This window comes from Cajanus cajan, chromosome 7 (assembly GCF_000230855.2).
Source record: "Cajanus cajan strain Asha chromosome 7, NIPB_CcT2T_4, whole genome shotgun sequence".
In the NCBI taxonomy this organism is placed as follows: Eukaryota; Viridiplantae; Streptophyta; class Magnoliopsida; order Fabales; family Fabaceae; genus Cajanus; species Cajanus cajan.
Window position 1 is genome coordinate 55360893 of NC_138523.1, and position 144179 is coordinate 55505071.

At 30.1% G+C, this 144179-nt stretch overlaps 11 protein-coding genes and 1 pseudogene across 23 annotated transcripts; 9 read left to right on the top strand and 3 right to left on the bottom strand.

Annotated features, from left to right (window-relative positions):
* The first annotated feature begins 8577 nt into the window (after positions 1-8577).
* On the top strand, positions 8578-9809 carry LOC109791081 (uncharacterized). The gene has a single exon (XM_020350336.3). It carries the CDS (start codon positions 8834-8836, stop codon positions 9584-9586), a length of 753 nt encoding a protein of 250 aa, XP_020205925.1. The 5' UTR covers positions 8578-8833; the 3' UTR covers positions 9587-9809.
* Positions 9810-18215: 8406 nt separating this feature from the next.
* LOC109795468 (Leucine-rich repeat (LRR) family protein) lies at positions 18216-22545 on the bottom strand. Of its 2 annotated transcripts, XM_020354986.3 has the most exons (8): positions 21650-22543; positions 20588-21039; positions 20243-20378; positions 20070-20141; positions 19919-19987; positions 19571-19642; positions 18742-18813; positions 18216-18658 (listed from the first exon to the last, which is right to left on the bottom strand). In XM_020354986.3, exons 1-8 carry the CDS (start codon positions 22270-22272, stop codon positions 18619-18621), a joined length of 1536 nt encoding a protein of 511 aa, XP_020210575.1. In that variant the 5' UTR covers positions 22273-22543; the 3' UTR covers positions 18216-18618. The 2 variants fall into 2 exon arrangements, with proteins under 2 accessions (XP_020210575.1, XP_020210576.1); XM_020354987.3 differs by lacking the exon at positions 19571-19642 and having other exon boundaries at positions 21650-22545.
* Positions 22546-33722: 11177 nt separating this feature from the next.
* Positions 33723-41670, top strand: LOC109814008 (ARM REPEAT PROTEIN INTERACTING WITH ABF2). 6 transcript variants are annotated; one of them, XR_002241045.3, is made up of 21 exons: positions 33723-34218; positions 34356-34513; positions 36023-36195; positions 36276-36396; positions 36469-36543; positions 36651-36745; positions 36918-36993; positions 37269-37376; positions 37692-37820; positions 37952-38020; positions 38217-38276; positions 38425-38548; positions 38634-38773; positions 39381-39444; positions 39546-39625; positions 39910-39974; positions 40083-40200; positions 40299-40423; positions 40934-41029; positions 41114-41173; positions 41263-41670. XR_002241045.3 is itself a non-coding variant. In XM_020378346.3 (20 exons), the coding sequence occupies exons 1-19, from the start codon at positions 33972-33974 to the stop codon at positions 40995-40997; spliced, it is 2091 nt and encodes a 696-aa protein (XP_020233935.1). In that variant the 5' UTR covers positions 33723-33971; the 3' UTR covers positions 40998-41029; positions 41114-41670. The 6 variants fall into 6 exon arrangements, 3 of the variants coding, with proteins under 3 accessions (XP_020233935.1, XP_020233927.1, XP_020233914.1); XR_002241043.3 differs by having other exon boundaries at positions 33724-34218; positions 41111-41173; XM_020378346.3 differs by having other exon boundaries at positions 41114-41670.
* Positions 41671-47172: 5502 nt separating this feature from the next.
* Positions 47173-51280, top strand: LOC109812917 (patatin-like protein 1). 2 transcript variants are annotated; one of them, XM_029273050.2, is made up of 7 exons: positions 47173-47499; positions 47876-48057; positions 48193-48541; positions 48809-49099; positions 49197-49372; positions 49786-49858; positions 50905-51280. In XM_029273050.2, the coding sequence occupies exons 1-6, from the start codon at positions 47365-47367 to the stop codon at positions 49853-49855; spliced, it is 1203 nt and encodes a 400-aa protein (XP_029128883.1). In that variant the 5' UTR covers positions 47173-47364; the 3' UTR covers positions 49856-49858; positions 50905-51280. The 2 variants fall into 2 exon arrangements, with proteins under 2 accessions (XP_029128883.1, XP_020232573.1); XM_020376984.3 differs by lacking the exon at positions 50905-51280 and having other exon boundaries at positions 49786-50053.
* A 3983-nt stretch (positions 51281-55263) lies between these two features.
* Positions 55264-56687, top strand: LOC109812925 (2-hydroxyisoflavanone dehydratase pseudogene; annotated as a pseudogene).
* Positions 56688-63305: 6618 nt separating this feature from the next.
* On the top strand, positions 63306-64487 carry LOC109818774 (2-hydroxyisoflavanone dehydratase). The gene has a single exon (XM_020384305.3). The coding sequence runs from the start codon at positions 63384-63386 to the stop codon at positions 64356-64358; it is 975 nt and encodes a 324-aa protein (XP_020239894.1). The 5' UTR covers positions 63306-63383; the 3' UTR covers positions 64359-64487.
* A 10634-nt stretch (positions 64488-75121) lies between these two features.
* Positions 75122-76464, top strand: LOC109791254 (2-hydroxyisoflavanone dehydratase). The gene has a single exon (XM_020350528.3). It carries the CDS (start codon positions 75297-75299, stop codon positions 76260-76262), a length of 966 nt encoding a protein of 321 aa, XP_020206117.1. The 5' UTR covers positions 75122-75296; the 3' UTR covers positions 76263-76464.
* Positions 76465-80332: 3868 nt separating this feature from the next.
* On the top strand, positions 80333-83251 carry RANGAP2 (RAN GTPase activating protein 2). Of its 5 annotated transcripts, none has more exons than XM_020354413.3 (2): positions 80333-80513; positions 81342-83251. In XM_020354413.3, exon 2 carries the CDS (start codon positions 81362-81364, stop codon positions 82958-82960), a length of 1599 nt encoding a protein of 532 aa, XP_020210002.1. In that variant the 5' UTR covers positions 80333-80513; positions 81342-81361; the 3' UTR covers positions 82961-83251. The 5 variants fall into 5 exon arrangements, with proteins under 5 accessions (XP_020210002.1, XP_020210001.1, XP_020210003.1 ...); XM_020354412.3 differs by having other exon boundaries at positions 81351-83251; XM_020354414.3 differs by lacking the exon at positions 80333-80513 and adding an exon at positions 80541-80644 and having other exon boundaries at positions 81351-83251.
* Positions 83252-93859: 10608 nt separating this feature from the next.
* On the top strand, positions 93860-95092 carry LOC109817485 (2-hydroxyisoflavanone dehydratase). The gene has a single exon (XM_020382744.3). The coding sequence runs from the start codon at positions 93916-93918 to the stop codon at positions 94876-94878; it is 963 nt and encodes a 320-aa protein (XP_020238333.1). The 5' UTR covers positions 93860-93915; the 3' UTR covers positions 94879-95092.
* Positions 95093-97861: 2769 nt separating this feature from the next.
* Positions 97862-108474, bottom strand: LOC109815364 (putative ATP-dependent DNA helicase CHR12). Of its 2 annotated transcripts, XM_020380077.3 has the most exons (12): positions 108149-108474; positions 107677-107830; positions 107260-107324; positions 106146-106334; positions 105606-105755; positions 102623-103018; positions 101933-102192; positions 101573-101791; positions 101075-101282; positions 100846-100999; positions 99566-100171; positions 97862-98897 (listed from the first exon to the last, which is right to left on the bottom strand). In XM_020380077.3, exons 1-12 carry the CDS (start codon positions 108293-108295, stop codon positions 98194-98196), a joined length of 3252 nt encoding a protein of 1083 aa, XP_020235666.1. In that variant the 5' UTR covers positions 108296-108474; the 3' UTR covers positions 97862-98193. The 2 variants fall into 2 exon arrangements, with proteins under 2 accessions (XP_020235666.1, XP_020235674.1); XM_020380085.3 differs by lacking the exons at positions 107677-107830; positions 108149-108474 and having other exon boundaries at positions 106146-106351; positions 107260-107303.
* Positions 108475-111054: 2580 nt separating this feature from the next.
* LOC109805568 (methyltransferase C9orf114 protein) lies at positions 111055-117228 on the bottom strand. The gene is made up of 11 exons (XM_020367704.3): positions 116997-117228; positions 116863-116910; positions 116574-116738; positions 116390-116456; positions 114845-114909; positions 114297-114375; positions 113213-113328; positions 113027-113106; positions 112324-112393; positions 111817-111894; positions 111055-111719 (listed from the first exon to the last, which is right to left on the bottom strand). The coding sequence occupies exons 1-11, from the start codon at positions 117180-117182 to the stop codon at positions 111657-111659; spliced, it is 1017 nt and encodes a 338-aa protein (XP_020223293.1). The 5' UTR covers positions 117183-117228; the 3' UTR covers positions 111055-111656.
* A 20785-nt stretch (positions 117229-138013) lies between these two features.
* FAF3 (FANTASTIC four-like protein (DUF3049)) lies at positions 138014-139103 on the top strand. The gene has a single exon (XM_020354509.3). The coding sequence runs from the start codon at positions 138171-138173 to the stop codon at positions 139023-139025; it is 855 nt and encodes a 284-aa protein (XP_020210098.1). The 5' UTR covers positions 138014-138170; the 3' UTR covers positions 139026-139103.
* Positions 139104-144179: the final 5076 nt, after the last annotated feature.

Genomic DNA, 144179 nt, shown 5'->3' on the forward strand with positions numbered 1-144179 from the left:
CATTAAATAACTTACAAATTAAACCATTCATAATTTAATTTCATCTTATAAAATGAAGTATTATAAACATTATTTAAAAGCTTAACTCTCTATTTTTAAGGTTTGAAGACTAAATAAAAAATATATATATTTTACATATCAAAGTTGTAATGTTTCTTTTTCTACCTCTTTTAATATTACCCATTAAATTAATTGATCTTCTTGGTATAAGGTTGTTACAATTCTTATTATTCATCAAATAAAACATGGTAACCATGATTTGAGATGTCAAAATGAATTCCAAATTATGAATTGACTGGACTCATTACAAGTTGAGTCAAGTAAAAAATAAAAAAGTGTATAATTTTGTTATTAAATTCTAATTCGGTTCACTTAGCCTATAAATTAAATATGTTTAAGTCTTAGTGGGTTGAATTTGTCTGTTTAACTTGCTAAAATATTTTTTTTTTAAATTACAAAAAATAATAAAATAGATTAGATTAACCTATTTAAAGCATCAATTCCAAGTGAACCAATCCAAATTAAATTTACTTTAACACTTTTAATCATGATAGGATTTTGTTGTTACCATACTAACAATTGGTTCATAATTTCTACAAAACTAAACAACCACATTGGCATTGAAGTGATGCATAATTTATAGAAATAATTATAATTGCAATCAATTATAAAGAAGTTCAAACTCCTTTTCTCTATAATCAGGATTGGTCCTGAGTTTTTTTAAGATATTAGACAAATAAAAAATATAATGTTCTCAATTATTTAATTATTGTCTTTGTACTTTTTTGTTACTAAAATATTATGATATCAAAAAGTATTTTAGGACTATTTACAATATACAACTCATTTAATACAATTTTTTTTTTTTGTATTTCATATTGTAAATCACTTCTAAGATTATTTCATGTTATTAGACCGTAAATGTCTAATGAACTATACTAATTATGTTGTCTAACATAGATATGTTAATTCCTCTCATTAATGTATTCAATTTCATCACAATATTTATCTTCAATTTTACTATTTTTTAATAAAATATCATGATCTTAATCATTCTTATTTAGTTATTCATTCTAAAAAAAATTAGCTTTGTAGTATAGATTATCTAGATTTACTTCATTTTGAATAAAATTTGTAGGATGTTTATCAAAAAAATTATCAAAACAGCCTTTTAAGATTATATCATTTTCAATTTGTTTACTTCCTTTTCATTTTAGAAGACTAAAAGATTATTTTTTGTGCAACAATTTTAAATATAAACAATTAAACAAGTATAAATAAAAAAAATTATAATTCAGATCCAAATTATAGATATTTAATGAGTAAATAACAATAACATGAAACAATATCACCTAATTACTTATTTTAAACAGTCACATTAAACTTTCAATTTATTGTAATGAAAAAAAATATTTAACATTGGTGAAATATCGCCAAAAAACTTACAATGACTAACAAATAGATTTTTTTAAAATTTGATTTAAAATTTTAGTAAAACATAAGAAATCACGATTAAAAAAATGAAAAGAAATATATATATATATATATATATATATATATATATATATATATATATATAAAGAGGGGAAGACATAAATTTTAAGACATTCTTTATTTACTAACAATGTAAAAATATAGGATAAGACAAAATAAAGAAAATAAATTAATAATATATTATATTATATATCATACTTTTCTTTTATATTTAATATCATTAATTTATTTTAAAAAACAATAAATAAATTTTAATTGAGAAATAGAAATATCACATATCAATTAATTCATTATTGTTAATTAATTAATTAATTTATAATAATTTTTGTCTTATATAATTTAATTATGTAATTTTTTTATATCTATATAAATTTAAAAAAGAAAGCCCGTGTAAAAATGAAACTCTGAACTGTTGTCCATCTTGACTTGACTGTGCTCAAACCGCCATTGTCCCTAATCACATATAGAATCCTCATCGTTAATCTACCATGTTTCACACTTTGGAGAATTACATTCTAATACTCTAGTGCATTCAAGTTCAACTCTCTCTCCATTTCAGTTTTTTTTTATAATTATTTTAAATCGCCTCTTTTTATACTCGATTATTATCTCATAGGTTCTTTATTAATTGTTATACGTAACTCTATTTTAACTAGAGATTAAGTTCTTTCCTAGTTGCTTAAGATTTTTCTAAGGCGCTGGCCAAAATGAATCTCTGCACAAGTCTCAATTAAGTGATGACAATACAAATCTTTCTTCTAGATGCCGTGTTTTAATGCCCCAAATGAGTGGTCCATAGGCCAAAAGTATAGCCAGACTATGTTTTCCATTGAGGGTGAATTAATTGTCTAGAAATAGTTTTTTATGGGTTGTTTGACATGTGCCTTAACATTTGTTAGCATTATAGGGATTGATTTACATATTTCCCTTCTATCATATTTCTTGAGGTCTCTCTAATCTCAAATCAGAGTCATTGTACTATATATATAATGATGCCTTGAGACTTTAAATTGCGGGTAGGTGGCTAGTATTTGTCTTAGTTTGTGAACCACCATTTGGTGATTTTTTTTAATGCTGCTACGGCTATCCTAAAACCTATTAGGCAAGCTTGTCAACTTTAGAAAAGGATTTTAATTACCTTGCAAAATAAGTTTCCATATAAAGTTTTCAAGTTAGACCCAAGCTTTAGAAAAGGTAAGATTAGCCATTTAAAAGAGGTTATATAAATCCACGAGTCAAATTCCAAACTCAAATTTTAAAAATAGATTCAACTCAAGTCTCATTAAATAGTTCAATTTATTTCTATCCATAAATACAACTCTCTAAATGTGGGTTCACATGCTTAAAATGGGAATTTGTAAAAAAGAAAAAGAAAAAGAAAGTTATAGACGAATTTAAATCAAGATTGCTTTTAAAAATATGTTTCACCAGTAAAAAGTACAATTTTTTGTTATTGTTCTTATCCGTAAGAAGGATGCTTCTTCATGTTTTAAGGACTTCCTATCAGTAAGCCTATATAATGTGTGTTCTGCAATATTATATCAAAGGTTTTGATGAATGATATCATACATCTTTTAGATACTCATATTGAACCTCTGCAAAGCAATTTTGTTCCAATAGAGGCATTATAGTTAATGTTATTATTTTGGATGAGATTGTACATCAAATGCACAAGAATATAAGACCATTACGTTACATTGTTTCCAAATTTTAAGAAGTCCTATGTAGATCGGAAACTCCTGCGGCTTTAACATTTTTTGGATTCTCACCTCTCATTATAAAGCTTATCTTGAATTACAAAACTTAATCCTCGTTAATTTTGAAATAGAACAATGAGAAACCGGCACTTTCTCACCAAATAGAGGCTTAAGACAGAAGGACCCAATGTCACCCTATCTATTCATTCTTTTTGTACAAATAAAACTAGCTTTCCTTGACCAATAGAATAATCAACATAAAAGTGGTATTATATTAAAATTTACAAAACAACTCCAGCTATAGTACATATTTTCCTTGCGTAAGAAGACTACCTATTGGGAAAAATTTAAGTCTCACATCAACTAAACATTAAGCAATTGAATAGTATATAAATGCAAAGTAACTCTCACCTTACAAATCAGTTTTGTAAAGTTGAGTTATGCTTAAATCTATCATTCTATGACTACCCCTTATTTACTAAAGCTAAAACATCTCAAGTTCGACCCTTAAAAGGGGTTTCTCCAAGTTTTTTGTTTGCTGATGGATCGAATTACTATTCATCTAGTTGTTCTTACCAGTGACTTGCCCACAATACATGGAAACTGGTCTTGGGTCTAAAAACTCAAGTTGCGGTAAACATTTTTCTTGGCTTATCTTGAATGAAAATTTTCATACTAACTTGTTTCATTTTCATTGTCGCGTTTCCTTTAACGCTTCTTGCAACAGGTGTGGTGCAACTCAAAAATATATTCCTCACACTCTTCAAAATTGTTGTAAATTGTCACAATAATTAAAAATCTGTTTTTATATGTCTATTGTTTAAAATTAATTATTAATAATTAAAAAATAGTAATGCATCACAATATAAATTATTTTTATAAATCTAAAATATAATTTACATGTTCAAAAATACTTAGTTATTACAAATTTCAAGCCACTCTATATAAACAAGAATAATTATTTTATATATAAATGTGCTTTTAGAAGTTTTTCTTTGATAAAAATATTTAGGAATTTTTTTAACTTGTCTATTTTGATCAATCTTTTCCATATTCTTTCTAAATTAAATTTCCCATTACAAAAAGAAAATTTACTTTGTAGTGACACATACTCGATAATGACATGATATTTATTATTAAAAATTATTTTTAATCATAATTATATTTTTAAAGTATAGACATAAACTATAATAATATAATATATGGTGTTAAATCTCAACTAAAATCAATTATGTGTAAAAATATATAAAATAAATTTATATTTACATATATTGTATCTATAGTAACGCTTTTATATATCATGATATGTAATATTTCTTATAGTATCAATCATTTAAAATAAATTATCAATATAATTATTAAAAATATTCTCTTGTCATATTATAAATTATTTATTATAAATTTAAAAATTCTTTCTATAGACAAATCAAAATAACTATCTTGAAAGAAAATAAATCAATTTTTTTATTTTAAATTAAATTTTAACGTTTTTTTTAAATATCAATGCTTAAAAATTAAAAACATTTTTTACACAAAAAAAACTCAAAAATATTTTTACACAACAATATAAATTATTTATTATAAACCTGAAATACAATTTATTTGAAAAATATTTATTTATTACAAATTTTAATTATAATATAACTTATATATTTAAAAATATTTATTCATAATAAATTTAAATTATATAAAATAAATATTTAACTTGTGCATTGCAGAAACTAAAATACTAATATTAGGTATAATATAAAAATACATGCATTTAAAATTTTTAAGTTTAAAAAATTAATGCAATTAATAAATTATTATTTAAATAATAATTTATAAACATCTTATTATACTTTTTTATAAAATATCAAAAATATTTTTGGGAGAGATAGACATCTTCTAGCTAAAAAAAAACTACTATAAATTTAAACTAATATAGTTAGATAAAGAGTTAGCGAATTTGTTGTTAATATTTTTTTTATTTTTTTTCAATTTGCATTTATCCTTATATATAATATATATTTTTTTACTTGAAATGAATATTTTGATACTCATATACTAATTTTTCTGATAATTAATTTTTGAGAACTTAGAGGAACACGTTTAATATAGTCTTTTTTCCTATTGGGTGAAATGAATATAATGTATCTGAAGAAGGGTTTGTAGTGAATGCTTGTGTAGTCATAATTTGTTCTCCCCTGGACTCTTCTTGGTGGTTTTGATTTATAATGTCGGAAAGACAATGGAATGTGACACACTCCTAACAAGCCTCAAGCCTGCCTAACTCCGTAGTCAAGCTCGATGGTGAAGCTTTGTCAATGGATCATATCCTAATCCTAATCCTAATCCCAATCCATACTCACTCATGACTCAACTTCTAATTTCCATGACCCCACTCAATGTCAACTTCTAGACACCATTCGGGCTGACCCTGCCAAAAGTACTCAAACAAGCCCATTCTCGTCCTCTTCTTAAAACACTTTATCATCATGATATTTGTTCATATAATATTCCATTTTTTTAAAAAAATATTTTATTAACACTTTTTATCTTTCTAAATTTTGTGACTTTCTCATTTATTTTGTCTACATATCACGATCTTTAATCTTTCATTTTTAAAGCAACATAGACATTTAATGGACAAAATATACGAAAGCCCAAGATTATGTAAAAAAGAAGTCCAAGGACTAAAATGTGATATTTTAAGAGAACAAAACTATAATATTTAACATTTTTTTTTTATTTCATTTAACAATTGAGGATCTATATTTTTTAACACTGATTTTTATCTATCTTCGCATTCGTTGTTCCACCTGTTTGAGCTATGACAGCAGTACAGATCAATGATTTTAAGGACAGTTAAGTAGAGTCATTCATAAGCTAATAATGAATCACAACACATGCAGCTCAGTTTATTATGTGCATCATAACTTATTCACGGAAATATCAATAATCAAGACAAAGCTTGTGCTAAAAAAGTAAGGCTAAAATTTCGCATTTAATTAAGATACAGAACATTAATAAACCCACCTAATACCAGTCCTTGACAGCATCCAGCTTAGTTTATTATGTGCATAATAACTTAAATTGTAGTCAGATCAAAGCATTGCTTTGTTTGTTTTCTCTTTTATTTATAACAGCTGTGATGAATCATCTTTAATTCAATAGAATGGTCTTATTTTTATTTTTATTTTTATTTTTATACATGGATCATCTACCGAATACGTACAATCCTATTTGAGAGTAAACTATGATCATTAGGGATAATAAAACTCTCTTTGGGAGTATTTAACACAACTACACATTACTCACTTTAAATCACTAGTTAAGTTGAAATAATCCTATCGATTGATCGATGTACTCTTCAGTAATAGAATGGTCTTATAGGTCTATGGTCCCTTCCTCCAAATAAATTATTGTGTAGTTCAAGAATACTACAGGTCAATGGTTCTGTCCATTTGTATAAACTATGGCTATTCTTCCTCTTAAAACGTGCACGGTGCAACTAGTTTTGGTATCACTTTCAAGTCCCTTCATGTTAATTCCACACCAACAAGACAAATGTGTGGCCCCTCTTTCTCTCAAAGCAACACATGCCTCACTATCCCATATAAGCTGAATTGGAAGGTACTACTAAGTTCTTGTTACATAACTCTTTACTCTTGTCTGTGACTGACTAAGTTGGATAGTACATGCATCAATTCTAAGGGCCCTACTTGAATGATACAGGTCAATGTGCCTCAGAGCATTGATCTTTACAGTTGAGGGCTAGGCTCTCCCCTTCCCTTCTTAGTCTTTCTGCAGAACTGTAGAATGAGATAAAGAATTTGCTGGCACTATGAAAAAACTTGAACTGTAAAGCACATGTAGCAGTTCAGTTGTTGAGGATAATAACTCGAGGTGCTTCAAAACATATGGCATGTCATTCTCAAATTTTAGATAAAAATCCTTTGTGAACATTAGATGTTACAAGAATAAAGGTGAAATGTGAAATCTGATCAAGATGTCTACGTGTAAGAAAGGTGAAGCATTAATTATTCTTGAATTTGGTGGAACTCACTGCTTTTGGTAAAGATCTGCATAATTAGTGACATAAATTAATGACAAATCACATGTTTAAGTTTTTTTTTTTTTTTTTTTTTTTTCACATTGCTGTCACTTAAACATTATTGTCTACTTCAATAATAGTCCACGGCAGGACCACAGAATGCCCAAGGATAATGTACTTATAAACAAAAGAAGCCAATGTGTAATAATTGAAAGATTTACCCCAATGTTTATTAGCTGTCAGGAATTAATTAGAGCCTACCCAAATCTTAACGGAAGCTTTTTCAAGAGATGAACACGATACACACAAATTGTTTTCCTTTTCTTAGGACAATAAACTCATTTGCACATACAAAATATAACAAACTGAACCAGCTGTGACCAACTTGTTTTGAGGGTAACTTGGTCATTTCATTAATATCTCTTCAATCTTTAACCCCAGTTGTCACATGCTCAGAAACTACTCTCATGTGCCCACATGCTTGGGACTCCTCCATGTTAAGTCCCTGCATGCAGGTGGAGTCAAAATAACAATCCTATCTTCCTTTGACCAAGTAGTTCAATTTTAATATATCAGGAGGATCCTTAAACTTATTTGTCAAGCCTTAATTTAACTTCAAATCATTTGATCTCCTTCTGTTTTTTGTGTATGTTCTTCTGTACTGCAGAGACCATTATATAACTACTAAACAATTACTTGATCTTGCAAATGTTTACCACTGATGTAATCACATGGGGCTGTCATTTCATTTTATGAGCTAATTCACTTTTTTCACAACTTTTTTAATACTTACAAATCCACTTTATTCATAATTCTTTCAGCCTCCAATTTTCAGGTAAATTTTAATTTTAATTTGAACAGTTTTTGTTCTTTTTTTTTTTTTTTGTTCTTTTTTTTCTTTTTCTTTTTTAGCAGTTAAGGGAATCCAATGTTTGTATAATGTCTTTTCAGCCAAACTAATTTCTTTTGACATTTCAAATATTTGAATTTTAGATTCTGTTCTAACCCCACCAATCTCTTATTGCTTGATATAGTCGAACTTCAAAGTTAGAAGTGACATTACTATACTAAATCTATTTAGGAGTGTGTAAGTCTTGAATTATTAGGCTGATAAAGACCTTAGACCACTGCACAACATTAGTAATTACATAAAACACACAAAATTATGGTACTTGGTAACACCCCCCATAAATTTGAAAATTTTGTAGTCATTTTCCATTGGAAAGGGAAAATAAAAAGAAAGAAATAAAGCGCGCACACATTAAACAAAATAAAATATTAGAGCATGCAGACACGGGTGTTGAGACTTGCATGCAAAGAATTGCTAATGAAAAAGCTTTTGTCTTTTACTTCCCAAGGCGTCCATGTGCTGTCCCTATATTCTAAACAGAACCTTAAATCACTTGTTTCGGGTTTACCAGACCATTTGATTATTATAATCTCACCGTCCTGACAGTGAAAAGAAGAGAGATTAAAAATTAAATGCAAGCACACTCTCCCCCTTTAAAGTTCTCAATTCTCATGCATATGCTAGAGTAAGGCCTAGGCACAACCTCAGCATCATATTTCATCTATCTCTCTCCGTATCCCAAAAAACAGCACAAACATGGTTTCTCTTGAACCTATTCAGACCAACCCCAGATCTAGCGATGCACCTTCAAGTCCTAGAATATCTTTCTCAGCAGAGTTCTTAGATGAGAACAACTTCATCTCCATCAGTCCAAACGCTGAGTATGAGAGAGATCAAGAGAAGGAACGTGAGAGAGCAAGGAATGCTGAGTTTGAGTTCCTTTCAAACAACTTGAGCAACAACAACAACACAGTGTTAACTGCTGATGAGCTTTTCTTTGAAGGGAAGCTCCTTCCCTTCTGGCAGATGCAGCATCTAGAGAAGCTCAACAAGATCAACCTCAAAGTCAAAGAGGGAGAGGAAGAGGAGTTGGAGGAAGAAGAGGAGATAGTAGTGGTGAGCAACAAAGAAGATAGTAGTAATAGTAGAGTGAATTGGTTTGTGGATGATGACCCTTCTCCAAGGCCACCAAAGTGCACTGTTCTATGGAAAGAGTTGTTAAGGTTGAAGAAGCAACGTGCTTCTTCTTTATCACCCTCTTCTTCATCCTCATCTTCTTCCTCTTCTGCAAGCTCACTTGGTGATGTAGCTGCCAAAGAAGGGAAAGAAGGGTCAAGGAGTAATAATAATAAGGAGCAGCAAGTGAAGAGGGTAAAGAAAGGGTTGGAGAGAACAAGGTCAGCTACTATTAGAATTAGACCAATGATTAACGTGCCAATTTGCACACAGATGAAAAGCAGTGCCTTGCCTCCTCTTTTTCCACTCAAGAAAGGAAAATTAGAGAGGTAATTAAATTGAACTTGAAGATTGCATGCCAAGCTTGTGTTTATTTATTTAGTCTTTGATCCTTTTGAATAAGTTTGTTTATTTTTGTTTTGGTTATTAATTTCTTATATTTGTTCCAACCAATTATGTTGCCATGGTAGATTAGGTGTTAATTTGGCTGGATCTGAGAAATTACAATGTAAATTCTGACTTGTATAATCATTGGATTGTGCATTCGGCATTAGTAGAGGTGAGTAGTTACTGGCTAGTTTTGCTTGTATTGATTAATGTACTAGAAAGATATGCAGAGTTTCCTCAACATGCGAGTCCCACATGGGAAACTGTCAGCCACATACATCTGATCAACGGACGCAATTATTAATCAGTGGTAATACTTTTAAAAGAAAGAAAACAGTGAGTGAGTCAGGGAGAGCAATTTCAGTGTACGCATAAAGGCCTCTAAAATTTTTATCACTGTCTTCAGTATTTGAATTCAAAGAGTAACAACTGACATGTGACAGAAATCCTTTTACATTAGCAAATTAAGCAATAATCTTCTGACTAGTTCGAACAATAAATTGCATTCATGGTAGTAGGATTCATTGAATGGAGTTCAATAATAATCAAGACTAGATCGAAATTAAAAGATTAGAAAATAAGGTAATGACTAAAATGTTTCATCACTAAGTCACTAAATTTGAACAACCTTTGGATTATATAGCGCAAAGGTTTAGATGTATGAGTATGTAACGTGTTCAATTTCTAATTTTGGTCCTCAAATCGAAGATATTTAAAATATCACATACATTGCACATTTAACTAATTTAGACTGAATTAAGTAGGAATATATAATATATATAAAAGTGGATCTGGAATTTTTTATTTATTTATCAAAATCACAATAATAGTAAGTTGATATGTGAATATTTTTTAAGTGCTCAAACTTTAATTCCTCTGCAAATTCTTATTCTTTGGTTGAGTACCTTTTTTAGCTTTTGAGCAACTCTTAACATATGAATTAATTTTAATTATTAACTTTATACATCGATGTCATTTTTAGTAACCCTCTCTTTTGTCATTATTATTGCATTATAGCCTTATACCAAACTATAAACAATTATCAATACATTTAAAACGTAAGCCAGATTATAAACAAGTTGAAAGTTATGCATTTGAGGTTGCAATAGAGAATTGTAGTTTCATTTTCTTTTAAATGATTATAACTCTTTACATACATTCATTTTGAGATGTATAAATAACACTTGGTAAGAACGTTTGGATAATATACTTAAAATTTTAAATTCTAACTTTGTTATCATTATTAAAATAAACATTTGATAAAGTAAGCAAAGATTTAATATGTAAATAAAAGCATAATAAAGATGTTAATTTCTATACAAGAATATTAATGCTTTAGTTTTTTTTATAGCTATTATGTTTTTTTAAGAATTTAATATATATATATTACTACTATTAAAATTTGTAGTATTTGTGATATAGAGTTCAAATGCAAACGTCTTATGTTTTCACGTGATATGTGTTAAAGTTTGCTCATTATGTGTTGTTGCCATTCCTTACTTCATAGCCCAACAATTTATTAAAAAAAGTAAAACTACTTAATTACAAATTCAAAGAAAGGTTGACAATTATACTCTCTTATTTTCATTATTTAAAACTTTGGGGATTAAATCATCTAAAGTTTCATGAAAAGTAAATTTGCTATTTGATCCCACAAATTACATGTAATCAATACAAATTTTACTTAAAATATAACATTGTAAATTATTAAAATCGTATTCATAATCATGTTGCCTATATTAATTATTTGGTGGTTAAGATATTTTTTTTACTTCTTATAATTTTATTTATTTTATCTTTTAATTTCTATAGTTTAAAATAGACATTTTTAGTCCTTATACATATCTTTTAAAATACTTTTTAGTCCATATAATTTAAGATAGATCTTTTTAATTCTTGTACTTGCAGTTTTGTAATCTTTTTAATTCTTATCATTAATTTTTTTATAACGTTATTTGTCATGTATTAATATAGTAAAGACCTTCAATTTTGTGAAAGTGAAAAAAAAGATATCTCAACCATGAACATTATAAGTGAGAGTACAAAAGAGTCATGAAACAAAATGAGATTTAATTTAAAGTAATTCCAACAAAATATTTGATATTGGATAACAAATTTTGAATTATCCTTGTCATGTCAACAAAAGAGACAAAGTTTATAAAAAAAAAACTACAAAGACTAAAAGGATTAAAAAAAATAAATATATAGACTAAAAAATATATCTTAAATATAAAGATTAAAAATGATTAAAAAATATAAGTATAAAAAGTAAAAAAGTTTATTTTAGATTATATAAACTGAAAGATAAAGTAAGTGAATCTAAAAATGTGTTTTAACCCTATTTTTTTAACAAGAAAACTATTCATTTTTTAAAAAAAATTATTATAAATAATTTCAAAATAAACTGGTGAGAAGAACTTTACATGGGTTCATTTTTTTATTATAATTTTTTGCATAAGGGGTGATCTTCAGGTACGAATGGGTTCGGGCCAAAATATGCATAATTGTAGCAAACCGAATAAGAAAAAACTAAGTATTGAATAAGAAACTAGATAACAAGTGAATCGGGTGGGAGTTGATCGAGTGGGTATATACAGTGAACTTCATCACCCATGTTTGACATCAAGCTTGGAGCAATTTTTCATTTTTTAGATGGAGTAGTTGTCCTCAACCAAATGTAAACATTAGAAATGAGAGATATGCATAAAATTAACAAATTTGGTTTGTTCAATTTCTCATGGAGTTGTACTAAGTGCAACTTAACTAACTACATTTGGTGGTTCTAATTATTGTGCACTGAGGGGTTACCACACATATGCACATGTCTTCATGTTAGTGAGATATTGTCTGTTTTGGGTTCAAGTCCTCACGGTTTTACTTTTGGACATCACTCAAAAGATCTCTCAACTAATGGAGACAACTGTGTGTATATAAACTCATGTCCATCCTATTGTTTGAACGATGTGGGACTTTGTTTGCATCCCAACAATCCTCCCCTCAAACAAAGGACCACGGTTTACCCTCTCTCCTACAGCGAAAACTACGAGTATTATCCGATGGTGGCCCCACAGAGCTCACTCACGCTCGGAGTGCTTGCATCGCCGCTCCATCATGACCTCCCTCATGATAGCGGGACACGCTTCCTAACTCTCCATGTTACTAGGAAGCTTCTCTTCCATATGGATCTACCGTTAGGAAGACTTTCGACACAAGGATCCCAAACTTGATCCACCTACCAGCCATCATACTCGTCGAGCCGGTCACCATGGCTCTGATACCACTGTGATAGGGAAAACAACAACAGAATATTCAAAAGTACCAAAGTACACAGCGGAAATAATTCCCCCAACTTGCAAAAACTAACGAGGAGTAACAAAACAAATAAATGACAAAAATAATCGCAAAGAGACAAATATTTTAACATGGAAAAACCCTGAGAAGTAAAAATCCACGGGCACAAGCCAGTCAATCAAGCTCCACTATGATCAAATAAGGGTATAAGAGAGTTTAATCAAATGCATAAACAAATGCATACAACCAGCCAATATATTAAAGCAACAAGGTCTTCCAATTGAAGAATAAAAAAGAAGAAACCTCAAATTAGAGCAACTATACGAAATTGATTTCTCCAACCATAGACTTCCAATCCATGATCCCAACGGTCAAAACGAAGATAACCGTGTTAAGAACCTTCTGTCAAATTTCCAAACCGATCCAACGGTAAACGAAGTGAGGATCGCAATTTTACTGAAATTGCTCTATGTATACGGACAAAATTTTCTGTTCTCTTTCTCTCTTCTTTCTCTCCCTAACGGCTTTGTAATTTTCTATCTCTCTTATTATGCCCTAAGAGATCCCTCTCCACTTGGTTTTTAAGTGAGACAAAATTGGACTTCTCAATTTTGGGCCTTTTCTCCACATTGGAAGAGAGTCCAATACCCAACGAACAATAATGCACAACTAACACACATTCAATAATGGTACCAAATATGCCAACTACACACAATTTGCAATGATGCATCTTCTCAAATTTTTAATGCATGTTTTATATTCAATACTTTGGTACGGTGGTACCAAATATGCCAACTAACACAATTAGCAATAATGCATCATATCTAATTTTTCGTGCATAGATATAAAAAACAATTGGTAGTAACCTGGAAAATCATGTTGAATCCACACATTTCCATTTTCATCTCCTAATTAAACAACAACCAAGATGATTGTTCAGTCCCTCTTATTAGTTCTCATCGTCTTCCTTTCTATTTTCCTTGTCAAACTCTTTGACAGAAAAACCAAACCAAGGGCCCACTTGAAGTACCCTCCAAGCCCACCGACAATACCCATAATTGGCCACCTCCATTTGCTTAAACCCCTCATCCATCAAGCTTTTCGAGACCTCTCTTTCCGATATGGGCCTCTTTTGTGCCTTCAACTTGGTTCTGCTCAATTCGTGGTCGTCAACACCTCATCACTCCCGAAAGAGTGTCTCAACCTGTTGGACCTCCTAGGAGGGAGTTGTGGTAATTCATGAGCATTATCAAGATCATCATCATGTACCATATCATGTTCCTCTTGAGCATCATCAATTGTAACTTCTAATATTTCTCCATTCTGTTGATCATTAACATCACCATGTTGCTCATCATTCTGAGCATCAATCTCAACATTATCCAGATTGTGATCAGGCAACCGCATGGGATTACCATCAGTCAAATTATTATCTTTCTCGGGTGTAGTCTTCTCCACCTTGTTAATATCTTCAATGGTTTGGTCTTCCATGAACTGCACATCACGGCTTCTAACAAGCTTCTTTTCAACAGGATCATACAACCTGTGGCCAAATTCATCCTGAACATAACCAATAAAGATACATTATCTTGTCTTCGTATCCAATTTGGATCTTTCATCCTTTGGAACATGAACAAATGCCTTACAACTGAAGACACACAAGTAATCATAACTAGCATTTTTGCCAAATCAAATTTTGTCCGGCACCTCACTGTCAAGAATAACAGTAAGAGTGAGATTAATAACATGCACTGCCGTGTATAGTGCCTCACCCCAAAAATGCTTGGGTAATTTAGCATCCGAGAGCATACATCTCACCCTCTCAAATAATGTCTTGTTCATCCTCTCCACTAAACCATTCAACTGAGGAGTTTTAGGAGAAGTCTTTTCATGTCTAATACCCTGCTGCTTGTAATAGACATCAAAGGGTCCATGGTACTCACCACCATTGTCAGTACGAATGCATTTCAGCTTCTTGCCTGACTGCCTCTCAACCAAAGCATGAAATTCTTTGAACTTTTCAAGCACTTGGTCCTTCCTTTGCAATGCATAGACCCATAGCTTTCTAGAACAATCATCAATAAAAGTAACAAAGTAAAGTGCACTACTAAATGACTTTACCTTCAATGGGCCACAAACATTAGAATACACCAATTCAAACAACTCTGACTTCCTTGAGGGATGATGTTTATTAAAGGATACTCTGGTTTGTTTACCAGTCATGCAATGAGAACATTTCTCCAACTCTGCACTCTTCAATCCCAAAAGAACATTCTTTTTAGCCAAGCAATTAAGCCCATTTTCACTGATATGACCAAGCCTTCGGTGCCACAAAGATGTCTCCATATACATAGCATTCACACTGTCCTTAGCAACCAAAGCTTTAGTCCAATACAATTTAGAATTTTTCTCCCCTCTAACCACAACAAGTTACCTTTGGTGAGTTTCCACTTTCCAGAACCAAAGTGGTTATCATAACCACCATCATCAAGCATCTGCACAAAGATCAAATTAAAACGAACATCAGGAGCATGTTTGACTCCTCTAAGTAACAACTGCATTTACATATTGGTTTGCAGGCAAACATCACCAACACCAATCACTTTAGACACACCATTATTACCCATCTTTATTGTCCGCGAGCTCTGATGCCACTGTGATGTGCACCGAGGGGTTACCACACATATACACATGTCTCCACATTAGTGAGATATTGTCCGCTTTGGGTTCAAGCCCTCACGGTTTTGCTTTTAGACATCACTCAAAAGGCCTCTCAACATATAAACTCATGTCCATCCTCTTGTTTGAACGATGTAGAACTTTGCTTGCATCTCAACACTAATATTTTTGATCAATTGATGCATGGAGAAAAATAACTTTTTTTTAGCGTCTAGTGATTCTCACTAAGTTGATTTAATACAAGGATGAGGGAATATTATATCAAAATGAAGAGTTGTAAGCATAATACTTGGAGTAATGTTTATTTTTTCTATTGAAAATTGTCAATGGTTTACTACTCAATGCACTAAAAAATCAGAATGGTTTTGGTGCTTAATACTAACAGATTGAGGTAATAATTATATAAATTCTGAATTTGATATAAAGTCCGAAAATATTGTGTTTTATACTATAGACAAATGGCTTAGCCTTATTGTAAAGACTTGGTTGGTTGGGTGGGTTTGAAGGAAAAAATATATATATTCTCACCTGCATCCACCCAATATTGGCCACACTTATCCAAATTTTTTAATTTATTTAACTCGTTATCCAAAATGAACCATTCAAACGTCTTTTAGAATCATTTTTGTTGAAAATCGACCGGGTTCAATTATTTTGACCACTCCTAACGAAAAGTATCTTTTATTTAAAATTGGCTACTAAAAAATATTTTTGAAATTAGACTAAAATGTTAATAGTGCAGTATTTTTCCTAATAAGAAGCATAATCAAATTAGAGTTTGTTTAAATATAAATTAGAAATATTTTTTTTAAAACTTTTTTATGAAAAATAAATAATATTTTTTAGTAGAGAAACTTTCAAAAATATTTTTAAATTATCCATAACCGTCAGGTTTCACATTTGCTTGAGCCGCTTGGTTAGCTGTTAGAAAAAAATGAAATTAAGGATCTACTTGTTTGCAGAAGAAAATGGTTAAAACAAAACTACAAAAGTTATTTTGCGAAACAAAAGCAATAAAGTTATTTCACTTTTATTATTATTAGGTTAAATACCTCTTTTCGTTCTTGATAACAATTTTTTGTTTCAATTTAGTCCCACTTTAATTTTAGGTCTCAATTTGGTCCTCAATAATTTAAATCATTGCAATTTGGGACTTCTGTCCAAATGATTTAAACGGGGTTAACTCCTGCTGAAGTGAATGTCATGTGGATGCCACGTAGATGCATAGGTGAATGCCAAGTGGCATGAATACACCTAGAAGCAGAACGGGTCGTTCTGCATGCACAGGTTATGTGTTAATTTTGCAAATGGAACGGGCCGTTCCAAATGCAAATTTAACACAACATGAGTGCAGCAGAACGAGACGTTCTGCTGTTAGAACGGGCCATTCTGAATTCAGAACGCCCATTCCAGAACGCTAACTTCATGCTTTTATTGTATTTTTTTTATTATATCTATATTAATAAAAATGTAATAAACAAAAAATACAATAAATTAATATTCATTTATGAATAAAACTATAAAAAAATTAAATAAGATAAGACCTTCCAAAATCCTTCTTTGATTTGAACTTATTCAGTTCAAAATTTTGACTAAAATGCCGCAATGTGATTCAAAATTTGAAAATAAAAATCCATAATATATCATAAATTCAAAGACAGAAACATGGTTCAGAAACTGAAAACAAAAATTCAGAATATAACATATACTAAAAAAGTTCAAAGAAATTATTTCACTCTAGTTTGATTAACAATAAAATAAAACTTATTATCATTGTCCTTAGTGATACATTACATCATCCTTAATGATACACTGTATAGTCCAAATGTTTAGCAATTGAAGTTATCAATCCCCATTAACAATATTACCAAATCTAGTGTTTGAAATGCTTTGTACAGTAGTTTTTTGTGCACGAAATTCTGGAACCAGAACGGCCCGTTCTGGTTTCAGAACAGGCCGTTCTGGCTCCAGGTGTCTTCAACTATTTTGGGATCCACCTACGTGGCATCCACCTGGCTACCAGTTAACTCCGTTTAAATCATTTAGACGGAAGTTCGAAATTGCAATGATTTAAATTATTAGAGACCAAATTGAAACCTAAAATTAAAGTGGGACAAAATTAAAAAAAAAATTGTTATTAGAGACGAAAAGAGGTATTTAACCTTATTATTATTATTATGTGAAGTTAGCTTACATAGATTTTTCCCTCGCTATCATGGAAGTGAAAACAAAGTATATCCATCACTTGTTTTTGCACTTATCTCAAATACCAATTTTTTTTCATATGCTCTAATATAAAAAAATGATTGCATCCTCCGAAAGGATTGTCCGAAATATGTTCGGACCGATGTACCAGTTAATAATTTAAATATAATAAAAATTTGACTGTATATTCGAAGGATATTTCGGTTACAATTTTCAGAGGAAATAGCACCACTCCTCCAATAAACACACCATAAGAGAATTATGCTTCGTTCCCATTAAATATAAAAGAAATTAAAAAATGATGAGACGTAATTTTTACATCATTAAAGGTCCACTATTTTCCTTTTATATATCTGAAAATTGATCCACATTAGACATGAACAGTCGCCGCTACATGAGCTAAAACAATAAGATACAGTGATTACACTAAAACCAGAACATGATACAAATTACGAAAGTATGAAAACAACCAAAGCAAAATTTTCAATAAAATAATGAATAATGCCTATACAAGATATGTATAATACAATTTCAAATAACATCCTACTTTTCAAGGAACTGAGAATCAAACATTAATATGGTGAACCAATCTGAAAGCATGCACACTCCAAGTTAAAACAAGAAACCCGTATGACCTCCAGCAAGAGAAGAGGCTGAGATGAAGTTTGATCTTCAGTTGACGAGTTAACAATGAAGAACTTCCACCAGAGAATCAGAATGATCTAAGCACCAAAAGAATAAAAATTTCTTGAAAAAAAAAGGAAAATCTTCATCTTTACCATGGAAGGCACTAAACAAATCCTTCAAGGTGCTGGAGGAGATAAGAAATTATTTCCAGAAGTTCTGTTGATAAATATGCACAAGTCAGCAAAGCAATAATTGTAATTGATTATGACAATATGAATAATAGATAGGTCTTTACTTACCTGACAATCAGTCCTGGTTTTCCAATGAGATTTGCTGGAATTTGACCAGTCAAATTGTTGTTTTGTAAAAATCTGCAACAAATGGGGCCAATCATCAGGTAACATGATGAAACAACTAAGGAAAGGAAGAAAATTATAGGGACATGTAATGGAATTGAAGTGTAACTAGCAGATCTTCCTTAAGCGGGGATGGCAACCAGGATTGAAAGGTAAATAATTTACAAATGAGACATGCATGGCGATATTACTGAGCTGGTGTCAGTATATAAACAAATCCCATTGTGTTTAGAAGGACATGACAATATTATGTGGTATTTACTGCCTCGCTCCAATATTATAAGCAAGTGATCATGAGAAATAAAACTTTTCCAACAAGGTATAAGGTATAACCATATACGAAGAAAGCCAAAAGTTGGAATTTTATTAATTGCAAGGGTCCAGGGATGGTAAAATTGGAGTGGCACATGCACACTGGAAATAATTGTAGAGTGAAATAAATCTGTTAAATTTTCCAGACATGAGTTGTAAATTTTATTTCTAATAGTTTCCGATGCAAGCTAAAGGTAAATAAAATACATAATCATGCACGATTGCATTTTTAACAAGTAATGAAGATCAACAGACTTGATTTCTCTAACCTACAATTGCGTAGACAATATAGTTGTATATGTTGACTTAGTTTTCTACACTCTAGATTATATATCAGAAAGTGCTTGGGATAAAAGAATGGGGGGCGGGGGCTTAGAGAGAAAATTTTCACACATTGAAATAGCACGGAAACGCAATTTGTTTGTAACCCGTAGTATATCTAGAATAGGGTTCAACTTACACTTCTTGTAAGCTGCTGATGTCCCCTAGGGATGAAGGAATCCCTCCACTGAATTGATTGTTTTCCAAGTGCCTTAAAATACAATAACAATATTCAAATACTGAGCTCCACGAAGACATTAAAGTTCTCTTAGATTTTAAACATTTGGATGGTGCAAATTGCTATAGAACACAACTAGACAAGTTGCTTCAGGATAAAAAGAACTATTGCAAAAAAAAAAAAAAAAAACTGTTTCCATGGAATGAAAAATGGTAGACTAGCTACAGCCAATTATGTGATTAACTATATGCTAAAAGATAAACCATCATATCAGATTTTAAAAAGTACACACACAGAGAAAAAACTTACAGTGTCTCTAAATTCTTTAGTGAACTGAGGTCAGGAATCTGCCCAGACAAACTGTTATTTCCCAGCCAGCTGAAGAAGACAACGGTTTGCTGATCAGAAAAATTAAAATACTAAATTTCACCAAGTAATATATGTAAACTTGAGAACCTACATGTTAGCCAGAGCTGTCATATTGGCAACAAAAGGCGATAAAGATCCTGAAAGATCCATACTTGTCAAGTTTCTGAACAGAACAGAAAATCACGAGTAAGCTATTCATTCACACAGCATAATAGGATTGAAAGGACAGTATTATGAGCTGTAACTACTCAAGTCTGATCTTACAAAGTCACTACACGGATACGTGGTCCTTCAGAACATGTGATGCCAGTCCATGAGTACTGTCGGGGCATACAAGGATCACCATTCCAATCAAGTGGAGGATTTTGGAGGCTCTCTTTCACCTTTTCCAAAGCAATAACTGTCAAAAGAAAGTTCCCCCTTTAAAAACCTTCCATGTCCATAATTAACATACAATCATGGTACAACTACGATGGAACATATTGGAATGCGTTTGAAATAAAGAATATATTGCTAGGCAGTATGGTTATAGATGCAATGTTGTGGCCTTGAGATTATTTTAGAAATGACCCAAAGTTAAGCAAAGAAACATGAAATAAAAAGTTATACCATCTCCGGTTGTAGTTCTTCCTCCAAGTGGCAGCACACCAAAAACTTCACCAGCATTAATTAAGGGGCCTGAGGACGAACTAGGAGCAGGGGTCAAAGTTACTGTTGTTGGCCCAGAAAGAGGCCACTGGTTGGCAAATACAACAACGCCTGATGGGATCACATTCAAATTATGGTAATAAGTTATACCATTTACACTTATGTTAAAAGTTCTTGATCCAGCAGTGTCATCAGCAAAGTATAGAGCGATGTAGTATTTGGAGCTTTGAAGTGACGCTGTAGGCCATCTCAGTTCCAAAGATTCCAATTGATTAGATCCTATATGTGTCTCGAATATTTTCGCAGGTGGAAGATTCCAAAAACCAGAAAGAGAAACATTTTCAGTGCTTGCCTTGGTAGAATTACTAAGCCCAAAAGGCTCCCAGATACGGTCAAACCCATCATCAGGATACCTGAACAAAAAAAGGTATGTTATTCATACAATCATACAACATTTATACAACTCTATTTTTTCCCACTATACATCTGCTTCACATCATTAAATACTAAACACTTCTAAGAGAAAAAAAAATGAAATGAGTTTTTTCATAGTCTAAAATTAACTAATTTAAGCTAACTTGTAAAACCTCTACCTTTGTGGCACAATTTATTTCTTTTACAAATTGTTACACAAACAACATTACTCTTCATGAAAAGAGTGTAATTATCGAGAATTAGAGTGTGTGTTTATACAAGTTTAAAAGTATTTTTGAGAGTTTCTCTCCCAAAAAATATTCTCATTATTCTCGGTAGAAAAACTCTCCGGAGCGCTTCTAACTTATATTCAAGGAGACTTTAGCTACTATACCTCGCTTTTGAATCAATTGTAATTATTGGGAATTTCATTCACAATTATCTCTCACTCTTAAAGGTTACTTTGCTTTCTCACCAAGGAGGGGAACACAAAAAGAAAAGGGGGGGAAAACCTTGATTAACTTTATTCAAAAAACAGAAAATGAAGAAAAGGCATTAAGTTTGGGGAGGGCAATGAAAAGGAAAGGAGAAACATTAAATGGTACTGACCTAATAGGTGGTCCGGAGTATCCAAAACTGTGCCTTGCAAACAAGGCAAGGGCAAAGGCAGTGAAATCCGTGGTGTTGTAGAGAGAATCCCCGAGAATGAGCAATTCCAAAGCAGATATAAACGGGTCAGAATCCGTGTAAGTATTGGAGGCGATGCAGAAACTCATGATCTTCCCCTGAGCCAGGAAAACCCCTTCGTAGAAGGTGGAGTCCCCGTTGGCGTAACCCTCGGTGGTGTTGACGACGGTCCAGAGGGTGCCGTCGAGGATCTGGTCAAAGACGGGCGGCGAGGGGTGGTCAGCGCCGTTGACTCCGCCGTAGAAGTAGGTGGAGCGCACCAAGTACCTTGCTCCGCGATACACGGGAATTTTGTAGCAGTGCTTCTTGACTTGGCGAGGGAAGGAGCGGAGGGTGCGGAGAGTGGGGGAGAGGCCAGGGGTTGTGAGGTTCCTGGGCTGGCCCGAAGAGATGAAGGCGGAATCGGGGAGCCATGCGCGGTCGTCGAATTGGGCCTTGGAGTGGGCCCCGCAGTCGATGAGGAAGCCTTTGGGGGGTGTTTGGGTTTGGGAGAGGGGGAGGGAGAGGAAGAGGAGAGGGAAGAGAAGGGAGAGGGCCATTGACATGGTTAGGAGGAGGGGAATGAGTGAATGTGATGGTGTTAGGGTTTGAAAGGGTGTGGGAGTTGAAGTTGGAGTGGTAGGGAAGAAAACGGGGATGGGAAGGGGAAGAAAAGAATATGGTTGGTTATTCGTTGGAACGGGTAATCATGACGCGGGAAACATAGTTTACCGGTCAGACACCACTACACTTTGTTATTTGTTGGAGTAGATACATCGCGAGAGTGCGACGCCTTTGACTCTTTCTCTTTCATTTCCCCCAACATCTATCTTTTCTTTAACATTTCTGCCGGACATGCATTCTTTTTAACCCTACCACATTCTTCTCATAAATCATAATAAATGTTGTCACATGATAAGTGTTATGATATAAATAAATAAGTCTATATATTAATTTTATGTCTCGCTTTTTTAATTGCAATATTTAATTAAAATAACTCACTCTTTCATTCAATACATTGTTTTTTATTTTAATGATCAAATAATTATGAAGTAAATGTACTTCCTTATTTTCAAATTTATTATTGTTTTAACATTTAAATAAAATAATTATATCTTCATTTTTTTATATTTTTTTTTTAATTTTTTTTTATAAATTGTTCTATAATAGTAACTAAAAGCAATATATTTATTAAAATTATAGTTTTTATATATAAAAAATACTTTGTTATTATTACTAATAATACGTACATAAAAATGTCAGTAGTAATTATTAGGCAGATGAAATCCTTTTCTAATGAACCCATGGAAGAATTTAATCTCAATTAATGTGCCAAAGAGGGAGTGGAAAAACATATAATAAAAATTGTACAATTCATGTTTATATCTATATTTTCCTATCACTTTATTTTTATAAAGAGATATTATTAATAATTTAAAAAATTATATAACAAAAATATTGTACGAATTATAATTAAATATAAATCGGTCTCTTCCATGTAATTAAGAGGCAAAGATAGGGAAATTCGACATCTCCAATGATATGTGTGTCCGTATATTTGAGATTGACCAAGGATTGGTGCTGTGTGCGGCTGTGCCGGCGGTAAAGAGAGCAACGTTGGCACAACGACGATTATTATATTTTTCTTTGCATATATTTTTTTCTTTGGATTTTTTTTTAATGTATGGAAAACAATCTTGTTTTAGATACTTTTATACAACCATTATGATTTCATAGAACTATATTTCGTATAAATTAAAATATAGAAAGCAAGCAATCTTATTTTGCTAATGGAAAAAGGAAAATTTGTGAATTTATATAGTTTAATTTATTAGTGAAATTATTGTTTATAAGTGGACTTTTTTAATGTTAATATTATTTATGTAAGAGCACTCAATATTTTTCAAACTTTTTATTTTCCTTTTATAATGAGAATATTCAAACTAACCATATAAATATATGTTATTATTCAAATTAATTGATATTAATAATATATATATTCTAATACGTGATTAGTAAAATTATAATTGTTATGATTTTTAAGATTTATTCAAAAAATAATAATACAATTACATACTCTGATTTAAATTAATTAATAGTACCAATATATACTTTAATACATAGTTAAAAAAATTATAATAAATGTCGTGTCACGATTTGGACATGTAAACTAATAATAAAAGTAAATATTTTTATTTCCCGTAAAAAAGTTGTGAATATAATGATTTAAATTACTTAATAACACTATGGTATATTATAAAATATAATTATACTACCATATGTGTAACGATCTAGTTATCATATTAAATATTATCATTATAACTACGGGCAGAAACTAAATTATTAAAGTACACAATATTAAAAGAATATATAACATGAATATAAAAAATAAAATACATATATTAATATAGATAAGTTATATATATATATATATATAATAATAATTTTAAAATAATCTTATGGTGAAAATATCAATCATTTATAATTAATTTGGAACAGTATCACTTTATAGATACTAATCTCCTTTTTTGTTTAATTGGGCCCAACTGTATTTGCTGAAAGTAGGCTGAAGATACAAAACGTTGTAGTTTGGCTGATGGTATATATACCTCCATTTTTTTATACATACACCCCTTTTTTAAAAAAATAATATTAAATTTCTAAATTATCCTTAATATTATTTGAAATAAAAAAAAATTATCCTGGAAAATTTTTTTCGGAAGTGTATTTGTACATAATTATGAAAAGTTCTTTCCGGAATACTAAAATTACTATTCCGGAAATAACTTTCCGTCGGAATAATTCTGGAAAGTACTTTCCGTAACACTAAAATTACTATTGCAGAAAGTTCTTTCCGGAATTATGGTAACAAATACACACACTGTTAATATTCCGGAAAGAATTCTTCGCAATAGTAATTCTAGTGTTACGGAAAGTATTTTCCATAATTATTTTGACGGAAAGTTATTTCCGGAATAGTAATTTTAGTATTCTGAAAAGTACTTTTCGTAATTATTCTGACGGAAAGTTCTTTTCAGAAGGCTCATGATATATACACCTCCTGTTTTTTTTTTATAAGTACACCTTCTTTATTTTTTTAAAAAAATTATAAAATATTATATAATTTTTTAATTTTATACCTTTAACTTTCAATTTTCTACTTTTTTCTTTTTTTTCACACATTTTTTTTTTCTCTTTCAATTTTTACATGCTACCAAAATAGGTGGGGTGAAGGAAAGATAAAGGGTGCATGTAAAAATTAAAAAAAGAAAAAAAAGAAGAAAAAAGAAAGATCTGTAAAAAAAAAGTACTAAATTAAATATTGTAAATGTAAAATTTAAAAAAGCAAAAAATTAAGAATATTTTAAAATTTTAATTATTTATTTTAAAGGAGGTGTACTTATAGGAAAAAGGAGGTGTATATATCATCAACCTTTGAAAAACACTTTTCAGAATAATTTTTTTATTTCAAATAATATTAAGGATAATTTAAGAATTTAATATTTTTTTTAAAAAGGGGGTGTATGTATAAAAAAATGGAGGTGTATATATCATCAACCTTGTAGTTTTAGCTGAAGCCCGTCCATTAGAGTCCGAAGCTTCAACTTTTCCTTTATCTAAGCCCAACAGACATATCAAGTCTAGGATTGATTTATTGTGTGTTTGGATTGTTGTTAGAAAGGTATCAAACATTGATTTACACATTTCAAAACACAAAACAAATAAACAACAACACTGATAGATTGAAAAGAAAAAAAAGAAGTAAATTGCGTTCAATCGAATGGTAACCCAAACACACCCTTGGTGTGTTTGGACGAAGAATTTTACAAATTTAAGAAATTTAAAATTATTGGTATTTGAATTATTTTGATTTCAATTTCTATCATTCTTAAAATATTTTGTTTGGATAAGTCAAATTCAATTTTTTTAAAATTTTTAATTTTTAATTTGGATATGATAATTTGATTCTATCATAATAAAATTGATTTTAAAAATATATTTATATGTTGAGATTTTTAAACAAAATTTTATAAAAATAAAAATTAACCAAATTTTAAATATTTAGTAATTTTAAAAATTAATATTAGATAATATTTAATAATTTTTAAAGTATTTTTGAATATTCAATAATTAAAAATATGAAGATATGAGATAAAATATATAAGTGAAATAAGGGAAAAAAATATGAGGAATTTTAAATTCTTACTTTTTTTGGGAGAATTTGAAATTCTACTATTTCAAGGAATTTCACAAATGCTTGGATTTCAAATTCTTTGTAAACTCTCCATCCAAACAAAGTATTTCACCTCAAAGAATTTGAAATTCTTCAAATAAATGAATTACTCCATTAAAATTCCTCATCCAAAATATAGTTTAGATCCAAAGAGAGAGAGAATTAAAACTTACTACATAGGTTATTAATAATCATAAAAAAATAAAGTCTATTAAATAGACTTCACTGTATATTACTTTTTTAAAAAGAGAGATAATATATCTCTATCAATATATAAGGGAGATATTATTTTTTTTTGGTTTTTACTTTCAATTAGACCATTAAATCCTTTCAATCTTGGAAAAAAATTAAAAAATTAAGAGTTTTTAATATTTTTTCTCACATAATTAGTAATCTCCTTACACTCTTCCAATGACTACTCCCTTCATCATTTCTTATTTTATTTTAATTTTTAAAAAAATCTAGCAAATTAGTGACTTTGTCACACTCTTTCATAACTACTCACTACCCACTTCATTATTTTTATTATTATTATTATTTAATTTTTAAAATTTTTAAAATAATTAAGAGGTACGAAGTGTCTCTTCTATAATACTGTGAGTTGTAGAGTGTGGTTGTTGTTTTAATTAATTATATGATGTGTAGACCATTGATTTGGTGTTGAGAAACTCTAGAATCGAATAATTGCTTATGAGTTTGGGTAGTTTTGAAGGTTTCTTTAGGTAGAAGTCCAATTTGATCCCAGAGGAAGGAATATATAAGGTTTTTGTTTATAATTAAACTTCATAAATTCAAGTCTTAAAAAACCTAAAGAGATGAATTAGAGAGATAAGCTTTGGAACAGTAAGTTCTCTTCATCTCCAACTTTTATCTTATGAGAGAGATCCTTCCTCGTAACCTGATTCTAGTTGTTTTGTTATGGATTCAAGTCCATAAGAGCTTGAATTGAGTGGTTATCCATACAGGCTTTATGGTGTTGTTCAAAGATCTTTTTCCTTTCTTCCCTGTTTCACTTTGTTTCAAAGGTAAAGGAAGTTGGAAATTTTTAACACTGTGAAGTTGCTACATTGTTGTGGTTGATTTCAATTTGAATTATTATTGAGTTGCATTATTTTAAGTGGAATGACCCAAGTTTAGGGTTTTGAAGCATAATGAATCGAAAATTTTATAGTTGTTGCATGTTGATTTTGATTGCATTTATATGTTGTTTGTGAAATATATATACACATATATATATAGTTGACTTATAGTGTCGCATGCTTGGAAGTGCCTAACATGACCAAGTCAGAACTCTTTGCCTAGTTGACGTCGGGCATTGGTATGGTGACGCTAGGCATGAGTCAGCTAGAGACTCTACTTTAAATAAGGTTAAGTGTGAGACTTTGCCACGTTGGTCTTAAGGTCTTAGGGACCTTTACCTAATCTACGTCAGACACGAGTTGTGTGGCACCAAGCGTGGGTGAGGTTGAGGGTTTCCTACTTTGATGAAGTCGAGCGCTAGGAATATGACGCCAGGTGCTAATTATTTATTAAATTATTGTTTATAGTATGAGCTGAAGGAAATGAGTAGAATTAAGTAGTCTAATGCATGTTTTAAGTTGCTAAACATCGCTTGTTATGTTGATATATAATGATATTTAGAGATGATCAATGGTCAAAAGTTAGAGGTGAGGTGAGTTGCATGATGTGTGTTGTATGTTGTGTGTTGATGGTGTAGTTGTATTGAAAACGTTTTAAGCATGATGTTGTTATGTGTTGAAATGATGAATGTTAAGAATGTTTTAGACATTTAGGCATGGTGTTAATAGTTGTGTTAATCAATGTAGGACTATAAGAGAGGTTGTTTTAAAGTTGCATATCTCATCGTGCGGATATTGTCTCGTGGTGCTATAAGAGCCCAATTTGTTAAAAATCTGTATTGGAAAGTTGACCATTGAAAAAGATAATTGAATCTCCTCTACGACCTTAGTTGGTATTGTATGTGGGCAAGGTCAAGCTATGTTGATTACGAGTGACCAACCGAGTAAAGTATGAGGTCGGGAGCTTAGTTTTTAACTGAGTATTGAAAGGGCATATTATTTGAGAGTAGTTAGTGGGCTAATCCCATAAGAGGCTTAGTTAAGCCAACTAATGTTGTGGTAGATATGTACCCAAGTTGTTCTACCTTAACAATAGTACCAGACTTCCTAACTTAAGTGGGGATGTCCAAAAAATCATGTGTTGTGAATTGATATCTAGATTTAATGTTGATCTAGTAAGTCCACAAAGACCACCTTGTGTTGATGAACCAGTAGAATCAAACCACTTAAACTGTTTACTTGTGTTGTAGGAGATCTCTTAATTGAAATGCATGATGACATATATAATTATTGTGTTGTGCATATAATGTGTTGATTTAGTTAGGTTGTTCATATACGATGTTGAGCTATGATGAAATGTGTTGAAATCTAAGTTGTTGACGTTGTGTTGTTTAAGTTGACATTGTGTTGTAGTTGAATGTGTTGTGGAGCTTGATGTTGGTTAAGAAAAAGACATGATGATGTACCACGTTGCTTATATTTATTGTTATATATGTTGTTTCTTTGAACTTTTTGTTTACCACTACGTGTTTTCATATGATTTAGACTGTGATGATTGTACGTGATATAAAAGTAGAGCAGAAATAGGTGTGAAGTGCTACATTGAGGTGGTTATCAGGAGGATGGTGATGGTGTTTATATTTTGGTGTTATTGTTATGTAGTACTTTACACAGAAGTTGTTTGGTTGATAACTTAGGTTGTATAATTTACTTTTATTAAATTATTGTATTTACATTGCATATATTTGTATAGTTGGTTTACCTTTATATATATGAAATATGATACACATTCACGTATCTGGAAGAGTAAATTGTTATCCTTTAGTGGTAAACTTGTCTTACTGAAATTTGGCCTTCATTCCACCCTAATCTATTTTCTTTCATTCTTCAGGACACCCAAAGGTTTATTTGGTGTCATTTGGTGCCCTCTAAGATATTTTGCTTTGCTTGGAGGGTAATGTTAGATAGAATTCATACTAAAGTAAATATTGCCAAGAGACAAGTATTTCATGATACTCATTCTTCATGTGTATGGTGCAATCAAAGGGTGGAGATTTCTTCACTTATATTTTTTGAATGTCAGTTTTCTTATCATCTGTGGATATTTTGTTTTGAGTGGTGTGGTTTCCAATTTGTGCTGTCAAATAACTTTATCGCTCATGTTGATCAGTTTCTGTGGTTGCCTCTGTAATTCAAAAATGAGATATAGGTGGTATGTGATTTGGTTGTCTGCTTTATGGAGTATTTGGTTAGCTCGGAATGCATTATTTTTTTTAGGACATGTTTTTATCTATATAAGATGTGTTTGAGCTGGTAAAACTCCGCTCTTGAAAATGGTTAAAAGTGATAGATCAAAAGTTTTCTTATCACTTATGCGCTTGGACTGAACAATCTTCTATCTGTTTAAATTTATCTTAATGTGATCTTTGTTGGTGATGTTAGTTTCTGATGTTCTTCGCTAATGATTAAGAGGTTATTTTTTTTATTATTGATGGACTATGTTCTTTGATAAGGTTATGCAGGGTGGCTGTTTATTTCCTTTGACGAGAGTCGTTTTCTTTTTATCGAGTTGGTTTATTTTGTTGTTACATGGGTGCTATTTTGCATGTTTTTAAGATTTAAATAACTCATTATGATGTAGTAGGAATACATTAGTTGTGATTGACTTTTGTTAAATTGGATCGGCGAGATTATTATTATTAAGTTGACTTTTTTATAATTTTGGTTGTTGTGTTTTCTTGTAATAAGTTAGAGTACCCTTTTCACTTTCTATGATTAATTATTTTTTTTGCCTATAAAAAAAATTATTATAGCATTAAGTATTGGAAACATGACATATCGTGGCATCTTCCCTACTAGTGCTAAATAAATGGGAGTCCATTGGATTCTCTAGGGTAATCCATTTGGTTGTACCGATGTTATGCCATTTTCCTGAAATTGACGTTTGTGGCCCCGTTTTACTTTTCTAATATGTATATGTTTGGTTCGTCAAGGCTCAAGATCCCTTTAGGCCCGCAAATTTTGCATGCAATAAAACATGAAAAAGAGGTTTTTTGTGGGCCCGACAAATATGTTAAAAATAGCCCTGGTATTCTTTTTCTTTTTTTTAGATCAATATTTTACTTTACTTTATCACTTGAAAGTTATTAAAAGTATGGTTACATAACCCCATAATCAATTCTACCCTTTAAAATCAAGGTAATACTATACAAAAAAAAAAAAAACTGTTCGTTTAACTTCACTATAAAATAATAATTAATTACTAGTATTTTTATATGTGTAACATATAAGATAAATTAATTTATTTGATTAATTTTTTTATGTACATATATTAAAATAACTATTTTAAATGAAAGAGCTTTTAAGAAATTTTTTTTGACAAGAGAGTTTATAGTTACGACAATGTTTTAAGAGTTTATTATTATTATTTTTGTTTTATCTTTTACTTCATTTGTTTTTTAATAAGTGCCATTTTAAGATGTTTTATATATTACATATAAACAAATAAAAGTGAATAATAATTTTATAAAATTAATTTTATTATTATTTTTTTATATAAATAATGGAACGCAACAAATTTTTAAAAAATACCCTTAGGTGTATAAATAAAAAACATATAATTAATATTACAGTGAAAAATTAAAATGATACTTATTTTATATAAAATCTTTTATTCTTAAAAAATAATGTTTATCTTAATTTTTATAAAGTGAAATTTAAAATAATTTGATATAAATATTATCTTGTTAAATTTATTAATATTTTTACATAAGATTAGGCATCCATTCAGTTCATATATGTAAAAATATAATTTTTTCATTGTTTTTTTGAGATACAATTAAAAAAAATCGAATACCTAACAAAAATTATTGTTTACTCACAATACCAAACATTGTCACTTGGGCTTAAAGGTGGTAATCATATTAATTTTATTAATAAATGAATAAATATATCATAAGTTTACCTATATCATAATATATTTATTTTTTTATATATATAAGAAATATGTTTTTTTTTCTTCTACTGAATCAATCTCGTCGAAGTAATATAATGGATTGTCACTTCATTTTCAAGTTAGAGATTAAAACTAATTTTTAATTGAACAATATAAGTGTTAAATAACTTGAATTAAAGATTATTATATATATATTATCATAATTTTTTTGGTATAGATATTAAAATTATCATATATATATATATATATATATATATTACCATAGTTTTTTGTTGGTATAGATGTTAAAATTATCGTAATAAAACTCAACAAAATTTAAATAATTAATAATATTGTTTTACAGTAAGTGAGTACTAGTATTTATTTATTTGTACTGCACGTGCAGAATTCAGTGATGATGACACTCATCCCTTTCCCTTCTGAGAACACGTGAAAAACTAAGAAATGAAAATAAAAATACAAATAGATGATATTGTTTTATGAGAAAAAAACAATTTGAGAGGAGCTTGTTTTTTAACATAACTATTTTTTTTTACTGTATAAAAAATACAATCACGATAACAAGTTAAAATTTAAGATTGTATGTATATATTGTCTCAATTTCCCACCGCTAAAATTGTGATTAATATGCTTATCTTTTACTTTTAGTTAGTTAAATTATATTTTTTTTTAGTTTTTTTTTTAAGATAAAAAAAATTATAAAAATAATCACAATGAGAATTAAATCTAACTCCATATATTTCTAATTATCTCAAGTCCTCCTAACCTAACCACTAAATTATAATATAAAAAATATAAAAAAAATAATATAAAAATATATTTATTTAAAAAAATTAATGAAAACTCAACGCGTAGGTGTGGTGGAAGCGGAACAGTACAAGTGCACCGGAAAGTCAACATGTTGTGGTTACATTATCATGATTTGATGCTAGTGATTTTATAACGGATTTGGTTGTGCTTAATTTTAAAATTTATTCTTTCAAATTCAGAAGTGTGAAGTAACTGAGAAATACTGTATGGAAGTATATTTAATATTAACTAATATTTTATTACACGATAAGTATTTATTTTATAAAATATTAGTGTAAAAAAGTACTTTGTATTTTTATATTTTAAAATAATAATTGAAGTGTTATATATATATATATATATGAGAGGTTAAGAATTAGAGGTATAAGTGACTTTGAGTAATATTTAAGAATGTGTGAGAAGTTTGAATTTTTTTTCTTCAGAAAAGTGGGAAAAGATAAAAAATAAATAAATTAGTGTTTTCATAACAAAAAAGACGGTTATTATTTTTAAAGATGACATTTATATTTTAAATATATGTATTTTTCTTATTTTATCTTTAAATATAAATTAGCGGGAAAAAATAAAATACAACTATAACACTATATGATTTTATTAAGTGTTGTTCATTTTATTAAATTTTATGTTATGTTATGTTGAGAAACATTGAAATTAAGTAATTTCTTATGAGTTTTAGATGTTTAAATATTTTTTGGCTAGATGTCCAATTTGATTCTAAGGAGAAAAAAAATATAAGATTTTTTTTTTGAAAACTAAACTCATAAACTCATTAGACAAGCTAAAAAATAAAAGGTCTCGAATTTTGACTTCCTCTTCTTCTACTTTCTAAACTTCTCAAGAGGAAAACAAATTTTCATTGGTACTTGAGTGTTGATCGAGAACTCTTAACTAAAGATCATTTTGTTGAGGTGTGATATGGAGCTTTCTGAAACTCGACGTCTACTCTTCCTCTTTTCTCGGATTTGGCGATTTCAAAAGTAAAGGAACTCAAGACTTTGATTATGTTGAATTGTTTGAGATGTATGTTGATTGATGACAATCAAAATGTTATTATGTTGGTTGATTTCAAATTGAATGATGGATGTTCTAAATTTTGTCGTTATGGAGTATGTTGAGGTGATCTTGGTGATTTTAGCTAAATCATGGTTGCACACAAGTTTTATGCTTGTGTTTTTAGTTCATGTGTGATAATGCATGTAATTATTGTGTTGTTAGTATATTATGTTAAGTTATGATGAGTTACATTAAAGTGTTGTATTATTTAAGCTAAAAAATATGTTATATCTATTAATAATATAAAAAGGAAGAAGTTTTGTAACAACTATTTTTCCTCTAAAAGTTTTTTTATTTATTTATATGTAAATGTGAATCATTCTTAGTATCCTCCTTAACATTTGTTTTAGTATATGTAAAAGAGATAATATGTGATATTAAGAAGAGAGAAATATATCGTTAGTTAAACATATATATTTTTTTGTTTAAAAAATACTAAAAATGTTTTTATCAACACACTTGCACACATTCTTCTAAACATATTCACTTATTACTTAAAATTTATTAAGTATTACTAAATTAATAGAGATAATCATTAAATAATATATAATACTTATATATTTAATAATTTTTAATAAAATTAAATTAATAAAAAAGTGCGTTCGAATAATATGTTAGAGAATGGTCTTTAGATTTTTTCCCTGATACATTATAAACTAATTTTACTTGTCTAAGCTTAAATTATGTGAAACTCAAATAAGTTTATCTATGTTAAATTATCTAATAACATTATTATTTAGCTATATTTTCTCACAACTAAAATTAATTTGACGCGTCATAATATATAATTTTTTAGCTGATCATAAATATGATGTAGTTATTAATTATTAATAATAGAAGAAGAAGAAAAAAAAAAGTGCAGCATAGTACTTCTTCAGTTTGGCCACTATCCAGACCCGGATATGATGCGGCCGGTTGAAAGCCAAGCACATTGTCCTCAAAGTGAGAGAGTGCTTGTTTCCTTTTCCTTTTCTTCTTTGGGTAATTTACATATTCCCAAAATACCCCTTCCATCTGTCGCCCATTCAAATCTGTAATTCCATTTCGACCACCCTCTCTTTCTAGCTCCTTCCTGTAAACCAGAGCAAGGAAGCACTCTGTTCAGAATAGAACTTTCCTTCGCTTCTTTCGTTCATGGAGTTTCAGAGGCGCCAAGATCAGAGCCTCTCCCAGCGCAAGGGCCAGAAGCGGAAGCTCGACGAGGAACACCACCACGAGCGGCAGATCTCGCCGCCGCCGCCCACCGCCGTCGAGCGCGCGGCGCTCCTCTCCGACGTCGCCGAACAGGTGAGCATCCTCGAGTCGACTTTCACGTGGAACGAAGCGGACCGATCCGCGGCCAAGCGCGCCACTCACGCGCTCGCCGATCTCGCGAAGAACGGTAAATCGACGCCTCCGATCTCGCCGCGTGTCGCTGCGTTCGTTTGGATTGCGGTTGCGGTTTGGTGTTTCTTCTTCAGTGTTTCTGTGTGTCGGTTGCATGTGCGTGTGTGAATCGATTGGTGCTTGTGCTTGCAGAGGAAGTGGTGAACGTGATTGTTGAAGGAGGTGCGATTCCGGCTTTAGTGAAGCATCTTCAGGCGCCGCCTCTTAGTGACCGCGTCCAGAAGCCATTGCCGTTCGAGCACGAGGTTGAGAAAGGGAGCGCTTTCGCACTAGGACTTCTCGCCGTCAAGGTATTTTGATTTTTCTCTAACTCTTATTTTGGATTTATTTCATACTTAATTGTTCACACCTCGTACCTTGTTTTATTTTGTAATTTTGATATATGTTCCTTAGCGTTCTGCAAGTTCTGAAGTATATATACGAGATTATGATTGTAAATCCTAGGCTCTGTTTAATTTTTTTTTTTTAATAAACACTCATGGAGAATAAAACAAGATGGTAAAAAGAGCTAACCTTCTCCCATAAGTTAAAATCAGCTATTGAAGAAGTAATATGAGAGCTTCTAAAAATTAGCTTGTGCATAAGCTGGTTTTAACTTATGAGAGAAACTCATTTCTTTTTACCTTCTTGTTTTCTTCTCTTGTAAGTGCTTATTGAGAAGTTTATTCAAATAGGACCCAGGTATTTGTAATGGATTGGAGTATTCTGACTAAATGGTGCGAATGATTAATAATAGTAAAGGGAGGCTTTAAAGATTATACATGAGTGTGTAGTCTTGCTAAATACCGTGTTTCGTGTATTATATGTGTTTTTTCGCATGATAATAATCGTGAATTGAATGGAGTCCTTTCTGAATTCTCCGTTATAACTTATGCATGTATTTGAAGGACGAGAATGGAAATGTTGGAGGTTTATTCCATCATCCTGTATCAGTTTCAGTTCTGTTCTGTTCCATTTTGCAAGTACTATTTCTTCATGCTATCCCATTCAAAAGATGAGGATCAATTAAAACAAAGAGAAGGACAGAGGATGTGAGGGAAAAAGGGTTTAGAATCGTCTGAGAATATAACTATTGTTATTGGTAATAATGCATATGGTTTGTCCTCATGCATCAATTCCATAAGCGGATATGCCATATCAAATCAAGCCTGCTGGTTGCTTGGAATCATTTATTTACTATTACTAGATATTACGAGTTTGTCTGAATGCAATCTGTTTACTGGATGAGGCATTTTGTCTACCTTAAGTTTACCCTTTTTCTATGGTTTTGATGGTAGCCAGCAGTGGTATAACTTCACTGAAGATTTTCAAAGGGTAAAAATTAGGGTCTAGGTGGAAAAGTTACGGTAGGATAAGATGATGGGGGCAATTATTGGAAAAGATGACACATGCCTAACCAAAAACTTGTAAACTGTGGGATATGTTAGTTTTACAATATTACTGCTTGTTGGATTCAAATACTTTAAATGCTTTAAAATAAATGCTTGTTGAAAACTTGTTTAAATTTTTAAATGATCACAAATTGAATCAAATCTCAATATATTGGATGAAGGGTAGAAGTAATGGAAGGGGATGTCCTTAAGCATTCTACTTGGTGCAAGAAGCCACTTGATTTAACAAACAGTCAATTGATGGGGTTTTTATTGTTGTATATAGATAACATATAATTTCATATGATTGCCGTGTAACTTTTAGATTTAGTTGTACTTTTCTTCCTTTTTTTTCTAGCAAATTTATTTATCTGTTAAAACAAGCATATAATAGCTAAACTAATATTTTATTTGAAATGCTTAATACAGCCAGAGCATCAACAGCTCATTGTTGACAGTGGCGCCTTAACACATCTTGTTGATCTTTTAAAGAGGCACAAGAATGGCTTAACTTCTCGTGCAATTAATAGTCTCATTAGAAGGGCTGCAGATGCTATTACTAATCTTGCTCATGAGAACAGCAGCATTAAAACCCGTGTCAGGTTTTGCTTCTTTAAGTGATACCAAATATTAAAATTTAGTCTGGATTTTGTTCTCAATATTATCTGAACTTAATTTGTAGGATGGAAGGTGGAATTCCACCACTTGTTCATTTGCTTGATTTCGCTGATGCAAAGGTGCAAAGAGCAGCTGCTGGTGCTCTGCGAACCCTGGCTTTTAAAAATGATGAAAATAAAAATCAGGTAAGTGGTCATTTCTTTAAGTTGGGGTTTGTATATGTTACAAGTAAGTCACATGACATATTAAATTTCCAGATTGTTGATTGTGATGCTCTTCCAACTTTGATTTTAATGCTACGTTCTGAAGATGCTGCTGTTCATTATGAAGCGGTATGGGTTGTGAAACTTTAATTATAAATGCAAGATTTTGCAATAACCTTGAGCTCTTTCTTTGCACATCTCTTATATTGCACATGCAATGAATTGGATTTTATCAGGTTGGTGTGATTGGAAATCTAGTCCACTCTTCACCTAATATAAAGAGAGAAGTTCTTCTTGCTGGAGCTTTACAGCCAGTTATTGGATTACTTAGGTATATTCTCAATATTGGACCCTGATAAACTGCAACGCCCCTTACCTCTCTACCTTGATTTTATTTTATTATTATTATATGCCCATTTTATTTTTTTGGCAATAATATTCTGTCAGACATACTCCATGAAAGGTATCTTTCAATTAATATGTTATAATGTTTTATTTAACAGTTCCTGCTGTTCTGAAAGCCAGAGAGAAGCAGCCTTGTTACTTGGACAATTTGCAGCAACTGATTCAGACTGCAAGGTAAGCATAAGCTTCAGAATGGAAAGGCTTATTTGCCTGAATAGTGAAGAGGGGCTGAAAGGAAACAATTCATAACTGAACTTTAGTAGGGGAAAATTGTTCAATAACATCTTCATTTCCAAGTTTGATTGCTTTGTATTATTTATTTCTTACTAAATAAAGGTTTTGATGGTCAGAGTACTGGATAGTATAGTTGCTACTCTTGAGATGATGTATCTTATATTATATTCTGTCGCCCCTAGTTTTTACCATTTATTCCACATGGTCTTTTTTAGGTTCACATTGTACAGAGAGGTGCTGTTCGACCTTTGATAGAGATGCTTCAGTCTCCTGATGTACAACTCAGGGAAATGTCTGCTTTTGCGTTGGGGAGATTGGCCCAGGTTGTTCCTTTTTTCTTCTTCAGGTTTTATAATTTACTTGCGTTAGTTGGGAATGTAAAGTTGCCAATATATTCCTGGAAATAAGTTAGTATTTTCTTTATCTGCATAATAGTTTTTGAATGTGTAAGTTATTCCATTCATTTCCATCTTTGCATTAATTCTTATATTTAGTAGGCTTATCTCTGAGAATGGAAGTTATCTTAGTAATATATTACAACTTTTTATATACAACTACTATGCACTATTAAATTAGCCTTACACCATATGCATTTCTTTTGGCCTAATATATATGTATCTTTTTTTTCTTTATTTCAGGACACACATAACCAGGCTGGTATTGCACACAATGGTGGCTTAGTGCCGTTGCTCAAGCTTCTTGACTCAAAAAATGGGTCTTTGCAACATAATGCTGCTTTTGCTCTTTATGGCCTTGCAGATAATGAGGTATGTTATAACTGAGAATTCAAATGAAATGAAGATCTTCTGTCCTAATTGCTTAAAAACCTTGATACTTCTAGACTTAAGTTAATTAACTATTCTCTTTTTTTGGTTATTTATTTTATTTTGTCCCGTAGGATAATGTGTCCGATTTCATTAGGGTAGGTGGAGTTCAGAGACTGCAGGATGGAGAATTTATTGTTCAAGTAAGTTTTCTCTTTAATACCTACTTTAGCTTTGATTTCAGGGTTTCTTCTTTTACCCTTGGATGCCTATATTAAAGGGAATTAAAATACTTAATAATTGCATTTAAATATTTGTAATTTTAAGAACAAGAGGAAAATAGATTAATCTTGGATCTATATTGACCTTTAAGGAATAAGGATATGGTTTTTATTGCAGGCAACTAAAGACTGTGTTGCCAAGACGTTGAAAAGATTAGAGGAGAAGATCCATGACCGCGTAAGATGTCATATTCACATTACTTTCTGCATTTTGATGTTAATAAATATCATGGAAAATGATGGCGGTGCTACTGACTAATATAATGATTATCAGTTTTTATAAGTTCATGTTCAAATTTGTAATCGGATATTTTTCATTTTTGTAGGTGCTGAACCATTTGTTATATCTTATGCGAGTTTCAGAAAAGGGTTGTCAAAGACGAGTTGCTTTGGCTCTTGCACATCTTTGTTCTGCAGATGATCAGAGACAAATTTTTATTGATCACTATGGTATGCATCTTGGTATTTTTTTTCAATGGGTTTGGTTCTTGTTGCTTCTCGTTTTATAAACTTTTTTTTGCGCTTGTTCATGCAGGTCTTGAGTTGCTTCTTGGGCTTCTTGGCTCATCTAGCTCTAAGCAGCAACTTGATGGTGCTGTGGCTTTATGCAAGTTGGCCAATAAAGCCTCAACCCTGTCTCCTGTGGATGCTGCTCCTCCTTCTCCAACACCACAGGTAAATCCTGTTGGCTTGTCATTAGTTTTCAAAATTTTACTGCCTGGAGTTAAATTATAAAAGGAAGTGCTTTGATATGATCTTAACAGACCATATGTACTTGATGTCACAAGTTTTATTGTTCCCTTTACTTTCATCGTGGTATTGGAAATTATTGCATCCGCTGTTTTATGTTTAAACTTTCTTCACCGATAAGATTTTTTAAACACATTCATTCACCGTTTTACTGATATGGATCCTACCATATGTGTAGAAATACTTTGTTGTTTAAATTTTCTTCTCATCCCATTGTCATATACAGTAGTTAGTAGCCAATAACAATGACTTTCTAATATATTTTTAATTTTTATTATTTGTATATGATATTTTGTGATGACTGATGACATGTCTAGTTATAAATATATTCCATTTAAATTATAATCATTTAATGATCTAACAATTGGCAGTCATTATGATCAATGCGATTGCTTGCTGTTTTACATGCTTGCCACTTACATAAGAATCCTGATGACAAGCTCCCTCTTCACTCTGCCTTGGCTAAATAATTCTGGAACAAGGATTTTCTAAAATCTGGTATGTTTATGATCACAGACTATTCTTCTTGCAGGTCTATTTAGGAGAGCAGTATGTAAACAATGCCACATTGTCTGATGTTACCTTTTTGGTTGAAGGTTGATGCTTTTTGTCCACATTATATCGTCTCCTGAAATGTGGTGTTGTAGCTTCAGTTGGCATGTGTAGTTAACTGGGTAACCTTTGTTCTTTGTTGCAGGCAAACGATTTTATGCTCATAGGATTTGTCTACTTGCATCTTCAGATGCATTTCGTGCAATGTTTGATGGTGGTTACAGGGTGAGTTTGAGCTTCACCAATGAATTATCTTTCTCCTTGCCCCCACCCTTAGAGCCCATTCAATGAATAAGGATGCCACATGAAGCAATCTTTTAATTCCTTTACACCATTACAAAAAAAGTATGTTGGTCATAAAAAGAACTTTATTGACTTCACTTGGTTTCATGATGTAAATTATTTATCACCTATGGTTTTAGCTGTTGATTCGAGGGGTGAATTTAAATATTTAGTACATACTACCAGTGATTGTCAGTGATGTAAAAATGTGTTTTATTGCATGACAGGAGAAGGAGGCAAGAGACATAGAGATTCCAAATATTAGATGGGAGGTTTTTGAGTTGATGATGAGGTCTAGTAAATTCTGTAGTCATCTTTTTTATTGAAGTTTGTGAAATGTGAATGCTTCTAATAATTTCTGGACAACTTATATCTTATTGTTTATTTGATATCTATCCAGATTTGTATATTGTGGATCAGTTGATGTCACTCTGGATATTGCTCAGGATCTTCTTCGAGCAGCTGATCAATATCTTTTGGAAGGACTTAAGAGACTCTGTGAGTACACAATTGCACAGGTGAGCTAGGAAATTTTTTTTTATATTAGTGTATGTATCCCTGCACTAAATATTAGAGTTGAAAGTGGGCTCCTCATTACCGCATGTCTTTGTCACAGGATATATCGTTAGAGAATGTGTCAAGTATGTATGAACTTTCAGAAGCCTTCAATGCAATATCATTGAAGCATGCATGCATCCTTTTTATCTTGGAGCAATTTGATAAATTGAGTGCAAGGCCAGGGTACTGATCTGTTTCCCTCAATCCTGTTCTTTATTTCCTGTGGGTGTTTTTTTACCCTACAATATCTTCATAGTCGTGTATAATGAACTTGGTTATCTGACTTAGTAGTGTTGACGAGGTTTTCTTGTTCCGATATTCCTTTAAACATGGTTTATTATTGTACGGTATTCAGATTGGATACTAATATGAAGAATGATGTGCTGGTTTTATTTTATTTTATTTTTTATTTGGGGGGAGTGTGGTGACTTGTGTTTTATATATATAGCTGGGCATTTGCTGTTTATTTCATTTTTTGTGCATATTAAGTTGTGTTCTTAGTTCTGCTTGCTTTTAAACAAAAATAAGGCCAACTTTTGGTTTGAAATAAACTGGATAGTTCAGTTTCAGGTTGCTTAAGCAGGGTTTCTGGATGTTGCCGTAGTACTTAAATTATGAATATGATGATTGTAATTCACACATTTAACAAGGCTTGTGACGGACTAATTCTTCACCTTATATTTCTGCTTGTAGGCACTCTCTTCTGATTCAGCGAATAATACCAGAGATCCGCAATTACTTTGTTCAAACTCTGTAAAAGGCCAACAACTCCCATAACAACCGACTGTAGTATGCATCCATTCTATTCTTGACCTCTAACCAATTGTGTTGTACAGAATGTAGATGATGTTATTTCTTTTGTTGAACCAGAAGGGGATAGCTTGGCCAAAAGAAATATCTAACGCCTAAGTCATACTTCTCTTTTTAAATGAGGTGTAAGCCCCTTTCTGTCTGTAATGTCATTATCATAGATATAGCAAATATGACCTTCACGAACATTTTTTTTTCTTGCAATGTGATAGTGACTTGACAGTTCTCTCAGATGACTACGTGAGGAAATTACCATTGTTGACTTCATGACTATAGGTGTGAATATTGTTTCCCGAATGTATATATGGCGAAAAGTTGGTTTTCTGCAAGGAAATTGAGCTGCTGTGATAACTTCCGCCGGACCATTAAATCCTGTCATATGACATGGAAATCTGTTGTAAATTATTGTTGCAATTACTTCATTTAAATATTCGGATGTCCGAAGGCATGCTTCTGACGCTGCTCAAAATTTTACTATATTATGCATATAGTCCAGCAACAAGAGTTTTTGATTTATGATTGAAAAGAAATAATTAGTTGATGGCAGAAACTGGAAGTGTCATATGTATACAGTTAGCTTTGATCTAATTATCGTAACTGACTAGTGATTAAGCTGCAAACCCTAATTGACTTCTTACTAACCGTAAAAGCATGTGTATCACATCAACGCTCGACAATGGCCAACAGAGATGTTCGGTGCTTGCATAATCCAAGCATGAAGATTGAAGAGTCCTCTGATGCCTTGCACCGGGGGAAGGTACCCAGCCCGACTTCGGAAGGAATTATTGAAACGCTGAAGCCAGAAGATGGTAAAGATAGTCTGTTGGACAAAAATAGTTGGCATAAAATGTTTATAGACCTAGAAGTGTTGGATAAAAGCAGTTAAGTTAAAAGTAAACGATAGCTGTTCGATAATAAGTGTTGTGTGTGAAAAAAATGTTTTAAAATAATTGTTTTGTTAATTTTTTAATATAGCATTAATTATGTAGTATAAAATTAATTATGTAATATAAAATTAATTTTGTAAAATTATCATTCTTTTCCATATAATAACTACTTATTCCGTACTATTTTGTTTGGTGCTTTAGGAATTTGTCTTTCAATTTGAATGTTATTTTACGATATTAATATAATATTAATTATTTTTTTTCTCATTATTGGTGAGAATATAAAGGTTTAAGGATATATTGAAAAATTACATAATTTATTTTATGAAATTAGACACATTATTGTATTTCTTATACATTGTATCAAAATCTTAAAAAGTAAAAAGAAAAAAAAAAAAAGAAACAAGCAAAGTACCATTTTTATTTTTATTTTTTTTACAAGTTGGTAGAAGGGATAATGGCCCTAAATGAGAGAGGGTCATATGAATGGAGATATATACCAAGTTTCACAATAAACATATGTTGAAGGTTTTTAAGTTTTATCAAAACTCTTAAAAAGGAACTTTTAAGTTTTATCTATAAAATTTATGAGGAGAGGTATTTGTGGAGAAAAGAAAAATTAAAAGGGGGTTAAATAGTGTCAATATAAAATACAATGTTTTTTTGAAACAACGAAATTGTAATGAAAGTTTAAAAGAATGTAAATAAAGTAAATCAATACAATGAAATAGTAATGTAAGTCTAAAAGAGTGTAAAAGAAGTAAATCAAAGCACATGAAATATTTTTATCAACCATAGAGATTATGCCTATTTTTTGATTAACTTGATCAAGTTTTACCATTTTTTATAAAGACACAAATATTATTTTACAAGTTATTTCTGGTTCAACCTAACTATTTTTTGATTTGTTTCTTCAAGTAAACTATTAGAGTATTATTTAAAAAACAAAATCTCTTCGAACTTCAACACTAAGTATTATTTAAACACAATGTCTTCTAAGCTTCAAGCTAAACACTCAATTTAAGCTGAGTAAAGATAACAAACACCATCTTACTCACAAGATGTGATATAAGTTTTGATTGCAAAACTTTATAAAGAGTTTATAAAGAATGATTATGAAGGTCCTTCTCTATTCTTTGTGATGATCAAACTCCTTTATACAGGTGATATTCGAAGATAACTGTAGCAAATCCTTGAATATTACTCATCGACTTCGTCTTCTTTCCTTGTAAAGTTAAGTGTTCATTGGTGTAATAAATGCATGTATCAAATATATTTTACCAAATGATCACTTCTTAATTAATCCAGAAAGTTACTTATCATCTTTATGGTACAAAAAGGAAGGAATTGTTGCACATACCAATCAAAAATGACTTTTTAAACGACTTCACATACCTTCAAATATTTGCTTGTCCTTTTTTGGATAAAAGGAAAATCATCATTCCTTTATGAATTTCAAGTATTAAAAAAGTTTTTATTCTTTCTATGTTAATGAATAATATGAAAGCATATAATAGAAATATCATACATATTAAATGTGATATCTAAAGTATTTGTCTCAAATAGACAAAATATTCCGTCTGAGGGGTTATTATGCATTTCATCTTTCAAAATTTTCTTAAAGTTATTGTCTTAGACATATGATCTTTTATACATATCTTTTACAAATATGTTTGAATTTGTTAACATTAAAACATAACTTTTTGAGGGATCTTAGTTCATCCATTAATCCAATATTCTTTCTCTTTTTAATGGTGACAAATACATTTTTGAAAAACATATTTTTAAGCGCATAAGATCTAGTAGTGTTCATTTTAGATGATATATATCCATACAAAACATATAATCATTATCATATTAAAATATAATATAAAACATGTGTGATAAAAATCATGTAGTGTATAAATTGTGAGAGTTTAGAAAAACAATCTCCCCTTGAGATTATAGCTTAAAAGTCAAGAGAAAAAAAAATACTCCTTTGCTTGCTTACTCCCTCTTTTGTCATAATAATAAATAAAAAAAACTAGTCCAAGGGGGGTAGATTGAGAAATATATATATATATATATATATATATATATATATATATATATATATATATATTTACTAACATGAATTTTATCTTTCTTTTATCTGAACACATGACTAGAAATTGAGAAATCAAGTAAACTTATAATCGTGAAGCACTTGATTTTTTTCTTCTGAGCAACACACACACACAAGTAAACTTGTAATAAAAGGAAAAACTCTGACATAAGATAACCTAACATACGTGTGCTGGCTCTATTGCTTTGCATGCAAATAAAGTTGTCACGAAGTTCCTACTTCCAAGTCTAAAAGACCCAAGCGATGGAGTGCTTCTTGTGTTATTACCTAAAATCAATTTAGCATATCCATTGTAATTAACTTTATGTTTTAATGTAAAGTTTATGAATAAATTAATTTTAATACGTACATATTTAATAATTTGGATTATGTTGCCCTCCTCACCGTTAGGCCTTAATAGTGTTTTGTTTGGCTGCCTGCTAACTATGTAATTCACGAAGCCATCTAATGTTCCTGTTGCTTGGCCAGCACATCATGATCAAGTGGCATATGTCATATGTTTATGCCTCGCGTTTACCATTTACCATCAAGACTTTAGAGTGCATGGCCATGGGACAGGTTATAAAAATAAAATTAAATAAAACTTATTGTATAGAATTAAATATGTTTTTGTTCTTGTAAAATGAATAAATTTTACTTTTTGTAAAAAATGTAATTTTTTTTATTTTTAAATTAAATTATTACTTTTGGTCTCTTTAATGATACCATATTAACATAAGTCACTCTTAATTTTTTTTATTCTAAATCTTTAAATGAATGTTATTAATTTATATACATGAATTAAAATGGATATTAGATATAAAATCAATTATTTCATATTTTAGAGAAGAGGAAAGGGTCCATTTATTAAACTTAAAAAGAAATATTTTCAAACAAATGCTATTAAAAAAAATAATTTTTTAAGAAGCAGATAAGAGTTGATTATAAAATTAAAAAAACAGAAAACTGTTTTTTTATTTTATTTTATAATTTTTTTAATTTTAATTTAGACAAACACATTAAAAAATAAAAAAGTACTTATTTTATTTAAAAATGTATTTACAAGAATTTTTTTAAAAACAAACGAATCCAAAATCACAACGAATAAAATCAAAATTTTCTCATATCCTTTTAGCCCAAGTATAAAAGGCTTACACCAAATCTAATTTGTTAATAGACCTCAATCTTACAGTATACAGTAACTTAATATATATGGTAACTTTGATAAATTTTGTAACACTCAATTAATAAATTATAAATAATCAACAAAATTGTTTGATTTGATCTAGTTAAAAAAAATTATTAAATTTTTATATTAATTAACCATGGAAAATAATAAATTAGTTTCTATGAATTTTTTGTAATAAATACTAAAATATATATATAATTAAATCATTTGAGTTGATTATTTGATTGATTAATTATTATTTTTAGCAATAATTATTTACAATAATTATTAGTAGATTATTTTAATTTTACGAATCCTTTTAGAAATATATAGTTTATATATAATAACATTAATTTTAAAAAATTTATATTGCTAAGTAAATTTTTTAATTTTAATTAATAAATAAAAAATTAATTTAATATATTATTAGATTGTGTGCTTTGCATCAATTATTTATGGATTAATTTTCCTTACAGTTAAAAAACAGTAAATAATTTTTAATATATATATACACACACATATATATATATACACTATTATTTATTTAAAAATGTAAAAATCAAATTAATCTATAAATAATTTACGTAAAGAATTGTTTTTAAAAAAAAATTAAGTTATTGAACAAACAATTAACTCAAATGATTTAATTATTTCATTAAATCTTAAAAGATTCATTAGTACCAACATACATTGATCCAGTTAGTATTACCATTCGTACTTAAGTCTCAATGTATTTAGTTCGAGAAATTCATTAATTTATTACAATAAAACGCTACAAAATTGATATAATTATATCTATGTACAAAAATTTTTTTTGTGTAAAATTAATCTTTTAATATTTTTATAATTAATTAAAAAAACTAAATAAATAAATAATATAATCAATTAAATCAAATAATTTTTTTTACAGTAAATCAAATCACGCTTTTAACTGATTGATTAAAGATATTGAATTGGTTGTGTCAAATATATAAGTTAATATATATATATATATATAGGATTACTAGGGTTAGTCTAGTAGTTAGGTAGGGAGAGATTGATATATATCTAAAGATTTAGATGTAATATAAACGAATCTTATCCTTATATAATAATATTTTATAAAAAAAATCTTTCAAATCAAATCAAATAATTTACTATATGTATTATATATGTCAAATAATCTATGCTTATTTAATAATTTAGATTTAGATTTGGTGGAAGTTTTAGAACGAATATTATCCTAAACTACTTACAGTAGGTAAAAAAAAAAGTTTTACAGCATAATAAATCAACTTTTAAAACTGTTTATCAAATTTCTTTGTTTTAATCTTTAATTTATATTTATATTACTCCGACAAAGCCAAAGTGGCCTAGCGATATAGGGTGTCACCAAAGTTTTTTCTTAGAAATTACCACAGTTAAAACTTATATCATTTATGAAACACATTATTGGTAGAAATTACAGGTGCCTTCAGTAACTAAAAAATATTTGCAAAAGTCTACGTGTAATTCTTCATCTTCCCCTTTATTATTATTTTTTTTTGTTTTAACGATGTTTGGAGCATACATTATTGAACGTGGAACCTTATGCAAATCGATTGGATGTTCCTGCTCGTATAGCTCCTTTAGAGAAAAGAATCTAAAACAAATTATTTAATCTATATAATATAAACATTTAATTGATAGATTAGGTTTCTATTTTTCAACAAAATCTATTTATAATTTTAAGAAAATTTATCTATAATTTTTAAAAAATAAATTAGTAATTTTATATACAAAGAAAAAAATGTAATATATTATTCACTTATTTTCTTTTATTTTTCTTGATACTAATCTATCTAATTGTCAATGTAAATTGATAGATAAAAAATGATTTGAACTTTACGTATTTCCTTTTCTATCCTTAGTTTCTCTTATGCTTTATAAATTCTCTTATCCAATTGTGTTGGAATATGAAAATCAAGCCGCAAATACGATGCCATCTAAATTGCCCTATAAATAGGACGGTAACGAAACGAATCAAACATCCAACGAAAACGTAAATCTAGATTTCTTTTACGCTCTTCTTTCCATATTGCAAACAATTCTAAAGCTTCCATATTATATTTGGCTTTCCTTGGAAATATAACCTTACAGATAAACTTCAAATTTTCAAGTATATTCAGACAGTAATTAAGTTAGTGATCAATAATATATGGAGAGAAAAAAATCATCAGTCCTACAGCATCCGAGCAATGGAAACTTGGTCACTATTCTCAGCATCGACGGAGGTGGTATCAGGGGCATTATCCCCGCAACTGTTCTAGCTTTTCTTGAAGCGCAGCTTCAGGTATATACCATATGTTATATGTGCATGTCATTACATTATAATGTGCTTCTGTCTAATTAGGGTGTGTCGATTCTATTTTTAATACATTGTTCTCATCTCTTTTAAGTCTTTCGTTGCTATTTATCAACTTTATTAATATTTTATTTCTCTCATGATAACTTAATGATAAATGATAAAGATAAAATTGATATATCATAAATTCGTTTTATAAAAATAAAATAATTATTATATTAGTATGAATGGTTGGATTGAAAAGTGTGTTATAATAAGTAGAGTGTATATATATAGTGATCCTCAGAAGGAAAAACAGATTATCTTACTTTGTGGTTAATTAACACTAACATGTTAACGACAATCTATATATACATGCATGCAGGAGTTGGACGGTGAGGATGTAAGGCTTGCAGACTATTTTGATGTGATTGCAGGAACAAGCACAGGTGGTCTTGTAACTGCCATGTTAACTGCTCCAAATCATAATCAGAGACCACTATTCGCTGCCAAGGATATCAAGCCCTTTTACTTGGATCATTGCCCTAACATTTTCCCACAACACAGGTATGGTATATATATATATATATATATAAAAGCATAGTTTCAACTAATTAGAGAGTGATAGCATTTCTCACATTAATTATTATAAGATCAATGCTATAATTGTTTATGAATTATATTTGAATTGAACACATGCAGTGGTCTGTGGGGATCGATAAGAAAGTTGGTGAGATTACTAGGAGAACCGAAATACGATGGAAAATACCTTGAAGGAGTGGTGAGGGAGAAACTAGGAGAGACACGTTTGCATGAAACGCTGACGAATATTGTGATTCCAACCTTTGACATAAAGACTCTGCAACCAATCATCTTCTCCTCTTATCAAATAAAGAGGTCTCCTTGCTTGGATGCTCGACTCTCTGATATATGCCTCGGCACCTCTGCTGCACCTACTTATCTTCCACCCTACCACTTCAAGAACCAAGATCAACAAGGGAACATAAAAGAATTCAACCTCATCGATGGTGGCGTTTGTGCTAATAATCCGGTATATGTTTATAAATTAACTATTTCTTTCTACTATTTATTAGAAAATTTTTAGTTCAAGTAATTTGTGTTACATCAGTATGAAATTACGATTGAAAATATTATTATAGGAACCAATACTTTACTCCTGTAGGGACTAAATTAGTGGAAATAAATTATACATTTATACCTCCTTTCAAAAAAAAAATTCAATAGAGACTACATATATTTATTTTCTAATAGCAATTGAGGACTAATTATTTACGTTTTGGGGAATTTGATGATGCAGAGTTTTGTGGCCATGAATCAAGTAATTAATGAAAATTCCGAGTTATTTTCTATGAAGCCAATGGAATATGGTCGTTTCTTGATAATCTCTCTAGGCACTGGGACCCCCAAGAATGAACAGAAATTGGATTCAGAAATGGCAGCAAAATGGGGTGTATTGGATTGGTTAATCCACTGTGGTTCCACTCCATTGATAGATGTGTTTACTCAATCCAGTGGGGATATGGTTGATTTCAATATTGCCACTGTCACTCAAGCACTACATTCACAAAATAATTACCTCCGGATACAGGTGTTGTAATTAATTACCAATACCTCTAATCTTTCTCCTTTCTTTTATAATAAAAATATTAATAATATAGTCTTTGGGAAATTGAATGAACATACAGGACGATACGTTGACGGGTACGGAATCATCACTTGATATTGCCACGAAAGAGAATTTGGAAAAACTTAGCCAAATTGGAGAGAGGTTGTTGAAGAAAGCAGTATCTCAGATCAATTTCGATACGGGTTTGCTTGAGCCCTTGGGAAATGGGGAGACCAATCAAGACGCTCTCACAAGGTAACATTAAAAACTACATAGACAAAATAAGCAGTAGCATAATTTATTGAAAATCATAAAATCTTATGAGTCTCATTTTATTTTTATGAACTTTTATGATATATTTTTTATTTTTAATAAATTTTAATGAAGAGAAATGGTGTCATCATACTTTATAACGCATCCTTTTATCATATTACAAGAAAAAATATATTCAAAAGAATATGTTATAAGTACCTAGATACTCTAGATTTTTTAATTTCTAAAAGACAATAAACAAAATACCCGACAAAGATCCTGTTTATAATGAAAACAACATTATTCACATAAACAATTCCAAAAATATATCAGCAATTTTCGTGAAAAACTATACCACATTCATACTCTTTAGCAGAGCAAGTAAAATTAATTAATATTGGTGTTAATCTTTGTAGGTTTGCGAAAATACTTTCACAAGAAAGGAGGCTCCGAGAATTGAAATCTCCTCACACTGACAAGACCTGAGACGTTCGTTGTTCATGAATTCTGAGTTTCCATTCTATGTTTTAGAGTTCTTCTATTTAATGTTACTCAATAGAATTTAGGTTTTTTTTTGTTTGGTAGAGAATAAAATTTAGGTTTCAATTTCATGTATTCTTTATTTCTTTTATGTGTAAACGTGTTTTTGTTCTTTTATATTCATTATCAAGATTTTTTATTTTATGATTAATTAGTACTATTTGAGTTTTTTTCTAAAGTATTTACAAAAGAAGAAGAAAAAAAAAATCTCCGTAATGTTGAGTTGTAACAGTAAAATATTTTGGACTACTCTGCATACTGAGAATTGAACTCGTGATATACGGGCTTTTAATGGACCGTATTGTTTGGATTATTTTATTTTTGAAACTTGGACAATACTTTAAAGGCTTAAATATGTTTAAACTATCTCAAATTAACTTGATTTTTAGATTATTACTTTTTAATTTTTTTTTATAATTATTTGACAAATTATTTTTTTAATTAAGTACTTGACGTTAATTTCTTCTGTTAAATGATGACGTGACAAATAGACTGTCACGTCATCACCTAACAGTGTGTCTGTCACATTATCCAAGGGACTGCCACATGGACATGGTGATGAAGTGACAAACACTGTTGAGTGATGACGTGGCAGGACCAACGTCAGGTAAGTATTTAAAACAAAAAATAATAAATTAATAGGTAGTAATCTGAAAACTAACCTAATTAGAAGTAGTAATCTGAAAAACCGACCTAATTGAAGGTAATAATCTGAAAACCGACTTAATTGACTAATTATAACATTAGATCAACTTATATTTATTACTTAATTTTTATTTTATTTTATCTTTAATAAAAGCACGAAGTGTCTCGACCTTACTAGTGGAAATAAAAAGATTTGAAACTCATTTTTTTTATTTTTCATCTGAGATAATTATTTTATACTAAACAATCTTCTAATTTCATTTCTTATCTAATTTTTTCTCTCCATTTTCAATTCTTTTTTTCTATTTATTTTATACCAAAGAAGGACTAAGAAAAGTCGTTCAATGCAGGTTAACAATGCAGGGATTAGTGGAACTGAAATTAAAAACACTGATTTATTCCAAGGAGTCCCGCAGAATCGTTTGGCGAATTTGGTGAGTATATGACATCTTAAAATCTAGTTAATAGATGCGAAAAGTTTTACATTGTTCTAAAGGTACCTAAGTTTGCCACTTTTCAACAGTATTTTAAATTCCAACAACAGAATGATTATGTTTTGCTACCCAGTCCTGTGTATAAATTATGAAGAATTATTTTTGCATGAGTATTTTTAAAAAAAAATTAATGAAAGAAATTTTAAAGATTCTTTCAATTTTATATTTAGTTCAATTTTTATTTATTATAATTATTTAATAATTAAGTTTTAAATTTAAATATTTTTTTAGTTTATGTAAAACGAATAAATTTTAATTTTAATTCTTCAAAAATATATTCTTTATTTTTATCTCTCTAAAATTTTTAAATATTATTTTTTATCCTTGTAAAATTTTCAGATTACTACTTTCAATTAGGTCGGTTTTCAGATTACTACCTTCAATTAAGTCGGTTTTTCAGATTATTACCTCCAATTAGGTCAGTTTTCAGATTACTACCTATTAATTTATTATTTTTTGTTTTAAAAACCTGACTATTTTTTTCCTTCAATTTAGTACTTGACATTGGTCCCTCTCTGTCAAGTGATGATGTGGCAGACAGACTGCCACATCATCACCCAACAGTGTTTGCCACGTCATCACCATGTCCACGTGGTAGTTCCTTGAATGCCGTGGCAGACACTGTTGAGTGATGACGTGGCAGTTCGTTTGTCACGTCATCATTTAACAGAACAAACTAATGTTAGGTACTAAATTGAAAAAAAAATAATTTGCCAAGTAATTTTAACAATTTTTTTTTTTAAAAAGTAGTAATATGAAAATCGAGCTAATTTAAGATAGTTTAAACATATTTAAGTTTATTTTAAACAAGCTTAATTGCATTGAGATGACATAGTTTATTTTACCTAGAATGCAACGAGAATAAAATGAGATTTTAACCTGCAACTCTTTATTTCATAATTTCATATAGTGTTAATGAGTAGGAATAAGAGAAATATAATATTAATGTAAAAAAAATTGTGGAGATTAAAAGTGCACGTATATTTATTAGTATTAAATAACTAATATAACTTTTTAAAATCAAATAAAAGACAAATTTTTATTAATATTATATGTCTCAATTATAATTTAATCACTTTTATTAATTTTTCTGTTATATAATTGTTTTTTTAAGTTTGTATTTTTTCTTCGAATATTTAACTGGCTGAAATAAAATATTATTCTTTGTCATAATTTTTTATATTTCACTAAATATAATTATATTTTACCAACAAGTTATTAATTTAATAGGAATTAAGTTTTAATTCAAATAAGGTCTTGAAAAAAATGTAATTAAGATAATAAATCTCATTAAATATAATTAGTCGAATTTTTTTTAACAGAAACTAATAATTAACAATAAAGTATATAAATATTTCATACATATTTCTATAAAAATATATATATATATATATATATGTACAAATAATATATTTTATTGTTAGAACGAGAGGAGAACATGAATTTAATTATAAGTACAAAAATATCCTTATTAATATGAGGCATATTGAAAAATGACTAAAAATGAATTTAGAAAAATTTAAATTCAAAATAAACAATATGATATCGGAGACTTTAAATAAAAATCCGTCCGATGAAATCCATTGTATTTTATTTTAAGAATTGTTGAAATAGAAATTAATATCTGGAAATATAGAGATGATCTCCAAACTATGGTGTAACTGGTGTTGGATTAGGGAATCACGATTGACAATTTCGAACCTTGGTGATCTGAATAAACTATCGAAGTAAGTTTTGTGCAAATTCCTTTCTAAAGCATAGCTTTTGCACTGTTTTATCTATTTTTCATTAATAGTTTTTGTTCTTGGCCCTATTTTTTTAGGTCCTAAGTACTGATCCATGGCTTTAATCAATCACCATCATTGCTCCATTGTAATTGATTACAGGAGGAAGGAGCTTGGAAAGAAGGTGTTGCTTAACGTTCACAAGAAGTGTTGTTAAAACGATGATTGTAGTCAATATGTTATTGTCCTTATATGGATTTAGTAAACATTAGAAATATACTCCTCAGTTCGTGTTACTTTCTGTCTCTGGTTTCAGATAAGGATACTGCGTGCATGCCTGCGTTCTTTTGACAAGCTAGCTAACACAAGTTATTTTTTTCTTCATAAAGTGTCAACTGTCTTCAAATAAATCAACACCAAAAGTTGGCTTTAGAAAGATGAGACATGTTATCAGATGTTGCTGCTTTTCATTTATAATATTTATAAAATTTATGAATTTATTTTAATATTTGATGATGATATATAAAAATTAAAATTTAATTTATATTTTTTTTTATCTATAGCCAAATTAAGATTTAAAGAGATATTTCAATTATATGAAAAAGATTAATACAAAGCATTTGAATATATATTTTGATAAACAGTAAGTGAAAATATATTTATTTTTTTATTATAGAATTTTATTATCATCACCTTTTCATAATATTACTTATATCATTTAGGAAGGTAACTTTGAAAAGTTACAAAATATTTGGAAGGTCTAATATTCACTCATAATAATGTGTTTAATTTTTTAATGTCACATCTTCATGTTGTGTTATTGTTTATTTACTTAAATTTTAAATTTCTTTGTTAGAGGATCATTGTTTAAAATACAGTGATATTAAATAAAACTCAACTTTAAAAAATAGTGAAAAAATAATTATTAGCTCAAAAATTAGAAAGATAATATAATAATATGATTATGAAAATATTTTATTTATGTCAATTTAATAGATAAAAAAAATATAGTTGTAACATTTCTTTATTTAAATCAATTCTAACTCATAAAAACATTTTATATGTTAAGTTAAATCAATAAAATGAAATATTAAATAATTTATGATTTTTTTAAAAAATCTTACAAACTTGATTATGCATGACATTCTAACCCGGCTCCGTGGGTAACCGTCCGAACCCATCCTGATTTGGACGGGGAAAATCCATGTTGATCGAATTCAGGTTTTCTCTAATTGGTAAAATCAGAGACGGGGATATTAATATCCGCCCTACCCCGCTTAATAATATAATTAAAAAACTATCCTTATATATATATATATATATATATATATATATATAATTCTATCATTTGAACCACCGATTTTTAAAGATAGGAAATATTATAAAGATGATCGTAATGAAGATTAAACTTGGATACTCTAACTATCCCAACTCCTCTCCACCCCACCAATTTTGTACAATATTTTTTTAGTAAAGATAGGAAAGATTACAAAGATAGTCACAATAAAGATTAAACCTAGGTCCTCATGTTTCTAACTACCCCACCCAACCACTAGGCTAACTCTAGTGGTTACCAAAAGGCTGTACAATATAATTAAATAGAAATTTCAACAATGTATTTTTAATTTTTCTAAATTATGCAAGTTATTATTAATATACATTTATGACTTATTTATTATTATTTTTTTCCAAAGTCACCAATTTAAGCATGTGATTATTGATGGAATTGTAAATCAATAGTGAACCACTTTCATAATAGCAAAGAAAATGTTTTTGAGCGTAATATCATTCTTAATAATATAATTAAAAAACTATCCTTATATATATATATATATATATATATAAACCAAAATTAAAAAAATTTATGTAAAAATTTGTATTATCTTATTTTTCTTTTATTTTTTTTTATATTTATTAGAAACAAAAAAAGGGTCAAAGAGCGGGAGCGATGGTAGAGGCGGGGAAACCCAAACCCCTTCAGGGATGAGGATGGGTACCCAAATTTTATCCCAGTGGGTATCGGGGGCGGGGCGATTTAAATCTGTGGGGTTGGGGCGAGAATATAAAATCTGCCCCCGTCCCGCCTAGTTGTCATGCCTAAACTTGATTTATGCATTAAGAACTTTTAATTGAATTGTTGAATCATTGAAATTGGATATAAAATATAAGTTTTTGAATATAATAAATACTGAAAAACTTAATCTTAGAAGTTAGAACAAGTGAATTATATATATATATATATATATATATATATATATGAGGAGGGATCATTTTATTCTATGAGTAAGTCTACCTAGACTTACTCCGTTCAATAACTCATATTCTGTATCAAATTTCAACGATCCAACTGTTCAATTTAAAGTTCTTAATGCATAGATCAAATCTGCAAATTTTTAGAAAATTTGAAAATCATTTGATACTTCGTTTCATTAATGCGAATTGACGGATAATCATAAAATCATTTTATACATTGATTCGAATTAATGAAACGAAGTATCAAATGATTTTCAAATTTTCTAAAAATTACATATTTGATCTATGCATTAAAAACTTTAAATTAAACAGTTGGATCGTTGAAATTTAATGTAGAACATGAGTTATTGAACATAGTAAGTCTATGTAAACTTACTCTTGGAGTAAAAAGATCCCTCCTTTCTATCTCTCTATATATATAACTCTATCATTTGAATCATCAATATTTTTTTTTGTAAGGATAAGAAAGATTATAAAGATGATCGCTATAAGGATTGAACCTAGATACTCTAATTATCCCAACTCCTCTCTACCCCACCAATTTGAACCACCACTATGACCATTTAATGTTACCTACGCTAAATAAATGATCTATAACTATCTACCTTACCATAGTTCATTGATAAAAGAATGCATTGATTTTAAAATAATTGAATAGAAATTTCAACAATGTGTTTTTAATTTTTCTAAATTATGCAAGTTATTATTAATATATATTTATAACTTATTTATTATTATTTTTTCCAAAGCCACCAATTTAACCATGTGATTATTGATAGAATTGTAAATCAATAGTGAACCACTTTCATAATAACAAAGAAAATGTTTTTGAGCGTAATATCATTCTTGATCAAATGAGATATTATTATTATTATTGTTTAATATAGTAAAGTAGAAAATAAAAAAAATAAAGAAATAGTCACAGGTACCAAAATCATATAAGTGGCTCTCTATGATAAATGAATGAAGCAGAGAAATATAGAAAAGTGGTGTGTTTGAATTTTGATTGTGATTATTGTTGCGGAAATGGCGTCGAAGGAAATTGTAACAGAAATTCCTTCGTGGATCCGCGTGTTCAGCGATGGCAGCGTGGAGCGGCCACGCGATTTTCCGATTGTGGCAGCGACGCTCAAGGACCCGAACACAGGAATCTCATCCAAAGACATTAGGATCTCACGCAACCCTCCGCAAGCAATCTCCGTTGTGGTTTCGGTGGAATACAGGCTGGCCCCAGAGCACCCTCTCCCCGCAGCTTACGATGACTGCTGGCACGCTCTCCAATGGGATCGATAACCCTTTCATTAACCCTCTGGGTCCCGGGGCTCCTTCCCTGGCTGGACTTGGTTGTTCTAGAATCTTGGTATGTGTTGCTGGCCTCGACGGTTTAAGGGACCGAGGGGTTTCCTACTATGAGGCTGTCAGAAGAGTGGCTGGCAAGGGGACATACAGCTCTTTGAAGAAAAAGATGAGGATCATTGTTATCATTTGCTCAAGCCTGCACTCCATCATAATGCTCATAAATTTATCAACCTCATCGCTTCTTTTATTCGCACTTAATCTTTTTTACGTGCTACTTCAAGTAACCAAATATATTATTAAATAATGCTTTAGCTATTCAATGTTTTAATGAATGAAATTCCTTCAAGGGATCAAACTTTGTTATCTTGGTTTTGCCTTTGTCAAATCTTTCTTGTTTCACTAAATCACATACTTTAGGATCACAGACTATTCTCCTTGCAGGTTTATTTAGGTCTGCTGTACAACGCGTCGCAGGTTACCTACGTTACGCAGTGTTTGTTTTTTCTTTTAATTGCCATGTAATCTTGTAGTTCTCGGATTTATACAACCACATTCTAACTTAATTAGAAATACTGTAAAAAAAAGTAAATCAAAGTACACTTATTATAGAAGAATTGTGTAAGTTAAAGTAAGAGGAATTCAACAGGTTCATAAAGAACAAACGCCCTACTTCAAAATGTTCATTTGCTGCCTATGTTCTTTCTCTTCTGGATTTGTTTCACTATGGCTTTGTGAGCATCACAGTCATAACCGCTATAAAGCAGCCACTGACGTGTACTTTGGAGTATTATAAAAATTGAACTAATCATTCAATTGATTTAAGCAGTTATTTGATGTTCAAGTTCATGGAAAAATTTTATAAATTCAAAATTTTTTAGATTCTTCATATTTGAATTATTTTAATTTTAATTATTATTATTTTTAAAGTATTTTATTTTAATAAATTAATTCAAATTTTAAATTATTAGGTTAAATATAATAATTTGATTCCATTATAGTATAATTAATTTTAAAAATATATTTATATATTGAGATTTTTAAATTAAATTCTATAAAAATAAATATTAACTAATTTTTAAATATTTAAAAATTAATATTAGATAATATTTAATAATTTTAAAAATATTTTTAAATATTTAAATAATTAAAAATATGAAGAGATAAGATATAAGATAAAATATATAAGTGAAATACAAAAAAAAAATATAAAAAATTTCAAATTATTATTTTTTTAGGAGAATTTAAAATTCTATTATTTCAAAAAATTTTACAAATGCTTGAATTTCAAATTTATTATAAATTAGTTATCTAAATAAGGTATTTCACCTCAAAGAATTTAAAATTCTTCAAACAAATAAATTACTTTATTTAAGTTTTCCATCCAAATACATTATATATTAAGGTATATTGTTAAACTAGTAAAACTGGTGTGTATTAAAAATTTCAAAAAAATAATGTAGTTCACATGATTTAAGATAAAAAAAATTATATATGTATAATATATTTGTCTAATCCCTAAAAATTATTTTGTTTAAATTTTTTTTTATAAAAAGTTATCACATAAGACAATTATTCGTATTTTATATATAAAATTATTTTTAAATCTTGATAATTTATTTTAAAATTAAAAATGATAGACTATAAAGTGCTAGAGTTAAAAGAATATTCTCAAAAATATTTTTGTTGAAAAAAAAACAGTCAAAAATACTATTTTCAAAAAATAATTTTTAAAAATATTCTCATTTAAGATAACTATTTAAATTTAAATGACGATAAATTATTAAAGTATAAAAATTGTTGTGAAATTATATTCCAGATTCGCACACACGTGTGTTTTGCGAGGACAACAATGTTGCATACTTTCTTGTCTCTAGGGCTTTAGTACTTTACAATGTTAAGTAGCATATTTAAGATTCAATTACTATGTGAGTAGTAAATTTGCTTATGAAGGATAATATGTGATTATCCTTTTTTCATAAAAAAAAAACTTGTTGTGAAATCATATTAAATAGAAAAGTACATTTTAATTTTCGAAACGGATTTTAGCTGTAACCGGTTATACAACCAATTTTAGTTAAAACTAGTTATATAAATTGTTTTGGAAATATAACCGGTTATTTTAAAATTATAACCAATTTTATATTTGAAGGATTATTATTTTAATTGTGTTTTTTATAGCTGTCAAAACGAGTAGTCTGACGTATATGAATTGGTTCATCTTGACTCACTTTAAAACGGGTCAACCCGGTCTGACTTACTTTTAATTTTCTAAAAAAAAATTTGGCTCGGGTTGGCCTACCACAAGTTAGTGGGTTATATGGGCCAGCCCACCAACCCATCAAAAATATTAAAAAAATTTAAAATTTAAAATTAACTATAAATTAACATAATAATCATAAAATTAACATTATTAATAATCATAAGTTATAACTCATTATACAAAATTAAATAAAAATTATGATAAAATTTTAATATTCTATTATATATAGTTAACTATAAATCATAATCAAATTTTAAATTTTTTTTTAAAAAGTGGGTTGGTGGGCTACCAAGCCCACCACAAGTTCAACCCGAGTAGGCCAGATAAAAATATATTCACTTATTATAAATTTTTTATTTATTTTAACCTGATCCAACCCATTTTTAAAATGGGTCGGGTTGGCCTACGGACCTTGATATTTTGATGACTCTATTTTTTTTATTGTGTTTCTTTACATAGTTAGTTTGTTACTTGTTTTTTTTGGAGAGATACTTGAATTCATTAAAAAATGAAAAATTTTCACATCAGTGAGGTTTACTACTTGGCCAAGAGACATCATTTCAATAGTAACTAGTTCAGGTCCCATCTTAGACATAAAGGTAGTGTTTGTTTCCAGGGATTTACTGTTCACGAGCAAGGAAAAGCGAAGAAAATTGCTGTTTGTTTCCGGTGATTTGCGACGACAGAAAGGCGAAAAAAAGGAGGGAGAAGCGTGGTTCGCATCCTCGCACAAAAGCGAAGAAAGGAGAAGAAAGTCACGTAGGATTTGTGAAAACCCGGAAATGTCCCTGTCCCATGCATGCATAATCGATTATACCAAGGAAGCATAATCGATTATGGTTGGCCACATAATCATCGATTATGGCCTTGCATAATAGATATAATCGATTATGGCTGAGCATAATCGATTATGGCTGAGCATAATCGATTATGCAAGGCCATAATCGATTATGAGGCCAAGCATAATCGATTATGCTAGGGTATTTTCGCTTCCAGTGGAACCCAGAACGGACCGTTCCAAAAATGAATTTTATGTGCAAAATGCGAACTCAGAACGGGCCGTTCCAGTTTTGGAACGAGTCATTTCATAGATGGACGTTGTGGGTTAATTTGTAACCCCAGAACGGCCCATTCTGGTTTGAGAACGGCCCGTTCTGAGTATCAAATTTTGTTTTACAAAATATAATTATCATAATATATTTTGTTATTGTTATTTATTATTATAAATATTATTATTTTCATTTTTATTAATATTATTATTATTTATTATAATTAGTATCATTATTATTTATTATGATTCTTATCATTTTTCTAATATTTATTATTATTTTTTATCATTATTTATTATTTTTTTAATAAATTATACCTATTAATATAATTTTATTGTAATTATTATTATTTACAATAAATAATATTATACTCATTTTTAATCTAACGGTAAAAGTGTAAATTATATATTCATCTATTAATTTTTTAATTTTTATCTATCATTAAATTTAAAGCAAACATTTAAATTAAATTATTTTTAAATTAATATTTTATAATTTTTTTAGTTAAAATTTATATATTTATCTTTTAATTATAATAATTAAAAACATTTTTTACCAAAAGGCAAAATAGTAATCTTACACAATTATCAATTAAAAAATTTATTTTTATCTATCACATCAATCAATTCACTTACAAACTTTCTCTACACTTTCCACTCACTTTCTCTTCAAATCCCTCCTTTTTCACTCCTCCTTTTCCATCAAGCCAAAATCAACACATTGACTTTCTTATTAGATATTGATCAACTATAAAGTTTTTTTTTAAGATAAAAAAATTAAAAGATATTCCCAATAAAAATTGCATCTAAAGTCTTCATCTTTCTAGCTGTAAAGTGTTTGACACACTTCATAAAGTTTTTAAAAGTCATGAACAGGTAATGGATATAGCTCACTGGTTTTTTGACCAAAGTGGAGTTGTTTGGAAAGTTTTTTACGTAAATGGGGTTCTTTTGAAAGTATTTACGCCTTTGGGGCTGTTTATAACAGTGTCGCTATGGACCATAGTGACACGTGGCATTTTTGTGATTCCAGAGAAACCATGAAAGCCATATTGACGAAGTTGTTGCAGCCCATAGCAACACTAACAGCTTAAATGAAGACGCTATAGCCCATAGCGCCCTATATTTTAAATTTTTTTTTAAAAAAAGTAAAAAATATATTAAATAAAGAAATAAATGAAAAAATAAGATTATAAAATAGTAATTAAAATGTATATGATAATGTAAAATAAAATAATTAAAAAATAATATAGTTAATAATTTAAAAAAAATTAAACGTTAAATAAGTGGCGCTATGACCTATAGCGCCACTGTGAAAAATAAATAAATAGATTTAATTCGTAATAATTAAATATATATAAAGAAAAGAAAATAAATTACAGAGAAAATAAGCTTATAAATAGAAAATAATATTTATTTGCTAATAAAAAATAAATAAAATTTAAAACAAATTAAGTTAATAATTAAAAAAAAACAAAAAAATAAGTGGCGCTATGGGTTATGATTTCCACTGCGAAAAAACCGTAGCTAGGAGGGGTATATATATTAATATTGTCGTTATGGGCCATAACGACACAGTGTCGCTATAGGCCATAGCGCCACTTTTAAATAATTAAATACTTTTTAACTCGTGGTAAAATAATTTAAAGGACAAAAATATATATAGAAAACAAAAGAAATTAGACAAAAAAATAACTTTTTAATTACACATTATTATTTAACTGCTAATATAAAATAAACAAATTTTAAAACAAAATAAGTTAATAATTAAAAAAAAAACAAATAAATTAGTGGCGATGTGTCGCTATAGGCCATAGCGCCACTCAGATAAATAATTAAATACATTTTTTAATTCGTGATAAAATAATTTAAAGGAAAAAAATTTATATAGAAAACAAAAAAAATAGAGAAAAAATAAGTTTATAATTACAAATTAATATTTAACTGCTAATATAAAATAAACAAATTTTAAAACTAAATAAGTTATTAATTTAAAAAAAAACAAATAAATTAGTGGCGCTATGGCTTATAGCGACACAGTGTTGCTATAGGCCATAGCGCCACTCAGATAAATAATTAAATACATTTTTTAATTCGTGATAAAATAATTTAAAGGAAAAAAATTTATAAAACAAAAGAAATTAGAGAAAAAATAAATTTATAATTACAAATTAATATTTAACTGCTAATATAAAATAAACAAATTTTAAAACTAAATAAGTTATTAATTAAAAAAAAAAACAAATAAATTAGTGGCGCTATGGCCTATAGCGACACTGTGTCGCTATAGGCCATAGCGCCACTCTTATAAATAATTAAAATACATATTTTAAAATTACGTTTTTAAACAACTTATTTTTATTTTTATAAATATATAATAAATAACTCAATTTATTATTTTTAAGTTACATATAAATTATTTGTTTTTTTCTTTGTTTTTCTTACATGGTGTCGCTATGGGCTACATCATTTCTGTTGGTCCATCAACTGTGGTGGCCCAGCCCATAGCGACACTGATGTGGCTCAGTCCAGCCCATTGTGGACAAAAAAAAAAAAATTTCCACGTGGCATGGGTGTCGCTATGGGTCATAGCGACACCGTTGTAAACAGCCCCAAAGACGTAAATACTTTCAAAAGAACCCCATTTACGTAAATAAGTTGATCAACGACCCCACTTTAATCAAAAAACCGACAATAATATGAATGAAACAAGCGGAACAGGCTTCACGGACTTTTAAAAACCATACAATTACAGGTTATAGTATATACAAAGAAAACGTAATATACAAGTAAAATTAACCATTTTTTTTCCTTTCAAAACCATTTTTAAAAATATTCAATTTTTATATATTAAATATTAATGTTTATTTTATATGAGAATATTTTTAGAAATTTTTATAAAAGTAGATTGATTAATTGATTCATTTTTTATAAAATATATTAATTTAATTTTTAAAAATATAAATTAATTTTTTAATATGATTATTTTTATGTATTTATTTATAAATTCTTTTTAAAAAATTGAGTTAAATTCAATTAATTTATTTTATATAAGAATAAAAAAATTTTATAAAGTAGATGAGTTTGAATTTTTTTATTTTTAAAACGGATAAGATTTTTCGAATCCGATCAATTATGAATCCATCTAGGGGTGTTCATAGATCGTTTTTTTGAAAAAACCGATCCAAACCAACCGAACCGTTTTATAAAAGTGGATCGGTTAACCGATCCATTTTTTATAAAGTGGATTGATTTGGTTTTTTTAAAATATGGATCGATTTTTTTGAAATTGGTCAGTTCGATGCGGTGCAGTTATCTACTTTTTACTCATATATGGATCGGTTTTTTTTTTAAATCAAACCATACCGAACCGATTCACTTTGTAAAAATGGATCGGATAACTGAACCGGTTTTATAAAGTGGTTCGGTTCAAAAAAAATTTCAAAATAAATCAAATTTTTTAATATAAATCAGACCGATTATGAATCGGTTCAGATCAATTTGAATTTTTTACACGCTCCTAAATCCATGGATGTGATCATATGAGATCGGAATTTTCCAAATGCGTGTTTTATTCATTTAAATGGCGTCATTGCATATGTCATTTGCCATTGTTCTGGACAGTAAAAGTATCATATCTGTCCCTGATGTGCTATATATTTATATTATACATGTATTATTGTAAGATGAATTATATATTATTTTGAAAGCACTTATCCGATTCCGCCACAATTGCCTTGTCTTAGTTGAAATGGCTTCTGCCGACACAGAAGAGAAGGTGGCAGTAGTGACAGTGGCAGAGATACCAACCTATATCAAAGTTTTGAGCGACGGCACCGTGGAACGCCCAAGACAAGCACCCTTGGTGCCACCCTCAAACCCCGACCCTCAAACAAAAGTCTCCTCCAAAGACGTTATCATCTCACACAACCCCACAATCTCCGCTCGCCTCTACCTTCCAGAACTCGAGGGCCAACACCACAAAGTTCCAATCTTGGTCTACTTCCACGGTGGCGGCTTCTTCTTCGAATCCGCTTTCTCCCAACTCTACCACCACCACTTCAACACCTTCGTTTCCCTAACCAACTGCATCGTAGTTTCCGTGGAGTACAGGCTCGCCCCGGAGCACCCTCTCCCCGCCTGCTACCACGATTGTTGGGACGCTCTCTCGTGGGTCGCCTCCCAATCTTCAAACAACGCAGAGCCCTGGCTCATTCACGGCGATTTCAACAGAATCTTCATCGGGGGTGACAGCGCAGGTGGCAACATTGTTCACAACGTTGCAATGCGTGGTGGGAGCGAGGCTTTACCTTGTGGAGTTAAACTAGTTGGAGCTATCTTCTCCCACCCTTACTTCTGCAGTTCGTATCCGATTGGGTCGGAATCTGGCACAGGGCATGAGCAGAGTTTACCCTACGTGGTTTGGAATTTCGTGTACCCTTCTGCGCCTGGTGGCATTGATAACCCCATGGTAAACCCCCTCGCTCCTGGGGCTCCTAGCTTGGATAAACTTGGGTGTTCCAAGATTATTGTGTGTGTGGCTGGGATCGATAAGTTGAGGGATAGAGGGGTTTGGTACTACGAGGCTGTCAACAAGAGTGGCTGGCAAGGGGAACTCGAATTGTTTGAGGAGACCGCTGAGGATCATGTTTATCATATCTTTCATCCTCAATCTGAGAAAGCCATCAAGTTGATCAAACGCCTCGCTTTGTTTCTGCATCACTAGAATTGTCTTTCCCTCTTTTCTCTTCTTCTTCTATTGTGTCAGAATATATATCAATCATAAAATGCTTCCTTTCCTTTCTTATGCTTGTTAAACCACAAGATATTGATTTCTCAGCTTTCTCATTTCTCATTCGATCTTCTTTCTTTCTTTTCGCCTTTTGTAACTGTTTGGTTTGACTTCCCTCTTGTGGTAAAATTTACCCGTGGGTTTTTTTCCTTTCTTATAACGTCGAAAATTGATGTATATTTTTATAAGGATATTAATTAATTCCTTCCATGCACCTTCTGGGTTTGGGTGCCTTTTGTCCATACAACTAATGAAGTCATGCCACGTGAAAAAACAATACCAAGTAAGACTTTTTGAACATCGTTTATAATGATAGTAGTAAACTAACTAATTCTTTGTGAAGCATATAAATACTGATGTGGACTTTGCCTATTAAAAAAAATAAACTCTGATCATTATGTTTAAGAAATTCAATTACCTGATAATTATGTTCGACCTTATTGGTAATTTTAATTTATATATGGGCATGATAGGATATCATTATCTTAAGGCAAAGAAATAAGTCAAAAAATATGATGACTTTTGTACCAACCTCGATTAAGGCCGAGCTCAATCGAGTTTATTAGACAATTTTGACTGAGGTGACCGCCTAGTCAAATTAAAGTAAATATATGAAATGCTGAACTGTGACATCGGATAAGGGAGATTGGTAATACACCTGTTAGGATCACTCGAAGACCAGGTAACTCGAAAAGCACATTCAGGAGTTTCAGGAAGTATCAAAAGCTCAAGCTGTCCGTATTCAAAATACAGTCGAAAAAATGAGTCGAATCAAACCGAGAAGTGCTCGAAAGATGGAAATTACTGAAGGTTTCCAAGTAGTGAGTAGTTATCTCAGAACGGTTAACGGAAAATGGATCGAAGTGAAAAGAAAAAGAGTGGAACGAGCGGTTACGAGAGGTTACATTCTAAAACCACCTATTGAGCATAGTGGATGGCGGTTACCTTTCCATGACGCACATGCACTAAAATTAACCACCTTCATTTGACTCTATAAACACGAAGAAATATGTACTTTCAAGGGGTCGGAAATTTCATACTCACATTTCTGTAAGCACTCTCTGCCTGCGCATATGGCTTTCGTGCACGCATCTGCTGGGTATCAATTTCTTGACCACTTTTCTTCGCTTTTTAGGAGTAGAATTAGCGTAATTTTCTTAGTTTATCTCGTTTAAACCCACGTAGTTATATTACTTCAGCATTGTAATTCTGGAATGTTATGTAAGTTGAACCATGATTTGTATTGCAAATATCTCAATTATTCATTTTGTTCATCTTTACATTTATATGTCTGGAAATTATTGCTTGTTAATTATTGAAGAATCTTTAGAAACAAGTAATCACTAAATCTTCCTACTATTCCTCTTCTCGTTTTATAAGACTAAAACTCAGAAACATCACATATCTAAATTGAAACGTTTTTCGTGCTAGTCTAAATAAAAAGAGCCCATAAAACTTAATTCCACCGTAAACAAATTAGCACGCCCGGTGGGACTCGTTGAAATTGCACATAATTGGACTAGTTTTAGGTGCACGTGTTGTATGAGACTTAGGAGTGGAAGAACTGTGTCTACATCTAATGCTAGCAATAGGAGAGAAACAAACGACAATAATCATGTAGATGTAGAACAAGCAAATTCTAATCCTGATAATGTGATTAACGTGACCAGGGGGGCAACGTCTTCATCCCCTGTGTTACTCGAAAACACAGCTAGGCAAACAAATGTTACTCAAGAACTAGCGAATGTCACTAGGGAATATCCCTGGGGTATGCCACAGAGTTGGCGAAATACCCAACCTGTGCATGTCGAAATGCCAATACCGTTAATAAGACCCAATTCACAAATGCATGTATCCCCACAGGGATATAATCCTGGGCCGAATGGCATGGGTTTTGTTATGCAAGACCCGTATCAGCATATAGGAACAAGTCAGGAGGGTTCTTTGATTCGACCAGGGAGTTATGTACCTACGGGTATTAGTAACCAAGCCATGATGGCTCTTCGACAACAAATGGACCACAGTAATCATGACATGGTCAATTTGTTGTCGACACAAATGCATAATATTATGACTCCTCTGTATGAATTGATAAATAAAATTGGAGATAAATTAGGAGAGGGGTCACCTTCGAGAGCCATGAGTGGAAATCTGAATCAGATGGAAAATCCTGGGGGGCATGAGAATTTTCACCAGAACGTAGTTCGACCTAATAGAGACCCACAGGATGACTTAGACCAAATGGTAGAGAGGATACTCAATAGACATGGATTCGATATAGGTCGAAATGAACGTCCATATTTTGTGTCAGCCTTCCCTGATTATATCACACAGGTAGAACTACCCCGTGGAGTAAAAGTCCCAAAATTCTCGAAATTCGCGGGAGAATTAACTGAGTCAACAGTGGAACATATAGCTAGGTACGGGGTTGAATGTGGGGATTTAGCAAATAATGAATATTTGAAAATGAAATATTTCCCTAGTTCATTAACCAAGCATGCTTTTACATGGTTTACCACTTTGCCTCCTAATTCGATACATACTTGGGTACAGTTAGAGGGTAGTTTCCATGAGCATTTCTTTAGAGAAGAAACGAAGGTTAGTATAGTCGATCTAATGAACATTAAAAGACAAAATAATGAAACGTTAGATGACTATTTAAATAGGTTCAGGCAATTGAAATCTCGATGCTATACTAATATACCTGAACATGAATTAGTTAGAATTGCAGCAACAGGATTAGATTTTTCGATACGCAAGAAATTAGTAAATGAACAATTGAGGGACATGGCCCAACTTGCTGAGAAGGTGAGAAGGATCGAACAAATTAAATGGGAAAAAGAAAGGTTGAGAAAATTTGACAAATTTGTTCGAAAAGAGAAAGTAGCGTATTTAGAAAATTTTGATTTTAGTGAAGATTCTAACTGTGAAGCTTCGAGTGAAGATTTGGAGATTAATTTAGCAGAACTACGTCTCGGACCTACGTACCAGTGTCCAATGTTAAAACCAGGGGGTAATATGGAAGGGAATTCGAATAAGAAATACAGTTTCGATATAACCAAAGCAGAATACAGGATACTCGAATAATGAAATTGAATACCAAGCACTCATTACTGGACTTGAGATTCTTAAAGAATTGGGCGCTAAAGATGTGGTAATTCGAGGAGATTCACAACTGGTCATCAAACAATTAACTCGAGAGTATAAGTGTTTAAATGAAAAGTTAGTTGAATTCAAGACGCGAGCTGTGCAGTTACTTGACACGTTTGATAAAGTAGAGTTACAACACATTCCTCGGGACTCAAATCTTATTGCAAATGAGTTGGCTCAGATAACCTCTGGATATAAAATCAGTAAAGAATGTCTCGAATATCTGATTTATACAGAGAGTGAAGTGTTAGACCATAGAGAAATTCTAAGTATAGGTTCAGCAAGTCAACAAGATTGGAGGAGCGAATTGATCGAATACTTGCGAAATCCTAATATAAAGGTGGAAAGGAAAATTAAACTCCAAGCTCTCAATTATCTCTTACTAAACGATGAATTGTACAAAAGAGGTTTCGACGGAGTTTTGTTCAAATGCCTTGGAACTCACGAGAGTTATATAGCTATGGCAGAAATACATGAAGGCATTTGTGGAGCACATCAAGCAGGTGAAAAAGTGAAATGGGTTTTGTCGAGAAAAGGTTTGTATTGGCCAACTATGCTTAAGGATTGTATCGAGTTCGCACGAAGCTGTGAAGAGTGTCAAAAACATGGACCAATACAAAAAGTACCTGCAAGTGAGTTACATTCGATCATTAAGCCTTGGCCATTTCGAGGGTGGGCAATTGACATTATAGGGCAAATACATCCACCATCCTCGAAAAACCACAAGTATATATTAGTGGCCATTGATTATTTTACGAAATGGGTTGAAGATATTCCATTAAAAGAAGTTGAGCAAAAAGATATAATTTATTTTGTGGAAGATCATATTATCACAAGGTTTGGGATTCCCCAAACAATCACTACAGATCAAGGTACAGTATTTACAGGTCGAAAATTTGCTCAATATGCCCAATCGAGAGGGATTAAGTTAATAACTTCAACACCATATTATGCACAAGCAACTGGTCAAGTGGAAGCTGCTAATAAAGTAGTGATTGGCTTAATCAAGAAACATATCTCGAACAGGCCTCGAAACTGGCATGATACTCTTGTCCAAATACTATGGGCTTACAGAAACTCACCTCGAGATGCCACGAAAACTACTCCGTATAAGTTAGTTTATGGACATGAGGCCATCCTTCCTATCGATATTAATTTACAATCAATTCACATACAAAAACAAAATGAAATACCTATTGATGATTATTGGAATTTAATGTATGATGAGTTGATTTCTTTAGAAGAGGAAAGGTTAATTGCGTTGCAAAATATTGTTCAACAAAAGGGAAGAGTCGAGAAATCATACAACAAAAGGGTTAAAACACAACAATTTCGAGTTGGGGACTTAGTGTTAAAAGTGATTCTTCCCATGGATCAAAAATCTCGATATCTAGGAAAGTGGTCCTACAATGGGGAAGGCCCCTTTATAGTCAAGCAAGTTTATTCAAGCAATGCATATGTGATCAGAGAATTAAATTCGAATGCAAGCAAAGTAATAAATGGAAAATACTTAAAGTACTTTCATAGAAGGGTAGAATGCTGATTGTTCAAGGATAGACAAAGGTAAAGATAGAAAAGAGAAATCTTTGACTGATATGAAACCTCACAATATAATGATTTCTGATTATGCAGGAAAGTCTTCAAACCCTGAAGGTATGATTCTGCTCGATGTGCAGATTGGGAGTGTGAAGAGGACTACTATGTTTATAGTGACGCCCTCTAAGGCGAACTTCAATGTTCTGTTAGGTCGAGAGTGGATCCATGGAGTAGGGGCCGTTCCTTCGACAGTGCATCAGAAGATTTTCTTCTGGAATGATGATGAAGGGTTAGAGGTCCTCGAGGCCGATCAGAAAACGTACGAGGTTGGGATGTATTTTGCTGACCAGCAACTAACGGCCTTTGCGAAGACCAAGCCTTTCGAGGCTTACAATTCTGGTGTGATGGACGAAGAGGAAGGAATCAAGAAAACCTTTTGCTGGGATGTGAAAAAGGGATTTGTGATTCAAGCCGAAAAGGATTCGGCTCCACTGGATGAATGAAGGAAGGAAATCCTTACTCGAGCTTCTTAGCTCGAATAGCGGCCTACGTGGCCGATCAAACGGCCAACTTGGCCGAGAAAGATCAGTTTGACAATGAGGTTAGCACGGCCATTTTGGCCGAAGAAAAACAAAAAAAAAGAAAGAGGAGACGGATTTCGAGTCAATAAAGAAAGAAAAACAAAAGAGAAAGGGAAAAGACTTCGAAATCGAAAAGAAGAATGAAGAAAAACAAAAAACAGAAAATCAAAGGGACGGAGTCTCAGATAAAAATGAAAAGCAAAAAGAAAAAACAGACCTAGAGGTCGAGAAGACAAAAGAAGGTAAAGAGCAAGAACTAGAACTCAAACTGGACTGTATTTTCGATGATTCACCCTTGGGGTTCGAAAGGGCCGCTAATGAAGAACATAAGTTAGAATCCCAAGATCCTCTCGAAGAGGTTAATCTGGGAACCGTCGAGAATAAGCGAGTCACTTATATTAGCAAGTTCTTGCAAGGGGAGCTGAAAGAGGAGGTAATTCGAATGTTGCATGAATACAAAGATTGCTTTGCATGGGATTATGATGAAATGTCAGGACTAGATCGAGAATTGGTGGAGCATAGGCTACCCATGATCCCAGGAGAGAAACCCGTGAAGCAAAGTCCTCGAAGATTTGCTCCTGAATTAATCGAGAAAATCAAGGGGGAAATTGAGAGATTGCTGAAGGCAAAGTTCATCAGAACTTCGAGATACCCTGACTGGATCTCGAATATAGTGCCGGTTATAAAGAAAAATGGGAAACTCAGAGTTTGTATTGACTTTCGAGATCTCAACATGGCAACGCCCAAGGATGAGTATCCTATGCCCATTGCTGAAACTATGATAGACGCTGCTGTAGGTAATGAAATTATGACTTTGCTTGATGGTTATTCTGGATATAACCAAATTGATATTGCAGCTAATGATGTATCGAAAACTACTTTTCGATGTCCAAATACTATGGGCTTATAGGAATTCACCTAGAGATGCCACGAAGACTACTCCTTATAAAACTGGTGTATGGGCACGAGGCTATTCTTCCTATAGATATTAATTTGCAATCAATTCTTATACAGAAACAAAATGAGTTACCTATGGAGGATTATTGGAATTTAATGTATGATGAATTGGTTTCTTTAGAGGAAGAAAGATTGATTGCATTGCAAAACCTTGTTCAACAAAAGGAAAGAGTCGAGAAATCATACAATAAGAGAGTCAAAACACGTAGTTTTCGAGTTGGTGACTTGCTGTTAAAAGTGATTCTTCCCATGAATCAAAAATCTCGACACTTTGGGAAGTGGTCTCCTAATTGGGAAGGTCCCTTTATAATCGAGCAAGCATATTCGAAAAATGCATACGTGATTAAAGAAATCGATTCAAATGTGAACAAAGTTATAAATGGAAAATATTTGAAACACTTTCATGAGAGAGCAGAATGTTAAATAGTTGTTCATTACAAGCCAAAGAGAAATTCAAAAAAATCAAGATTGAAAAATCTAATTATTACAAAACTTGGACTTGAAATCTTTAAAAGCCTTATAAGCCTCATCCAAGCTTTGCCTTCGAGCAACACATTGACTCTCCAGATGTTTCTTGTGCTCCAAAGTTTTGGCCAGTCTCGAAGAGATAACCTTGCCTTCTTCTTTTAAGTTCTTCTGAAGTTGCACAACGTCTTGACTTTGAATCTTCAAAGCGGCCTGTTTCGAGCGAAGAGTATTCAACTCATGCTGCAAGGCTTCAATGGACGCTGTGCAATCTACGTCTTCCTGTTGTAACTTCTTTAAAACAAGGACCATCTCCTCAATAGCTTTCCGAACGGAGATTAGATCTTCGCGGAGCTCTTCGAGTTTAGCACGATCTCCCTCGCTTTCAACTTCAATCTGAGCCACTTCCTGGAAAGTGGTAGCCCACTTCGATCGAAGATCTGAGGCAAGAGTATAAGACTGAGTAAACTCTTGTAGCTCGATATGGATTGCAAGAGGAAGGTCAGAGAAGGCAAGCAAGTCTTCGACCATCTGCTCGACTTCGACTTTGAAGGTTGGTTCTAGGAGGGCTTGATCCAAGTCCCAACTACAAAAATGGAAGGGATTAGAAGAAAAGATTAAAGTTAACAAAAATGAAGGCTGGTGAAAAGATGAACATGTTGAGATGCCCCAGGAACAAGAGGTATATCTCTCGACATTTCTCGAGAAGAGTCAATGTGGATGATTTCGACGTCCTATGATGAGCAAATATCTTAGAAAAATCAAGAAAGAAGGAAAGGTGATCGAAATCAAAATAAAAATACCTTGGGAACCGACTTCATCGCATCCTTAAGAAGTTTCTCACTGGAAGGCTTTTGAGTTTTCTTGGAAGAAGGGATCACTAGTTTTCCCTTCCCTTTATCTGGCTTTTTTGTGGTCGAAACCTAAGATGGGAAGACACATCTTTATAGTCAAGTTGGTTTCCATGCTGATACTCGAAATAACAAATAACAGAATACTGAGGCAAGTTTACTTACAGTTTTGGTGCTGCCCGAGTCCACTTTTTGTTTTTTCAAGGTTCCAATACTCTGAAATTTAAGGATCGAGATAGGTTTTCATCGAAGAAATATAAAGTCACTATTTGAAGCCATTCGATGAGGATTCAAAAATAACTCTCGATAGGAATTCAAATCTCTCTGGGTAGTATGTGCATCAAGATTGAATTCCTAGGGGGGCATTTGTTAGGATCACTCGAAGACCAGGTAACTCGAAAAGCACATTCAGGAGTTTCAGGAAGTATCAAAAGCTCAAGCTGTCCGTATTCAAAATACAGTCGAAAAAATGAGTCGAATCAAACCGAGAAGTGCTCGAAAGATGGAAATTACTGAAGGTTTCCAAGTAGTGAGTAGTTATCTCAGAACGGTTAACGAAAAATGGATCGAAGTGAAAAGAAAAAGAGTGGAACGAGCGGTTACGAGAGGTTACATTCTAAAACCACCTATTGAGCATAGTGGATGGCGGTTACCTTTCCATGACGCACATGCACTAAAATTAACCACCTTAATTTGACTCTATAAACACGAAGAAATATGTACTTTCAAGGGGTCGGAAATTTCATACTCACATTTCTGTAAGCACTCTCTGCCTGCGCATATGGCTTTCGTGCACGCATCTGCTGGGTATCAATTTCTTGACCACTTTTCTTCGCTTTTTAGGAGTAGAATTAGCGTAGTTTTCTTAGTTTATCTCGTTTAAACCCACATAGTTATATTACTTCAGCATTGTAATTCTGGAATGTTATGTAAGTTGAACCATGATTTGTATTGCAAATATCTCAATTATTCATTTTGTTCATCTTTACATTTATATGTCTGGAAATTATTGCTTGTTAATTATTGAAGAATCTTTAGAAACAAGTAATCACTAAATCTTCCTACTACTCCTCTTCTCGTTTTATAAGACTAAAACTCAGAAACATCACATATCTAAATTGAAACGTTTTTCGTGCTAGTCTAAATAAAAAGAGCCCATAAAACTTAATTCCACCGTAAACAACACCTCAGCATATCAATGACATTGAATATGGCTCAACCGCCGATAACTCTCAGAAGATAACCAAACAACAGTTACACGGTTACTGAGGAACGACCATAGGTAATAATATAAGCAATACATGAGATAGGACAGATAACTAACTTGATCGTCAGAGTCTTTTTTGCAGGTACATCCGAGATGCTCGAGAAGGAAGATCAGAGAGTGAAGATTCACCATAGCAACCAACCTCGCACGACCTCGGCTAGGCTGGAAAAGAGAAGACGACTTGTCCGAATCAAAGATCCGACTTGATTCGTGTAAGAACAACTTTGATGGTTAAAAGGAGGGAAGGGTCATGAGTAACTCTAATCTTGCCTCTATTCACCACTTTACTAACATGTTGGTTTCAGTGAAATTGCATTTGGATCTCTTGATGTGTCTTGAATGAGAAAAAAAAATTATTGACAGATGAAATTCTGTTAAGGAAGAATTCTCCAATAATCAACAAAATTGATAAACAATTCACATCAATAACATAACAGATGAAATTTGATATTTTAATTAGTGAATTTTAAGTAAAAAAATTTAATCAACTTATTTTTTTAAAATATTTTAAGTAAAAAAATGAAAAAGGGAATTTCGGTAAAATAAAATTAACATAGTGATCAAATTTATTTAGTTTCATAATTAAAAAGGTATTTAATTGACTAAAAAAATACATGAATGATAAAATCACATATTCTTTAAACTAAAATAATATAAAATATAATTAAATTTTGAATAATGCTGTATCCTTCGAATAAAATTTTTGATTTTGATGGGTGATTTGACTATATTTTCAGCTAAATTTTTCAGAAGATTTAGCATCTTTTAAAAATTTTATACCGATAATCAAGTATAATTTTTTTTTCCATAGTTAGTCTAAGCTCAAAACACGCACACACACTAATTTGTTCGTCTATTTCTTAAAATGAAATGTGAAAAGGTTTAGTAGGAACTGGACACGCATCGCCATGTGAAGAATTAATGGACGTGAAGCCGCCGGCACTGGACCTTTGGTTTAGTAGGAAAGTGGGAACGCATCTCCACTCACCCACCCTTCACTTTCCTGTTCCACACGCTTAATCAAAAATATCTAATCAGGACTGGTTATGCATCTTCTTCTATTCATGAAAACTTTTATTATTAATTTTTAAAAATAGTTATATAATTTTTTTTAGATATATTTTATCTCTAAGAAAATATCTATTTTTATTTCTTAAAAATATGACGATGAGAAGTATCTATTACCATATATTTTTTAGACTTTTTATTTTTATTTATTTTATTTGAATTATTTTGAATTTAAAAATATTTAAATATAATAATTTAAAAAAAATATATCTAAAAATAATTTTTCTATTTATAATATTTATGTAAATCGTATTCTTGAAATTATAAAATAATAAACAAGCACCCTTGAGAAACTTAAAGATATGAAGTTTAACCCAAACCTCAACCTTTTGGTTTTTACCAATTAAATAATTCTTTTGACATCCCACTAAGTTTACTACTAAGTGATATGACCATCATTATTTTTTTATATAGAAAATTTAACTATTTACAACTTTATACAATTGATTTTGCAACAAATTAAGAGAAATAAATAGAAGAAGAAAAATATAGAACGTATATCTTTTATAAGACAAAATATTGTTCCGAAAAATTATTATAAGCAATAATTTTTAGAAATATTTAGCTCAATTATATATATAAAAAATAATAAGATTAATATAATAAAATAAACAAATAAAGAATATTATTATGTAGATAAATTTATTGAATTTTATAATAATTATTTTGCCAATAACCATGAATAGAAATTAAACTCTATAACCAATATCATTCTTATATTTTTTTAAGTCAATTCGATAAAAGAAAAAGTATTTTACGTCAAGTAATTTGCTTGTAAGAGTCTAATTTGGGGAAAATTATGGGGTAGGAAGAGGGAGAGGAGGAAGTTTAAGGTGACACATTTGACCATGTTTGATATTTGAAGTCACGAACTCAACTACTTCTGTTTGACTGGTACATGTGCATCTCGTTATTAAAGTGGCAACACTAGAGATTACAGAGTGTGGTATCAGTATTCCTCTTCACCATTAATTCTCTACTCTCTTCTCTTGCTTCAATGGCTTCCGCCACCCCCAAAGAGATAGCCAGGGAGCTCCCTCCTCTGCTCCGCGTCTACACCGACGGAAGCGTGGAGCGCTTCCTAGGCTCTCCGTTCGTGCCACCCACCCTCGAAGACCCCGAAACATTAGTCTCATCGAAAGACGTGGTAATCTCCGAAAACCCGTCCATCTCGGCGCGCGTCTTCCTCCCCAAAGTCGACCACCAAAAGAAGAAGCTTCCGATCCTGGTGTACTTCCACGGCGGCGCGTTCTGCCTGGAGTCGGCGTTCTCCTTCCTCCACCACCGCTACCTGAACATCATAGCTTCGGAAGCCAAGGCTCTAGTGGTTTCGGTGGAGTACAGGGTGGCGCCAGAACACCCTCTTCCCGCGGCATACGAAGATAGCTGGGAAGCCCTCAAATGGGTAACCTCTCATTCCAGGAATGAGAGAAAAGATGGTGAAGCGTGGTTGATCGACCACGGTGAGTTTACCAGGTTTTACGTAGGGGGTGACACCTCGGGTGCCAACATTGCACATAATGTTTGTCTTCGTGTGGGTGGTGAGGCTTTAGGAGGTGTCAGAATAGCGGGCGCGGTTCTTGCTTTTCCCTTGTTTTGGGGTTCGGAACCGGTTTTGTCCGAACCGGTTGAGGGGCACGAAGAGAGTTCGCCCATGCGGGTTTGGAAGTTTGTGTACCCTGATGCGCCACGTGGCATTGATAACCCTTTGATCAATCCTTTGGCTCCTGGGGCTCCTAGCTTGGCCACCCTTGGGTCGCGTAAGTTGTTGATTTTTGTGGCGGGGAAGGATGATCTTAGGGAGAGAGGGGTTTGGTACTATGATGCTGTTAAGGAAAGTGGGTGGCAGGGGGATGTGGAACTCGTTCGTGTCGAGGGAGAGGAACATTGCTTTCAGATCTATCATCCTCAAACTCACAATTCAAAAGGCGTTATTAGTCGTATAGCTTCTTTCCTCGTTTGAACAACAATTTCGGATTAATTGTTATGTGCTGCATGATTTTACGTTTCCTTTTGATTCTCAGTGAATGAGACAAACTTATGGACCAAATGTTTCAAAAGTTTATCTACAATCACATTCACCTTTTTGTATTTGTGGACACATTTTCCAACAGCATTTCCATTCATCCAATATCTCAATTTCAGATTTTTAACTTTCTACTCAATCGCAGAAAATTTAAGAATACTTTACTATATCTGCTTGTTTGAATGATAAATCTCAACCTGGTTTATTGTGTTGAGTCTCACACCTAGAATAGTAATCGGGTACGGAGACTCTTAACTAATTCAAACCTATTTAATGATTCTTAAATTTACTATATCAACTCGTTTGAATGATAAATCTCAACCTGTTTTAATTTTGAGTCTCACACCTAGAATAATAAGAGGGTAAATTCAAATTTATTTAATGGGTTAAGTTGGATTTCAAAAAAAATAATATGCACAAATTCGAATTAATCTAATCTTTTAATTTTTAATCAAGTTAAATAATAGAGCATCGAAATCTAATTTAACTTGGTCTATTTACAGCGTAATAATATGTTAAGTCACTATGTTTAATATAAGATTTTTGCATACCTACAATATCAAGATTTACATGTCATAATATATATATATATATATATATATATATATATATATATATAAATAGATAAATAGATAAAAGTTCAATTAACTACTAAATCATCTACTAATAAGTCTTTTTAAAAATTTAGTTTATGTTATTATTTATGGGTTAAAAATATTATATTCGTAATAAAATATCAAATAATTTAAATTTATTTTAAAATATTTAAAACTTAATAGATAAATAAATATAAGTATTTTGATTCGATTAACTTAATCTAATTTAACCTAATCCCACTTTTGCATGGTTGGGTTGGATAGGGTTTCGATGTTTCTTCATCACACAAATAAGAAGGAAATTCATTTTGGAAATAGAAGATGGAGACAACTAAACTTTAATATAAACATGACAGATGTACATGATTGTAACACTTGGCATCCTCCCATTTGCACCGTCTCCGGCAAACAACACTCGATGCCACCACACAAATCATATAAAATCACAATTATTTGAATAATTAAAAACAAGAAATTGATAACGCAGGAAAGCTTCGTAAAAACTAACGACATATACAGGATCGATAAAAACTAAAAATAATTTTATAGATAGTTAATATCTTATTTAATTATTATCTCACACATTAACTATAAATTAATAAATAACTTATCACTAAAATTTATATCACTTTTACAATTATTAATCAATAAAATGATAAAATAATAAATAATTATTATTCAAAAAAATTATTTTGTGTGTGGGCTGGCCTAGTAACCCACAGGCCACAGACCTCAACCTGTATAATATAATGAGTCATATAGACCAAGTCAAATAAGTTTACATTTAAAAACACCAACATTTTATTTAAGACAGATGATAAACACACATCTACTCTCGTATAAACACACCTCCTTTTTTAAAAAATATATATAAAATATCTAAATTACCCCAAACCCGCACCCCCGTTTCCCTTCCCCGCACCCTCATTCTGGCGCCGCAATCTTCCTCTCACGCTTCAAATATGCCTCTGCCGCCTCCGACGTCGGCGAGTGGATCCTCTTCGCCGCTCCCACGCCCTTCAACTACTTCGTGAACAAGCAACAACGTGGAGTCCAAGCCACGCTCCTCTTCCAAGTCCAAGTTCGCAGGCCAATCCAACGAAACCACGCCTCCATCCTTCGCACTCACGCAGACTCTCTGATACCTCACCTCTGAGTCCCTCTCCCTCTCTCCCTCTCCGCCTTTCACGTGAATCCTCCCGCGGTTGACGCTCATGTAGTGGCGCTCCTCCAAAACGAGCCTCTCGGGGGCGGCGAGCGATATGGAAGGGTAGCGTAGCAGCACGAAGCGGTTGAAGGGCGTGGGAGCGGCGAACAGTTGGAGGCGGCGAGGCGAATTTGAAGCGCGAGAGGAAGATTGCGGCGCCGGAAGGAGGGTGCGGGGAAGAGAAACAGGGGTGTGGGGAAGGGAAACGGGGATGCGAGTTTGGGGGTAATTTAGACATTATATATATATTTTTTTAAAAAGGGGGTGTACTTATATGAAAGTGGAGGTGTATTTATCATCTGCCTTTATTTAATTTTAACTCGCTTGGTTTATGGGCTAAACTAACTTTTTTGTTTTGTTTTGTTTTATGGGATAAATGGGTCATCCATAAGCCCAATTTCCTAAGTTTAAATAAGGGCGTTGATATATACACCTCTTTTTTTTTTTTTTTCTATAAGTATACCTCCTTTAAAAAAAATAAAATTTTAATATATTTTAATTTTTTAATATTTAATATTTAATATTTAATATTTAATATTTAATATTTAATATTTAATATTTAATATTTAATATTTAATATTTAATATTAAATATTAAATATTAAATATTAAATATTAAATATTAAATATTAAATATTAAATATTAAATATTAAATATTAAATATTAAATATTAAATATTAAATATTAAATATTAAATATTAAATATTAAATATTAAATATTAAATATTAAATATTAAATATTAAATATTAAATATTAAATATTAAATATTAAATATTAAATATTTAATATTTAATATTTAATATTTAATATTTAATATTTAATATTTAATATTTAATTTTTAATATTTAATATTTAATTTTTAATTTTTAATTTTTAACTTTTAATTTTTAATTTTTAATTTTTAATTTTTAATTTTTAATTTTTAATTTTTAATTTTTTAATTTTACATCCACAACATTTAATTTAGTACTTTTTTTTTACACATCTTTCTTTCTTTTTTCAATTTTTACATGTACTTCCTTACCTTTCCTCCATCATGTGAAAACTAAAAGAAAAAAAAATGTGTGAAAAAGAAGAAGAAAATAGCAAATTAAAAGTTAGAGGTGTAAAATTAGAATAAAAAAAAACTACAATATTTTATAATATAAAAAAAAAAAAAGATGTACTTATAAGAAAAAGAGGTGTATATATCACGAGCCTTTAAATAATCACATCTTAACCAAAAAAGTAGTTAAACAGGAAAGCTTGATCCATCTTGAAATCAAAAGAAATTAAAATATTTATAAAAAAAGTACATAATTATTATAATTATTTTATATTATATATTTAAGTGTTAGACATTTTAATATTTATTATCTTTTTCAGATCCTCTTCTCGCATCAAGTATTACATATAATTTTTCAAATACTATTAAATTTTGTTAATCTTAATTTAATTTTAAAAATTAATTACATGTATACAGATTGTCGATCTATACTAAAAAAAAATATCATTGACATCCTATATTAAAATAATAAATATAGGAATAATTATATATCTTTATAATTTTAATTATTAACGTATAAATTAGTAGAAATATAAATAAAATAAATATGATATATAAATTATATATAGAGTAAAGTTTAATTGATAAATGATGTAAAAAAACTATACTAGCAAAGATTAAAAAAATAGAAAATCATGAAAAATATAATATATCAAATGAAAAAGTCTTGATGAACAGGGATTAGGTCTAATAAACAAGAAAGTTAATTTATTAATGTGACAAGCTAAGAAAGCTAATTTATTAACATGACAAACTAAGTTTTAAAATCTTGCTCAAAAAAGTAACCACATTTAATATTTTCAAACAAAATTGTAAGAAAAATAAAGAGTTAATCACTTATACACTATTAGTGTAAATTTTTTTTTATACAAACAACTAATTATATCTCTTAATTATGTCATGCCACTATAAACACTTTTATACAAATAACTAATTATATCTCTTAATTATGTCATGCCACTATAAACACATTTACTTTAATAATGACATAACATAATTAAAAGATATAATTAGTTGTCAGTGTAAAAAAATTTTACACCGATAATATATAAGTGATTAACTTAAAAATAAATACTTAGTAATTTGAACGAAAAAAAGATGGAAAAGGCTTTAAAAAAATGGGGGCTTTTAGGGTTGTGGGCTGTGGCTATTATGAGCACCAAATACCAATGGCATGCTACTTTTTTCAGAAACACTTTTGTTTTGTGCAATTAAATAATGTACCCTCTCTTTGGTTCTCTTCGTTGGCATCATTAACCGTTGGAGTACCATTTAAATTAAAGATTGTGGGAACCGCACTAAGCTCTAAACTATTTCTCAGATCAACAAAACAAAAGAGGTACCCTTTTCTCAATTCTAGGGTTTATGTTTCTCACTCTGCAGTTTGTTAAACTTGTCCCTCTCTCTTTCAGTTTATCATGTTCCCAGTTCCTTGCGCTTTCTATAATGCCATTCAAATTTTTGTTTAAAGTTTGTAGCTTTGCGTACTCTCAGATTTGTTGCAATGCATTTATAGCTTAAAGCTTTGATTTTTATTAAGATGTATTTGATTTGTTGGCGAACCAAACCAAACCAAACTGTTTGTCGGTTATTTATTACTGTCGACGATTTTGTGGGCGTTTTCTTCTCTTCCGAGGGAAAAAACATGACCTGTTTTGCCACTCCCTAACCCTTTTCCTTTTTCATCATGCCTTGAAGTTTTGCTTAGTTTCATTAATAGGTTATGATTGAAATGGAAAGAAACATGCCCTACTTTATTATTGCAATTAATTATGTTTCCCGTATTTGTTATAGTAGCAATTATTTCTCGGATGGGTTTCTTTTGCTTCTGCTCCTATTCACTGACCTGTTTTGCAAAACATGTTTTTCTTAACTCGTTCAAAACACTAACTTGTATTAAGTCCTCAACATGGAGTGTGGGGCTTTCAATAATGATGACATTAACTAGTGACTTAACTTGGTATATCTCTTCACTTGCATTTTCGGTGTGTAAGGGCTTAGAAAATGTTTTATTTTCTCCGATTGTATTTGATACCACATTGGGGATATGCATCTACGAATGCCATTGCTTATCAATTGTTTTCACTAACAAGTCTGCATGAACTAATTTTTATTCTTGTTATGTCTCCTAAAATATTTCTTATATAGGAAGTATTTACACTTGCAGTTCTTGTAGGTTTCATTGCCATGGAGCTGAATTCACAGCAGAGACCATTTTCAATCAAATTATGGCCTCCTAGTCAGAACACTAGACAGACCCTTGTGGAGAGGATGACCAACAATCTGACTACTAAATCTCTTTTCACACAGAAGTATGGAACTTTGGACAGGGAAGAGGCTGAAGAGAATGCAAAGAGGATTGAAGATGTGGCTTTTACAACAGCAAATCTACACTACGAGAAAGAGCCAGATGGTGATGGAGGTTCTGCAGTCCAGCTTTATGCCAAAGAATGTAGTAAGCTCCTCCTAGATGTTCTTAAAAGAGGACATGGTAAAGAGGATAACAAAGAATTGGTGACATCTGTTAATACCACTGCACTTCGTGAATCTGTTTTTGATATATCTAAAGGCCAAAGGACCTTCATTGAAGCAGATGAGGCACGAGAACTCTTAAGTCCATTAAAGGAAGTGGGAAATTCTTTCACCAAAATATGCTTTAGCAACAGAAGCTTTGGAGTAGGAGCAGCGCAAGTTGCGGAGCCCATACTCAGTTCCCTCAAGGACCAATTGAAAGAAGTAGATCTATCAGATTTTATTGCTGGAAGATCAGAAGCAGAAGCTCTTGCTGTTATCAAGATATTCTCAACTGCCTTGGAAGGCAGTGTCCTCAAGTCTTTAAACCTCTCTGACAATGCATTAGGTGAGAAAGGTGTTAGAGCATTTGGAGCACTTCTGAAATCACAGAAATGTTTGGAGGAGCTTTATTTGATGAACGATGGAATCTCAAAGGAAGCTGCTCAAGCAGTTTCTGAGTTGATTCCTTTCACAGAGAAACTCAAAGTTCTTCATTTTTATAATAATATGACTGGAGATGAAGGCGCATTAGCTATAGCTGAGGTTGTGAAGTGTTCTCCTTTATTGGAGAATTTTCGTTGTTCCTCCACAAGGATAGGCACCGAGGGTGGAGTTGCCTTATCTGATGCTTTAGGAAGTTGTACCCATCTGAAGAAGCTTGATTTACGAGATAACATGTTAGGTGTGGAGGGTGCGGTTTCTCTGAGCAAAGCTCTTACCAAGCATGCAGAGCTAAGAGAGGTATATCTGAGCTACCTGAACTTTGAAGATGATGGTGCAATTGCTGTAGTTGATGCCCTTAAGGAATCAGCTCCACATCTTGAAGTTCTAGAGATGAGTGGAAATGACATTACAGCTGATGCTGCTCCTGCAATAGCAGCCTGTGTAGCAGCGAAGCAGTTTCTTTCCAGGCTGAACCTCTCTGAGAATGAACTCAAGGATAAAGGTGCCAACCTGATAAGTAAGGCTCTAGAAGGCCATGTCCAATTAAAGGAAATTGATCTAAGTTCCAACCAAATAACCAGAGCTGGGGCTCAACAATTGGCTGTGACCGTGGTGCAAAAGACTGATTTCAAACTTCTGAACATTAATGGGAACTTCATTTCTGATGAAGGCATTGGTGAGTTGATGAAAATATTTAAAAAATCTCCAGGCACGCTTGGTCCATTAGATGATAATGACCCTGATGGAGAGGACAATAATGAAGAATCTGATGAAGAAGGTGGTGCGGATGAACTGGAGTCCAAAATGAAGAACCTTGTAGTTGATTAAACGGTAGTAACTAAAGTCTACTTCATGTTCTACTGCACAAGTAACTCTTATGACAGTAGTAGAGGGTTTCTTGACCATTTTATTCCTGGCAGTTTATGTAACTATTAAGAAGCATCAATTGTCAGTAGTCAATCCTTGAGGGGGCATAAAATGTCTGCAATGAAATCTTTGATTTCAGTGTTTCCTTTCATAGTTTCGTTTTATTTTGCTAGATTATGTTATTTTCAGTTGTATCCCCCCAGTCATCAGTGTAATGACACCCTGTAATCGATGCTGTGTTATTTTGTTTAACATCTGATTCTGCTAGCTATTTAACTAAGCTAATGGATCTTTCCCTTTTTGAACCTAAATGATTAATCCACCATTATGAAAATTCAAGTTTTATAATGTCGTTTAAAGAAATGTGCTAACACACTCTTTATTATTTCATTATTAGGTGAATTTTCAGGATACTACCATTAATTGAAAATAGAGTTGAGTCTTTTTTTTAGTGAGATGAACCTTTCACTTAATAATAAGGAATACTAAGTAGATCATTAGATATTTTATTAGCATTTCTCCTCATTTAATTGATTTCACTTTGTTACATGGATTTGTTTAATTATCCATTGTTTATTCAACAGAATCATATTAATTATAAAGCAATTTTTGTATCATATTCACCAGGTTTATAACTATAAGGATCTTGAATACATCTTTCTAAATGATTATATAATTCTTATATAAAATTCTTAGATGTTACCACTTAAACTAAGAAGTCTAGTATCCCTGTCAACGTAGAATAGTTTGAAAATGAACTTACCATGATATTAGCTTACAACACTAAGTTCCTTATGGAATTAGTCCACCAACTACATCCATATATTATGTCCCTCTTCTACTTAGTTAGAGACTAAGTTCTTAACCTTGTTCTTAACCCACATACGAATCAACATTGGTTTCTTATAGTTGATATGCCTTAACCTAACCCATATATTGCCTCAACTAAGGTTTTAGAGGAGACTCAATCATCCATTCCAAGAGATAACACCTATTTAAGAAAGGTTTATTAACAACTAGGCTCGTAGAGCACCATACCAATATTCTCATGATGAGATATCTAACATTTGAAAACAACATTTTCTTTAATCCTAAGTCAATTAACATGCCTGAATGTTTACAATATTCTCAACATCACACCTCAATAGTGTATCAACACAATATACCTAAATGCCTAAAACACTCTCAACATCACACCTCAACAATGCTCAACTATTTACATTACCTCAAGTCAATAGATATAAATCTGATAGCATTAATCAATCTACAACACAAATGCACCTCAACAGTTCAACCATGTAACCATCTATGTATAATATCCTTTGTCAATATATATAGGCCCTAACCAAACCTAGCAATAGACAACATGAAATAGATTCATTTAATATATCCATGTTCACCAATTATTCATGAAAACAACAAGTTAATACAAGGCAACTCGTGCTCGACGCCATTAAGCCAGCGAGATCTCTTCCTTACCCATATTCGACGGCATACAACGCACTCTCAGTGTGGATTAGGTAGAGACCTATAGGCCCTCATGCTTGGTGTGACAAAGTCTCACACTCAACCTCAAACTAGGTAGAGATGAGTCTCTCTCCTCACATTTGACGCCACTCCTTTGATGTTCGATGTCAATCTAGACAGAGTTAATTCTCTCACCTCACACCTGACATCATTTCAACTCGAGACAATTTTCTCTCCTTACACCTGGCACCACTAATCCTACGCTTGATTGGGCAAGACAAATTACCCTTGGTTGAAACGATGCTTAACATCATGAAGGCGTGCCTAGTGTGACTGTGATTTATACACCTGTAGATCACAAATTTGGCTCAAAGCCACCTAAAAACTAGAAGATACTAACATGCAATGTAACACAATATGCATATGCATCATCCATAACTAATTTTCAACCAAAGATAGTACATGCAACATCCATGGTAGAATCATCAAGATTTCTTCAACATGTTTCCAACACTCAAACTCCATTTTTCATCATACAATTGAAAAATCCAACATACACAACCATATTTTGATATAATCAGATAATATGTCAATCACACAACTCAACACAAACAAGGTTCTAACTTCTCTTATCTCAGAGTTGAAATGAACCAAGAAAAGAGAAGAAGAAAATGAGTGTCTTCGAGCTATCACTAAAGCTCCACACCAATCACAACCTTGATTCTTAGTTTCTGGGCTTCGCATCAACAATCCAACAATGAATCAATGATGAGCTCCTCCACCTTCGAGGAGCCTAGAAGAAAGAAAGGGAAGACTAGAGCTCTAGAGTCCTTCTCTCTAAGATTCTTAAGAACTGAATTTATGAAGCTCAATTCTAATAAGAAACCTTATACATTCCTTTCCTCAAGATTAAACTGAATTCCTGTCTAAAAAAGCCCTCTAAAATACCTAAAGACTCCTCAAGAGTTCCTTAACTTTTAGAGTTTCTCAACATCTCACCTCAAAACATAACATATAATTATTGGTAAAAACACAATAATTATCAAAAGCTTACAATGTTACACAAGGTCCCATTTTTAGAGGGGCATCATTTTTTTTTAATTTATATAAATATAAAAAATTTATATAATTAAATTATATACAAAAAATAGTATTATAAAAAAATAAATTAATCAACAACAATTAATCAATTGATGTATAGTGTTTCTATTTTTAATAAAAATCTACTTGTAATTTTAGAATCTTAAAATCAAATTGAAAACTTCCATTTATTAATCATTGCTAATTTCATGGTGACATGTCATCATTATTAATTTTTTTCTTCCATTATAACAAATTGAGAGTTCAAAGTCAGGGATTAAAAATATGTAATGAGATATTATTATTTAATCTCATTATCATTTACTCTCATTATCATTTACTCATTAAAAACTTGTAAATTATATCATAGATTAAATTTAGTTTTTTGGTCTATACTTGTCTAATTGTTTGAATTTATACATATTACATAAAAAAATAGCCTTTTAATCTTCTAAAATAAAAAAGAAATAAATAAATTGAAATTGAAATTGAAATTTACTTTAGATGTCTATTTTGAATGGTTTTAAGAAAATTTTTGATGTCCTTATTATTTTACAGTAAAAAAATACAAAAATAATATTTAAACAATTGACATATTTTTAATCACCTAAGACCATAAAAAAAATTCAAGACTGACCCGGCCCTACAATCCACCCTCCCTCAAATACATTCTAATTCTCTTCCGCCAAACATGTGGCTAAAGTTTTCCTATAAAGTGTAAATAACACATGAAAGGCAGGGAATTTATATAACAATTTTTCAGTCACATACTTCATATTCTTTATAGTAACCACACGTTTTAAAATTTAGAGATATTTTTGTCTTTCAAAAAATATTATCTTTTAATTCTCTTTTCTATTCATCAATAAAATAAATAGAGAATTTCATATTTTCTTTTCTTGTCTTCATTTTCTGTCTTTTTTATCACCATTTTCTTTTCTACTATCACTGTTCCAACCGACCAATTTGACAGAATGGGTGAGGACGGGAATAGATATTACCATTTTGAAAGATGAAAAGAATAGTTTCTGTTAAATTAATCACGTTAATTTTGAAAGGTGAAAAGAATAGTTTCTGTTTAATTAGTTTAATCATATTAACTTAGAAAGACGAAAAATACTATTTATATATAAAAATAAAAAATTTGATTAATTTAATTTTTTTTAATCAAAATTTTCATTTATCTAATAATTTGTTTAACCAAGTATGATAAATGTGTACATTTATAATAATTATCTTAAAATTCAAATTATGCAAGATATTTTTATTTAATTGTTTTATAAATTTAAATAAGAAAATAAATTTTTATTCTCAATTAAATAGAATATTCAAATCACGATTGAAATAAATTAATGTATATTTATTAATATAATTCCAACTATCTTAATTAATATAATTACGTATTTGTATGAATTAAAAAGGGAAAACATTTATATTTTAGGAGAAGCATTTGCCTAAAATAAATCCCGTGATACTTCTTGATTTAAATTAAATTTTTCTAAAAATTAGAATAAAATTTATTTGGTATTATGAATTAATTCGAATGAGAATATATGGCTTTATTAGTAATTAGAATATTCAAATCATAATTAGATATTTCATAAAAAGATTATCAATTTAATCACTAGGTCTATTTTTTTTTTTCCATTACTTTCAAATATTTTTTATATTACATTATTTATTTTATAACTTTATCATTATATATATTTCAAGACAGCAATACTAATGTGTGATGGTATTTAAAAATATGCAAAATTATTATCATACTAATAAACATGGTGAAAGTATAAAGTTTACTTTTTAAAAAAAAATTATTACACAAACTATAAAGTCTACTTAAAATGTTTGTAAAGATGAGAAAAGGTTAGAGTAATTAAAAACATGAGAATCTAGGTTCAATCCACGTTATGATCATTTTTATAATTCTTTTTATCTTAAAAAAATATTTGTTATTTTTATCTTATCAGATATCTCTATTCATTCAGAAATAAGAAACTTTTGAACTGTCCGTAGACATAGATCACACTGATTGAACCACGTAATTTGTGTGTCATCTTCTTTCTCTTCTCTTTCTTTTACATATTGTCATAACAAGTTAGAAATATTTTGAGACATGATATAAGATTAACAATAGAATACAAAGTATAAAAGATTCATTATTTTTTTTTATCGAAATGAATTACTATCAAAGTTTAAACGTAGGTAAGATGTTGTATATTCTACATTTCTACTCCATCTCTTTCATCATTACTCCATATTATCATATTTGAGATAAACGGTGCAAGGAAGTTGAGAGGCGATGGAGTGGTCCAAACTGGTAGAGAACAAGACGTAACGGATAAAAAGAATAATAGTGCAAACAAAATCAGTGGTGGAGACTGGAGACTGGAGGAGGACCTCTTCCAATCCCTCAATCCAAACCACCGCTGTAAACCTGCTTTTTTCGTACCTACAACTATTTCCTGCTAAAAATATCTTACTATTTATTATTTTATCAATCACACTCATTCGTATGGACGAGAAAATTACTAGAGTTAGCCTAGTAATTGAGTGAAGAGGAGTTAAGATAGTTATAAGCATGAAGATCTAGGTTCAATTTTCATTGTGACCATCTTTGTAATCTTTCCTATCTTTAAAAAAAACAAAAAAAAGATAACTGGACGAGAAGCGCTTCTAAGTGAAGTCTATTTGCCTTCTACAGGCTGTTCTCCATTCGGATATATATATGCATGTTAATATGTTCTTCTTTAGATGCGATATCTATGCCCACAAACAAAACAAAAATGAAGAAGAAAAATCAGAGGAGAGGACCTAAACTAAACCACCATAAGTGTTACAATTATATAATTGGTTCGTGAAATAACTCGTGTTAAAGACTTTAATATCTTTTAAGGTGAAATTTTCATAAAGTTGAACTAATGACAGGCTAACAACCATCTTTAGAAAATAATTTAATTCATCTTAAAATATAGATTTTGACCTAATTAAACCTAGTTAAATCAACGTGTTAAACAAATGTTGTCTTACAAACATATAAATAAGACGCTGACTGCAGTGAACTTGTCAATCATGTGGTTCATGATAAAAATAAAAATAAATTTGTATTGTAGATGGCGATGTTACAATAATAATGTTGCAATAGAAAAAATATTATTTTGATAATTTAATTAATTTTATTTAAAATACATAAATATATCTTAATATGTTAATAGAATTTTACTTTAAAATTTTAAAATAATAAATAAATTTTGTAGTGAATAAATGATATTTTAATAAGTTAATTAAATATTATTGAAAACTTATAAAATTATAAATTCATTAATTAATTAATTTTAAAAACTGTAAATATTAAATAAATCAGTAAAGTGAATAATTAGGCTCATATATCTTTTTGGTTCCTAAGAATTATTTTGCTTAACTTTTGGTTTCTGTAATTTATTTTGTTCTTGTCATTATTTTTTTTTTTTTTATACTATTTTTCATGACTTGTCCGTTAAATATAAGAGTGATAAAATGATACTGATATAATTTTTATCAACTATTATATCGCTTAATAATCTTATATTAAATATGAATTTTATGAATTTAACTGTTAAATCATAATTTTATATTATTTTGTATGTTTATATTAATTTTTGTTAAAATTGAACAATAATTAAAAAATAATCAATTGTTCATATTTTAATATATTTTTAAAATATATTACGTTAATTTTGATTTATGTAAATGAGATATCAAATCATTTTGAATTAATATAGAACTTTGCATGTATGTTGTAAAAGTAAATAATTTTTAATCTAACTTGTATTTTAAAAAAAAATAATCATTTAATTAAAATTTATTGAACGATGTAATAATTGGTAAAAATTACACATGTATCATTTGATCTCTCTTGTTAAATAAATATTATTTTAAGTTAAATAATTAATGTTTCACATGTAATGTATAAATAATGAAAAAGTAACGATAAAAATGAAAAACAAATAATTTACAATAAACAAAAGTAAAAAAAAAAGTTTTTTGAGACAAAAAAACAAAATATAAGTATATTATTGATATTATGTATTAAGATAATTTAAATGTGAATACAAAATAATAGATGCTTAAAAGTCAAAGTTATCCATCAATAATGTTATATTTAAATTAATAAAAGATTAAATATTATCATAAATAATAATTTACTATAATGATTATAAATTTTATTTTAAGAGAAAAAAATTATCTACTAACCATATTATATTTAAATTAATACATGATTAAATATTATTATAAATAATAATAAATATTTATCATACTGATTATAAAATTTACTTATTTATAAAAATTTAAAATAAAAATTTATTGACATATCAAAATAATATTTATGTGTTATAATAATTTATATATTTTTTACTTTTTAAATAAAAATTAATTAAATTATTAAAATATTTTTTCTATTGAATAACGCTATCACTGTAGCATCTACCGTACAAATATTTTAATTGTCGACCGTGAACCTCGTGACATATAGGTTCAGGGTAACCAGTGCCCGTAAACAAATGCTGTCCTTTTCTTTTACTTTTGGTTCTTTAAACAATAAAATAAAAAAATAAAAAAATGTATTTTAGAGAATAAAATGTTGTTATGATTATTAATAAAAAATATTTAAAAATTATAATAAAATCAAATACTTATAAAATCAAATATTAATTTATACCTCTCTAGTAATTATAATATTAATAATTAATTTTAATTAAAATTATTAATACATTTTATTCTTTAAATTATAATTTAGGTAAGTATAGTTGTCAGGCTCCTTAGAGATAAGACTGCAACGTCATTATCCAATAGGCATTAAGAGCAAATTGCTCTCTAAATTGATAGGTTGATTAGATTAGAATCTATATCTTTTGTATAATTATTATTAGAATATATAATTTAATTAATTGATTGAATTAAAATTAGGATTAAAGTGTATAATTATGGTATAATTATGATAACTTATTTTTCCAATATATTAGACTTGAACGACTATTTTATAGTTACACAATAATGATTTTAAAAGTTATTGTTTTAACTTGAGAGATATTTTTAAATTTTTATCTAATTTAATTCTTTTATATATTATATATATATTATAAATTAAATTTTAATAATTTAAAATAAATTATCAATAATTAAAATATAATTTATATGGTTAAAATTTGTGTCTATATTAATTTTCAAATATAATTTATATATCCAAAAATAATATTTATTTAAAATAATTTATTATGAATTTTAATCATAAATAATAAATATTTAACTTGTAGAATTCACAGGTTAAAATATTAGTTAAATAAATTTATGTATTTTATAAATTAAAAATAAAAATAAGAACTATTGAATATTTAAGCAAGAAAAATAAATATAATATTGTCACGTAACATTGTTTATGTAAAAATATATTTTTATATGGATAAAAAAATATTATTTTATAATATATAATAGATAAATAATATTTAGGTGAAATTTCACGATAGGGAGATGAACCTTTTCACTTAATAACAAGGAATATTAAGTAGAGCATTAGATATTTTATTAGCATTTCTAGGGTTCTACCTCATCCTTTTTCTTTCTCAATAAGTGAATATGAAGGGAGATGAAATGAAACACATCATAAAGAAGTTGAAAAGAGCAAGAGAATTAGATACTTGATGGGTGAGAGAGCCATCAACTCTCTGCAAAGAAACCATTAAACCAGTCCTCGAAATTATGAATCGAGTTAGGTTTCTTTTTTATTAATATAATTCATGTAGTACTTTAAGATTAATAATTAATAATCAATTTATATTTATAATATATAATTTTTGCTCAAATATTATTTTCATATTGACAAAAATTAAATCTGAGAACTTCGAGTAGGAAAAAAGAATGAGAAAAATGAGTTTTGTTTATTTAAGAAGAAAGTGTAACGCGAGAGATTAAAGACTTTTATTTCCACAATCGACCCAAAAGAAATGGTGAAGAAATTCTAATCCAAAAATTTTAATCGAACAAAATGTTATTTAATCAATTAAAATTTGTCTTGTAAACGTAACAATTAATTAAAAGTCTTGTAAACGTAAAACATAATTGTCGTCTTTGAAAGAGTATGTTTAATCGATTGTAAATTTTTTTTTATAATTGATTAAACCTTTGGTTTTTAAACTATTAATAAATAAATAAATTTCAATTTTTTTAAAAATACAACCTTTGAAACGGTAGGTTTTATCGATTATAACTTTTTTTAATCGATTAAACTTTGTATTTAAATTATTAAAATAATAAGTAACAAATAAATAAATTAATTTAAAAAGAAACGATAAGGTCTTTTAAGGTAAGTTTAATTGATTATGTATAATCGATTAAACTTTTGGTTTGAATCATTAAAATTAAAATTAAAATAATTTTGATTTTGATACTTTTTGTTTTATTTCTCTTGCTTATTTTATTTTTATATATTCTAATTTTCTCAATTTCCTTTCTATTCAACTAAATATATAATATTATTTTTATTTTATTTTTTATTTCTCTCAAACCAAATAACTAAAATTTTATCTATTTTTTATTTGTTTTCATTGACATATTTTTATTTTATTTCTCATTCATTTATTTTCTCCCTCTGACATACACTAAAAATGTATGACAGGAAAAAAATTAACCAAGAAAAAAATGTTATATCCTTGAAATGTTGATTCCGAATGATCTTCCCACTAATTAAAGAGCTTTCTTCTTTTTAATTAAAATTTTATCTTTTATAATTAAAAAATTATAAACATCAATCATAATAAAATGTTCTTTAGATGTGATAGGTGCACACAAAGAAAAGGAAAAATTAGAGAATCTAAAGGTTCTAAGCTAAACCACAAGTGGGCGTCGAAAAAAAAAAGGGCTAAACCAGAGGTGTCTTATCACATCATACGAAATTGTCTTCTGACACAATTTTTAACTAAAATAAGTTTGAAGGTGAAGTTTATGGGAACATATCATATAATTAGACTAGACTAATCTACACATCATCTTTTGAAGGTGAAAATTGTAGGAATATATAGTTATAGTTGAACAACATTTATTGGAATAAACTTTAATTTATTTTAAAATATATTTTTGACTTTTAATTTAACTTGTAAAATAAATATTTTTTTATTATAATGAATCATCATAATTTTTATACTTAATAATAAATAATTAATAGCGAAAAAATTATTAATTTAGGATTGTATACCTATAAATACAAACACATTCAGGATGATATTTTTGAGTTTGTTAGATCAACAACAAATTTGATATAAATTCACACATAACAATTTGGTTTTTTAGATATCGTGACTTAAATAAGAAAATCTAATATTATTGTTGGGATAAAATAATTGGTAATGAGTTTACCAAAATATTAGCTAGTTTAACTAAAATTCCTGTGTGATTAGTCTACCAATTACCCTCTAAATACTACGGTCTTCCGATACTTAGTTAAGAACTAAGTTCTCAACTTTTATGGTCGTTTTATACATGTGTGCATTAACCTTATCCACATATGGTACTAACTAAGTCCTAAAGGAAATTCAATATAACTATCCACTTCAAGAGTCAACTTTCTAAGAATGATATTTAACAATTTTGGGTTCTCGAAACATCACAACATAATATTCATACATTCGGATATGCAACTTTTAAAAATCTCTCTAGTCTTAGGTTAGTCATCACAACTCAACAACACAATGTCTAAATGCCCAAAATATTCTCAACATTTATCATCTAAAATAACACAATAAAATTCTTACATATTCAACATAACACATAATTCACACACAACTCTACAACTTACAACACATATCTCAGTTTACATTTAGCTTCTCAATCATGATTCATCTCAAAACATCATCATATATAAGATAAACAAAGCTCGACAACTTTAAAGTATGTCACACATACATCTATTCATCTCATATTTATAAATTCATCAATTACATCAACATGTTTTATAAATTAATTAATAATATTTGAATATATATTATATTTTAGAGACTAAAAACATAAATTTTGAATTAAAAAAAACACATGCGTAAGATTTAAAAGAGTAAAAACATAATTAAACTAATTATAATGTTAACTACTAATTTTTGAATTAAAGATTGTTATTAGAGTTTATAATGAAAAGTAGATTTATCCCCTTAGAGAACCAAGGGTGGGATTATGGAATATGGAATATGGATTATGGATTATGGATTATGGAGATAAGAATGCAACGTCATTATCATTTATCCCATTGGCATTGCAGCAAATTGCACGTCATGGTATACCTTAAATAACTTCCCCACCATTCCTAAACTCCATCCTACCTTCTCTCTATTCTCCATTCTCTAGAGACCATGGTTGCTAACAGCACCCTCATTGCAGAAATTCCCAACCAATTCGGCATTGCAATTCGCGTCTTCAGCGATGGCACCATAGAACGACCCTTCAATTCTCCTATTGTCCCACCCACACTCCATGACCCTCAAACAGGAGTCTCATCCAAAGACCTTGTCATCTCACACGACCCTTTAGTCTCCTTGCGCCTCTACCTTCCCAAACTCGACGACAATCAAAAAGTTCCTATTTTTGTCTACTTCCACGGTGGCGCCTTCTACTTCGAAAGCGCCTTCTCCAGAGTCTACCATAGCCATTGCAACACCTTCGCTTCTCAAGCCAAGGTTATAATCGCTTCCGTCGAGTATAGACTCGCACCAGAGCACTCTCTCCCCGCCTGTTACCACGATTGCTGGGAAGCTCTCAAATGGGTCGCGTCCCATTTTGGTGAAAACGCCACTCACGCAGAGCCATGGTTGACTGAAAACGGTGACTTCAGCAGAGTTTTCGTTGGTGGTAACAGTGCTGGAGCCAACATCGCTCACAACATGGTTGTACGTGCTGGCTCCGAAGATTTGCCTAACGGTGTTAAAATACACGGCGCTGTTATAACTCACCCTTTCTTTCACAGTTCGAGCCTCGTTGGAGCAGAAACGCTTAAGGGGGAAGAGAATATTAGTTATTTAATTTGGAACTTTGTGTACCCTTCTGCTCCTGATGGGGTTGATAACCCGTTGTTCAACCCGGTGGGTCCTGCTTTGGATGAAATTGGGTGTTCAAAGATTATTGTTTGTGTTGCTGGGAAGGACAGGCTGAGGGAGAGAGGGATTTGGTATCATGAGGGTCTGAAGAATAGTGGGTGGCAAGGGAATTTGGAACTGTTTGAAGAGACTGATGAGGGTCATGATTACCAGTTGCTCAAGCCTGATACCGAAAACGCAACTAAATTGATTAAGCGTTTGCTTTCCTTTTTTCAGGAATAGAAGAACATATGTTTCCTCTTCCGAGTGTTCATGTCGTTTTGCTGTATTGGAAATACGTAGTTAACAATAAGTGTGTTCCGCCCATGTGTTTGCTTTAGGATTTGCTCTCACAGGGTACGCCTGCTCATTATTGTTAATTTTTAATTTAATGATGATGATGTATTATTATATTTTATTCTCTAAAATATAATTTCCTTCTGAGTTGTGGGTGAAATCCTTGCGTGTAATTGGATGGCCTTTTTTATGAATTGCTTCTTATTGATGTGGCATGAACATGATGGAGATGAGAAATTCCGTTAATCCTTTGAAGTTTCAACGTTGAATTTCTCCCGCAACTTGTCATCCGGTGAAAGCTCGTTATTAGAAGATTAGAGATGTCTTCCCGGAAATTCTCCATTTCTCTAGCGAACTACATGCTTCCAACTGAAATGATTATAAAATAAAAATATATTGTGATGGATGAAATTGGTGACTTGGGAACATCCTCCGATGACGAGATAAACAACGACTTTTCTTTGTTACAAAGGGAGGTCCCTTTTGAAATGGAAAAAAAAATAAATTGTAGAAATTCTGTCGGTTGATGCACTGAAAAGCCACGCAAATATTTTCTACCAAATTAGCATGTATTCCTGTTTGACTATATTTCAATATACTACAAAAATCAATAACAGAAATATTGGAGACATATTATATGAAAAAATAGTTTATCACTCATGTTTTTACAATTTTTATCCGATTACAAATTATTAGAGATAGTAAATTTGTTGATATCTATAATAACTATTTTGAAAATTATATTATTGTATCTTTTCAATTTTTTTTGTTGAAAAGTTTTGGTCAAAATGTTTTATCAAAAGGACTGAATTGAGTGTCACAACTTAGCCTCTTTACCTATCATATTTGAGATTGATGTATAAGTGTATCTTCTTAACTTTTTGTCGATAAGTTTTGGTCAAAAGATTCTAATAAAGAGGATAGGATCTAGTTTCAACACTTAGTTTTTACATTTCTCATATTTGAGGTTGATGGATAAGTGTATCCATTCAACTTTTTGTCAATAGATTTTGGTTGAAAGGTTTTTGACCGAGAAGATTAAGTCGAGAGGGTTTGATTGAAAGATTTTGATCGAGTACTTTATCAATTATATTCCTAATAAATCTAGTAACCTAACCCTCAAGGGATGTCAACAAAAATTCAACTTGAATCTTATCTGTATTAGTCATGATTGCATATTAATAAGTAATTACCTTTTCAAATCTCAAAATTTTCAAAGTCCATAAGCCAATAATAATTAAACATAAAAATCCTAATCATAAAGTTAAGAGGAATGACTTACACTTTTGAATGTTCTGACTTTAATTAAATGTTCAGACAAATTCTAAAAAAATTTCTAAACTGAAAGAATTATCATAATTTTTATTAATTGAAAATAATTTTTGCCATTAGAAAATTATTATATTTTCATAATTTTATAATTCTTTCTTGTTTAACAACACGCACTTTCAAAATAATTTTTTTTACTCTATTAGTTAATCAAATATCATATCAAATATGACTTTTATAGTTTCATTTACGAACATTCATGTTATGAGTTAAAAGTCTATACTCTAATAATGTAAAAGGATTTATCACAAATTATTAATGATGGTTCCTAATTGATTTTCGGGGGGTAAAAATTTATACTTATAGCACATGATCATTAAATTCTTATATTATAAGTAATTATATTATTTTTATTTAATTTTTTTTCATCTCTTTCCAACATAATATTATCTTATCTCACATTTCTTTTCACTTCTTATCTTGTTTTCTTAATTACAGAAAAAGTTGTACAAAAGTATAATATGTATAACATATTGATACTGTTATTTTTAATTAATTTTTTTTATCTAAAACAAATTTCATTTATGTAACACTTTGGTATAATTTTTATAACTAAAAAAAAAAGAAGAAAATATAATAAATATTTTTTATATAAAAAATTATTATAGAATACATTATATATTTCTAGAATATATTTATTTTATTGTAACATATAACTTTTTTTCTTCAACTATATCATGTACTACTAGATTCATATACAAAGCACATACAAATGTGAGTAGAGTAATCTATAATCTATATAATTGACAACTTAATATATTTTATGGTTTAAATATATTTTTAGTTCTTTAAATTTAGAGTAAATTTATTTTTTATCTCTTAAATTTAAAATTGTTATTTTTAGTCTTTTAATTTTTTTAAATTTTATTTTAATTTTTTATGTCACCAATAACATATATGAAAGTAACAAATTAAGATAATTATATACTATTAACTGAATTTAATGTAATATTTTCATTAACATAAATACCAATTAGTAGATTTTATGTGACAATATTTAACAGATTCTTTAACAAAATTTAAGTATAAGGATTAAAATAATTTTTTTTAAAATTACATGGAAATAAATCAATTTTAAATTTGAGGACATATTTAAATATTTATTTTATTCTTAAAAAATAATTTTAATATGATAATGTGTTTTCTTTTAATTATATAACAACATACTTAAAATTAAAACCCGATGATTATTATTTATAATTTGTATCTAAATATTGGATAAATTATAATGCCTTCCTTTTTAATTTTAAACATTACATTCCATTCCTTTAATAAATGAAATATTTTACTCTTCAATTTATTACAATTTTTATTAGCCTATTTATCATGGTGAACTAACTTAATCGAGCCTTGTAGAAAAGAAAATTTTTATAAGCCAATTTATTATAATTTTCATAAGCCTAATTTTAAATACTTTATTTTCAGTGTTCAAATCGTCTACTAATGGTGTTTATATTCGAATAAAATGCAATACTGCAACTTGCTAATCTTTCAAGAAAGAAATATAAATGTTAAAAAAAAGTCTAATTTTTATGCATTACGCATAATATTTTTACATTATCAATCAATTAAAAATTATGACAAGTGTGAATTAAGTTAATTGACAAAAAAATTATCAAACTCATCATACATGATAACTTGTGATTGAATAATGGTGTAACAACTCTACATTGTCAATACATAAAATATTTTCTCAAGGAAAAAAAAAATTAAACATCTAACAAGAAAATAGAGTCTAATTTGACCCTAAACATTTTCTTTCATTAATTTTTTTAGGTTAATATGAATGTTGCACACCTGAAGAGCAAACTCTAGCATGATACAAGAAAGTTCCTTACCATTTTATGTTATAAGAGCTTCATGCAGAAGATTCACATTCAATAGTAGTGCAAAATTCTGGCACCCATGAGGCCATGAATAATTAAACTCAAATCAGTTCCAGTTTGCTCTTCCATTTGAAGAATGCCCTCTAGTATCAGATAATGAACTCTGGCCAAGGTAGCTTGATCTCTTCTTTTTGTGAGTATTCCATGATAACAAATGGTGGTTCAAACCACTTCCAACATCCTCGTATGTATGTTTCAGGAAGTTTGTTCCTTCAGACTTGAATCTCTTTGAGGAAGGAGTCGCATGGAAACTATCTTCACTTGTTCTCTCATTTGCCATGGGAACACTTTCAGTCCTCAACTCTAAAGAATCTTCTGCCCCTTCTGTATTATCGCTGGCTTGTGCAACGCTGTCAGATGAGAGGTGGTCTCTTCTTTTTCCTTTTCCGGAAAACTTTGATATGTCTTCTCCATTCTCCACAGCCTTCATCCATTGCAGATCACTTAATGTATCTGCATATACCACTTCTTTTCTTTTCCGCTTTCCAGTAACAGCACTGTTGAAATCTTTGGCCTTATCATCCTTGTTAATTGGAGAATACACCCAATCTGGCAATTCATGCTCTTCCATGAGACGAGATCTGTAATTTTCCTTTTGTCTTCTTTCTTCATCCATTTTCTCAAACAGCCAAAATTCCTCATCTGATCGAGCAGCAAGGCGGTTAATTTCTCTCTCACTAGGCACATCTGTTCCAAGTGAGCTTGTACCTCTACGCATAATCTCTTCTAACATTTCTCTTCTGTCCTGGGCTGCACAAATCAAAATACAAGTTCAAATAGTCTTCATTATTTACCAATAGGACCCAAGGAGCATAGGCACGGTAAAATGCTGGTGGTCTGGAATAATGTCATTTCCAATTAAAGTTTTAGGTTTAATTATCTTTTTAATCTCTATAATTTTATAAATTTTACCTTTTAGTCCTCATAACTAAAAACATTTTATTTTAATTTTTATACATACCATTTTTGTTTTCTTAGTCTCTCGTTCATTGTTAGTTTATGAAATTATAAAGAATAAAAGGAAACAAAAATGGTAGATATAGGTACTAAAATAGAAAGTTTTTAATTATAGAAACTAAAAAGTAAAATTTATGAAATTATATGGACCAAACAAGTAATTAAACCAAAATTTTAAATCTTCTAACTTTTCACATGTAATAAATGGGATTTTCAAATAAATAGAATCTAATATATGCAAAAGAATTGTTAGATGAAGGTTATAAAAAATAGGCAGCGAGTTGCTGGCAAAGTTATAATGCTCTGAAGCGTTGAAAAACATAAACCTCCCCTCCTCTTTCCCCTTCCCCCTTTCTGCCTCAACATGAAAAAGAAACTCTTTTCACCTTTAGCCAAAAATTAATTATTGATAGATATTCCCAGGAGGCCAGGACATGGCACAAGTATTAAAAACTGCAAACCTGTTGAAGTTGTATTGAATAGTCCTGCCTGGATGACTTTGGCATCAATGCCCATCTTTTGTTTTGCACGCTCTAAAATCACCTCTTCAATTGATCCTACGCTAACCAACACAAAAACCCTGACTTCCTTTTTTTGTCCAATGCGATGGGCACGATCCTCAGCTTGTTGATCCATTTGCGGATTCCAATCGCTATCAAAGATTATAACAGTATCTGCTGTTTGTAAGTTCAAACCAAGACCTCCAGCACGGGTGCTCAAAAGAAACATAAAGTATGGAGAGTCAGGAGCATTAAATTTCCGTAGAAGATTGCCTCTTTCCTCAGTTTTTGTTGAGCCATCAAGTCTAAGATACTTAAAATCATGAAGTCGCAAATAGATTTCAAGAACGTCCATGAGTCGAGTCATTTGTGAGAAAAGGAGGACTCTGTGACCAGATCTGCGAAGTTTTGGGAGCAAACGGTCAAGAAGTTCAAATTTTCCTGATGCTCTGACAATCTCCTCCTTATGTTTATACATATCATAATCTCCCACGAAGAGGTAGGGATGGTTACAACACTTTCTAAGTTGCATTGTTAAGTTTTGTAGACTTTTTGATTTTCCAGAACCTGTAAAATGATCCATATTTGGTAAAAAAAACTGTTAGCGAGTTCTAAGAAATCAGCAATTATACAGGGATCTAAAACAACTAAGAGTTGCATTATCAACACACTCTTTTTAACACTATTATTACTCAAAATTTATTCAAAACTACAAAATCATGAGTGAAGATCATGGGACCCATAGATTTTTGTGATTTTTTAGTAAATTCAAAATAAAGAATGTGTTGTTAGCATTTCTCAACAACTAATGTTACAAGGATGGGTACTCTGTTCTTAATAAAAAGGAAGACAGCAAGACACCAATAACAGGCAATTGCAAGTTACATTTATTTTGAAGTAACAAATAGTCATATTTCACCAATTCCTAACAAAGTTGCAATGCGTAAAACATATTACTAAGGGACATATATGCAACTGGGGGATATAGGTTCAAGACTTACTTCACGAAAGATGGGCTTAAACTGATTCACAAGCATGTTGAAAATACAACTAAATTCATGGGTTAAGAACCATTGAACAAGGCAACAGCGCAAGATCGGAATAAATGAATACCTCTTTAGCATATAAATATTCAAAAGGAAAGCATTTGAGAAAAAAAAAAAAATAATGTTACATTTTTTATGAGTTTAAAAGGAGAAGTGGACTAGGGAATAATCGGAATACAAAAAATAGATACAGACCATTGTCCAAACCAACTCTGCCAACGTCAGTAACTTGTTGATAATATACTTTCTGCCAGGCTGACATATCACATTTGAGTATGACCTGAGATTTCCCAGGAAGAAATTTTTCCACCTCATCCTTTTTCCTTCGCAATATGAAGGGCCTTATTACCTAACGTGGAATGAAACACATCAGAAAGAAGTTGAAAAGAGCAAGAGAATTAGAAACTAGAAGAGGGAAACGCACTTGATGCAGACGCCGGATGATCAACAGTTGTTCCTCATCTGTGAGAGAGACATCAACTCGGTCTGCAAAGGGGGCATTAAACCAGTCCTCGAAATTCTGAACTGAGTTAAAAATGTTTGGTAGGAGAAAATTAAGCAAAGACCACAACTCCTGCAAACTGTTCTGAATTGGGGTACCGGTCAATAGAAGTCTTCGTTTGATGTGATAGCTGTACACAAAAAAAATAAAGAATTAGAGAAGAGAGGATGTAAACCACATGAAATGTCACATCACACTATCATGTATTGAATTGTTTCACTATTGAATACTTTGACTGCACTATACACAGATCTGAAAGCTATCCACTTTTCTTCATTGTATCTTTTTCTTTAGTTCAGTACAGTTGTCAGTCTCCTTAGAGTTTTTCTAATTAAAATAGATGGATATCATCATAACCAATAATTTAGGGAAGTAAACATATCAATCCGTGTGATCAATATACATCGTGTAGAATCATACCCATTGTCCAAGGTTCTTGCTAGAGCAGATTCATGATTCTTCAACCGATGCCCTTCATCCACAATCAAGTAGTACCATTGAATTTTCTTGAGAAATGCTTTATCTCTCATTATAAGATCATAGTGTGTTATCAAAACATTAAATTTCCCCTCCCCTGACAACTCTTCCTTCATTGCTTTCCTCTCATCCAGCCTTCCATCATAAAGAATAGTTGTGATGCTGAATCAGACAGAAAAGGCACATGTGATTTGAAAATTAAAAGTAAATATGATCTGCATAAATTCAAAAACAGAATTATATCACCTCTCCCCACAAGGGAGAAGGGGAGGAAATAATTTACGATGTCTGCTCTGAGCATACCTAGGAACCCATGTTGTGAATTCATTGATCCAATTTGGCAGAACAGCCTTTGGAGCAACAATCAAGTGGGGACCAGTCACACCCTTATATTCTATTAGATATGCTATCAGAGAAATTGTTTGTATTGTCTTCCCAAGCCCCATTTCATCAGCCAAAATTCCATTTAAGTTGTTATTAAACAAAGAAAGCATCCATTGGAGCCCCTCTATTTGGTATGGCCTTAATTCTCCACCTTGAAGTATAGATGGTTGCTCAGTAACCTGTAAACAACAAAGTCGGTTATATTTCCAGTTGCAACAACTTTTATTCGAAACAACTAATAAAGAGTAACGTTTTTAATTTTTATTTTATTTTCCTGGATACAAGAAGAAACTGATAAAAACAGAAAAAATAATCCAACACATTAGAAGAATAAGGAATACTCCTAAACATAAGAGCAAGACAACAAAGAAGATAAAAAATATCAACGGAGTAAGGCTGCCATTTCATCAACATACGTGTACAGGAAACCCCCTTTAAAGACAAAATGCTTCACACTAAATAGAAGCCAAATGTCAAATCTCCTAAATCAGCTATTATGGTTAATGTCTCTAATAAGGAATAATTTTGAAAGAGCCAACAATTCGAGTAACGAAACTTCATTGAAAATTTTCTCCGAGAGGTGCAATAAAGTGATTAACAGATACTTGCCTTTTCTTGAATTGAATGTATGGCAGAGTTGTATTGTCGCTGACCTTCAAGTAAATCACTAGAATCACCATTATGATCGGAATCTATCAGATCTACATCTTCATCAAGAGGTGATTCCTTAGAAACTCCATTCTTTGAAGCATCTGACTCGGGTAAATCAGCTTCAGAATCCTCCAAGGGTTCAATACCATCTGAATATTTGGAGTCCTTTTGACGTTGAACAGCTGCTCCTAAATTTACTAGTAGTTTATTTGTTTCTTCAAGGAGCAAAGTTAATCTCTCATTCTTACTCTCTTTAACCATTCTCATGTAGGCTTCTTGATCATCAGCCTTCAAAGCTTGGAATCTCAATTTCTCTGCACGAGTTGCCCGTTGTCTTTGCCTTCCATGCCACGCCTGCAAAAGTATTTGAGAATAAAAAAGCCATATTAATTATTGATAAGTTATTCCCACAATGAAGATCAAAAAGTTAATCTAATATCACACAGAACCGTCCAGGAAATTAAAGACAGCATTAAATTCAAAAATTATCCATCATATTTTAGAACTTTGCAATATAACCAATTAAACACACACACACACATATATTGTGATGGAAGAATCAAGATTTATTGCACTGGATGCCGTAGAAGGTAGTGAAGAAGAGGAAGGGGAAGGAAAGGAAAGGAAAATTGAGAAGCAAGCTAAGTGGGAGAATGAGGAAGAGAGGGGGACCGAGACTGTAAAGAGGGGGGGCTGAGTGTGGTATAGAAACAATTGGGATGACACCAATAGCCGAGAGGATAACAGTTGGAAGAAGTAGACTGAGCAGTGAAAAAGGGAAATTTGGATTTGTTAAATATAATGTCTTTTGAGATGAATTTTCTGCCATAGGAAGCCATACATTTGTAACCTTTGTGGCAATGAGAGTAACCAAAAAAAGATAAAGTCAAAATAACAGTATTGTTGTTTGTTAGTGTTACATGGACAAATAAAGCGAAAACAGGCACAACCACATACTTTAAGGAAACTAAAGTCGGGAGTTTTGCAAAAAAGGGTTTGCAGAGGAATAGAAGCGTGCACGTGAACAAAAGGAGGTCTATTAATTGAATAAATCACTATGTGGAAGGCATGATCATAAAAAGACATAGGAATAGATGCTTGAGAAATCAAAGATAGCCCCATTTTGATGATTTGGTGATGCTTGCGTTCAACAACACATTTTGGTGATGGGTGTGAGACCAAATAATGAGAGGAGAGACTCCAAAAGTAGTAGTGAGGCGTTGAGTGAAGGACCAGTTTGTGAAGCTTCAATTCTTTTGTTTAGTTGAATTTCAGCCAGTTTTAAATTTGGCCTGTGTTTCAGATTTTTATTAATGAACTAGAAAGGGGAGAATAATGATAAATGTCATATTTAGTTGTTTTTAGGGTATAGTTTTATTTTATTATTAATGCTTAGTGGTGAATTAGTTTTTTTGTTTTAATTTTAATTTAATTTTTGGGTACTATTGTTAAAATAAGTAAATATTAACATATTTTGTTTGTTTTTATAGGAATTGAAGAATTGGGAAAAGGTTAATTCATGGAAGTTTGCGGAAGGCTGTAACTGAAGCTGGCAGTTAACGCGAGAGAATGGAGCCTAGCATTGAATGTCCCGAGAGCCAGGAGAATTCTCAGTAAGTTTCATGCTTGACATCACTTATTCGGCTCTCAGTAAGTTTCATGCTTGACATCACTTATTCGGCGCTCAGCGTGAGAAGACTGGCATTTAGCCCAGTGCAATAACTGCCACAATTATAGTTTTTAGTTTAGGGTAGTTTTGGGAGGTTGTTAGACAGATTCTGAAGACCAAAACCCGATTTCTAACGTTCTGAGGGCAGGAGAGAAGTTTTCTACTGGTTTTCTTCAATTCCTTTGTAATTGATAACTGTCTTCATGTCTAGTAGTTAAAACTCCACTTGTTGGGGTTTGTTGTTTTGTAATTACTCAACCGTATGTAATTCTGTTGATATATTAATCTGTTTATCTTTGTTTTTTAGTGTTTACTTATGATCTGAATGTTTTAAAAGGTTTGATCACCATGAAATGATAATTGACCAAAATGAGATTGGAAAATTCATTCTGATTTATATGTCTGGAACTAAAGTAATACCTCGAAGGCTTAATTACTAGGAATAGAGTTAAGTTTTCTAGTCATCTAAAAATCCTTGATTTTGCTGCAAGTTTTTTTATTTGTTCTAAGGAATTAGTGCTTGGATAAAGAACTTAGGCTCTTACTCATAAGGAATTAGAGTTAAAGTATTTAAGAGGATTGATGTTAAGAATAAAGGCATAAATATAATATTATGTTTCTGATTTATTATAAGGTTGATGTTGTTACAGTCAAATCCCAAAACATTTTTATACAATCATTAATCTTGCTTTTGCATTCAAAGTCTTTGTGAGAAATCTAAAGAGTTTCTTTACACTTAACTTCACTGTTTCAATTGTCTTTTAAATAGGAAGCATATGTGCTTCTTTTCTGTCAGATCAACTGTTAATTTGACTACTTAATTAATGACTAATGTGATATATGCTGGACATTGAAGTAAGTCCATTGGGGAACAATAAATATTCATCTTTGTCTACTTGTTAAGACTTGGTACGCTAGCAAAGTGTCAACTGTCAAAAGAGAAACAGATAAACAAGACAATATTGTGGAGTAATTTGATACAATGTCTTGAATTGCAGTCTCTAAGACAGATTAGTATTTATCCAGCAGTGAAACTTCTCCAGGAAGCCACCTAGACTCACCAACTCAAACTAACCTACATCTGTTGTAACAGACTATGACAGCTGTCACAACTGATACAACTATGCACTCTATCACATAGGAAGAGGAGTTCACAAGAACTTTTAATTCTAACACGCCAAAAGTTACATTACAGCCAAAGTTCGAAATTTATTTCCCAGATAAGCATATATGATTTATACTAAATGAAAAATAAGCGAAAAAATAGTGTACCTGGACACCATCATTCCTTTGTTTTCTCCGCTTCAAAGAAGCTTGAATTTGCAATTGGAACTCACGTACAGTATTGAGTATTTCTGCAAAAAACTTTCGAGTTCTAGTCTCTATTTGATTTTTCTCTTTTTCTTCTAATCTTGACAGTCTCTGCATTTGAGGATCTATATGAGATGAGCAGTACAGTGTAATTTCATTTCATGTTCAAACACTGGAAAACTTTGCATACATCAGGAAAACGAAACTGGATCACTACACAACATGTTTTGTATATTTAACCCGTACATGTATGGCAGTTAATCTAGAACAGTTCAAATCCAAATAAATTTATATTTCCTTGTCCCTCCATATGTATGCATGTATGTATGAAGAAAACCATATAGGAGGCTTATACCAATTAAAAGAATCATTGAATATAAACTAGTTGCATCAATGAAGCCTTAACATCTGCAGATGTAAAAACTATAATATATGATATCCATGATACAGAAACCAAGTTCAAATCCACAAAAGGGTGGAGGTAGGGGGAGGGGGAATCACCTCAGCCTCCCGTTTCTTCCTCAATTGATCATCAGCATCCATGGAAAATGGATCTCCAACACCATATAATGGACGACGCAACCTCATCATGCCCCAATCAAACAATTGCCTGTCAGGATATGCACACTTAGTATTGAGCCAGTATTCAGAACTTATATCAGACCGAACCTTCAACTGCAACTCTGCCAACTGCCAGAAAAGAAGTCCTTGCCAACAAGGACACAATTCTTGTCATTTCTCGGTTGCATTTGATAACAAACAAAGTTATAAGCTGAGCTAATTTCCTCAGTAGAAATTATTGAGCTGTTCCTTTCATTATAACAATGAGTAAGCTATAAAAGTGTTGCATATGTTTGCCTTATTATACAAGTCAAACTTGGTCACACTTCAGGGGCAACAGAAAGCTGGGGGAAAAAGGACAACTTTTGTCTGTCTCATCTCATAAACAATTTTGTCTAGCTTCTAATAAAAGAAAGAAACCTATTCACAAAGGTAAACATGTTGTTAGAATAGTGGATTAAGCCTAACTCAACCCTACAAAACCGGCTTGTAAGGTGAGGGTTGCTTTCCACTTATATACTATTCAATTGCTTAATCTCTAGTCGATGTGGGACTTGAGTTTTTCCCAATACACCTTCTCACGTCCAGCACTATTGAGCTTGGTACGTGGATAAATGGTGGGTGACCCTTTTTAATGATCTAGGATTGGCGGGACTTGGGTTTTTCCCAATACACCCCCTCATGCCTGTGAGGCATGCATCAATGGTGGGTGACCCATTTTTAAAGTGGATCTAAATGGCTCTGATACCATGTTAGAATAGTGGATTAAGCCTAACTCAACCCTACAAAACCGGCTTGTAAGGTGAGAGTTGCTTTCTACTTATATACTATTCAATTGCCTAATCTCTAGTCAATGTGGGACTTGGGTTTTTCCCAATACATGTCATGACTTACAATAAATAAAGGACAATTACGTGTCATACTCATACTATAAGTATGAACAATTTAGCTATCAATTTGTGAAAGTTAAGATACGGCTTGCAATATACTAAGCATTAAAGATAGACATGACACACAATAACTAAGCATCAAAAGATTCCAGAATCAATTTTACCTTTAGTCCATAAAGTTCAAGCAAGCACTTTGTCTGCAGGTCCTCTCCCCTGCTTGAAGGCAATTCTGGATCAACACAGTAACACAGTTCTTCAGTAAAAATTGTTAAAACTGCAACTTAGAGACCACTCCCACTTAATGGATATGGTCATATGAACAGACAACATATTCAGAAATATCTTTAAGTCATTTGGAAATACTTCAATAAAGTTTCAAAACTGCTAACTTGATTTCAGAAGGATAATTTATCCTATTAACCCTCTCAAGGAAGCTTATCAAAATATAAGGGGAAATATAAGTGTTGCCCAAACTAACAGTAAACAAAACAAGCACCATGGAACCATGTGGAAATTAAATCCAAATTCCGCACCAGGTTGACATTGAAATAAACACAAATATTTTGACTAGAATCATTAACCTTCAAGCTCATTCAACCGATGCTGAATCTGACTTCGGTAACGACTCTTCCTTGCTTCCTCCAATTTCAAACCTGACACACAATTCCGAGGCTGCGTGGACAGTGCATCTTCAAGATCCGTTACTAAATCCTCTCCAGAATCCTCTCCATCAGCCTGCACAAGGATTAACAAACAAGAGAAACACCATCATCCTACAATTTCAACAATAACCTGTAAATTAAGTAGCGATACAATACAACTAACTTAAACGAACAATCTAGAAGCAGAGAACAAGAGAAGTGCGCAGTTAGGTAAACATCAACACTAAGTGGAGTCGAATGCGGTAGAGAGGAAACCGAAAAGGAAAAACAATTAACGTTACAGAGCGAGTAGCGAGGAAGGTGGAGAGTGCATAAAATAAAATAAAAAATAAAAATAAAAATAAAAAAAGGAAAGGGTGAATGTAAAGAGGGAATCGGAGAGAAAGGGTACATGTAGGCGGTAGATGGAGGAGACGGAGTTGAGGATGTGAGGGGGGAGAGGGAGGTCGCGCGAGAGAAGGTTGAGGGCACAGATGAGGGTCTTGGCGTGGTGCTCATTCACCTTCTCTTTCTCCTCATTCATCACCACCGTGCCCATGGCGCGCGCGAGCCACCCCAACGGTCCCTTATTCTTTTTTCTTAACCAATATTTGAAATTTCCCAATTACTCTCTCACTCTCACTCGCAACGCACACAAACTCTCTCACGCCTTGTCTTGTGTTGTGTTTACTCCGCGAGACAAAAACCCTCTCTTCGCCTTCTTTGGGTATGAACGTATTTGGGGACGAATTATGTTATATACTTCCAACAACCCACTCCTTTTTTCCCTCACTCCAAACGCGCCTCTATATTTCCCTGCAAAGACCTTTTTGCCCTTCCCTTTTTTTTTAATAAACCTCATCTTTTTTTAAAACTCCTTTTTACTATTTAAACAAATCAAAACTATATATATATATATAAATATTCTGCAGATTTTATGCGGAGGAAAATTATACAAACTATTATTTTTGTTTGGTTATGATTTTGGAATTCATGTATTACCTTAAGTAAGAAATCAGAGTTCGAACTTTGTATTAACTTCATCCTGTTATGTATTACAACTCGAACAAAGTTTTCAACTGTCGAATATACTTGTGATTCTAGAAATAAAAGGAAAATGCTTATAAGTTAAAATCGCTTTCCCTAAAGAGGTTTTTGTTTTTAAGTCAAACCGAGATTTGCATTCTTTTACCTTTTTAATAAAAAATATATCCCTATATATTAAACTTGAATGATTATGTTGTGTACATTCATTAAAAAAAAAATATTTTATATAAAAGTGTTTTTAAAGATTTCTTTTTTAAAGAGAATGTTTTTAGATATTTTTATTTAATAAAAATATTTTTAGATATTTTTAAACTTTTGTCTATTTGAATTTTTATATATTATACATATTTTTAAATTAAATTTATTAAATTTAAAATAAATTATTAATAATTAAAAATAATCTTGTATGACTATATAAATTATTTTTCACAAATATAAAATACTATAATTTATATGTTCAATAACATTTATTTATATAAATTTTAAACTAACATAATTTATTTATTGAAATATATAATATTTATATATAATTTATCACAAATTTTATTTATATATAATAAACTTGCATATACGACAATACTAATTATTTAGAAATAAGATTCAGTTCCCGTGTGATTTTCTATTATTTTATCTCCTAATAAATAGCATTGCTGAAAATAAAAATAGTTTATCAAAATAAAAATATTTTCTTTTCAAGAAGATTAAGCAAACACGATAAAAATAATTAAGTGATTTTCTTAAAAATAAAAGGTGGTTTTTCATGAGAAAAAGAGTTTTTTAATCCCCAAAATTTTCTAACTTAATAAATAAATGCAATAACAATTAGAAGATATCTCCCCGTATAAAATTATGTTTGACTTTATTTGATTTGTCATGTAGATCTTGAAATTTGAAATAAGATTTAAAGAACTATTTTTGGGGGTTTCTCCAAATTCGTGACAAAATAAATTTTTCAATCATAAATTTAGGCCTCCTCAAAGGGCACATTACATGGATAATGGACTCCCTATAGTCAGCAAAGTAAGTAGAGTAAGTTTCCATCGTTTAATTTTATTTCTCATACATTGAAATGTTGGTAAAATACAAGATATAAGCCATCAACCATGTAGGATCTAAGAATTTTAAAAGATGCTGCCATGTTAAAATTTATGGGGAAGTTCTACATCTCAATTCTTTGAATTTAATTTATATATTTGTTAGACAACTTTACTTGATATCAATTAATTTTAAGATAAAACTTAACATGATATCTATTTGTCTATTCTAATAGACACCATCCTTATATAATTCTTTGAGTGCAATTTATACATATGTTGGACAACTTCGTATCATGTCAATTAATTTTAACATGAAATCTAACAATGTCCACGTAGCAAACAACTTGAATTGCCAAGGTTGTGGTTAACATTAAATTGTATTTGGATCCGTGCCATGCACATAAAAATTATTTGCCAGTCTTTTATAATAATGTGTGAACTACGGTCCTTTCATGTAGACCATAGGCTAACAAGGAAAAATATTATCTCTCACCTTGCAAACATGTCTGACCCAAGTGTGAAAGATCACATTAGTCAATAAGTGATGCAGTTGCAGATTGGTTAAGCCGGCTTCCTAAGAGATCCCAAATCCATTTTGTATGAATCCAATTCATAAAAGCTGTGTAAACCATTCTAAAAGCTGAAACGTCTGTTACAAATTCTAGACGAATTTGACTCTCTAAGAAATATATTCTGTGAATATCAAATTTGATTATTAAAATTATGATTCCATTTGAGTGTATACATTTGGTTTACCTATTTTACTCAATTTTTATTCGACCTCCTCTCTCCCTCTCCCATTTTATATTTTATTGCAAAAATAAAAAATTAGACAGCACAATAATACTTGTCTTTTTGCTAGTAAACTATAAAGTTAATATAATATAACAATTAATATTCAGTTAATGATTATGAGTTAGCATTTTTTCTAAAATGCACATCTTTCAAAGAATCAAAACCACATCTAGTTACTAGATCATAATTCTACATTATGAGAGGTCCAAACTAAACATAACTTGAAAAACAAACTTGTGAATGCCTTTAAATGAGTTGCATTCAAACTTTTAGTTAAAAGACACTTTCAACTTTCGAAAAAACAATTAAAAAACCGCCCCTAGCATTTGCGCCAAAAACGCTTATATTAGTCGCATCTTACTCTAACGTTAGAATAATGTCATATCGACACTACTTTATGTTCGTATCAAACCTTCAATTTAAAGCATCTTTATAAGGCTCCGAACAAACGCAGAGTGATCATGATTCATGAAGCTTAACACAATCGTGCATAACATTAGCATCTTACATCTCTTCCTTCCGATGTAATACGAGTTTATACAATAGATTCAATATCCATTCCCAAACAGGTAAAAATACTATAGCAAAACTGACACATCAGTAGGAATTGCAATCTAGTTGCAGACCGGTTAGCTAGACATGCTCTCTCTACACGAGATGGTTTGGCTTGAGGAAGTGTTTTCCCAAGCACAAGCTGATGTAGACCATGACATTTTGGCTTGGTCAGCCTTCCACGATCTTCATTATATAATGGATCTTTCTTCTTAAAAATAAAAATGAAAATAGCAATTCCCATTACCGAGTCACATGTATAGATGCAACACTTCTATTTGCAAGTTTTGCAACCTAGGTAAACAACAGATTGCGTTACAACATCCAAAAGAGTCTGAACGAAGAATCCTGCCACATAACAGCCACTTTGGGATGAGGCATAGAGACAATTTCTACTTTGGGTTTTGAACTAATGCCTTTGTCTCAGTGTCATCCTTAATTTGGAGGATCAGTGCCTTAACTAAACGAATTTTAAAACTTATACAATATTCAACCTTGCAATGCTCGGTTGATTGGTTCTTGGAAGTACTGAAGAGAGATAAAAATAGCTTCCTGTTCAAAAAGATGAAAATTATGCGGTGACTTTAAAACTGGATATGCAAGAATATAGGATAAGCAAATTGACTAGGAAAAGTTAGGCAAACAATACCTCTGTTCGAATTGTTCGGCTCCCCTGATTTGGACATGTATTTAAATATAAATTAAATATATCCTGTGCCTTTTTCCCCTGCATATTTTTGGGAATAGAGCAGCAAGAAAATTTATATTCAGTACCATATTTCTTCCATTTTCTTATTTAAACTCTCAAAAGATTAAACAACTTGAGGGGATATCCAATATCACTCAATATTACAATCCATGTAGTTAGTTAATGCTGAATTAGAATGAAATTAGTACATAAATCGTGGCATTAAAACCTAAGAAGCACAAACATCTCATTGAAGTAGAGCCTGAACATGTAGAAGGAAACTCTCAACTCTCAGTCATATTCAGGATTATGACCCATACAGTTTTCCACTTCCAATTAATATATCAAACAGAAATGCAAAAACAAAAAAGGTATGTACCCAAAGATTCTGGCAAATTTATGGAATCTCTCACTGACAGCAGTCTCACAATTACAACCACATAAATAACTAATGCAACTATGTCATACCTTCGAGTTATCATCTTCTTCAATACTCTCTTCCAACCCAGCCAGTCCACCAAAGGCAATCAATAAATGTCTACCAATTAGAGAAACAAAGAATTTATAAATCAAGTAAAAAAAAAAAAAAAACTTGCATCATCACAGACAATTCTTTTCAACTTTATATTTCAAATTCAGTCAATGAGGGAAGCTCAATACAAGTAGAAAGTTACAAAGATAAGAAAACCTCTTCATACATCAGCCAAATTTATAGTTGCAGAAGTACATATTATGATAATAAGAAACCATTTTCACAACACATCAATGAACCCATTACCAACACACAACCATATGGCACTTCCTGGTCATATCGGTCCGGACTCTAGATTCCTGTTTCAATGAAATTTTACAGAAGAAACAAAGTGATTGATGGCTGTTGTTGACTTGTTGACTTACCATAACTTTATTGTCATGTGTCTTAGGAGCAAGCCACAGTTTGCAATCCTTACCCATATAGAATATTATCATTTTAGAAACATATAGCGAACAAAAAGAAAGCAAAATTGTAGGAAAGGCTTTCAAAACCCATCTCTAAGAATCTATAAGCTCTGTTAACTTAAAAAAGAAATATAAAAAATAAAGAAAAAAATTTATAAAAAAAAAAAAGTTAAAACCAGCATCTACGCAATCTAACATTAATTATTTTGCAGCTGATGTTATAACACAGTACCTGAAAGAAGGTATTTCAAGATCAGATGACTTAATAATCTGACCATGCTCAGAGGTACCAATAATAAAATCATAGCCACCCTGTCACAATAAGTAATAACAAGCTCGTGAGAAGAGTTAGAGTTTAAAAACTATTACAATATAGATATTACAAGGCAGATTTCTCTGTTCGGGAGGGGGAGGATACCTTGTATGCACAATCCTTAAATACTGAGCTAATATTATGTGAATAACGCACTTGATATCCCCAATATGTTCCTTCTTCCCTAGGCTTGGATGACGAGACAACCTGGCGTGGTAAATCTAGATGATGTACAGCATTGCAAATCAGCTTAACATATATCCAAGATGTTAAATGCATTTGGCACTCAATACTCATTTAATAACTGTATGGCTACACTTCCTCAATATTGTCTTGTCTAAATGTAACTTCTTCATTAATAGATTAATATGTAATGAAGGTGCAGTGATTCCTTTTAGATTCATAATTATAGGACTTAGGGCAGTAATGCTGAGAAGCAGTGATTTAATATGAACACGAAGTATTCGACTGAATGAACATCAACTTTCCAGATTTAAATATATCTCACAGGGACATGTAGTATTGCAGGGATCCTCTAGCAATAATACGGGCATCCCATGCTAACCTTAGCAGACTTGAAATAAAAAATAGATAAATTCTGTAAAGGATTTTCATTTTAAAAGTTATCTTTCAAAACAAAAAGAACCCTCAATTACCATTATTTGTTAGCACAAGGGACACAAAAGAATACTTCAAAATAATTGTCAAGGGCACAATCAAAAAAAGCACAACATTGTTTGATCCCTAATATAGTAATATTGTATGGTGCAATTTTCATCGAGAAAAGATCATCAAATATCTTAAGCAGAACTAAATAAAAAAAGGCTTAATTGTGTTTTTCCCTCAAGTATTGCAATTGTGCAATTTTGATCCTCAAGGTTCTAATTGAACAATTTTAGTCTGTCAAGTATTGCAATTATACAATTTTTAACCTATTTAAGTTATATATACTATATTTTTCATTTATGTATTAGATGATATATATTTATTATTACTAAAATTAATAATGCAACTTAAATAAGTCAAAAATTTTATAATTGTAATATTTGAACGACTAAAATCACACAATTGCAAAGGACTAAAATTGATCAATTAAAATTTAAGGAACTAAAATTGCACAACTATGATACTTAAGGAACCAAAAACATTTTTAAGCCTAAAAAATAAAAAGCAAAGATCTATTCAATACCAGAATCCAAATTGCGATTGGTACCCATGGCAACAGTAACTCTTCTTCCAGGTTCAAATATTTGGTCAACTGTAACATTCTGCATATTTTGTGTACTGAATCAGACCATACACAAATAAACTGAAGCTACTTAATAGCCATATTAAAAGAACAGAAACAGACAAAAGTGATCTAATCTACAAAATAAAATTAACAATCAAAAACATTATAACTTGCAAATTAAAATGGAAGAAGAGGAAAGGAAAAAAGAAAGAGCTACAGGAAATGCTATGATGGTATTTCTAGACATCATCGTTGAACCTTTGGTCAAATGCCAAATTTGAAACAACTCCATGCCAGACATGAGTGAAAATGCAGATAAAAGGATAAAATGTCTTTGTGGAGGAAGTCATAAGTAAAATGAAGGAAAAAAAAGAAAGAAGAGAATAAAAGGAAATAATTTTCCCTCCCCTCTCCCCTAACTACTAACTAATATCAAAAGTATTGGGGGAAAAAAAAGTTAAGCTTTGGTGCCAGTAATTTATGACATGTATACAGTATACCCATACCTTCACTAACCCAACATCAACTAGCGTTGCCCCAGAGTTTGAGTCTCTTTCTTTTACTGTAACACCTAAGAAGTTATTGCAATATATCAAAAACTGGCCAGAGTAACCATGGAACAAAACAACATCTAACAGCAATGCCAATGCTAAAAATGTTTCTGCTTTAACAGTTTTTTTGTAAAAGAACCATACAAAAAAGAGGATAAAATGTCCTTTTAAATTATTCAGGTGGCACTAATTCAATAAACAGCACCAACCATCAACATACCCATTAAAGAAATAGAAAACCAACAACCACAATCACCAAGAATTATCCCACCAAGTAAGATAGAATAATGGACTAATTGACACCATTGGACTCCATCAAAAACTGAATATGCAGTAAAATCATTTAGAATAAGGTCTTTTTTAATGGTTTCTCCTAAAATTTTCTTAGGTTTTCCTCTACCCTTTCCAACTGAACATTCTAACTAGAGCCTCCACTTATTACACAAGCAAGCCACCATAGATGAGCTCCTTGCAATTTTACTTATTAGGCATGCTGTTTCAACCATATCCCAAATAAATTCATTCCTAATTTTATCTTTTCTTGCAAGTCTTCTCATTTACTTCAGTATTATCGTCCTTACTGCACTTATTTTTTTGCCCATTGATGATTCATTGCCTGACAATACTGCCATAGAACATCTATAGTCTTATAGCTTCTTGGTAGAAATTTCTTGAGTTTAATATATAATTTGTTATGACAAATTACGACTAGCCCAAATGCTAAGTATTGCTCAAATTAGAGAAGCTCATCTGATGCCTGTGCAAACCATATGTTTCAAATCTTTCCATATCTACCAATCACACTCGTGAAATGACAAAACTTGGGAGCAAACCTTAGGTACAATTGATGGTGTAATCCAATTAAAATTGGAGTTTTACTGTTACCTCAATTACTAGCATCAATTTTAATGTTGCCCTGATTATTGTAGAGCTCCAGTTTTAACAACACCAAAATCACCTAAGCTATTGCATCTAAGTTGTATCCCTTGTGAAACAAAATTTTCAGGTTAAAAATAGATAGCAAAAGCATATAACCCTTAATCATATCTAAATGGCAGTTTGAAAGTGTGGCAACAGACCATAAGGAGTACTAAATAGAAGAGTCCTTATTAACATACATCTCACTCTCTTACAACTCACTTTGACTCCATTTTTCTTTATATCTGTCTACATTTCTTATCATATTATATATCACATCTATCACCTTCTCAATCTACCTTTTCTTTCTTCTCTCTATTTCTCTCATCTTTCCACCCCAAAATGAGGTAGACATTCATAAATTTTCAAAGAAATACTTTGTCCCAAATATAAAGGTTCTATATAAGCATTGCTAATCTGTCCTATCCATTCCTAAAGTACAAGCTATGAGTTACAATCTACGGTATAAAAGCCAACCCACACAATCATGGAAACTAAATCATCTGCTGCCAAAAAAAAAGTACACTTCTCATCCACTACAAGAAATGACCTAGGAAATTATATTAGAATGCGAAGGCCTACCTTCTCGATACGGTCCCCACTCGTGTTTGCGCAAATGGTGTGGAGCATCAAGGGGTGGCAACAGGCCCTGCAAACAATGTGCAATACAAATAACCGAAGTCAAACATGGACGACACTAACACTCAACAAAACTAAGAAACTTGAGAAATGCAAGGAAAGAAGCACGTTAGTGAATTGTTCCAACCACAAATCTTAGGCTGTTATGCATTGGAAACAGAGCCTTCCTCAAATACTGAGGTGTCTCGAGGTACTGCAATATTCGCATCAGAAAAGCAGCACTACTTTCATCATCTGAATTATCCATCACGGAATCATCATCCGGTTTAGTTTTATTGTCAAACACAACCACCTACGTATTAAGATAACAATTATCCATATCAGCAAAAAAAAATAAAAATAAAAAATACCCAATACCAACAATAATGATAATAAGCAAGATGTGAAAATGTAGAGAGCACAGAAGGCTTAGCAACCTCGTTGATTCGGAAAATAGTTGCGGCGCGAGCAATTTGACCAGCCAACTGAAAAGGGGGAAAAAAAGGATTTTGAGAATGAAGAGGGAATGAGAGAATGGAATAAAGGGGTCTTGGATTGAAGGGTAGCCTACCCGAGTAGCGAGTTCGAGAGTTTGAACGTTGTCGATGATGGAAGCAGGCACGGCCATGGTAACTGTGGGTATTTTCTTGTTCTTCTTTTTCTTAAGCTTCTTCTTAGTGTGAGAATCATCAGTGTCGCCGTTGAACTGTGGCTCGACCTCGGCATCTGTTGTCTGCTTCTTATTCTTCTTCGCCATTCCTATAGGTTTGATTGAGTTGCAGGGTTTTTTTGGAGCTCCCTTTATTATTCACTTTTTAAATATAACTTTATAAATTATTTCAGTATTTTTCTTTTTCCCATTTAATTTTTTACTCTAAATTATACTGTTGTGGTGTTAAGTGTTAACCATGCAGGAAGTCAGTAACTATCATGATCCACGGAAGATATAAACATTTAGACATTAAAATATATTTAAATAAATTTGATTAGAAACAAAATAATTAAAATAAAGGCATGTTCTATTTATTTTATTATTTAAAATTTAAAAATGTTTTAGAGGATATCTCAGCTTTTAAGCTCTTGATTGGTGTAAAAAAAAACTGATAATATTATTTAAGTTTTATGTGTATAAAATAATTTTATATTATCATCGAGCTACTTATTATTATTTATAATAAATTATTTATTTTTAAAAATAATAAATAAAAAGTCATGACATTCATTAGTTAACTGTATAAAATTATTATATATAATTATTTAATTAAAATCATTTATGACAAATTATTGATTTTATGATAAATAAATCATATTAATAATAATATTTAATTGATAAATAGTATAAAATTATTTTATATTATTAATAATATATTAGCTATTTTTTCATTTTTTTTAATTAATCTCAATTTTGTAACTCAAAATCAATAGTTATGAAAAGGTTATTTTTTTATACATTATCAAAAGGTTATTATTTGTTGATACATTATCAAAAGATTATTGTCAAATTTTTTACTTTATTAGAAATCTTAAAGAGAAAATATTGGTTATTTATATTTTGTAACTATTTAAAAATAAATTTTTTTTAGAAAATATACAAAAATGATTTTTATTCAACTTTTTCACACAAACATTTTCATGAGGTGGAAGTCCAATTTTTTTTTAGTCATACAAATATAAAAATAAAATATAATTAATATTTTTTATTCATTATCACTTGAACAATAAATACAAAAAAAACACATTAATTTTATTAATTAATTAAAATATAAATTAAATAATTTATCATGCATATTATTTTTTCACTTTTAATATTTTTTAATAAAATCAAATCAAATCAATGCAACATTTCATTATAAACTTTTAATATATTATTTTAATGTGTTTTTTATTATAAATTTTTATTATTATTAGATAGGAAATACTATTTGTTTTTATCACTTTTTCTTGTTAATCTAATAATAAAATTTAAATAATTATATAATTTTCATAAGATATAATATTTTATAGTTATTTAAAATTCATTAATTATAAAATTACAATATTAATTTCTTATTGTGATATTTAATTTATAAATTTAACAAGTTATTTAAGAAAAATAACGTTATATATTTTTTATTAATATTTTATGGTCTCCTTGTATTTTAATTTTAATTTTAATTTTTATTGTTAATTTAACTTTTTTTCTTATTATGATAAACCGTGAAAATTATTTGTAATGATTTGTCATAATTGTCATGCTATATAGAATCATTACCATTAAAAACAAAATTTAGTTTACTAAAATTATAAAAAATTTAATTATATATATATATATATGTGTGTGTGTATGTGTATGTGTGTGAATATATATAGAATATGAATATACAATAATTTTTAAAGATAAACTGTATAACCTATTGTCAACAACAATTCCTCAAGTTTAACCCTAATTTGCTTCCATACGATATGATTATCGTAATCTAAAACACATGAAAATAAAAGGGGTAAGTTAGAGTTTGAAAACATGTAAGCATAAAAATAATTTTATATCATACAACATCATACCATAACCATATGTGAAAGGTAAACATGCATCTCATTCAAACCATGTCAAACAAAACATCCATCAATGTACATAATCACACCATACCGTACACTATATGTAAACACCACAACTAATGCATCATCACACATTCACCAGCGGGGTTCTCCTAACAAAATGAGCGGTTTAAGTGACTCCACCCTATCCAATCGTTTTCACACCTAAAGCGTCGGATCAAAACAAAATGGGATGCTAATCCCTACTTTGGTTTCTTAGATTTTGTCACTTATACCAAAAAAGTTTAGTTCTACTGTTAGGCGTATATAGTTGAATATAAGCTTATTACAACCTTGAGATGTATTATCAAGTCACATATGGAGTTCATTCACTGATTATCCTCAAAGAACCATGCAACATTTTCAGTTACTTGATTAAAGATTGTTACCTTTGACCTCGTACCTTACTCAACCATTAGATAAGGACCTAAAGAAGACATCAACACACATCAAAACTCACTCCAAGAAACACACATACTCAATAAGAGTTTTTTAATCGTGGTCTACTCGAGCACCACTCCAAGATTCCCTATATGGGATCTTTAATTTTCAAAACATTTTCTTCTCCTCAAATTCTAAGTTAGCCAACATGTCTTAATGTAACGCCACATTTTTAACATCCACATCTCATGCATACATCATTTATATATATCACATCCAGTCAATGCATATAGAGATCAACATCATATAAATATACACCATACATATGCTCGTCATCATCCAACACCATACAAACATCTACGTGTCATATTCAATCAACATATATAGAGCAATCATCGTACACCATATAACATGCAATAGAACTCAAAACATCTATTCATGTTCATCATACAACCTTAAAAAACACAACCATCGTTCATGCATCTCGTGCTGGCGCAACATACATTGCAGTTGGTGCCATTGAGGCGAGGAACTCTTTATCTCGCTCACACCTAACACCATCCAAACCATGTCCAACGTGACCGAGGTGGAGATCCCCTAAGACCTCATGTTTGGCATGACCAAACCCATGCCCAACCTCATATCAAGCAGAAAGTTTCTACTTGACTCTCATCCAACATAACCACAGTGGTGCCTAGGGATGAGAACGAGGTGGGGGGATACGAGTTTTGGTATCTTCGTCTTCGCTCCCGTACCTTATACCTATCTGCATCCCGTACCTAGTGGATATGAAATTTGCATCCTCATCCTTATCCCCATTGGGTATCAGGTATACCCATTCTCACTTTTTTTTTTTTTGCAAAAATACATTTTTTAATAAATAGTAACAATTATAAAATTATATTAATTAAATTTTATTTGAAGTAAATTTAAAATAGGATAAGAATTATATAAATGTTAAGTACATTCTAAAAAATAAATTAAGTTTCTATAAATTTAAAGTGGGTATGAGTACAGAACGAGACATGTATGTATATATACATCCATGTCCCCATATTCGATTCAATAAATCGAGTATTATCCATACCTGCACTCGTACTTGATCAAATCGGGTATTATCCACCAAAGTCGGGACATATTCGAATTTTACCTATGGGTACAAATTTACTTGCCATCCTTATAGTAGCACCCAATATCACTAAGTCAAAGACTCCCATATTCTCATACTCGACGTCATTCAAATCACGTTCGACACCATCCCAACCCAAGACAAGTCTTCTTCCTCGTGCTTGACACCAACAATCATGCGTCCAACACGACCAAGACAAAAACCTTTGGTTGGAACTGTGCTCAATGCAATGAAAGTGCGTTTGATGTCATATCAGAATTTTATTATTGCAGACTTAAAAAATTACTTCAATCCACCTAAAAAACAACCCAACCAAACATGCAATGCATCTAAATCCACATACTAACCATATACAACTCAAAATCATCAAGAGACAACATATGTAAGTCACTTTGCATCATTCACCAAAATCACCCCCATGAGCTCAAAACATCAAAATCTCAACATGCATCAAAATCTGACCTCGAATTTTGCCTAATAGCCAAGAATTTAAACAATTTTACACACATACAACCAAACAACTCAACAAGAATCAAGTCTAGCTTCCCTTGTCACAAATCCTAGCCACTAAGAAGAAAAAATGAGGAAGATGAAGAGAAGAATTATGAGAAAACTCACCACTTTCACCAATCCTCAACTCCAACAACTTTGGATCATCACTCCAAAGATCAACAAAAGCCCTCACACCTTTGAGGAATCTAGAAAGAAAAGAATAAGTATTAGAGCTCTAGAGCTTCTCACTCCACTTTCTCTCTCTTATGTCTATGATAAATTGAATTTATGAGACTCGACTTTCAAAAAAAATCTTATATACCTTTCTTTTCAAGGTCAACTGAACCATTGATTAGGGACCCTATGCTCTTAAAGTCACTCCACAACCTTTAACTACTTGAAAACCAATTAGTTAACTTAGTGTCACAATATTTTATACTATGATTTATTATAATTTTACATTAATTTAATTATGTGTAATTTTTTTTGTTATTTTAAGTAAAAAAAAAATATATATATATATATATTATATTTTTTTTATGTAAGATTATGACACAATTATACTTTACAAAGAAGAAAAAAACAATTTTTTAAAGAATTTTTTTTTGTAAAAAAATATTTATATAGTCAAGAAAGTAATATCAAGCGTAAAAATCTTTATTTGATCGAGTGAAATGACCTTTTTCACCGAGGAATCCTTGTGTAATAGGACTCACATGCCTTGATGTGTATTTATTCCCTCGTTTTTATACACTTCTAACTTTATAGTAATTTTCACATCAAAGTTCTTATAGATGCCACCATTAAAGATCATCAAAATCTACGAAGTCATCATCATTGTTACTTTTCGATCCAATTGAGATAACATTCTCTTTTCACTGACAACAATAACTAAAATATTAAAAACATTTAAATATGATTGAATGATAACTGTGTCTATTATAATATATATATAAAAGAAAATAAGTATATTCTATACTTAGAATTTGTGTTAATTGATAATTAAAATTCTATAATTTTTCTTTTTCTGTTTGCATGCTTGAAAAATTTTGTATTATCGAAAAACTATCCACTCTTTAATTTTTTAATTATTCCTTTTTATCTAAATATCCTATGAGTTTGAGTCAAATAAAACAACTTGAGATCACTGATAGTGATGGAGAAAATTTCCGTAAACTGACATTCCTGATGATTTAATATTCCAATTTAATAGAATCAGATGTCAGAACATAGTTTTAAAAAATAATAATTTAGAATCCAGAATTTGATTTTAAGTTTGCATCTGCACTTTTCCCCCCTTTTTGACAACTGCCTCAAGTATAAAACTTGATTATTAGTACATGGTTCATGATATATACACCTCTTTTTTTTTTATAAATACATTTTTTTTAAAAATAATTAAATATTTAAAATATTCTTAATTTTTTAATTTTTTTTTAATTTTACATTCACAATATTTAATTTAGTACTTTACTTTTACATATTATTCCTTTTTCTTATTTTCAATTTTTACATGTACCCCCTTTACCTTTTTCTTCACTCTACCTATTTTGGTAGAATGTTAAAACTAAAAGAAGAAAAAAAATGTGTGAAAAAGAAGAAGAAAGTAACAAATTGAAAGTTGGAGGTATAAAATTAAAAAAACTAAAAATAAATTATAATATTTTATAAATTAAAAAAAAAATAAAAATAAAGGAGGTATACTTGTAAAAAAAAAAAAAAAAAAAAGATGTATATATCATTAGCCTTAGTACATAGGTTTCGCCCCTTTGAGAGATCTGTTTTGGGTTTGGTTGGGCTTGAAAAAAGCCCATCTTTGAATGGGCGGATCAAGTCGAATTAATAAATGATGTTCGAAACATGTATACACGTTGAGGGAAATTGAATGAATCAAAAACATAGAGGGTGATTGATCAGTCATTTTTTATTTTCACTTTTTCATCACATCTTAATCAACAATGCATTGGAATATATCTAATAATGGATAAATAAATTAGAGTAACAAAAAACAAAACAAAATGAAGTGAAATAAAAATATCATTTTATTGTTTAAATATGTACGATAGAAAAGTATAATTTCATCCCCTATTCCAAATTTAAAATATGAAAGAATAAAATTAATTTAGTTTTTTAACACAATAAGTGAGTTTTATCAGCCTTAAAAATAATTCACGTAATAGTTAAAAATTATTTAAAAGTATTTTTTTTATTGTTCAATAACAACAATAAAGTTACAACTTAAAATCTTGCGAATACTGTTACTCTTGTACATCGTGAGTATGACCAGTAAATAATATAAAATGGAGGTTGTATGGAAGAGAATTTTTTTTATTTAGCTAAAAGTTTCCAAACAAAAAGAACCACATTGTTATATGGAAAATAATTGTGCACATCTTTTAGGGTATAAGAATATATAATATCACGTGATTGTTGATATGCTATTGATTGTTGCTTTAGGACGTGTTTTGTTGAGAGAGAAAAATAGTAGTCATTTAATAAATAATAATTAATAGGTGTAAAAAAATAACTAATATATTAAAAGTACGTGGTTAAAAAATAGCAAATTTCTTCATTTAAGATTTTCTTTTTTCTTATAAAAGAAGTCTCATGTGTTTTTTCTTATTCTCTCTATTAAGTATCATTCTCTCTTCTCATTATATATTGTCTCATCATCACCGCATATACTTTTAATTTCTTTTTTTGTCAAGTTTATCATTAGGTAAAAACAAATAGTGGACTTTTATTTAAAAAATTATAAAAGCTTTAATATTATTTTTTTACGACAACAATCACATGATATAGTTTTATCTATCAACCTTTTTTATTAATTTAAAATTTTATGCGTACCCACAACTTAAGAACTTATGTCATTACCTATATTTTATAAAATATAAAATATATTTTTTACATAATAATTTTACAAGGGAAAAAATTATAAAAGGTATAACTTTATTATTATTTACACGTTGTGAACAAGAAAGTGAGAAAAAAAATCAATAAAATTAATAAGAAAAATTAAGTATATTATATCTATGCTTTGAATTTAAATAATGTATTATATATATCCATAAGCTTTTTTATAGTCAAGAATTCTATTATGATGAAAGACAGCTAACTTAATCATAAAGTATGAAAAAGCTAAACTATATACAAAATAGAATCACGACAAAATACGTTGCAAGGGGACAACACACAACAGGCACCTACATAAAAACCACCCTCCCAAAAAAAAGGCTGAAGTTGAAAACAAAGTTGCACTTAAAGCCCACCCAAGAATTACAAGACAGAACCAGAAAGAACCTAGTAACCGAGGCACGATTGAAACATACACCAATTTTTTCATATCATAAGCAATGTCGGTTATTAATTTATACGGTAAAAATGAATTGTATAAAAATCATATGTTTGAAGAAAAAAACAATTGATCCTAGCTAGGTGGAGAGGTTGATAATAATGTTGTGCTTAATTAGAAAGATAATCAAAGGACAAACTAATAACTTATATATATACTAGGCTTGTGATTTGCAAATGCTATGGTTTAAGACAGGATTGTTGGCCACTGATCATATTCTAAAGTACGTCAAAAATGATTTAATAGCTTTTTGTTTTCGGTAAATGAAAGTCAATTTACTAAATTTTAACTTAGTTGTAAAAGGGAAAGCACAAAATGATGTTTGATTTCACAAGAGATTTTAATGTTTGATTTTAAGTTGGGAGGAGCAAAAGTACGTTTAAAATTATGAATAAAACTGAAAAAACTTTTTGCATGGGTGTTTTCAGTTAAGTCTGATTGTAAACTGAGTTTTGTCTCAATTTTGCCTTGAAATTCAATTTAAAATAAAAGAAATAGAAAGAAACTATGTTTGAGTTAAAATTAAGAAAGTATTTTTGCAAAATTCAATGCACAATTACAAATTGTAATCATTAAATGAATACAATAAGAATTTGTTGCTTTGGAAATAAAAGTATTTTTGAATTATCGTAAGTAAAATTTAAACATAAATAAAAAATAACAAGGTGCAACACAGTTTATAAATAGCAAATTTTTTAAAATATATTAACAATGATCGAAGCATGAAAAATATTCTATTAAGATAGACAAAACTCATTTAATTAAGTGATTTTTATATTTTAAAAAAAGTATTTGACTGTCACTTAACCTAATTATTTTTTACATTAATCCTAGATATTAAATCCTACACTTAGGAAAAATATCTTTGGTTAAAAATAATATATGAAAGTCGGATATATACTATGGATTTTTTATGCTTGATTACTAGAGAAAATCACTTCAGCGGTTGTTTAAAAAAAATAGTTGGCATAAGGTCAAGTTTTAATGTTGACTTGGCAAATCTTCTATTGGTCCTAAATATCTGTATTTTAGTCGTATACCCAAATTCACCGAAAGGTAAAATAAAGGTGAACATCACGTGATTCCAACACAGATAGCATTTCTTCTGATCAAATTAATGAATTTTAAAACATTTGTGCTATATAATTATTGGTGGATACTAGTCATCTTCTCTTAAATATGTTACTTCATGATGTATAAAATTAAGAATACCCCAATCTTTTTAGAAATACAATTTGCTGTAAAATTAGAATCACAATTATGTACAACAATATACATGCATGTATGAAATTATTTAATTTCAATAATGGTAAGCATTTGAGCATGACGATATTAAGATACGTTTAGAAAACATTATACTGAGAGAATGTTTGGTTTTACATTAAATATGTTTAGAATTAATTTTATTACATCTAAAATAATCGGAATCATATTTAAAATATGTTTAACTATTAGTAAAATCAATTTTAGGATATGAAAATTCACATCCCTTATAAGCAATTATTAGTGTGAATTTGAAAATGGATTGATATAATTGATTTAGAATTAATTGTTTTCAAGTGAGTGTGAATTTTTATTTCTTGAAATCAATTTCATTAACGGTCAAACATATTATAAACGTAATTTTGATCATTTTGGATGGAATGAAATTGATTTTGGACATGTTTAATGTGAAACTAAACATACCCTCAGTTACTTTTTCATCAAATAAAATCAATTATAGAGTTTTATCTACCTAGATTTATAATTATATATTAAGAATTAATTTTGATAATGATTTTTTAAACAACATTAAATATGAAAATCAAATTTATATTGTTTGTTATCCAAATGAAAAATATATTATTTCTAACCCACATTTACTCAAAATCAATTTTACAAATTCACATCGATTCTAAATCAATTATATTAACACGTATCCAAATACACAAACAAAATTTTTATTGATTTGTAAAGAGCATTTGATACATTAAAAACATATGAAATAGGGCAACTTTTTTGTAAATGTGGATGTAATTAAATAATTAATTCTATAAAGCAGAATAATAAATTACATTTTAAATTAGGTGCGGACCGCGGTCGTGTGTGGATGTAAAATCCTTTTCAATTCTATCCCACTAGAATGTATTTTTTCAAACAATATTTTGTTGTGTGCTAATGTCTTTATACAAACAATATCTATCATTTAGAGAACACATGAATCTTTTTCATATGTCAAATTTTAATATAACGCTAATATATTTAAATTGTGTATTTGTTTTTGATAATAAATAATTAAAGTTTTTTTTTTGTGTCGGGTTATTAAGAATGAAATAGTCACACACAAAAAAAGAGGATGAAATACACACAAAAATATTCAGTTGGTGTGATGTATGCGAATACGAGAATCCATTCCAAATATTTGAGAATAAGGTAAGGTTGGGCCATGTGCTGATTTGTTAATTATTTATAATTATAATTGTACGTCATCCAGTGGTACAAATGGAAAAAACCCACAGAATTGGATTCACTTAAATAATATTTAAGCTTTTTGGTTCCCATCCCTTCTCTTTTCAGAATTGCATTTTGAAAATCGAAACCGTTGGTTGCTATGCGACGGCACTGTATGAGTACATTGAAATATGAATAGCTGCAAGAAACAAGCATGCGATATATAAGAATAATACGTTCTGTTTACTCTGTGTTTGTGTGCGTGTATATAAATAAATATATATAGCGACCAGATGCGAAACTTGAGGAAAGGTGTTGCACTGTGCAAAGCAAATAAGTGCTTTTGTGACCCAAAAAAAGGTGATAGGTTATTCGAACTATGCTAATGTTTAAGGATGAAGGGTATATAATTGTGATATATGTAATGTAAAGCTGCTATATTAGCCAGCTTGCAATATGCAACATAGCACAGATATTCATATTCCAATCCTTGGAAATTGGGTGTTAAGCTTTTCATAACCTTACTACGGCTTAGTGTTCCATACGTACATTGAACCATCCTACGAGGCACCAACTTTTAAGACATTATTACCAGATTATCTCATCTCAACAACTTGTAAAGTGTTTAGTTCACTCGTACGTAAGTCTTAAGTTTAAATCTTTTAAGTAATTCTTTTTCCTAATATTCTATTCTATATTATGTTTTAAAAATTCAATTTGCGGATTCTGCCGTGCTCACTGTTGTTATTGCAATTTATCGTGCTTTCTACTTTTCTTCTTAACTAGTATAGGAGGCTTTAATTTTCATATTTGTTAAAAAGATGACGCTCATTAGCATTAATTTCATCTTTATCTATAGCTTTCTAGATTCTTTAATTAGCTTTCACTTATTTATATCAATTTAAACTTTTGACTCCATTGATTTTAATTAGCATGGTATATCGGAGTGGGTGGGTGAAGGACTTTATTAAATGTTTCTCCCATTGTTGCGAAACACTAAAGAGTTATTTGTAATACGATATATTTTACTAGTTGTTGATTTTATTAAAATTTGTGTTGTGTTAATTTGTTGTTATATTGTTGAAAATTTTAAAAATTAAGTAATTTTTTATGAGGTATAAGTGTTTAGTGAATTTCTCTAGATAAATGTTTAGTTTGACTCTAAGAGAAAGATATATAATTTTTTTTATAGATTTGAACTTCATAAACTTATTTCTTAGAGAACTTTAGAGAGAAGTTAGTGAGAGAGACTTTGGGTTCTAAATCTTTTCCTCGTCCTTTCTAAACTCCCCAAGAGAGATTATAAGGTTGCACTTGGGTGATTGAGGCTCTTGGCTAACGATTGTCTTTAAGTAGAGTTGAGCAAAGTTTCTTGAAGTTTTGCTTGGAGCTCAAAATTTGCTTTCTTCTTCCTCTTTCTCTCATTTAATGTGATTTTCAAAGATGAAGTTAAAATTTGAATCTTAGTTGATTTTGTTATTGTACGCTTGTTTAATTACATTTAAAGTGTGACAATGTTGTTGATTGAATGATGGAATTTCATATGTTGAGGGGTTTTAGGTGTTTGGATATGCTTGGGAACATGGAGTAAATGATGGTGAAATTCTTGTTGCATGTTGAACTTTTGGTTGGAATTAAGTTGTTTGGAGTGCCTATATATGTTATTTTGTGTTGCATGTTGGAGATTTTCTAATTTTCAGGTGGTTTAAGTCAAATTCGTGAGTCAACAATTATAGAACTTATTGTCGCACTAGACATGCCCTCATGACGTCAGACATAGTTTCAATAAGAGGTTTTCTATTTTGCTCATGTCCGACACCACCAATCCTATGTCTAGCATGAGAGTTTGCCTCAAGTTGGAATGGTGTCAGGATTGGTGGTGTTAGGCACAAAGAGAGAGAATTATTTCAATTTGAAATGATGTCAAGTGTAAGGTGAGAGAATTGTTTATGTTTGGATTGGCGCCAAGTACCAAAAGAGTGACATTGGGCATGAGGAAAGAGAATCGTTTCGAGTTGGATTGGAATCAGGCATGGGACAATTTTACTCTATCTAATAATTTATATTTTATATAAAATTTTGACAATTCAACGTTGAAATAAAAGTTCTTAACGCATAAGTCTAAGTTCGCAAAATTTTAAATAGTTTGTCAAGTATTTGATACTTAGTTTTATTAATTCAACTCAATGTATAAAATGGTTTTATAATTGTTCATCAATTTGAACTAGTGAAACAAAGTATCAAATAATTTTTTAATTTTTTAAAAATTTGCTAACTTGATAAATGATTTTTTTAATTTTTTTAAAAATTTGCTAACTTGATCTATGTATTAAGAATTTTTAATTTAATGGTTGAATTATTAAAATTTGATGTAGTACATGAATTATTTAGTGAAGTAAATATATGCAAACTTACTTTTAGAATAAGTGAATCCCTCTTCTCTCTCTCTCTCTCTCTCTCTCTATATATATATATATATATATATATATATATAATTCGAATTTATTTGATACTTCATTTATTAATTTAAATCAACATAAAAAATATTTTTATGTTTATTCGTCAATTTGAATTAAAGAAACTGAATATTAAATACTTTTTAAAACTTTTAAAATTTTGGATACTTAATTTATTTATTAAGAACTTTTAATTTAACGATTAAATTGTTAAAAGTTGATATAAAAAATGAGCTATTGAGTGAAGTAAGTGAATACCTCTTCATATAATTAATGAAATAGACTATATATAAAATAATTTTTAATTTTTTTTAAAATTTACAAATTTATATATATATATATATATATATGTATGTATATATTATACTGCTAAATTGATATAGGTTCAGCAGAAAATCTGATTACCAGTTCTTTCCAAAAATCAATAAACAACCAGTTCCTGTTGCACGGAAGCAGCAGATTCAATCGAGCGCTTGCACATTAAAATATTTGGCGTATATTTATATATATTTATTTATTTATAAATGTTTCTCTTCTTTGTCACCACCATCTTGTTTCCCACTTGAAAGCTCAAATGCAGGAACTCCTAACGAGATATATATATATATATATATTCTAGTTCTAGATATATAGAAGTAACATGTACTAATTAATGATGCGTGAGTGCCAGTTGAGACTTAGTTAGAACTGAATAGCTATCCATTTTGCAGTGCTAGTCATTGTCTGTAAACATAATTAATCTTTAATTATGCTGTTTACAAACCTTTTCAAGGGCTCGATGTACTTGTGCAATTAGCAATTTGATCAATGGCCATTAGTTGATTGACATGTTTGCATGGTTTACGTAGCAATCTTAGTACTTTGTCAAGTTGAAAAGGAGAGGGCTTAAACAAACAAGAATTATTAAAAGGGTGACACTCACACATGGTCAAAAAGGTAGGTGGGGGAAAATTTTTGGACTTGCTTGTTTAAGCGATGAACTGGATTCTCTTGTCATTCCCAATAAAGTTCCTCATAAATTTATGGTGAAACAATTTGAAAGCACGGCTAACCTTAGGCTTCAATTAATTAAGTCCAAAAGGATATGACGTACGTATACTTTGTCAAAGATTCTCCATTACAAGACTAAAGAACATGCATTTACATATGGATTCTGATGCAAAAATCATACTTTCCCTCTCTAATCAAGTTGTCATACCTAGCTAGCTACCTCCCTATAGGTTTAACCCTTTAACAGGAAAGGAAAGAAACAGACACTCAAATTGGTACTGAGATACGAATTTTTTTCTTTATTCTTCTTCTTTTTTATCAGTTGGCGCACATAATAATATATTCTTGTCGAGTTCGCCATGGAAAAATGCTTTGGCATCAAAGCACCATGTTTAGAAGTACAAATGGTTGAGTGAGTTTTATGTATGTGGGGTGTACGTGTATATAGAATGTGAGAAAGCGAGAGAGAGATGTTTAGGTTGATTTATGCAATATACGTTTCCACTTATGTATCGCTGAGTTCCTTATTATGCTAATTAAAGCTAACAATTAGTGCACACTCTAAGCAAATCAAATTCTGGTGCTTGCATATATAAAGATGCTGATGCTTGCTCATAGATTCTCCAATGACAAATCAAAATTAGTTCAACTTCATATATATATATATGAATGTTCTTTCAATACACAAAGGGAGGTAGCAAAATTAAAACTTATTATCTAGCTGGCTAAAGTGGAATATCTCTGTCATTTATTAGGCTTAACTGGTGTGAAGTATAAACTATATAAAGTTTCAACCTTACACGAATGGGGAAATAGAATTTATGTATTTAATTTTGAAAACGCTTATTGTAAAAAGAACGTCACTAAATAACTATTGCCACATTATTTATGATGTTTAACCCGTTAAACTCATCCAATATTCAGTCACGAGTATGAGTACGTATATTTATTTCTTTATATCAAATTAGACATACACAACATTATTATAGGACAAATACACCTCAATAACATTAATACCTCAAAAACTATTATTCATTTACAACACACAAATACGTATATGAACTAATTAGTAAGGTAAATTATTTTATCTTAACTAATAATTTTGAGTTAAAATCTTAAACATATAGTTGTATTGAATATTTGATAAGAGAATTTTAATTTTAATAAATATAATAATTTTATCTGACTCGAACATAATTAATTCTAATAATAAATATATGTAATTTAAAAAAAAAAACATTCAATAATCTAGCTGTAGGAATATGTCGTTTTCTTTTCTTTACATTAACATGACGATTATATAAATTCTTACTTCGATGCACTTTCAGCGAGGAATTATACTTGAGCTTAAGTCCACATATTGAATCAATATGATCAAAGAAGTTTAATTTAGGAATCCAACATTTCACTGTTCTTGAATACCCATTTCATTTCATACCTATCTATTTTAATGGACTTTGCAATGACGTGGACTTGACACATTTTTACTCGAAATTTTAAATCATTATCTCTCTCCATAACATTAAATCTTATTGTCATCCATAGATATAAAGTCGAATCTATGATTTTAAATTGGTGGAGGCAATTTATTTTAAAAATAAAAATTATTATTATTAACATAAAAAGAATAAAATGTGAAGTGAAATAACATTTCTAATTAAATTAGGTATAAAATATTCGAAAACATAAAAACATAACAAAAGATTAAAAAAAAAAATACTAGTCGATGAAAGACAAAAAATTGACAACATAGTAGCAAATGGAATGAATGAGTTCAAATACATCAAAGTAAGGGAGTAAAATACAAAAATCCTATATACATATTTCTAATTTTTTCAAAATGAAATGCACTCCCTCAATCCTACTTTGAATCCACCACTGCATATAGAGTTATATAGTATTATTTTAGTAATGGAAACAAAATCACTTTGAGAGGATAAATTTTTCATGAATACTTTCTTTCCTTCATGAAAAGGGAATCAAGTAATTTTTGTAAATTCAACTAAACATTATATATACTTTTAGTTATAATATTCCTACACATTACTTTCAGAATAATTTATATTTATTTATATGTAAATAATTTTTCATATGTAATCAGCATATATGAAATCTATGTGCTTATTTTGGTCCCAATTCTAACCATGCATATTATAAGATAAATTATAAGATTTTGTATATTTGATCTGTTTCATAAATAAAAAATCAATCTAACAATAAATTTTGATATAAAATTATCCAAAAAAGATTAAATAATATTATAAGTGAGGTAACTGTCCAAAGAAAATTTGTACCTATAAACATGTTGGATGCTTCAAGCAAGAAAGAAAGTTCTCTGCTGAGCAACGGAGACCTCTGGTAATAAGTAGAACCTGGAAACACTTATATAGACATTACAATATTTAAGGTAGTGAGTATAAAAATAAGCATTAGTTAAATATATATGTATGAACATGCAATGTCTTATGTAACAATATTTAAATATTTATTATATTTGAGGTATTAGATAAATATTAAAATAAAAAAGAAGCAGGTTTGTATGGTTGTTGCCAGTCCAGAAAGAATAGACAGAGAATTGAAGAGTGATTGTGTCACGGGGAAGATGGATCTGCGTCAAAAACTGACAACCATAAGAGGACACGAAGATAATCTAAACAAAAAATGAAGAGTTGAGCTATAATTCAATTCTTGAGTCCCTGACAGCTCTTACCTTTGCAAATTGCAACCTTCCCAGAATGCGCATTTTAAGTTTTTTAATACTTTCCATTTTGAGTCAGTACATGCTACATGGGTTTCTACTTTCTACTTTCTTTATCAAACTCTGGTGGGTTTCCATGTTACCATAAAAAGGTCGCATTTGGTATCCAACACCTAGTTAAAACCACAATGAATGTACGATTTCAGCCAAATTAAAATAATAAAACCAATGTGCAGAAATTTACTGATTTATTTAGATATATATGTGCGGAATTACAATTTGCACTTGTAAAAAGAATTTGACAGGAATATATTAAAGCCTACAGGACAGCTATAGCTTGGAATGCCAATATGTTTTCACAATTCAAATAGTTTAAAGCATTTTTTTTTTGTGTTTTATCGTAGTCTAGAGCAATATAATTTGTGTTATAGTCATTATTTATTCAAAGATTATTTGACTACGTTCTCAAGTTTAAAAGCATCTTCTTCAAAGATTCTTTAGGTTATATATATTATTCATGGACTAGTTTCATCTTAATGCACAAATAATTTATACTAATATATACAAGAAATATTTTTATAATAATTCTTTTTTATCTTTATATTTGTTGAATAATTACATCCTTCAGTTATTAAAATAAAAGTTAATAATCTTTTTTGATAACTATTATTCTCTTTTAATGACTATTCACTTCATTATCATTTATTTAAAAAAAAAATATTAAAAGATACAAAATGTCTTTTTAAAATTATAACTTTATATTACATTATATGCTTATATCAAAGTTTGCTAAAATTGAACAACAATTTAAAAGTAATTAAAGTATTTATATTTTAATATATTTTGAAATGTATATATTATGTTAATTTTATTCTATAAAAACGAGATAACAAATCATTTTGAATTAATATAAAATTATGTATATATAATTTAGGAGTAAGGAATTTTTAACCTAAGGGTAAGTTTTGAAAAACTCATATTTAATTGAAAATTATTAAACGATGTAATTGTTGGTAAAAACTATATCAATGACATTTGAACCCTCATTTAGTTCACCATAATGTTAGTGTAAATTGACAAATATACAACCTAAATTTTAATTATATCTCAATTTTTATTCTATATTTGTGTTACAAAAGATTTATTTATTTTTTGTCCAGTGATCCATTATTCTATTGGATTAAAAATAAAGGTGTCAAATGAGCTGAGCTAACTTAATGTATACGGAACAAATATTATTTTAGATTAAACTAACCTTATTTATATTTTTTTTAGCTGCTATTTTGGTCCAACTTGGCACATGTCCAACAAATTGGCATAGTTAAAAAAATATATTAATAAAGTAAATATATTTTTTACAATAAAAAATAATAAAAATATATAATATTATTAATTTATACTATATACTAGTTACAAATAAAAAGTGCACCAATCACAGTCATATAAATAGTTCCAAATGTTTATACATCAGAAGTCAACTATATTCTACCTAAAATAATAATTAACACGTTATTTAGCTTCTCTTGTTCAATTAAAAATTTGTTGAAGTGTTTCTATAAATGAGTTTAAAGTCAAAATTTAACATATTATTCACTACTCAAACTCCATCAAATTCAACATGCATATTTATATGGAAGATTATGTTTGATAATACACTTAGCAAATGCATCTATATAAGTCTTATGCTTAAATTTTTACTGGTTAAACTAGTTTTATTACTTAACATGACTCTAACATCTTGATGTTTAGGAGATATAATACATTAAATAATATGACGTCTTAAATGATTAGTACTTGAAACAAGCGCGGAGAAACTCTCACAATGATTAAAATTAATTCTTGACTTTTAACCACAACTCTTTAGATAAACACAAAAGAGTGCTAAACCATTATTGCTATTATATTTTGTTCTATTATTTTATAATTTGCAAATTGACAATGACAATAGTTCAAATTATTATTTTTTATTAGTTTAATGTGTCAATCCATAAACTCGGGGGTTAGCTTGATCTGAACTCATTTGGCCTATTGGATTAAGTCAAATTAAATGACTTGTTTATATTTAAATCATCCTTTTTAAAACTCAACTTGACCTTATTTATGGGTTGGTCAGGCTGACCCAATGTATCAGACCTAAATTGATAACTCTAATTAAAGACTAATCTAATTTATAATATTATGACTGTTACTAACTCAAAGAGTTTTCATATATTGTGAGAATCAAATACAAATTTTTTGCTAAATAGATTATCTCTATAACATGTGTCAGGGTGTGTAATCACTATGTCAACCCGCCAAATTAAAAAAAAAATTATATATTATTTTAAATAGAATTTAAACTTCTAATGGATTATTTTTACTAAGGAAATAACAATTTTTAGTAAACCCTACATATATATAACTTTTTTTTTCTATTTCCATTTTAAGCCAAATTAATATAAATAATCTATAGCTTTCCATTTTATTTTTCTTCACTCGTCTTCCATACTGATTTTTTCCTAAGCCAAACAAATCTTAATGAACAAGACTGATACTTTCAATAAAATTCAACTGTTTAGGATATTCACAATTCGGTTGACTATATAAATAAATTAATGTGTATTTTGGATCAATTTAAATATTAAATTAAGGTGACTTCCGAATGGTAACGGTAACGAATGAACATGTACTTGATTTAATTTAACGCATTTTTTTTTTTGAAAGACAAGAAAGATGGAAATAGATTCTCTACCGTCACTGTATATGACATCCTGGCCATTGAAAACAAAATTTACATATATTAAATATAAATAAAACACAATTAAAAAATATTGGGCCATAGGATGTTAACTATAGGATCGTGTAGTTGCTTTTCAACAGCAGGGAATTAAGTCTCGAGAAAGACCATGCTATTAACTCAAAATAGTTACAGCGTGCATGATGTAACTGTTTGTTTTAACTGCTAAGATAAAACAACAGAAAATACAAACCCTCTATTTCTTAATCCCCGTTACAAAATCACGTTTTCAGCTGTATCAGGAAAATAAAACTCTTGCGTAAACAATATCCAAAGACAAAACACGGACTGGTTTTAAATTTCAGGAATATACATACACGCTGTTTGAACTCCATAGTTTTAAAGTTTGACTTCATTTAAAAAAAAATTGCATTGCATCTCTTCTAAATACATGCATTTCAAAATAATATGATTATATTACTACTGGTCTTAGACGATGAAACATTTTTTAAAAAATGATGTGAATGCCACTAAAACTTGTGTCCTAAGCATGTTGGGGCGTGCTATGATTAAGGAATTTGAATTTGTTTTGGGCATCATAGACAGAACATGTCCTGCCGCGTAGGACTCACTGTTGTGTCTATCCCAAAATTTCAAACCCTATAAGGGCATGGGATCCTGTTTTTATGGCTCCAGATTTTCCCAAAGCACAATCATTGTAACAGGCAGTCCTCCAAACATGTACCAAACACCCCATTTTCGTGAATCACAAATTCCTGACGGTAAATCAGTAAAACATTGATTTTTTCATTTGCCCATAAGATTCTGTTAATCATTTTGCATAAAGGAGAGAAAATAATTAGTCAGTTACCAATTTTTTCAAAGGCTGTGTGCTCTGATGTTTCACTCCTGCTTTTTTACTTTCTTTGAATAAAATAGCAATCAAGCAAATGTTGACCCTACATGGCATTAAAACCCTAGACAAAACTCAATGGATTGCCTTCAAAAATAACTGTTCAAAAGATCCTGAATATAAAAAGGGAAGATATCACTATCAAGTTGTACCCTCCGAATCTCTAATTGGTAGATTGATTAATCTAGGTATCCATATTACCACACCATTTCCTCTAAATGTCTAATAAATCGAGTAAGTTTAGCAGAGACTCATCACACCTTTAATAATTAAGCACGGAGAGTCATGTATCTTTCAAATTGATATTCGACTGAGTAGACCAAATCAATGATTATGCATAGGATCTTTGCTGAAATGATTCATTGAGATTAGTCAAGATCATACTCTCATGATTTTCGCACATATTTAATTATCACTATAAATGTGATGTATAGGCTAACTATAAAAAGGGGAAATAATACATATTTTTAGGGATTGAGATTAAAGAAAAAGATTTATATCTTTAGTATGACATTCTCGTATATAAAGATAAAGTATTTTTGGATAGAAGATAGATTACACTAATAAAATGTTGTAAGTTAAGATGATGACTAAGTTCTCTTAGAATTGGTATTCCTAAAAATAATTTGATTGCTATCTTTCTACTGAAATTAAAAATAAATAAAAAAATCCATGTGTGCTTTGACCTTTTGTTGCCTTTCTTTTGAAAAGGAATAGTAAATTGTTTTGGGGCCAAATCAAATCCTCCGGTCTATCCCATTTTTCCTTCATTTTCATATCGGGGCATGCCTAAAAACATAAATTCCTGCAAATTTAAGATTGTGAGCACAGAAATTTCCCATCAAAAAATTAAATATACTTTCTTAAGTGAATTTAATATTGTTCTTCCATTATAATAACAAAGTTTTACTTTAATAATTTATATTAATTACTACAAACTGTTGAAAGTGAATTTAATATTGTTCTTCCATTATAATAACAAAGTTTTACTTTAATAATTTATATTAATTACTACAAACTGTTGAATGTGTGGATCGGTCCACCACAACTAATTGTTTAAATTTATTATAAGTTAACTTTTTTTATCTATCAAAATTACATTAATAGTAATGAAATTTAAATTTAAAATTTTGAATATATTATCCAATCTTTTATAATTTCATTACTGACTTTAATAATTTTATTATAAGTGATTTTAAATTTGAGTGATAAGTATATCTTTGTTGAAAGAAAATATTTTTCTCATTGGTTATTAAAATAATTTAAAAAAAAACTAAAGTTATGTGTACAGTATTTATTAATATTATTCTATCATGTAACATGATGTGATCTTCTCCTTTCTGCCCTCCTCGTTTTTCTTGTTTTGAAAATTAATTTTCATTCCTTTTTACTTTTATTTGTGTGTGTTGTGAGTTGTATATTTCAAGTGGCAAAAGGCCCCCCTTCCCTACAACCCTAGTCACTTTTGGGGACTACAAATTCATTCTCACCCTCCCTCACTTCTTCCCATGCCAATGCCTTCCACTCTCTCCCCCTCACACACCTCTTCTTCCTCTCTCACTCTCGCATAACACAACAAACACTCTCTTCCCCTCTTAATTCCCACCTTTGAACATGACTACAATTGTCTGCCACGAGTCAAGAGCACTCAAACTCTGGCTCCCTTCCTCAAAGCCAACCCCTCCCCAATTCATCGACTTAGCCTTCAAATCCTGCTTATGGGATTCGAATCAAGCCACCACCAAGCCCCACATCGAAGAAAACAAGCCCACGCCCTCAACCTGGAGCTTTATAGAAGCACTCTCCAACTGCGCGAAAGAACCATCGCAAAACCAGACCACCTACGTGCACTCTCAGCAGAAACGCTCCTCGCCCCTCCTTGGCCCAAAGAGCCTCGAACTCTGCACCGAAAACCTCGGTAACGAAACCGGCACTGACATTGCCCAAAACAGCATTGAAAATGACATCCTCTCTTCGGTCACACGGGAACAAGAACAAATTCAGCCTCGTCAATTTTCAACACCCAAGAAAGCCAAAACCCAGAATTTTCCACCCCCTTTGACAACGATTAGGGGATCAGAATCTCTTCGCGTGAGACCCCACCGCGAAGATGGAAGGTTAGTGATTGAGGTCACCAAGGTCCCACCTAGTGTCTCGTGCTTTCAAGCTCAAAGAAGCCATGGCCGCCTTCGCCTCTGCTTTTTGACAAATCCAAATTTTGACTCCCGAGAAGAAGATGATGACTTTGATGAAAACGAACCCTTATCCAATGAAAGTGAATTAACTGAACAAATAAAAGAAGACGAGGAAACAGGGGAGGAACAAGAAGAAGAAGAATGTGTTGCATGTGGGTGCGAAGAGAGTAATAATTTTTATATGCCGAGAAGGTGCAAAGAAAGCGGTGAGCACGAGAACAATGAATATTTGTTGTTAAATTGGGGTGACTCACTTTGTGTGGCTACTTCCTAAAGCTAACTAGCTAGCTGCTACTACTACCTCTGAGATTTTTGTATCTCTATTAATAAAAAATTTACATTTGTCCTTTTCCCTTTTTGTCCTTTTTTTTCATCTTTACGCCAAGAATCATGGAATTTCCGTGTTGCTCCATAAACTATGGTTCTGGTCGGTAGTTAATATCGTTACTCTGTTTCCAGGACACGCATACCAACACGCTGAAACTATGGCTTGTTTGGGTGGGTACCCGAGAGTTTTAATGTCAGCAATTGATTCGCAACAAAAGGCACGTTTTGAATGCCCGTGGTTCACGCAGGCTATTTTCAGGATAGCAGAAAAGGAGACAAGGGTTGTTAAGTTGCCATACGTAGTAGAAAAACAGGATTGTGAAATTGATAGAAGTTGGTGCAGAGTGGGTATGTATCTATGCGTGGATGTCACTCACTTATCTGAGGAATCTTCTTGAAAGATTACAAAATTACCAAAATATGTTAAATTATGAATTAGAGTTCATATTCGGTGAAAATTAGAAATATAAAAATTACTTTACTCTAATAACAATTAACATCATGATAGGAAGGAGTTCTATTTTTTTTTTTTAAATTATAAGGTAAAAAAATAAAGAAAGATTCAAATTCTTATTCAAACTTTTAAATTTGTTGACTTTTTTACGATTAAAAGTCGTAAAAATAATAATTTTAATTAATTCATATTACAAATCTTTTTACAGTAATTATATATAAAAATAAAACATATAAAAATGTGTTAAAGAAAGTATTTTCTCTTTGGTATACTTCCCTATATTAACATGCTTTTATTTTAACGAAAATCTTACATTAAGTAGTAAAATAGTTATAATAGTGTATATATCTGAAAATAATTCTCATTTTATAAACTGATTTTGTAAGAATAAGTGAAACATAATCTCACATTATAAAATGATATCATAGTTTATTATAATAAATGTTGTAAAATCTATCATTGTCATTGACATTTAGTCACTTACAGATGTTTAGTTCTACAAACTCTATGTTCGATATGTTTAGTTATCAACAAGAGTATGTTAAAGATCCTATAATGATCTACATTGATTAATGAGATGATCATAATAATGTATATAGGTAGAAATAATCTTCGTCCTATAAATTAGTTTTGTAAGTTGAGTTAAAGTTAATCTCACATAGTAAGATATTCAATTAAATTTTTATAATTAAACTTTTTTGAGATTTTTAAAGCCTTCAAAAAGTAGTCACTTTTTCTAAAAGTGTTTGAACTAAAAGGTTATAGACATGTTTGATTAAGTTTCTCTAAAAATATTTATAGGAGACAGAAATATGAAAAAAAAATCATAATAAATTTCATCATAAATTAAAATTAGTTTATGCATAAATAATTTTTTTAGAGAAGCTAATAAAAAAACTTCTACAAAATAGTTTATAATAAACTAATTTTAAGTTATAAAAAAAATAATTTATTTGTTTCCTTTATATATTATCCTCCTAAAAATACTTTTAGAAAAAGTTTATCCAAACATTATTATAGGAAATGTTAAGATATTGTCTTTAATATACTATATTCAATAATTGAATTACCACATTTACTTGGAATTCATCGTTGTATGATTATTGTTTATTTAATATTTTAATCAAGTATGAGTGACAAATGAATCTATTTATCTATTATCCATTTGATCTATCTACAAGTAAATCTATCTAAATTATCCATTATAATAAAAATAAATAATAGATCAAATTCAATTTATTTATTTAATTTTATGGATGGTTAGTGTTTGTCCGTTATTTTTTTCAGAATCCTATTAGATTACATATGAGATGTTCATTGAATTAAGATTTCAAAATATTATTTTAACATTATTTTTTATTTTAAAATATTATATAAAAATATAATGACTTATAAAATAAAAATAAAATAAAAATTAAAAAATAAATAAAATATTTAATTCGTAAACATTACTTTTACAGATGAATTGAATATTTATTCATAAAAATTTATTAAGAATAAATTAGATAAATTATATTTTTATGTAAATTTTTAATTAATATAAATAATTTAATAAATTATTTTTATTCGATCTATTATAATATTTTTTTATTTATCCATTTATCATCCTATAATCAAGTAAGCAATGATTACTATCACATTATAGTTGCATAACAAGTAGCTTTTTGCATACACTTGTTACTACAATTTTTTTTCTTTGTCCATTACTACTTATAGGCATTTACTTAATTCAATTTATCAAATAGAGTCATGTAATGGTGTATTTGAATTAGAGTTGAGTCAATATGTATGATCTATAAGAGAAGATTTGACGTTCAATGTGTTCAAGAAAATGAAAAAAAAAAATTAAGACTTATAAGCAACAAATTTTTATTATTATTTTAGTTTTAATACATTTTTAGATATTTTTTCTTTAAAGACATTATTTTTAAATATAGAGCCGTAGGTTAAAATCACCTTCTATTCCGTTTAAGAAACACCTCCAAATTAATTTAGTGGAAAAAATATTTCAGTTCCCTTCTTCGTCAAAAATCATTTGTTTGTAAATTTTCAATATAGGAAACACGGTAGACACGAAATAAAGTGATGACATGACACAATTATTTATTTAAAAGTATCATGTTCTTTCGGTTACACAAATTAGGCATTACCTTTATTATTACTAGTATAAAAAACGTACTCTGTATTATATTTTAAAAAATAATTATTTTTATAAATAATTATAATAGTTTCAGAATAAAATAAATTAAAAAGAGAGAGAAATTACTCATAAAAAGATAATTTTAAAAATTATGAAAAATAAGTAAAAAATAAAATGACCCAAGTAAAAATAAAAATCAAAAGTAATTATTGAAAGTACTATTTTCTTTATATATTAGTATAGATGAATGAAAATGAGAGATTTTGTATTTTTATAAAAAATAAAATAAAAATAAAAATTAAATAATAAAAATATATTGATTTAATTAATATTATGATTAGTTTATTAGCAAGTTCTTAAATTTGATTAAAAAAATATTATTTTTTAATTTTTTTTAAAAAATAAAATGATTAAGATGGTTACAAAAGAATGATACATCTTTATATATTAGTGTAGTTTTTTTTTTCAAATAGCTAATATCATGATTTTAATTTAACTTGCCAAAGTTGTTGATACAAACAAAATTGAACTCAATTTTTTTAAATTTATTTTTGAGTTTGAGTTTTATAAATAAAAGAAAATGTAATTGTTAGAAAAAAAATTATATTAAAAACAGTTAATCAAGTTTTTAATAAAAATTAATTATTAGTAAATTTTATAGATATTTCATATTTATGATGATTTTTTTAATTTAAACATGTGCAAATGTTTTTTATATTATTATCTAAGCATAGATTCTATTAAGGATGGGAAAAAAGTACTTATGCATACTCGTCGGTGGGTGAAGCTTATAATAGATTAAATTTGGATAAGTAAATAAATATTTGTAGCAAAGTAAATGATATTTTTTCTCTATTAGATTACATATAAACGAGGTGAGAGTTGTAGCAAAGTACCTTGTACATGTAATTATCCACTATGTGAAATTACGGAAATATTTCTAATCATAGATATTTCCATTTTCAATTTGCTTATTTGAATTTATTTTAATTGTAATTTATCAGCATGTTTCAAAAGTTTGTGTACGAGAGATTATAATTAATATAAATATGCGTCTCTTTTTGGTTTTTTGTAAATCTTTTATTGAATTTTATATTTAATAAATATTAATGAATATGGGTGGATATATAATATATATAAAATTTGTTAATATATGCTTAACAAATACTTTTACATTTATAAGATAGGCATTACACATCCTTTTATCTAAAGGAGTGAATAAAGGAAGACCCTCTTATTCTTAAATTTATTATACTAATATTTTAGTATCCTCATTTATTTATTATATATAATTAAATTTTATAATAAATTAGGCATACAAATAAATATTATATTTAAATATATAAATTATATTTTTATTTAAGATAAATAAATTTTTTATGGTACATGATTATTTTAAATTATTGGTATTTTTTTAAGGGATTGGTAATTTATTTTAAAAATTATTAAAATTGTAATTCATAAAATAAATATGATAAAAAAAAATTGAACTAATTATAAAGTTATAAAAATATCTAAAAATATTTCCGTTGAAAAATAATTCTTAAAAATATTATGGTGCTTAAGAAAAATTATTTTCATACTGATTTATAATTCACATAGTATACATGTTGTTCTTTTTTGAAACAACTAATTAACATCATATTCATGGCATGATTAATAGTTCCACAAAACAGTCATGTAAGGATGGACATACATTCATTAACATTTTAAAAAAAAATATTAAATTTATATATCTATTTAATTATTTAATTACATGATATTATTTTAAACATCATGTATATCAAATTTCAAGTAATTTAGATGTTTCAAGATATACAGTTTATTACTAAATATTTTCTAGTATATTAAATATATTTTTGAGTATTTAAATATCCAACGTAATAAATGTTATACATTCATATAAAAGTAAATGAGAAAATATTTAAAAAAAAAACTTTTAATCTAATAATTATATGAGGGGGTATATAATTACACCGGTGTTACATCACTCAATAGCTTTATATTAAATATGAATTTTGTAAATCCAACCGTTAGATAAAAAGTTCATATCACTTTATATGTGTATAAATTTTATTAAAATTGAATAACAATTTGAAGGTGATCAAAGTGTTCATATTTTAATACATTTTGAAATGAATATATTACGTCAATTTTGTTTTATAAAAATGAAGTATCAAATCATCTTGGATTAATTTAAAATTTTGTATATATGATCTAAGAGATATGAACTTTCAATTTAACGGCTAGATTTACAAAATTCGCATTTAATATAAAGTTATTAAGCAGTGTAACACTTGGTAAAAGTTACACTGATGTTATTATAATCCCTCTAATTATATATATATATATATATATATATATATATTGTTGGAATGCAAGCAAAGTCCCACATCGTTCAAACAAGAGGATGGACATGAGTTTATATATACATAGTTGTCTCCATTAGTTGAGAGACCTTTTGGGTGGTGTCCAAAAGCAAAATCGTGAGAACTTGGGCCCAAAGC

Excerpts from the sequence above, each read along its gene's own strand:
- LOC109791081 (XM_020350336.3), top strand. The coding sequence starts at position 8,834 with ATGGTTTCTCTTGAACCTATTCAGACCAACCCCAGATCTAGCGATGCA.
- LOC109795468 (XM_020354986.3), bottom strand. The coding sequence starts at position 22,272 with ATGTCAATGGCCCTCTCCCTTCTCTTCCCTCTCCTCTTCCTCTCCCTC. Across the intron at positions 19,988-20,069 it reads ATGACAGCTCTGGCTAACAT|CTGGCTGGGAAATAACAGTT; the intron begins GTAGGTTCTCAA and ends TGTCTTCTTCAG. Across the intron at positions 19,643-19,918 it reads CTAAAGAATTTAGAGACACT|GCACTTGGAAAACAATCAAT; the intron begins GTAAGTTTTTTC and ends TTGTATTTTAAG.
- LOC109814008 (XM_020378346.3), top strand. The coding sequence starts at position 33,972 with ATGGAGTTTCAGAGGCGCCAAGATCAGAGCCTCTCCCAGCGCAAGGGC. Across the intron at positions 34,219-34,355 it reads CGCCGATCTCGCGAAGAACG|AGGAAGTGGTGAACGTGATT; the intron begins GTAAATCGACGC and ends TTGTGCTTGCAG. Across the intron at positions 36,746-36,917 it reads CCAGTTATTGGATTACTTAG|TTCCTGCTGTTCTGAAAGCC; the intron begins GTATATTCTCAA and ends TTTATTTAACAG.
- LOC109812917 (XM_029273050.2), top strand. The coding sequence starts at position 47,365 with ATGGAGAGAAAAAAATCATCAGTCCTACAGCATCCGAGCAATGGAAAC. Across the intron at positions 48,058-48,192 it reads AACATTTTCCCACAACACAG|TGGTCTGTGGGGATCGATAA; the intron begins GTATGGTATATA and ends GAACACATGCAG. Across the intron at positions 49,373-49,785 it reads AATCAAGACGCTCTCACAAG|GTTTGCGAAAATACTTTCAC; the intron begins GTAACATTAAAA and ends TAATCTTTGTAG.
- LOC109818774 (XM_020384305.3), top strand. The coding sequence starts at position 63,384 with ATGGCTTCTGCCGACACAGAAGAGAAGGTGGCAGTAGTGACAGTGGCA.
- LOC109791254 (XM_020350528.3), top strand. The coding sequence starts at position 75,297 with ATGGCTTCCGCCACCCCCAAAGAGATAGCCAGGGAGCTCCCTCCTCTG.
- RANGAP2 (XM_020354411.3), top strand. The coding sequence starts at position 81,179 with ATGTTTTATTTTCTCCGATTGTATTTGATACCACATTGGGGATATGCA. Across the intron at positions 81,267-81,350 it reads TCAATTGTTTTCACTAACAA|GTTTCATTGCCATGGAGCTG; the intron begins GTCTGCATGAAC and ends CAGTTCTTGTAG.
- LOC109817485 (XM_020382744.3), top strand. The coding sequence starts at position 93,916 with ATGGTTGCTAACAGCACCCTCATTGCAGAAATTCCCAACCAATTCGGC.
- LOC109815364 (XM_020380077.3), bottom strand. The coding sequence starts at position 108,295 with ATGGGCACGGTGGTGATGAATGAGGAGAAAGAGAAGGTGAATGAGCAC. Across the intron at positions 102,193-102,622 it reads TACATTCAATTCAAGAAAAG|GTTACTGAGCAACCATCTAT; the intron begins GCAAGTATCTGT and ends TGTTGTTTACAG. Across the intron at positions 101,283-101,572 it reads GCAAGAACCTTGGACAATGG|CTATCACATCAAACGAAGAC; the intron begins GTATGATTCTAC and ends TTTTGTGTACAG.
- LOC109805568 (XM_020367704.3), bottom strand. The coding sequence starts at position 117,182 with ATGGCGAAGAAGAATAAGAAGCAGACAACAGATGCCGAGGTCGAGCCA. Across the intron at positions 116,911-116,996 it reads CTCTCGAACTCGCTACTCGG|TTGGCTGGTCAAATTGCTCG; the intron begins GTAGGCTACCCT and ends CCCCCTTTTCAG. Across the intron at positions 111,720-111,816 it reads GCCGAACAATTCGAACAGAG|GAAGCTATTTTTATCTCTCT; the intron begins GTATTGTTTGCC and ends CTTTTTGAACAG.
- FAF3 (XM_020354509.3), top strand. The coding sequence starts at position 138,171 with ATGACTACAATTGTCTGCCACGAGTCAAGAGCACTCAAACTCTGGCTC.